Source organism: Betta splendens, chromosome 19, assembly GCF_900634795.4.
Source record: "Betta splendens chromosome 19, fBetSpl5.4, whole genome shotgun sequence".
Taxonomy (NCBI): domain Eukaryota; kingdom Metazoa; phylum Chordata; class Actinopteri; order Anabantiformes; family Osphronemidae; genus Betta; species Betta splendens.
This window is the reverse complement of record NC_040898.2, coordinates 11,172,361-11,295,310: the sequence shown is the minus strand read 5'-3', so window position 1 is coordinate 11,295,310 and position 122,950 is coordinate 11,172,361. Positions and strand designations below refer to the sequence as shown.

The following is a 122,950-nucleotide window of genomic DNA, read 5'->3' as shown; positions in this document are numbered from 1 at the left end:
TTTACTCAAAAATCAGTTGAAGAAATTAGACCTTCAGCTCAAACATTACAATATACATTAACCATGAGAGCTTTATTAGCGTAGCCGCTGCTTTTGGATGTCTTTTCTTTTCTGTCAGCGTCTCCAGTGGCTCATCTTCAGGGCCCTGAGGTCAAATAACAGTCTGCTTTATGTCAGGTCTTTATAAAGAAATGTGCCACTTACCAAGGCAATATAGGAGATCCACACATTCCTCAAGCTCTTTGGGTCTAAATTCTCTGTCAACCTTTTCAAACTGCTGATCTGCTCGTTCCCACAGCAAAATAACTCCCCTATTGTGAGTGTTGCTGCTCATACTCACTTTACACTTTGTCTCAATGCTGGAAGTATGTCCACATTTTACCCATTTTATTTTTTTTTTGCTTTTGCCATTTTGCCAATACAAGCCTGAGATTTAAAAATTCCTGGAAATCAAGCTGAGGGCAGCATAAGCCTCGTAGCCAATCCACTGTGCGTTGCCCCATCAAGTCCCACCCAGAGCATACATTACATTACAGTACACATACATTAATACATTAAGGAGTTAAGGTGGAACTACTGTCTAGTACAAGCTAAAAACTTTGTGCTGTCCTGCCGTGAGTTTAATACGAGAAAAGGATTATGTTTACTTTTTGCCAAAATGTGTTACTTAATAGACCTTTACCAGATATATTGCATGTGATTAGAGTCTAAATACTTAAAGCATGGCAACATTAGCATTTAGCTCAAACTGCTGCCATTAGAGGTTCACACAGCTGCTATGGCTCATTGCCTCCTCGTCACCTTCTTCCTTTACTTCTGCTGTGAACTAAATCCCTGACTCTCTCCCTCTCTGCCAGGTTCTCATGCCCCATGGATGAAGAGATACAGGTACCTACAGTACAAGCTGGCTATTATGAGGTACCGCGCTCAACTGTTCTCATTCCATCTCTGGGCGACACTTCAGCCACTTTGCAATCATTAAGTCGCTACAGGGTGCATGGATCTATTGCATTTGAGGCATGCGACACACAAAACAGGCGCAGACGCGGCGTCGACTTCAGCAGTTTTTCCATCTCCCTTCAGCCCATAAGCGCTGCAGTGTGATGAGCTGTGTAGCATGGAAATAACCTCCGCGCTTATCCTGTAGATAAGCAAGCAAGAGGGGGGCGGCCATTTGCCAGTTAGTTAAGCTTTATGGCTGCGCGCAGTCAGCTTTGGGGGGCGAAGGAGGGAAGTTGGGGAAGTGGAGGGGTGGGGGGGGGGGTAAGAATAAAGGCGAAGGAAGGAGGGAGGAGAGGGGAGTGAAGATGTATTTTCAGCCTAAGTGCTGCATCCTTAACTAAGGATATTATTATAGCAGTGCTCTCTGCAGTGCAGCCGCAGCATCCGTCGAGGAGGCAGTGCCAAATTAACAATGGATAAAATAAGATCCCCATCAACAACTGCATCATACCAAGAAACAGAAACCACAGCCCAATAGATTTTAGGTGGAAATCTCATTTAACACGCACTCATTTGCACGCTCCTGCAGCTGAACTGTGAAAACAATGGATTCATTTGCTGAGCTTTCACCTGCTGTGCAGGTTCAGCAGGTACAGTACCTGTAGGGATCAGAGGATTTAGTCCTGTTTACGGACTTCTTATTGGACACTTCTCTCAGTTTATACTGTATCTCCTTTACTTGCTCATGTTTTAAATGTTTGTCTCTAAATTAATTGCGATGGTGCACTGAAGGCAAAAATATATCTCTGCTCTAAAATTTACCAACCTGGCTGTATTTGTTTGCATCTGCGGTCAGCTGCTGTAGTTCGGTTTGATGACATGTCGGTTAGATTACCTGTTGCACCCATTAAAAAGAAATAAGGGCCTATTGTCCCTGTAATCCCAGCGGTGGGAGCGGTGTGTGAGTCAGCAAATGGCAGTGCCAACACATTTTGGCATGTTAAACACAAACCCCAATCTTATTCTGGCCACCTGCCCAGTGGTTCTGTCTACTCCTCCTCTCTTCCTCCACTGGACTCTAGAGGAATCTAAAGACCAGTTAACAGCACGTAGGCGTGAATTGCTGGAGACCTGTCCTGTGCTCCGTGGATGGACTCTATACACTGAGTCTATACAAGCATGACTTTGTTTAGTATGAATAGATGTAGGTGCGTTTCTTACTTTAAGTGCATCCTTTCCTTAGAATGAATGAAACTGTGTCCAACCCTTAAGGCTGTAAAAACCCTGATCCTGCCAGAAGGAGAGAATTTCACTTGGTCCATCACAAAGACAGCATCATGGCAGTCAACTATGACAAACAGCCATATGCCCCGGCTCGCACACATCGTCGGACGCTTCGAGTCGCTGGGAGCTGATGCCTTTTGGCACGCGAGCTCTGCCTCTGGAGCTGAATATAGCCGTCTCATTTATTCAGCAAACTAACCCAATCTACCAGTCTGCCTCATTGGGGTCTAAGTGTGCAGCAGTAAATCAAGCGCTCAACAGCTGTACTGAGCCACTGTAAAAATGTGTGATCGCCGTACAACAGCAGTTCGATTGAGTAAGACTTTTCCAGTACTTTGATTTATGATTCAAAAGATGTAAAACAACTGAACACAAACCATCTGGATGGTCACTGAGCATGTAACAAGCCATGAGGGGGCCCATAATATGCTTCCCTACTCTAATCAGGTCGGAATCATTTCCATATAATCGGATTAAGGTCAGACAGTGGCATTTCTTGTTCATTTAATGTTGTAATAAGGATGCGTTCAGGTTCTGCTTTCTGCTTTGATAAATCTCCCTGACCAGTATTTAAACAGATTGTATTCACAGTAACACTGGCCAACATTAGTCTTAATAATCTTCATCATTCTCTCACGCTAAACATTTTACTGGCTCGCTTGTTTTTGTCATAGCTCTGGTCGTCACATATTTTATAATTCATAACCAACCTGGTGGACGGGGTCGAACATCAGCTGTGCATTGGGAACTCAGTTGTCACATCTTCTGGAGATTCTGACACTGTGTGCATTTTTTATCATGCTGTGGAAACAGAGAAAGACTCGTGGACACTGAAGTGAAAACACATCCGTCCGTTTCCAAACACACACACACACACACACACACACACACACACACACACACACACACACACACACACACACACACACACACACACACACACACTCATAAAAAAAGTGGGCCACGTATTCCACATGGAGCGGGCTTACGGTGAAAAACTCTTGTGTGTGATAAATAAAAAACAAGGCCGTTTCACACGTGAGCAAATGGTTGCTTGTTATATCAGGGAGGAGATTTGTCTCCTATCAGGAATTAGTAGGTTAATGTCTGACCCAGATACAACAGGGATCTGTGGATGTTCATTACATCAAAGAGTTTAAATTAAGCCTTCTCATTTAAATAGTAAAGCAACTTCCCAACAGTAGGATTATCGCTTCAAGGCTCAACCGTTCGCAGTTTTTATTTTTAAATACATATCTTCTACTTTGTCATAGGAGAACATGTTGCTTTGTCGTCAGTGACCTGCTTGATTTTACACAGACCAGTGCAGTGAGGCCGTCGCCCTAATCACAGTCTGAGCCGTGCTGTGTGTTTTAGGCCCGAGTGCCAAAACGTGTCTGGCGTGAGCCCAGCTGTGAATCAATCAGCTGCTGTAGCTGTTAAATCCCAATTCGCCCATCTTAGTACTTTAACTTTGTACTCGGCTGATTAAAGCATCACGAACACACTATTGTTAGACTCGTGACTGTTTATAGGGACTAAAAAGTGATGAAGCAGAATGAAGGATGTATATTTTTTTGCTGCCTACATGTATTACAACTCCACAGTTCAATCCAATCTATCAGCCCCATACAGGAGAGCTCAGTCAGCCTTGGGTGAGATATTTGCATACTTAATTTAATTCCCCACACTTCCTTTTGAAGTTGGGGATACAATAATGGAGCGATATCATTTGCATTAGCAAGGTCATTTCCCTGGAATTGTGTTCTAATTGTGGCCCACACTCCATATTCAGTGGCTTGTTAAAGTGTGTGATGGAGAACAGAATGAATTTCATTGCAATCCTTCAACTCTCGCTGTGACCGCTTCTTCTATTATTACTGTAGAGAGGTTTCTTTTCTGAATTGTGGCCGAGCGGCACCACATGGGGACCCGTCGGGCTCCAGATGAACCGCAGCTCAAGCCGAGCGTACAAGCGTCTCGGAGCAGAAACACGTCTCGCCGACCGCCGCCGCCGCGAGGAGCTGCTGACGTCGGCGGCGTCGCCACGAGGCCGCCCGCTGCTGCGTGGATCCATTTCCACTAGACATGCGCCAAATGAGAAAGAAAGTTGGCACAGATGAAGAGTGACGATGGGTAAACAAGAGATAAGCGGAGCGGCAGATTTAAAACGAGAGAGGCATATGGCGGGGGAACACGCAGACACTGGGGTTATGCTAATTTGAGTTTAAGGGATTAAACAGAGACATATCAGGTCGTGTTCCTTCAGGAGACGGGAACCTAATCTCACTTTACTAACAAACTGAACAGCCACACGTCCTCTCCCACTAATTCACATTCATATACTGTACATGGTTGAGCAGTGAATGAAACAGCTTATAGTTTGGATGACAGGTGGAAGCGACGCAAGAGATGTGGAATTAATGTGAAAAATAAGAACCTGTCTCCTCTAAATGAAGCCTCTTTTATGTGCTTCAAAGAGGGTTAAATTGATGTCAAATGCTTCCTCTGCTTACAGTATGTGTGTGTCTCTTTTTACGTGATGCATAAAAACACACACACACGCGCACTTAACGGGTGAGGGGATGGATGGTGGCGTACCGAAAAGTAGAGCAAGAAAAGTTCCCCTGAGCAGTAAATAAAAGATGATGCTGCAAAATGGATATCAGCTAGAGTTCTGACATGAGAGCAAGGGACGTAGCTGCTTCATACTGTGGTTTCTCATCAATGTGTATAAAACGGTGCTTTTTATGGATGTTATGATTCACTCGTGGTCATGTCGGCATTAGGACTAAACAAAATAGAAACAAACCATTATGGTGATTCATGCATTAATACCTGCTGCACTATGACACCTTACTGTTTCAGTGCTGGGAAATTACAGAGGCTCTCCATGCACTGTCAAGCTGCTCCAGACCAGCCATGATCATTTCAGACAACCGCGATTAAGGAACTAGGACACGGCGTACAGACCATCCCTGTGTCTGAGAGAATACATCGCTCAACCGCTATCTATCTGCACACTGGGCCGCCGAGCTATTTTGATGCTGTTCACATGCTGCAACAAGCGCATCTGAGCTCGCTTGATAAGAGAAACCGCCATTAACAAACAAAGCTAGTTTGATGAGTGGCTGTGGGAGGGTTTTACTTGCAGCGATGGCCGATAACTTGTGACACACATTCACGGAGCGAGGCAGGCGGAGGGGAGCTGTCCTTGGTGCTGAATCAGCCACCCGTACTTGGCCACTGGCTCTCTCTGAGGACTGTGTTTCTGTCTGGTCGCTCAAGGCACAGCTAGTGCTGCTCTCAAACAAAGGCTCACAGTCTTTTACATTATACTTGGAAAACAGATTCATTTTTACATGCAATAATAATTCCAGCAATGCTAAAAAAATATTATTATTATTATTATTATTATTAGATAGAACTATAATACCTACTGTTATAAGAACAACATGCTCATATTACCTTTTGTTAACACCTGTGAGGGATTGTGTTCACCAGTCACCAGTCAAATTGTCTTTGTGTCTTTTCTAATCTCTCACATCACAACTACACAACCAGGCTTAAATGCAATAAAGGGCTTAATGTCATTTAGTTACTATGGTGTCATCCATAAAAAATGAAAAAACGTGTATAATTGCCGCATTTTCAAAGTTTCGAAAACCTCATTCGTCGTGAATTTCCTTGCTCCACCTGCAGTTTGTGCGACGTCACCATCCCTCAGCCAATCCCGCCGGCTCCCACGTGTGGACCAATCGGGAGGAGCCGAGCACCTTGTCACGGCAAAATCAAAGTTGCCGTAAGAGCACGCGCGTGAGTGTGCGCGCGCGCACGAGCCGAGGCAGCAGAGAGGGCTGGACAGATCGACCGCGGGAAGCCGCGGGAGCGTCGCTTCGCCCGCGAAAGCAGAATATTAGAGTTGAAACGTGCCGCACGAGGGCAGATGAGTTGAGAGTCGTGCGCAGCTTCACCTCTTCGCCCCATCTTCCTTCATCTCTCTGTCACCGTGGACGCGGCGGTTTTCTTCACTTTTGCCGTCGGAGGCGCCTTTTGGGATATGAGATGACGGAAATCAGCGACAAGGAGAATGAGCCCCAGAACCGGGACCTTCACCGACCACAGGCTGCTGTTCCGATCCAACCCGAGTCAAAGGTAACGTCACACCTGTGCGCACAAAGCAGTGATTTACGGGGGGAAAGTGCGTTTTTGAAGCTGGGGTTATAAATAAAACGCACGTGAAGGATTGCACTGAATTGGATTTGAACTTATTTTACCGTCTGCTCGGAGTAATTAAGTTGCCGCTTGTGCTAAAATGCTAATTGTGTGGCGGCTGCAGGTCTTGCATAACGACTCTAAGCTGATTTCATCAGTGTAACTACCCTGACCTCCGAGGTGGAGGGCAAAGATTACCTGGGGGTGCGTGACTCTGCCTCCTGCTTCACGTTGCTATGAATGCAGGAAAACAGAGCAGGTAAAGTGTGAATTGCATCAGTTATAGAAAATAAGAAAGTAGACAGACGTCATAGCACGCTGCAAATTCTGCACAGCGTACAGTTTAGGGCAAGTGTCGGTGATATTTAGTAGAAACACGTGGATTCCAGTAGAGGTGATTTAAATCATTGTGGATTTGATACAAAACCAGTGGGACCGTCGCAACACACAGGAAGGTAAACAGGGTGAAGGCACAACCGGATTAACCTGCCACAGGGTCGGAGCACGGCTGCTGGGGCTTCATTAACCATCATCATCATCATCATCATCATCATCATCATCACTCCCACTTAAGTTACCTGGCGTCACGTTTCCTGCCAGAGTAATTCGATTAGCACTGTAATTTGGGGATATGGAATATATCATTATATTTAAACTTTAATTTAATATTTCAGATCAGATCATGTTTAGCCTATATGAGCATTTTAAACCTCTTAAGATCAGATAGATCAGTCTTTAAGGCCTCCATGTTCTTGGGCAGTGGTGCATTTTCCAGCTTTGTTGAGATGTAATGATGATTTAATATTTAAAGGACTTGAGCGTCACGTTACAGGTCCGCTCCCCACAGGGACCCGGTGCCAACCTGGCTGCACGGGCCCCTTGTTTCTGTTCCACTGCAGACGACACGATGGACGACGCCGGCTGAATTTATGGCCCAATCAGCCGGCAGATGTTTGCCGCGCCTTGCCGGGGGGGCAGGGTCATAATTCACACAAATGGCCGCCGCGACGAAGCTGAACCGGGACGAAAACACCAGCCTGCGAGCTGCGTCAGCTCTGCGTGCGCCGAGCCTCCCTTCTGCAGCCGCAGAAGCAGAGCGGAGCTGGAACGTGGAGGCAAAGGCCTGTAAATCTGTGCTACAGCCGGCTCAGGGGTGTAACTACACTAGTTTATTCCTTAACTACACGTACGTCCTTACCTTCCAAAGCCTCTTTTCTATTCCCCAGCTCCTTTTTATCACCTCTCTCTCTCTCTGCAGTCCGTCTCATCTCTCCGTCAGCCCTTCTTCATCTCCCGCTCGCCGTCTCTCCTCCGTCCCTCGGCTCTCAGGGTATTTATTATGGAGCTAAGTGGGCCCAGCAGCTTTCTAGAGGGCTTCTAATAGAGAGTGTGACAGAAAATGAAGTCATTCCACCTCCTCCACCTCCACGGCTAGGTGATGGCTCCAAAAGTAGTATTATTTCTGTCTAATCACTTGGAGCATATGCCAGTGAAGAGTCTTGCTATGACTGAGGTAGAGAGGAATGGATGATGTCTAATAGTTTGCAAGACGAAGCAGTGGCGTTCGTTATAGATACTGCTAAACGTTAACGCACATGCTTAAATGAGGCTGCACTCAGCTCAGCTCGTGATTTGTGTGCAGTTCCATATACTTTGAGTTCTCATGCTGGATGTGACTGTATGATGGTGCTCTGCTCCATTCTGCAGGGTCGTCACATGGACAATAACTTCCCCCGCTAACGCAGCGACGTTTTTATGGTGTAAAATGATTGCAACGTTTTCCTTCTGATTTTGCCCTTCACACTCGCTTTTTATCCCTCAAACCTTCCTATCGGCCTCTCTCCTCCGAGAATGTATTTCCTTTCCTTTCTATTGACTGTCGCCCGTTATAAACTGGAATTTAAAACCTGGCCTCTCCCCCCTGCACTCGACCTCTTCCCGTCTTTCACTCTTTGCATCCAGACTTTCTTTCGCACAGTGTCGACCTTCTCAGTTGCGCTGAGAGATGAGAGGCTCCGTGCGATGATAGAAATGCAGGAAGGAGGAGATAAACACAAAGGAGGGCACAGAGTGACAGTGATGATGCTGTTTTATTTAATTCGTTTCATTAGTGAGTTTTGAAAGGGGTGACTTTATTGTCCTCTTGGCTATTTTTACATTCCTGTCTCAAAGTCCTGCTCCTCTTGCCAACGCACGTCTCATCCGCGCTGCTGTTAACAGGAGAGAGCGTCACTCAATCAGACCGTGATATGTTTGTATTGGGTGTCAGAATGACTGACTTGCTGCCGACCTTTGAATCAAAATAACGTCTGTACTGAAAGCAGATGAGGGCTTGGAGAGAGGCCGACATGGTGAGAATAACTAAGAGATTCATGTTTACAGTGACAGAAAACACACAAAGGGCATCATCGCTGTCATTTCTGTAAAGGCTGCAAGCTGCTAACCAACCTTATGTTCTCTAGGGCCCCTCCGATGGGCTTATTTTTCCTGTGTTGACCACTGTTAGTGATATTTTGACTGATGATTAGGTCACTGAATTACTGTCCTTGATTGAGTTCTCTAAATGCCGCTGATTCAGCAGGGCCCCACGTGCAGTGTCAGGGTACAAACGGAGTCTGCTGGGGATAAGAGACTTTGTTGAGTCCTTTTTGTTTAGCGCTGACCTCGGGTTCCAGCTTAAATGATGGTGAACCTCTGGCGTTATTCCATGTCTAAAAGGCCAAGCTGTGCATTCTCCAATTCAGGATGCTGCGGGTTCGTTCCAATGCTGACGGTCCATCACCAATGCAGCATTACGGCGTTCTGCTTGCACATTTCGGTGGGTGCACGTTCATCTGAGCAGATTCAGCTGGAGCCGTGCCCGTGAGGCCACCCCTTAATCCAAGCCTCGGGTCACAGCAATAAGAAAGCCAAGCCCCATCGCCTTCAGGAAGAGGCTGAACACTGAGCGGTTAGACACGTACTAAGAAACCTGGGGTGCACCTGCTCGGTGTGGATGACGTGGTTGGAGCGTAAGTTGCTCAGTGTCCCAGTCTGCAGACAAACAGGAAGCTAGCCTGACAGATTTCAATTGCGTTAATTTATTCCAAAGTGAATTACGTCCGTAATAAGACTAATAAGCATGAAGGAGTTTATTTCTGTAACATACAAAATAACATTAATGCTATTTTTTATTTTGAGTAATGGGTGTACAGCTCAGTACATGTTAGCCAATGGGCTGTGAAAGCTTGCATCATGGCGTCTCGCTGTGTCCTCTGATACATAACACAAAAGGCTTGGCTCTGTTGAGGAATGCTGCTTGTGCCAGACTCAGCATAAAGCTGATGTAATAAGTTGATGATTTAGCATTGGAGGTTTTTACATCTGCACCGCGCGCACCTCCCTCTCTGATTCTTTGACAGAAGACTATAAATTCACTCCAGTGAATTCGAGTTAAATCATCTATGTGATGCCATATTTACGGAAAAAGGACAGAGTTTATTTATGTGGCATTGTTGATGACCCAAACCTGAAATGGAGCCAAACTGGGGTGAAGCGATCTTTTAAACTTCAACATGTCATCATGCGGTTGAACCATTAGTTGTAAGTGGCTGAAACATGAGAGTTGGGTCAGCATCGCACCAGGCATTAATTATAGAAACCTGCACGAGACGAAGAGCATGTCAGGGTGTCTCCTCTGTCACAGCAGTGATACTAAGGCCCAGTGGATGCTATGTTCCATCAGTTTGACTTGCAAAGATGAGAAAATGGCGCCTACTGTATATCTTCCTTCTTTACCCACTAATTATTTCCCCCACTTTCTTCCAGCGCTCAAACTTTCGTATTCCGTGCTTCATTTTCTCCCTCCAGCCTCCGTCTCTTCTGGTACGCTACACTACTTACACTGTGATGAGCTAATTGCTGTCAGTAGTTCAGCCTGTGATGGGCCTCCAGTTCTGTGATCCATAAATAGGCTTCTCCAAACCGCACCGACACACGCCGGCGCCGCGAAGGAATGTAGACATTTGCATTCATTAGTATTCTCCGTTTGATTCCTGCTCCGTTTTCAGCGGCGCTTGTTACGGGATGTATAAAAACACTGCGTCAGTCAACCAGCTGTGCTAGTACAAATACACAAAGCCACTCCGGTATAATAAAAAAATACAAGATAATGGTGTGTGTGTAACATGATGCCCTGCAGCTTTCAATTATTAAGAGACCCAGGCAGATGTATTAATGTTTCAGGTTCAGCTTTTAATATATGTGCAATCATAACACACCTTTTCTAGACTGAAGAAACGTTCGTAGCGCCTGTTTCCTCCTGTGTCCCACAGCTGCAGCGTTGTTACCTGCATCAGTATTTACACACATGGAGAAGCGACATTCAATGACCTTCCTACACAGACCCACTCGTGTTCATCTCGGTATGTGCTTGTTAATATACCTGGAGCTTTTGACACCCGAAGGCCCCCGGGGGCCACGCCGCTGCCGTGATAAATGCCTCCTCTTCGCTGACCTACCGTTTCCTCCGTGGCAGGCGCCACCAGCCTCAGCAACCTTTAAGAGCCGCCAGCTCCTTCCTCTTGACTGTTCATAAATGCCAAGCGTTTACGCTACAGCGCATTATTAAAAGCCTTTGCACTCCTGGTCCAGACCCTCCACCATCCTTCGTCTGAAATAATAGATAGATGAGCAATTTGACCAGTGTAAGGAATAATAAAAACGCATTAGATAAGTACAAAACTATTATTTTTCTAATAACTGATAAATAAAAGGCGAAGGCCCAGAGAAGATGAGAAAGAAAACCCATTGCACATTGTTGTAGCACATCTGCATAAACCAAACGCATTTTCCTTAATGAGTCTCACGTAATGAGCTTTACACATGCAAATCAATCTTTGATGAGTCGAGACATTACGCACCGTTCACAGCTTCTCGCAGCGCTTTGCAGCCGTGCGGGTATTAATGCGCTGTTTACAGAATACTTTCGCATTATAAAAAGGGAACGCTGACGTTTAACACCGTTTCTGGTCGCGTTCGCTGCCGACAGACTTTCCGCGAGGAGGGGTCGCTCTGCCTCAGCACCATATGTTCCTGTTCCCAGGTGGACAATCTAGCAGCATGCCTATGTAACAATGCTAAGCTGTGGGCACATTAGTATTTGTTAGCGGTCCCCATCCTTTCACACCGCCCTGTCTGAGCCTTGCTTACCAGAGATCTGCTCCCAAGGGCACTGTGATGTCCAGTGCTGAGGCTGAGCAGTAAAACCTTGATTGCAGTCACAGTTGCAATCCATCACACAGGTGCTGGATGGGGTCGAGGTCAGGGTCCTGTACAGGCAACAGCCTGGAAGCACCATTTTATTCCTAATGGAGTGGAGTTTAGCATGTAGTGTAAATCTTCATTTAAGCGTTTGTGCCTTTAATTCCTGTAAATGTGCTGACAGGTATATTTAGCCCTGTGTTACATAGTCTACTTCTGAAGAACTTTCGTTTCCCTTGGAGCCGGAGCGACGACGGCCCTTCGCCACGCCGACGCGTAACAAAGTCGGACAACTTGCAAATCTAATAGAACGGAACATCCATTACAGAATGGGCCACCGGCAACGCCGAGGGAAGGCCATTAAGGAAAGCACGGACTCAGCTCCCTGCAGGAAACATTTACGAGAGCCACTCGCTAATGGGTCAACGGGGAGGCGGGGCTTCATCACTCAGACTAATTGGCATCCGAGAATCTGTAGCTCAGAGAAGAAAAAGAAGAACCTGGTCGGGGCTATTGACTGAGTTTTCTTTTGAAGGAGTTCAGATGGGCGATGCTGCAGTTTTTGATAGTAGATCAAATCCAATGCGAGTAGAGTTTTTTTATTGGCTATGTGAGTATTTATGCAGAGGAAATGTGTCAAACTATTCATTATTTACTTATATCTGGTCCTGTCACTCCTGCTGTACATGTATTGTAAGTGCCTGTGACTGGTTGTCGTTATCATTTCCCCTTTGTTGTGAAGGCGCGGGAGGCAGAGTCAGGCCGAGGCCAAGATAAACACTATTTGATGTGCATCACTAATTGCATCAAATTCAAAGGTGCGGGTCGCTCAATAAAACGAGTCAAATGTGAATTTTAAGGGGTATTGACTTGAATGGATTCACAGGGGATGACAGTCGACGTGAGATCAGAAGTCAGCGTGACGGGGCAAGGACAGTCGGAGGGTAGCGGACAGACTTTAACATTGACTGTGCATCTCATCACGGCTCCTACTTCAAAGTTTCACCCATGTTTGAAAGAAAGTGTTTGTCTCAGGTTCCGCTCAGTCTTATTGTATGCAGATGTCTCTGGAAATCTTCACGTCTCCCATTGCAGCATTATTCTTGTGCTTTCGCCTCCACCTAAACATCATCTTCACCTTCCCCTGCAGCTGCAGCGGCTGAAGCGCTCCCTGTCCCTCAAATCAGTCATGCGCAGCAAAAGCGTGGACAACTTCTTCCAGCGCAGCAACGGCGAAGCCCGGCCTCCGTCCGGCGTCATAGCGACCCCCCCGCCGCTGCCGTCGCCCCCCCCCTTCGCCGACTCCCCGCTGGCGTACGAGCGCTCTCCGTCGCTGTCTCCCTCCGTCAGCCCCAACCTGTCGCTGTCGTCGCGCTCGCCCTCCATCAGTCCTTCGCTGTCCATCGCCTTCAAACCTCAGCCAAAGTCTCAGGGCCAGACTGTGCAGCCGGTCAAGACCCACTGTTTCCAGGAGCACGTCTTCCGCCGGGCCGCCACCTGCCAGCAATGCAAACACATGATCCAAGGTAGGAAAACGCTACACTTATACAAAGAATGAAGAGAAGTTAACACAGGAGTTCACTAAACCGTATTTCATGGTGCTTATGTTTAGATAAGTAACTTAGAGGCTTCTGTAACATGGTTGTTGCTCAGACCCGGTGCTGCTCTCCTCCCACACGCCTCTCATGAGTTTGTAGCTTTCATAATTGCTGCCAACCGGACCACGTGTGCTAAATGAGCCGTTTCATCCGTGCAGGGAACTCCAAGCAGGGGCTGCGCTGCAAAGCCTGTAAGCTGGCCGCACATCTGTGGTGCTCGTCGGAGCTCTCGCAGCAGCCCTGCAACGGCAAGGTAAGAGCGCCCAGACGCACGGCGTCCTCACGCTCGCCGCCGAGAGGACCGAGTGACACTGATAGGACCCGGCTCTTCGCACACAGCGCCCTCCGCTTGCGTCTTGGTGCTACATTTCGTCCCGACCCGCTCAACTCTGCTGGAAAAATCAATATCTCCCTGTACCAGCTGGTGCTGCCTATAATTCAGTGTGAAATTCAGTGTGTCTGAGGCGCACACAATCCACCGAGGATGTGACATGGGAGGCTGGAGCCAGGCGTTCAGCAGTGTCCCTTCAATCGCAGCACACTCATCAAAGCAGATATTGGGCATTTTGCATGAGCTGATGTTGGTTTCTCACCTTGGTTTTATACATTTTCACCTAAACCTGAGTACGTTGGGATCACAGCAATGAATTCAATTTAATAATGTAATAAAGTAATGTCTGAGCCTTACAAACATTTTTTACCTGAGCTTTGTGTGAGTCTGTTTTTGAATCTTGCTTCCTGAGCATCTCAGCTGACCGTGTAAAATTTCATCCCGTTTGCTCTTTTGACTCTGCATGAGAGGCACTACACTGTCACTGTTAGTGATACTGCATGATGGCATGCAGTCACAGAGGCAGTATTTGACTGCTGGGTGCAAAGGGAGCAGTCAACAGCTTGTAATTGCAGAATCGGTTAAAAATGCCGACAAAACCCCTGAGGTTGTGTTGTGGTGAAATCCGTGAGGAAGGAGATGAAAATAGATTCTGGGCAAATTCTCGTCTGTCAGTCCTCAAAGCAGCCGTGTCTCACCCTCAGCACCTCAAAGCAGCGTTTCACTTTTGGATGACTGTACTTTTTAGACGTACTACACTTACGTGTCACATTGTCACTCACGCTTATTAGACAACAATATTTTACTCTAACGATAAAAAGCCACAACAAAGCGAGCGATTCTCTCAATTCATTGTCAGTCGCTGGGTGAATTATTGATGGTGATCCCAGGTGTGATGCATCATGACACGGTGCGTGTCTGTGGTGGAATATGTGAAGGCTGAATCGCAGAATGTGCCGCAGGATGACACAAGACAAGTCCAACATTTGACACACCTGACGTGCTATTTCCAGCGTGCGCCGCTAACTTTAAAGCAGACGTCAAGACATCAGAGGAAGCTGGGAAAATATATTTAGAATCAGCGTCTATTTGCAGAAGAGAGTGGATCCAGCACCGCTCCAATGTTAAAAAAAAAAGGCTTTGAACTGTTACATTAGGCTGATGAGTCACGTGCTGTAGCTAAACACATTTCCTTTGCTAAATAAAGAAACACAATCAAACATTAAAGCTTGTACAGTAACCGGCTGCGCTGGTTGTGATGCCTCATTACACAGAGCGTGTGGATAAATTTGCTTGAAAGCAGATGAGGGGGGAAAAAGTTGATGCGTCGAACAGCAGCGTTCGTCAGTAATTAAGCTAATGGGTTATGAATTCTTACAGCAATCTATCGCATCGGCTGCATTTAAGATGATATAAGTAAACACCAGTACCGCTTATATTTGCCATGTAAGGTGACCAGCTGTGGAATTAAAGGGACTGAACCGCATCTGCTTGTTCAACATGATTCCTTGGTGTTGAGTCTGCAAGCTGAAAAAAAGTTTAAAATGGGGGAGTGAAGGTCAGGGTGGATAATAAGCATTAGTTCCTTAGTGGCTGCATGTCCTACTACTAATTGGTGTTGTTGTAACCTTCACAAACTGGATTTACATGTGCATGCATGCTTTCATGTTCAGGGTCAGGATCAGTCCCCCCCCCCCCCGACTGTCGTAGCGTTTTCACACACACAGAGTACATCAACGCTATTTTCACCTGACGCAGTATTTGTCTCCTCCTTTGTTTGTTGTCAGACGGGAGCTTTCAAGAGGAATTTCAGCTCTCCTTTACTCACCAGCGACCCGCTGGGTGTGGTCAGAGAGGCTCCCGCTGCTCAGGGTGAGTGATGGGAGCCCGGGCTGATTTACTGCCGCCCCAACAACTGAAAACCCATTGTGACTAATCAATGTCCGTGGCCTCGAGGGCCTGACAGGCAACGAGATAACAGGAATTCACTCTACCTGTTGTCGTGTAGAGGCAGAAAACAGCACCGTGGACCCGATATATGAGGCGCTCCGCTACGGGACGTCGCTGGCTCAGATGAGCCGCTCCAGCTTCAGCAGCATCTCTGAGTCGCCCTTTCACGAGGTATGAAACCATGAAAACACACATGCCGTGCTCAGACGGCGCCTGTCCATGAGATGCTGTTGACGCTGCGACACGTTCTTGATTACAGGCAGAAAAACCACAAGACAAACTGGAAAACCAGCCGATAGCAGAGGAGGAGAGCATCCCGGGAAGTGAGTCGCGTCTGCTGGTTTGAGCGGTACCGTCTCTCACCTGGTCCCAGGATTGTTTCTGTTTAGACTGCTGACCTTGGCTTCCGTGTTCTGTCTGTTTCCTCCACCCTCTCCTGTGACCTTTGTGTTGCTGTCAAACTCGCTCTCTCTGCGTCTTTGTGCTCATGTGTCTCCAGTGCTCACCCCTCCTGAAAGCGAGAAGGCGGATTCTGAAGACCGGGTCAGCCTCAAGGTGTGCAGTCAGCATTGCTTTCACCCTTCACCACATATTTCTTCAAAACCTCCGGCCTTTTCATTCGATTTTAGACGTCCGCAGGATGAACGTACAGCGTTGTCAGCCTGTGTTTCTGTCGTTGTCAGACTCCAAAACGAGTAGAGGTTCACTCCATCCACACCTACGTGGCCCTCTACAAGTTCCTGCCTCAGGAGAAGGACGACCTGGAGCTACAGTAAGTCTAAGTCCTGTGTGTGTGCGTGTGTGTATGTGTGTGTGTGTGTGTAAGCACGCGATCAGGTGATTCTGGTGGAATTGTTATGGACCATCTGTCTGCTCAGCGGGATGATGGCAGGGGTTTGAGGGCTTAGGACAACAGGAGGGAGAAGGACAAGTGTCTGACAGGACACAAGAGAGCCTTTGTATGCCACAGTAGGAGTAGTAGGAGTGTGGAATGATACCCACCAGGAATCAGGAGGATATGTCTGTGCACAGAAAGCCACCATGCACAGACTATCATCACCCGTGCACTGATGAGTGATAGAATTTAATCTACTGTAACTTTGACTGACTGATCTGTTTTTCCTGCAGACCTGGTGACAGGGTCCAGGTCACAGATGACTCCAATGAGGACTGGTGGAAGGTGGGCTGGCACATTATCTGTGTGTGTGTGTGTGTGTGTGTGTGTGTGTGTGTGTGTGTGTGTGTGTGTGTGTGTGTGTGTGTGTGTGTGTGTGTGTGTGTGTGTGTGTGTGTGTTTGTTTTGTGCCATTATTTGTCCTACACTTAAACAATACAGAGTTGTTGTTGTTGTTGTTTTTATGTACTGATGAGACAGTTATTATTATGACAACATGCATGTTACCATGGTGAGACCTGTTTTACCGCAATGTACTTGAAGTAACCAGGAGAAAAACAGCATCACGATGGGCTCCACGCACAGTTCAAAGCAGATGCGCTGAGTCAGTGGGACTGAGGAGCTGGTGGATGTACAGTAGGTGCTTGAAGGACTGCGGCTGTGGATGTGAGCAGAGCTCGTTAGCATGAAACGGAAGGCGACAGGTTGCAGTCAGGATTTAATGGGGCAGGTTTAATGAGGGCAGGCAGGTCTTCACATAAACAATTTACTGAATAATGAATTTAAAAGTTAAATGCTCATTTAAAATGGAACAAACTGAAGATGTGGGATTTACAGCAATGTTTTCTGGCCTTCGGCGAGGCCCTCAGCTAAAACATGGCTTGTTTTGTTTTCATGTGGAGGAAAAAACAAAATAAAATATTCCTTTTTACTGATTGAAAGTGAAAATGTGTATTTATTTTAATATGCAAAATGATTGTTATTAGTGATGGCAATTTAAATTCAGTTTTGTTGGTGCGAATAGCTCGATGCTTATATGGACAGTTGTTCAAGTAAACAAGGAAAACCAGAGCATCTAATTACATGTGCTCAGACGAGGAGGTTTGATGTTTGCGTTATGAGCAGGCGGAAAATTGAAATGCAGACGCTTGTTTTTGTCGACAAAAAGGCAAAGTGAGGTTTATTTTGAGGTCAACAAACAAAACTGGCTTCATATTATTCAAGGCAGGAAATATGGAACCAGTTTCCGCAATCTGATGAATGATGATGATGTAGTATTTATTTATACGTAAACAGTTACTGTGTGCGTGTGTGCGTGTGTGTGCGTGTGTGTGCGTGCGTGCGTGTGTGTGCTTGTGTTTACCAGGGGAAAAGCAAAGCCAAGGTGGGTTTTTTTCCAGCCAACTTTGTGCAGCGGGTTCGTCCTGGGGAGCGGGTGTGGAAGGTCACCGCTGGTTTCCACGGCAACCGAGACAAAGGCCAGATGACTGTGAAAGAAGCCCAGGTGAAGACCCACACTCTCTCTCCCTCTCTCTTTCTGTGTTACACACACGCACTCGATAAATATTACAATGTATGCAAATCCATGCACGGAGCTGCTGAAATCGCAGAGGACGATAGCCTCCGATGCCGCTCACTTTTAGCCTCAGTCCACAAATTCACACATCGCCGAATGTCCCCCCCCTCCGCACCATATTGCCCTCTCCCCTCCCCCCCGACTCTCAATCTGCAGATCTGCGTGGGGAAGAACGAGGAGACCGACGGGTTCCTGCGGCTGAGCAGCGGGAAGAAGAGAGGCCTGGTCCCGGTGAAGTTCCTATTAGAAATATGACGGCGCAGTCCCGCTCCATGAGCCTCATCTGACAGAGAAGTTCACTACGATGGAGGAAAACTCAGGAGTGTTTACCCAACACCTCACTGACCGCAAACCCAGCACCTCCACCCTTCTTTAAAGTGGCAGAGATTTGCAGCTTTAGTGGACGTCGGACCACGACTCGCATTGAAGGGAAGAGACGAGCTACTTTTCCTGTAGCACAACTTTCCTCAGTGCGGTTTTATACAGACTCACAACAGAAATGTAGCATCTTATTTAAAACAGGAAACGTGGGCAGGAAGCGTGGATACTGTACCTCACTCGCCAACCCACTGGCGAAGCATCTGCAACTAAGGGGAGAGGACTGTTGCATTATGATGTCAAGGCGTGTCCAAGTCCGTGCCTAAAAGTGTTTGTGAGCAAACTGTTGAATGTGCGAAGAAAACAAAAGATGAGCCGTCGTAGGACGCTGTAGTTGTTTGTAGTAGTTGCTTGGTAAGAAGTGGCTTAACTCAAGGTACAAACCACCAAGACCCACTTCCATGTGCACGTGTCCGCTGTTGCAGTCTGGAGCCATGATGTGCATATGCGTCACCCTTAGTCTGACTGAAAATGATTCAGGTACTACATTATGTTAAAAAAATAGACAAGTAAAGCAAAGAACAAAGTCGTGGGCTCCATTCTGGTCAAATAGAAGTCATAACTCACACGCCCACGCCGGCACGCTGGGGTTCCTGTAATTCCGCCTGCTCCCCGGTGATTAGATTGCAGCGGCGCTTCGCTCGTCGCAGCTCCGATGTGACAAATGCTTTGCGCGCACCTCGGGGAGCGTCTTTCTCAGTGTGCCCTTCAATCACGGCCTTCGCTGCACACTCGCATCCTCCGGCCGCTGGAACCCGCTTCATGTTTATCTCCACGTAATGGCCTGCGCTCACTCTGTGTGTGTGTGTCTGTGTGTGTGGCGTGTCTCCACTCTCTGACGCGCTTGCTTTTCATTCAGGATGAAGCCACACAAAGAAATATTGTAATTATGTTATGGATAAAAGCCTAACTCATTGTTACTGTATTTGTCCAAATGGGGAGAAGCTGCTAAAGAGTAGAATTCTTGATGAATGGCTAATATTTATCCCAGCACACGCGATTTAGTTACTCAAGGGGACTGTTACTATTCTATAATCAAAGGTGGTAAAAGGCCAAATCACCTCAGACCGTTTGATTTATTGCTCTGTCATATATCCTATAAGGCAGTGGAAACCGCCTTTGTTGCAGCAATAAGTGTAAATACAATATGACAGTATATGTAAATAGCCTTATAAACACTGTACATAGTAGCACTCTGACCAGGAGGTTTGCAGCTGTTCACAATTTCAGAAAGGGCATTAACTCCACAACTAGAAACTGCAGGAGATTATGATTTATACTCCACTTTCTAATGTATGCACCTCTTTGCTGAACTAACATCTCGCCCTGTCAGCACAAACCCGTTCTGATACTATGCACAACCGTTCTAGTCACTCGCTTTGTTTCATGTACTCGGCCTGTTCCACGCGTAGCCACACCTCGCGCTTTCGCCAAGATTTGAATTCACAGGCCGGCTTCAAGAGCGCATTCGGCTTCGATAGCGTGTCGCTCCTCGACATTAGCCTCGCTGACTAGAAGCACTATCGGCTCAGGATCAGTGTCTCCCAGGTGAATTCGCTTCGTCGCCACCACCGGGCCGGTTTCGCTGCATGGCTGCCTGCCCTGCGATCGTCACAAATCTCAATAAAGTCGGCTGAAAAGTCAAAGTGTGCCCTGTTTTATTTGTGCGATCCCACAGGTGAACGAGCCGTTGAGTCCGAGCAGGAGGCGCCCGTCCCCCTTCATGGCGCCGAGACGTTTCATGCGGGTTGACAGTGCCGAGCCCGAGAAGGCTGCCCGCTCTTAATGACCATAAATAATGTGATTAGCTCCCAGTAAATTTAATTGGCAGCGGAGGAGCTGCTGGCAACGCGGGCGCTGTGTGCGTCCCTGCTGTGGTGTGAGGAACATTTCTCAAATCATGACCCAGTTCTGCTATCAAATTGGATCAAAAGTGATTCTCGTCCCTCTGTGGAGGGAGAAGCAGAAATGTGTGCAACTGGCAGTACATCAAGCCGCCCGTGCATTTTGGGAAATTGCTGACTTTGGTGCCGACGACGTCGCGGCCCCCTCCACTTTCTGCACCACTGAGCCCATGCAGAGGAGGCCGCGCTCTCTTTAGTGGGGAATGCAAGTAACACGCTACATCCATAGTCATCGCGGCAAGACGCTGACTGGGAGAATCACAGAGGCTAAATAAAATAGGATGCCTCATCCAATGTGTGAAATGCTGCACCATCTATATGACACTCGCACTCGCTGCTTTGCAGCTTGTTCGGCTTAGCGGCACGGGGGAAACGTTGGAGGGTTCACCCGCTGCAATTTACCAACAATGCAAATTCTGGAAGAATCACAGCTTAAAATAGAAGCTGATTATACGATTAGTGCGGACAGACAGGAGCAGAATGAAGCTCTGCTGTGGGGGGAGAGGACGAACCTTTGTTCGTTGAACCTCTAGTACAACAAAACAGGCACTTCCTGATTTTGGGAAGCTGTGTCTTTTTTTAACAGATGAAAAATAAACTAATAATGTGCTTTTGCCTCCACACCAGATGGCTGTTTGGTGGCTTGCCTCAGATGTTCCTCTGAATAAAGCCTGTGGCACCTCTAGGTTCCCGTCCTGCAGGTCCACCACACCTCCACCTCCATCTGCTTTCAGTGCTTTCACTCCACACATCTGTCGTCACAGCTGCAAAAGAAAGAGGAAACTTCGCGCGGCGTTCACACCATCAGCCTTTCGGCTTTTCTTTTCATAGCCTCCATGGGCTCGCTGGCCTCGAGGCCCTGGGGAGGTCAAGCATCACAATTACGGGACAAGGTCACGGGGGTGTGGAGCGTCGCTGGAGAGCAGGGTTGGCCCTTTAACTGTGTGCTGTCTAGGGAAGTGGCTTCAGGACCTCAGGTGAGTAGAGTTTAATATTTACCAGGTCATGCTAGTATGTTATACCAGCAAAATGTGTTCTGAATGCAATTAATAACCACACGTGTGCTGCCACAGGTTCCCTTCATGCCTCTTAACCCATTTTTAAATGATTCCCAAATCCAACATGCCTTGAAAGTGCACTTAAAAATCCATTAAGTCGCCAAGAAAAGAATTTTAAATCAACCAGACAGTTTTCTTTGTGCTCTCTCATATCACGGTGCATTTGTGGACCTGGACGTATGAATTTTTCAGCTACTTTGCCTCCGGTCTTTGCTGGTATAAAAATATAAATATGCTGCACTCTATATACTGTAAGCAGAAGCACTTTGCATTGCACGCGTCTGCTGTTTTCAGGCTCAATTCCGTTACGTCTCAGTTAAGTCAATGTCCAGCAAACACAAATAGTCCCGTTCAAAAACCACGGACTCCTAAGTAATTTACTAAATTTGAGCCATGTTGGTCCTTTTTTCAAGATAATCTGTGATTCTGGGTTTTGCCACAGAAACTTTGCTTACAATCTGCAAACTAGTGGGATTTTTTCGCTCTGCTTTGACAAACAGAGAGATGAACACAACAGTATATTCAGCACAGAGAACCAGCGAAGCACAGCAGGATTTAAGTCTGTGGATGTCTAGTATTTTGTTCACAAAGGAAGATGCAAGCTTTTAGAAAAGAGGAGGGGAACAGAGAGGGAGAACTGGGGATAAAGACGGCATGAAAGACTGGGCCACGCAGAGGAAACTGTCTGCACCGCACGAAGTAGAAGTAGAAATGCTCACACACCTGCACGTACGGCCGGAAAAGCTCACAACTCACCTGATTTGATGACGTTTCAACAGTCGACATATGCTCCAAACATCCAAGTGGTGTTAATTTGCAGCAGTGTTGTTGACTTAGACGTGCTCCCATCTCTCGCCCATCGCTGCTCACGTGTTCTCTAATAAATCAAGAATGTAGGAAATCGCTAATGTCATCCAGATGGTTGTTTTGCTTGTTTGGATCCATCTGTCTGTGCAGCTCCTCAGTTTTGTTAGAGACTTGTGATTAACATGGTTTAGGCAAACGCTCATGTGCGTTTGCAGTGAATGTGCATATGCCAGAATTGTCTCCATTTCAGGTTTGTCTCAAATGTGAGATGAGACTTGTGGGTATGGACTGAGGCTGAAGTCCTGCAATGTCATTTTGACTGAAATGTAATTTATAGTAGAGCCATGAAAATGCCTGAAGCCCCAGAAACATTATTTTTATACTGTCACACGTTTAATGCCCTAACACGTGTGGATATTTGCAGCCTTTAGCAGATTTCAAGAAAAAATAGGTAGACAGCCAGGCAGCGTCATACAGCACATCACACACAAAGGTAAAATGTGGTTTACACAGGCAAGGAAAGATAGTTACAGCATCAAAGCCAGGAGGAAATAAAATGCATGAATGTAAAATGGCATTCGGGTGCAGTTCAGATTACCAGGCTGTTCAGCCTGTATAGAAGACCTGTGGAGAGGCTGTAAAAATATAAAGGCACGAAACGTGATTTCCAGCAGGCTGAGGCATCTATCTGGACGTAAGATCTGCTTTGCTGCCTGTCTGATCCGTATCATTGAGCATTCTCTTTAATCTTCATCTCCCGAATAGGGCAAACGTAAAACCATGAATTAAACCTCATGAATCTTCCTCGCGTTGTTTTTTTGTTATTCTACAAAGTGCAACTGTGCGGAAAAAGGCAAATTAACATTAGACGACTGGACTAGAAGGTTTTTTAATGCCACCTGCCAGACCAGGATCACACATGTAAGACCTGTACAAATGTTCCACCTAACATCAGTCCATCCATTTAAAAGGTCAGAGTAGAGGCAGTCATCAAAAACAACCAAGCCGTTGAACGCTGCTGAACTAAACTTTGTCGTAGGTCAACTGCTCAATATTCTGTTTAATAGTGACACCTACTGGTGCAACAGAGGAACAAAACGTGTTTGCAAGTTAGGTTCAAGGCCTCATTTTAATTTTTGTAAATAGTTCTGAATTTGACACGTAAACACCAGTCTGTTTAATATTGTGCCAGTGCTGTTTGGGAGACAATTTTCCCCACTGTGGGACTATTAAAGATTTCTTATTGCTCTTTTTATATTGTACATTAGAAACAATGAATTTCTTGTGTTACAATGCTAAACATTGGCTGCATAATTAACACTTGAAACTGGGAAGCATCATTAGGTTGTGTATAATCACTTTCATTTAAAATACCTCATTTCCAAGATAGTTATTCTAAGCACCTTAATGATTATCACAGTTCAATGTCCACACAGGCCATAGGACCGACAGTCACTAAAGTGTTCCTCAATGTACCTACACTTAAGGCAACATCGTGCAATGCAGACAATCAACCAATAACCGACAAGTCTCCTTTACATCAATTTATTATTAACAAAATCCCATTCAGATTCATTTCTTTGAAGTTTCCTCCTCCTTTGACAAGTTCTTCATGATTTCCTCTTTCTTAGCCAGGAGACGCTCTTCTCTGCGTTTGCGGGCCTCCTTTGTCTTTGTGCGGCGAGCTTCAGCCTGGTCACTGGTGGAGGAGAGTTTAGATCGTTAGTGGCAGTATACGTATTCCACAAAAGACCTAAATAGTCATTAGAATGCAGCGCCTAAAAACATCGAATAAAGAAAGAGCAGCTTACGCCAAAAGTTTCTTGCGAGCCTTTTCTGCCTTCAGTTTGTGGATGTGCTCCATCAGGATGCGTTTGTTTTTAAAGACATTACCCTTGGCCTTCAAGTAGAGACTGTGGTACCTGGAGGAAACAGTAAAACATCTCAAAGCAAGAACGCTCCTCCTGAGGTTAAAATAACCACTTTTCTTTATGATTTACCAGCTAATGGCGTTGATTCACACTTACATGTGCTTGTCAATTTTCTTGGACTCCCTGTAACGACGAAGCAGACGCCGCAAGATTCGCATGCGCCGCATCCACAACAACTTCTCTGGCATACGAGCATTAGCTGTGCCTTTTCTTTTACCTTTAGATGGAAAAAAATAATCATTAGAGCCAACATGAGTTCAATGTGAATTGTTAAAGGAGTGTAGTATCAGTTAAATTATAGCAGTGTGCTTTGAGGATGCTTTGAGGACTTGTAGAGCTCGTGAAGATGGTTTTCCTTCCTTTCCTCACCATAACCCATGTGACGTCCCTTGCGTCGAGCCAGTGTGTTCTTGCGGCACCGTGCACGGGAATGAACGGTCACAGGTTTCTTGATGATCAAACCATCCTTCACCAACTTACGGATCTGTTGGCCTGTGGCACAAATACAAACAACATCAATAAATAAAGTCCAGGATGAGATTACACACCCACACCCACACCCGATCAGAAATAAAGTGCCTTAATGACTCACGGGAGTTTGCATTGGCAATCTCATTGGTCTCGTTGGGGTCAAGCCACACTTTCTTCTTACCGCAGCGCAAGACGCTGGACGCCAAGCGCTTCTGCAGCCTGAGCATGCTAGGAATAGAAAACACAGAATAAAAATGACGGCTCTGCAATATACAGTGTTTGACAATCCACGTCTGTCATCACGGCTATCAGAATCAAGACCCAGGCATCAAAAGCATAACCTAGAAAATCAAACGTGAGGTTAAATTTTGTGAATGATTAATCTTACCAGTTAACACTGGACTAACACGTTAGGTGACGACACCATCACCAGCTGATTTGCCGCTAACGCATGTTTGGGGATATGTTGTGGCATGTCCTCGTTAGCTTAGGTTGGTTAGCTGAATTGCATACGCTTACATTTGGGAATCGAGCGACGTTAGCCCAAGTGGAACAAAGCACTAATTATTCTTTCTGTCTAGACCAGCAGACCCAAAACTAATAAAACGTGTTTTCTTGGACAAAACGCGTAATTAAATGCCGAGCCTCTAGCTTACCTCATGGCTGCCGCTAGCTTGAGAGAAATGAAGGAAACGCAACGCTGGTTGCTACCATTATACGCGCTGTCGTGGGCGACTCCATTGACCCTCAAATCACACTTCAACTAAATCTCAAAGCAATATGTTTCGATTGAAACGTGAAATTTTGCAAAATAATTATCATGAAGGAAAAATGCACCGCTCATAAACAGTATTTTACTGTGTTTTGTAATGCATACTTCGTTTATTTACGAAACCTCCTGCACATTACGTTGGTATGTTCCAATATGATGCACTATCAAGGTCAAACCACTAGGGGGCGCACTACTGTTGCAAGTCACCTATTTTCCTTTTTTTGCGCTATCGATACAGTATAATATTAACAGTATATTGGACAACATATGGGAGGAAAACCTGTCTTTTCTTTAAATAAATTAGATTTTGGTGGATAATATATTACACATATTAGATCAAGAATGAACTGTGAAAATTCTGTACATAGTAATATTTTTTATACTAAAGTAGTCTTTAGTTTTTTAAATTAGCTCCTTTTTATAATAGCAACTATACAAAAACCTCACATAACTGTAATGTATTAGTGTATGACCTTCCAACATTATTCCTATAACTTATAAATAAACGTGTGGGCTCTGCACCGCCCCCTCCCGGCCGTTGGGTGAAGGGCAACGAAGAACCGGTTCTCCTCGCCGTATCAAAACAACAGCGCTCCGGTCGGTCAGAGTCGAGCTGCAGTCGAGGGTTGTGAGCAGAGTGGAGCTGGTGTGAGAGGAGCCGATGCAGTGACGTGATGCAGTTTTATCCACGGGGTTATTTTTGAGATATGAATCAGAGCAACACACAATTTAAGGTAAGCGTGGTTCGTCTGATGCTAGAAGCTAGCGATGCTAGCTTCACAGTCGCGGCTTAATCGGTTAGCAACGCTGTTACACATGCGGTGCGTTTATTGTCGGCGCAGCTTTCCTCACTCACATCTGCACGTTGACATGTATGCATTTGTGGCCGGTAATGCTACATCACGGGGCCGATGGTGCGGGTGGTGCCGCGGTGTGGTACCGGTGCCACCTGACGTTAGCCGGTCGCTTCCACGGTGCGCTCGGAGCAGCCGCGACGGCACGACGGGGGGGGCATTTAACCTTGACGCTTCGCGGCCGCCCCGGGGGGCCAGATTCGTGTAACATCAGCCGCGTGTTCGTGGACGGAATCTAGGCGCGGGGATGAGCCCGCTTGGTTCTCGCGAGTCCTGCAAAGCCTGTAACGTCAGAGCGGCTGCGTGCGGCTCGGCAGCCGGGCGTGGGGACGGCGTGCTACCGGGCGAGTGTCAGAGCCGAGAGGCGCGGCCGAATCCGCGCACGCCACCCTAACACGAGCCATGCAGAACGGGCTCCACGAGCTTAGATGACGCTTGTGTCATCATCGCCGGCACCACGACGCGGAGCCGGTTCAGAACGCCGCCAGGCGCCCTAGCTGAGCCCCGCTAGGCTCCTAGCCGCCCGGCTTGGCCCATTGTTGTCTGCACGGCCCATCTGTCACCGAGACGCTTCTCCTGTTTGACCTGCTTCCTGCAGAGGTTGTAGGAACACACGTTAATTATACAGTGGGATGCAAAACAGATCATGCTGACACACTAGTTAAAATATTCATATATTCATTTTTTCTGTCTACGGTAAAAGTCCATTTAAAGCAAGCCTCCATCCAAATATTAATAAAGTTAATAGACATAGGAGTCATAATGATGTAAGGGAAGACTATATTTTCCTTTCACTTACAGAGGAAGTCTTTATCTAGGGCTCTGTTAACGGTCTGCACATGTATGAGCACCTGATTATTGTCTCAGTTACAAACTCGTTAGAATGTACGTCTTCTGGCCTCTCACTTGTTTCCTCACGTCCTCATTCCTCAGCTTCTTTTGTGTTGCATCCACCAAAGTCACGCCACCGGCTGCAGCGCTCTCGGTCACTGACCTGTTTGAGCGCTGCCTCCCTCATCAGTGTGCACATCACCTACCACCAACTCCACACGTCAGTTTCTCTAACAAGTGCATTCATCCACTGCTGGACGCTAATTAGAAAGGAGCCTTGCTGCCTAGAGACATGCGCGCCTGCTGCCGCTCCCAGATGTATTATTTACAGCGAGATGGAGCAAACTGTCTACAAGTCGCACACACGCTTTTGTTTGTTATGGGAGCGTTCATTCATAAAATCACTCACTAGCCTATTTCCAAAATAATGAGAGGCGCCATATGTCGTGGTATTTACATTTTCACCAGACATGTTCGTGTCTGGAGCTATTCTGGTGGTTACAGCTGCCTGAGTGACATTATGTTTTAAGTGCCAGCTTTAGTTCATTAGATCAAATGCTATGCAAACAATTTTTATGTAGAATGTATTGAGGAATTGTGTTTTACTGTAACTACAGTTAACGTTTATGTTTTATGGTGTGATCTAGTTGCAAATTTTCTGTTAAACAAAGATTGGTTTCTCATCCGTGACAGAGTGAAAGGATGGTTGATTTTGTGTGATTAACATATAGGGAAGTGGAGTGTGACGTCTGAAGATGTTCGAGTGGCTCTTAGAATGGGGAAGTCGTTGTCCTACTTGTGATGTTGTGATGCGCTCGTTGGTAGCAGTACACTGTCCTATTGGAAAATACACTGGAAAATGGGGCGGCGGGGAAGGAAATATTAAGTTCTTGATTAAAATAACCTAGCAAATCGTGCAGTAGCTAAAGATGGGCAAAAGAAAAGCTGCGTGAGAGCATACAGGCAGGAATGCTGACTGTTTAACATGATTTCATATGTAAATACACACTTCTTATCAGATCCCTTTGTCTTACCAGCTTGCCAGCTAGTGGTGTTTGATCTGGAGGGAGAGCAAAGGACGGCCGAGACCATGGAGCTGTCAGACGGCTTGTTGCTGCAGGTCAACAATGGGGAACAGTGGTGTAACCACTGGAAGCATCCCAGCGACGACTCCGTAAGCCCCGGAGCTAGTATCATTTCATTTTAGTCCCGCATCTGATCATGTTATATTCAGCTTTTCTTTTTTTCAAATCTCTTTAAATAAAGGACCGCAGCACCAGCCCCTCGGTCCTGCGCAGCGTCGCCAGCACGTGGAAGGAGGGCCTGCTGAACAGAAAGAGGCCCTTCGTGGGCCGCTGCTGTCACTCCTGTACACCCCAGAGCTGGGTAATGGAACACCACAGCTAGAGAACATTAACACAGGCTCAAGTCACGTCTAGTTGATTTATTTGTTCCATTTGTTCAAGAGTGTTTCAATTTGTGTCCTGGATAAACTAATGCAAGACATTAGCTACTTTAAAAAGAGTGCATGTGTCGCATAGTGAACACTAGTTTAGCAAAGTGGTTTTTGCACAAGAAGCTGTGAAGCAAAGACGATCTGCAGCACTTTGATGTCTTGTTACTTGTTAATGAGTTTTTTTTTTTGTTGCAGGATAAGCTGTTCAACGCCAGTATTCCTTCTCTGGGTTTGCGCAACGTCATCTACATCAATGAGACGCACACTAGGTAAACAAGGTCGAAAAAGGAGTAGTTCTTATACCTGCAACTTTATTTGGCGATAATGAACGTTTGAAACTCCACGTCGGGCCCGTGCACTTTCACATTTGGGATGGGCGTTGGGATCACGTGAGCTGGAGGTCCTGCTCCTCATTACGGTCGATGCGATACGGACACACGTGTATAATGAATGCCTTCGATTCAAGAGGGGCCATTCTGTGACACAGTGGCGAGGAAGACGGATAAATAATTGAGAGGTTGTTAGTGGACACGGCACACTCGCGTCTAGTGACTGACCCGAGCAGCCAAAAGTCGAGTCGGGGAACCTTAATACCTTAACCTGAGCTAATTTAAACAGAGGCTGCAACCAAACATCATTTGTAATCTGTTGGTGTTTGTTTTTTAATTAGTTAATTAATAATCAGTATATTCTAATGCTTCAGATGGTATCTTTAGGATAAGTTTGTTGATATGCAGATAAATAATCTTTCAGGATGTTTAAGGTGCAGCCTTGGACCACCTCATGCACTGGAGGCTGCTCATCCTACTAGTTGCTAATGATTAATGTAGTGAAAAATGCCTGTCTGGACCTCAAAGCTGCCATAATTAGGTATAAACGTGAAAATGCAATGAGTTGCACTTACAGACATGTTTCAGCTCATGACCTGCTGTAAATATAGACATTGTTCCTTTGTGGGCTCTGGTTATTTTGGTCTACACACACTGTGACATATTTAACCTAGGAAACATTAAACTGACCTCAACATGAAAATAGTCAGGAAATACATGTGATCAATGTTTTATTTCTGTTCATTTCTTCATGTGACGGACTTTTTTCTGGTCTCAACATGGTTTTCTGTAAACGTTATTCTGTTGTGCTCACGCAGGCAGCGAGGCTGGTTGGCCCGCAGGCTGAGTTACGTGCTGTTCGTCACCGAGAGAGACGTTCACAAGGACATGTTCACCAGGAACGTCGTGGACAACGTGCTCAACAACAAAAGGTAGGAGGCATTAAACAAAGCTATGTTGCAGTTAAGGAGGAAATGGCCCAGAAAGGCTGCAGAACTCGAACGCCTGCGCTGCTTGTGTTCATTGCAGTGTGGAGGCTGCTATCGTGAGTGTGGCCACAGATGCGGACGCTGTCATGCAGCCTGGTCAGGAGCACAAAGCTGTCAGTAAGGTGAAGCAGAAAGCCAGGGCCTTCCTCCAGGAGATGGTGGCCAACATTTCACCAGCCTTCATCAGGTGTGTGTCTCTGCTCATCACAGAGAACATACTGTAGTTTTACTGTGGAGTCAAACACTCAGTATGTGCTGTTTGTTTGTAGGCTGACTGGATGGGTCCTCCTAAGGCTCTTTAATGGCTTCTTCTGGAGTATACAGATTCACAAGGGCCAGCTGGAAATGGTCAAGAAAGCTGCTACCGAGGTTTGTAAAAACCTTTTTTGTCAGACTCTCATTTGTATAAAAATATGCAGTTTATATTAAACCGTCTGTTCTGTCTTTACAGCAAAATGTGCCCATGGTTTTCCTCCCTGTTCACAAATCCCACATTGACTACTTGCTCATCACCTTGATCCTGTTCTGTCACAATATCAAAGCGCCGCACATCGCTGCCGGAAACAACCTTAGCATGCCGATACTCAGGTAAAAGGCCTTTGGAGCCTTGTGTGGTTTGATCTGTGAAGTGTGATTGTGCTATAATAAATTAGAGCAGTGTGATCTTGAAAGGGAATTCCCTGGAAATGCATCAAAACAGTAGCACAGCTCTGATTTTAGAGTTAATAACCTGTATTTCCAACCAGTAAAGTCTTTACGCCAGAAGAATCTTTTTCTGCAAACTTAATAGAACTTTCATTTGTTCTCAGCACCTTGATCCGGAAACTGGGGGGATTCTTCATACGGCGAAGGATGGAGGAGACGGGTGATGGGAAGAAAGACGTTTTGTACAGATCACTTCTACATGCAGTATGTGAACAGAACGGCTTGTTTACCATGTGAAAGTCATCTGGTTGCTTTTCTTTATTTTTTTTAAGTGCAAGGTTTCCTTATGCAAGTTCAGACTGTCTTTGTGCTGCCCTTTTTATTTTCCTAAGTGATGATACAGTTAGTTCATATGTTTTGCAACGCATCAAGCTCCTCTATTACTAGTTTTCATTAATAGGCCGACATAAACTAGTGTGTACAGAATGTTCTTCCCTGTACTGGCCCACATGGATGTGTCTCATGCTGCTGTGAATTAATCTTTAATGGGAGCTTGAATAGTTGAATGTGACTTCTAACCTTTAATTCACTTGGACGCAGCCACGGTAATTTCATTAGAGGTATAGGATGTCACGTGTTGCATCAGGCTGGTGGGATGAAATGTCCATTTGTTAGTGCAGATGGTCACAGCAGGGAGTCTGGGTCAGGCTAGTGTGAACTCAAGCTATTTTTAAATTCATTCCCGTTTTAACTGTCTGGTTAATATTTCACATTCTTCCTGTGTTGTTGGTGCAGATGCTGCTTTTCAGATGTGAGCCTTGCCTTTAGCTTTCCTGTTTGCATAGTGTGACTTCATTCTCCAGGCACTTTGGCCGCTTAGTGAGTTTACTAGGTGGTGCATGTCTCTGTTCTAAATTGCTGTTAAATATTGTGCCTCTAAGATAAGAGCTATCAGTTGAAGACACGAGGGGCTGTTTGAGTGATGACCCACATTTCCTCATCCGCCACGCTGCCAGTGTTTAGAGCGCACACTATGGTGCTGTGGACCGAGCAGCACTTTGGCAGGAGTAAAGCGAAAAACCATGGCATTCCTGTGTCTCTCACGGATACGTCTCTACTGGACGATGTGATGTGATTAGATTAGATTGTTCAGACTCTGGCATCGGGGCTGGAGACAGCTGTGTACATATTGTGTGCTACTCTACGGGATACAATTACACAACACGGTTGTCTTGGCACATGCTCTGTTCTCCAGGGTTTGTTGCAGGTTAAAGCTGTTGTTGACCATCACTCATGTTTATTCTCTATGCAGCAGCCTAGTCTTGGCCTCGGCCCAGTGTAATAGATGATTTTACAGCAAATATCACTATAGACTCCCCATTCGTCTGACTTCTGGTGTTCACCTTCACCTTCTTTCTTTCAGTACACTGAGGAGCTGTTGCTTCAGCAGCAGTTTCTGGAGGTCTACCTGGAGGGGACGCGCTCCCGCAGCGGTAAACCGTCTGTGCCGCGTGCAGGCATGCTGTCCATCGTAGTAGACACCCTGTGCACCGGCTCCATCGCAGACGTACTGGTGGTGCCAGTTGGCATCTCCTACGACCGCATTATTGAGGGCAACTACAATAGCGAGCAGCTGGTAGGTGCCTGGATCGCATCAGCACCTTGTGTTTGTGTGCGCCTGCTTTTGTTAAACATGAAGTCAACTTCTGAACTGCTCAAAAACTCCAGGGCAAACCCAAGAAGAATGAGAGTTTGTGGGGAATTGCCTGTGGGGTGTTCAGGATGCTGAGGAAGAACTACGGTTGTGTTCGTGTTGACTTCAACCAACCCTTCTCCCTAAAGGTGAAGGGAGCGACATGTAGTTAAACAAGAAATTCATAAACTACAGGTTATGTCATTTTCAGGCTGGTAGACATTTTTAGTGACTGTGTGTGTTTATGTGGTGTAGGAATACCTGGACACTCAGAGAAGCCGGCACATTCCACCACCGGTGTCCCTGGAGCACAGCTTGATGCCCACCATCATTTCTGCACAGTAAGGACAAACTGAGTCTTAGTGGTTGGTGTCCTCTTAAACTTTAATTCAGACTATGTAATGAATTGCGTCTGTTCATGTGTTCCAGGCCTGATGCTCAGCCATTTGAGGAGCAGATTAACCGAGAACTGCCCGAAGACGTCCTACGACGTCAGCTTATTAATAACCTCGCCAAGCACGTCATCTTCAGTAAGATACGACACGACACAGGATTATGTGCCATGATGCAAGATCAAGATGTTTATTAATCCTTTTAAATGCCGAATTTACAATAAATCTTTCAGCTTTATGTTCTCACACGGCTGTACTGTTAATCTATCATTTAGAGCGGCTGCTGCATTCCGCTCTTATCTTGTCAAAGCACAGGCGACTACTTTTCCTCCTGTTACAGGTACACCTGCTTACTGTAGCAAAGGCAGCACTCATGAAACACTATCCATCATTCTGCCTCCATTAATTGAAATCCAACACAGCACAGCATCACTGCGCTCCGGCTCACTCTGGGTGTTTGGACCCAGGGTAGCTACAGAAACTGGTTCATCCCAGCTACATTCTCCTGTGCTGGGCCCGTTTCCTTTCTTCTGTTTTTTTTTTTTTTAACTTTACTCAGCCAATGACAGAGCCTCCAGCTGGATGGCATGTTGTTTTCAGCCAATGAGAGTAAGGGGAGGATAGAGAAGCAGAGGAGGGAAGGAATGCAGAGCAACTGCTCACAAATGTTTTACGTCACAGTTCTGATTGTGCTTAAGATGAACTATAGTAACCCTGGCTGTCAATCACACAAACCCACACAGTCTGCATAACACCTACCATGTCGCCAATAGAATCAGGCCTTTGGCAGCTGCTTAACTCTTATTCCCAGTTTTATCTAAGACACACCTGCCATGTTGATAGGTTTGGCAGTAAAGAGCTGGTTTTGTGTGTGGACTATGTATTTGCCCATCATTTAACATGTTACTGTGTTTTAGTCTTCCACCATCTGTCTGGTCAGCTGCAGAAACGTTTCCCTTTGATACTGTTATCTTTACACCATGTCGTGTGTTGCTCATTAAATCCTCTTTGTTTCCATGACAGCGGCTAATAAATCCTCGGCCATCATGTCTACTCATATTGTAGCCTGTCTGCTGCTGTACAGACACCGTCAGGTAAGACCAGCTACAGTGCATTACTGTTTATTAATATATTTGTCCATCTTCATATTTTCTAAATTATTTTTTTGTTAATCAGATGTGATGTTAATGCCACGTGTGTAGTATGAGATTATCTCTGCGTTTCCCGCACAACTGTGTCTGTACATTAGTGGTAGGCCTCTGCCCTCTGCAGGAGGATTAGGACAGCTAATGAAAGTGTCTTTAGGATCTGTGCAGTGCTGCATATAACAATATAGGACGAGTCCAACATTTGATTGGCTTGGATAAGTTTATGGGGTCACTGATTGTTGGTTGTGATTTAAATTGTTTTTTTAAAACCATATTGCTCCAGGGGGTGGTGCTGTCCAAGCTGGTGGAAGACTTCTTCAACATGAAGGAGGAGATCCTGTCGCGGGACTTCGACCTTGGCTTCTCCGGGAACTCGGAGGATGTGGTCATGCGCGCCCTCCACCTTTTGGGAAACTGCGTCAACGTGACCAGCAGCGCAAATCGCAACGGGGAGTTCACGATCGCTCCCAGCCAGACGGTGCCGGCGCTGTTTGAGCTCAACTTTTACAGCAACGGCCTTTTCCATGTGTTCATCCCTGATGCCATCATTGGTATGTTGACCAAGCAGCATGTCGGTTTGCGTGTTTGTCACCCAGCTGCATTGCTCTATGCACTGTGAATTTGATCTTAGCTAGTCATCGAGTCTCAACTTTTCGAACTAATTTTATGATTTATCCCCAGCTTGCAGCATCCTGTCCCTGCAGCGGGAGCTGGTGGTGGAATCAGAGTCAGATCACCAACCCAGTGCTCCCAGTAGCGTCCTGCTTAGTCAGGAAAGGCTCATCCGTAAGGCTGCCGGGCTCTCCCACTTCCTTTCCAACGAGGTGGCAGTGGCACCTGTAAGTCCCACCTTTGCACCTTGGAGTACACAGCATCTGTTGCCTTCACTTGCATGATTTCTTCCAGTATTCACAGTGTCTGTGTCTTTCTGTGTCACACAGCCCTGTCAGACTATTTACCAGGTTTTTCATGACGCAGTGACACGGCTGATCCAGTATGGAGTTCTTTATGTAGCGGAGGTCAGTTAACAGACCTTAGCATTAGTGGACAAAAATAAAACTGTCTGCTTAATGCTGGAAGGGTCAGATGACTGAATATATGTTTGTTTGTCAGGAGGATCAGGAAGAGCTCAGTCCCAGCCCCACAGAGGAACCTTGGCCCAAAAGGTTCCCTGAGCCCCTTTCCTGGAGAAGTGATGAGGAAGACGAGGACAGTGACTTTGGAGAGGAGCAGAGGGATCGCTACCTAAAGGTTTATGGTTTGAAAATGAAATAGATCATGGTGCTATTTAAAACCAGCCAGTGCTGATTTTCTCTGCTTGTATTTGTGCTGATCAGGTGAGCTCGTCCACCGTGCACCAGGAATTTTTCGTCTTTCTGCAGCGACTGCTTAGCCCAGTGCTGGAGGCATACAGCGGGGCTGCAATCTTCGTCCACAGCCTCACGCAGCCCACGTCGGAGTCCGACTATACCCAGAAGCTCTTCAGATACTTGCTCACACGCACAGAGAGAGGCGTCGCTGCTTATGGTAAAACTCTAGTAATTCCCTACGTGCTGTTTACAGAAAACGTGTTATATTTAGAATTTGTTGTGCAGCCTCAGCCGAGTCTCAAGTTATTCTGTGAGCAGATTAAATAGCATATCTAAACACAGGGTTTTGCTTTTCAGGGGAAAGTGCAACTCATTACCTGGTTAAGAACACAGTGAAGACATTCAAAGAGCTCGGGGTAAGAAGTCAAGGACTATACGCATGCGTACATGAATTAAATGTAGTAACTGGCATTAATTTTAAATAGAGTGGTGTTTGTCGCTTTATGTTAATGTGTGGCCATTTCTGTGTAGGTCCTAAAGGACAGAAGAGAGAACAAGGTGACCACCCTGGAGCTGAGCAGCACCTTTCTACCTCAGGCCAATCGGAACAAACTCCTGCAGTTCATCTTAAGTTTCGCACTGTTGTGACCAGGACGCGTTTCCACCCAGCTCAGACCCTAGGCTCCTTCCAATAAAGGGCTTCTACTGGTTACGTCTCAACAATCCCAGGTGCTACTCTGTGGAAAGCTTTACCAGGAAGTGCCTTCGTGTAAAAGCAGCTGACTCTTGGCTGTGAGTTGGAAGTGACTTGAAGCCAGTCTTCCCACTTGTGTTCCCGTCTACAGTCCCTTGTTTTAGAACGGTGCAGCTGGTAAAACACCGTGATACCTGCTTTAAATAGGTACCTCAAGAGACAGTTTTATTAGGACGATATAGTCACATAGTTTAGTCAATAATAACACTTTTACAGTAATCTGAACAGTTTAAGCTGCCTTTCATCAAAACAAGTGATCAAGAAAAATATGCAGAACAATATACAAAAATAGTAGTAATATAGAAAAAATATTTTTATGTTGACCATTTATAAAACGGCTGTAGTTTATGCAGTGCGTTTCACAATTATAGCGTCAACATGTAGTTGCTGTACATATGTTGGTCACAAGAACAATTTGTCATTTGTGTAGTTAAATATGATGGCGACATTGGATAGAAATGTTACATATCCTCATTTTCATTTCAACTGTCGGTCCAATGCTTCCGACTGGTGAAAACTCTCAAATCATAAGGTAACAAACCAGTTCAGACCTGCAGCAATACCACCATTAGTAAAATGTGTCTGACGAACGTGTGAAGTCTAAAGTCGCAGCCGCCACAGCTACAGTAAGTGCATTCAAACCACTGATATTTAAGTGCATTCAGTTTCACCTCTCATCATGGGCATGATGACGAGTGAGCTCGCGTGTGCGCAACACCTCACTTCTTAATGATTGTTCCACAGCACAGCATTTCAAATACTTAGTACCAGCCATCACACACAGTTGCAGTTCTTCGGTCATGCCTTTCAGGGAGAGCACATATTTAGGATTACCACCGTTTTTGTACGATCAACACTGTATAAAAGCCTTTTTATCATTCAGAAACCCGAGATAATCCAGTTGAGCTAGAGGCCGGGTCGTAAAACGCTGGCTCTGTCGTACTGTTGGGATTAGAGAGGATGCGTTCCTTCAGTTGTTTACTTTTAATACAGACTATCGCGAATTAAGGTTCAGAACAAAAACAGTAACGTCATCACGTTTACCCTTTTTTCTGTTACAGTGAGTGAGTTACTTTTTTTTAGCACCCCTGTCTTACTTCTCTAATTAGTCTTTTTTTTTAACACCAACTGCCTGTAAATAGATTCTGGTCATTTGTGTTTTTAGTTGTGGGGGGGTGTCACAGGTTGGACCCAAAATCCGAGTTGAAGAATTTAAGGTAAAATTATGGCTGAATTCAAAGTAATGAAAATGCACAAAATTACTTATTGTGATTTCTTCTAAATCAGGAGCTTAAAGGCTCAAACCAAAAGGGACCTGATGCTGGAAAAAGTGAGTGTGAGTGTTAAAGACCCACATTCTCGATCTGTCAGGAAAAATAAACGCCAGCGTGTGTTACAAGCATTCAACGTTCTGCTTTATTTGATATAAAAAACCTGCATATTATTATGCAGTTTATGGCTGAAAAAAATCCATAAATGAAAGTTACTGATGAAGGTTAGTGAATGACGTCCTATAGCAGGTTGAAGAACAGCAAAGTATGTTATTTCAGTGGGAATGTGATTAAAGGCGCACAAGCATTTCTGAGCCCACTATCGGTTTCAGTCCTCACTGGCCAAGTCCAAACCACTTTACGTACTGTACTGCATGTTTCCTCCAGTCGCCTTTAGTCATCAGCGCTTCAGCGTGAGCCCAGAATTGTGTTTGTGTGCGAGTCATGCTGAAAAGCAAGGTAGTCGTTTGCGTAGGAGATAAAAGTTGGTTACCTCTTGAATGTATTTCATGTCTCTCTCAAAAGGTCAGCGTGATAGTGTAGAATATTCTGGAGTCTGTACAGGTGTGATCAACTTTTTATTAACTGCACGTGGGAGTTGTTGAGACTTGCTGCATTAACAACATCCCACTACTCTGTAGGATAGAGAAAAAAAAACAAGCCTGTACTGGGGGAGCAGGTGCCATTTTAATGCACTGTAGTGATCTTTTGAGGGTTGTTTGTTGTGTTTGTGCATGTTGAAACTATAATGTGTGAGAATCCAAAACTGTAGATTACAAAAACAGGAACTTGTTGTTACTAAAAAAAGACTCACCAGCTAATAAAAAAAAAAAAGAAAAAGTCACTGTTTTGGTTCTTGCTCTCAGAGAAACGCACAATTGGCATTAGTAGTTGTTGTTTTTAAATAAATTAACAATAGATTAACAATGGTTTCTTGTCTCTTTATTTTAATTATGTATGTAAATATCTGTATTGATTTTTCATAATTCTAGACTAGATCTACAGAGTTTTTTTTTTTAAACAAGAACACGTTTTGTCAAGAGACAACTTAAGTAATCTGAACTACTTCACTTGAAGCACAGGAGTCATAGGAAGCCATTGTGATTAGTTGCGGAGGAGGCACTGCCTTGTTATGTTAGGACCATGTGAGGAGGCTATAAATGGAGGAGTGAGACGTGCAGAAGCTGCTGTGACGATGAGGAGGATGAAACTGAACAGACAAGTGTGCGTCCTTCTGCCCAACAAGCAGCATCTGGACTCCACTGTCAGGGTGAGTTTTTTTCTCCAGGAGAATGTTTCTCTATAGATGCTGGGTAAGTTTGATGCGGTTAATATATATATATATATAATAACGCTGTTTTCATACTAGTTTGCACACTTTCAGGTGAAAGCCAGAGGCTGTGAGGTGCTGAACAGTGTGTTAAAGCAACTTGGCATCAGTGAACTACAGGTCTTTGGTCTGGCTGTCGTCAAAGGTCAGTCGGTGCCTGTGAGGGAGTTGTTTGTACTTCATTTAACGGCATGTTGAGTTTAAGGGAGGCTGTCGCTAACGAGGATCTAATCTCATTATCGATTCGTGAAGTTGATGATGTGGTTCATTGGTTATTGCTGTAATAAACCATATGTATGTTTTACTTTAGACAATGAATACCTCTTTCTTGATTTGGACCAAAAATTGAGCAAGTACTTTGGCAGTAAATGGAGCAGAGGGTCCACAGCAGTGAGTTGATTGTGGTGAAGTAGGATTTGTTGATTCTGTCGCAAAAACTGTGTATTTGCAATATTTAGTGAATCAAGTTCACACAAACAGGAATACTGAACACCCCGTTTTGACTCTGCTGAAATATTTATTCTACTTTCCAGGTCCCATTCATTATATTTCTGAGAGTTCAGTATTATGTAGAGAGAGGCCAGCTAATATTGTAAGTCAGTCTCCCATCCCATCAATCTGAAAAGATTCATGTTTTGTGTATTCGTGTTTCTCTGCACTGTGTAATTTCTGTGTCCCAACACACAACCTGCGCTTGTATCAGGAGCAGCAAAGTGCAGCAGCTCTACTTCACTGAGCTGCGGCACAAGGTGCTGCGTTCACAGAGCCACCATCAGGAGGCTTTGCTCTTCCAACTGGCAGCTTCTGCACTTCAGGCTGAAGTCGGGGATCTGGAGCCGGGAGACGGGACGGAGGAGGAGGGAGAACACACACGTTACTTCCTTCCAGAAGACTATTTCCCATCTTGGGTAAAAACATTATTGAGAGCAATGCAACTGATTTTCTCAGTGATTATGATTTTCCAGCGTGTGACATAAAGTGTTTTTAGCTGATAAAGCGGCGTGGACGAGAATATCTGCTCCAGCACTGCCCAGTGTTGCACAGCGAGTTGAGAGGTCTGTCACATAACCAAGCCATCCTGCAGTTCATGAGAGACGTCAGCAGCCTGCAGGACGTACCAGTTACCTTCTACAGGATGAGACGAGTGAGAATTGTTCTGATGCATTGGCCTCATTAGGGCTCAGCCGGAGTCAGAGTCCATCTTTGCCGTAACAGATGCTAAATATCAGCTTTGAGCTTTCAAATTCTTTTTTTATGAGCAGGACAAACAAGAGCAGAGAAGTCCCATCCTTCTCGGTGTGACACTGAAAGGAATCTACATTTATCAGGTGGACCAGCTTTAATTCATTAAGTGTTTATCGTGTAATTAAAATTCTTGACCATGTTACACCTGAATTTGCGTGTATTAAAATTTTGACTTCATTGAATATTTTTCAAGGAGGTGGAAGGGAAACTGTGTCTGTTGTTTGAGTTTTCCTGGACTGATATTGACTGCTTCACACACCAGGTTGGTCCTAACGACAACAGGCTCACCTGATACTCATCTATGTCTGTTTCTTTATCCTGACCTTCTCTTAAATCCCCCCTTTCTCCAGGGAAGTAGGTTTGAAATCACCGCAGTGGGCTCTCTGTGCGTCCCTAAGCTGGTGTATTACACACAGTCCGCTTTCCACTCCAGACACGTCCTCAAGCACCTCAGCGACAGTCACCGGTTCCACATCAACACCAGGGAGGCTGTGAGCTACATCCAACAGCTGGAAGACGCGCAGGGTTAGCAGAGCGATGCTATTCCTTTTAAGTGATGCAACATTTAATTCAGCCATATGATTTGAATTAAGCCAAAGCTGCACGTTTTAAAGCTGCACCTTCAGTATAATCACATTCCTCTGCAGCTAACCAGCTCCACAAAGAGGCCTACGTCTGTGACACAGCACGCTTAAGACAGAGGCTTCAAGGCGGCAGCCTCGCATCCTCCATGTCTGACTGCAGCGCCGCAGTGGAAACGAGCTTCGCTTGGTCCAAAGAGGAAGAGGAGGGTACGACAGGTCAGCGAAGAGGCTCAAATAGACTGTATTAACTACTACAGTATGGTACTGGTTAGAAATCTAAATGACACAATTGGCATCGCTGTGTTTGTTTCTGCTTCGGCAGAGGCTGAGTCGAGCATGGATGAACCAGAGGAGGAATTTGTTGACAACCCAGCTGACGTTCCCTGGCTGGCCGAGCTGCTCCGCGGTGCATTCCTTAATGGAGCCTCTGCGTTTCCCTCCTCTTACTGGGCAGGTTAGTGAACACACGCATATCGAAATGAAGCCAATTTCATTACTAGTGTCATGTGCATTGTGTAACCGGGTGTCCTCTTCTATAATCAGCTGTCACCATGGAAATGAAACAGGTGAGCAAACGACGCATCTCCTCTCCTCTGATGATTTGCAGCACGGCATCAAAGCTCCTAGCGTTTTCTCTGATCTTGTGCAGGTTCTGAGGCGGAGAGCCGATGAAGGCGTTTCTGTGGACTAGTGTACCAGGACCGATGTGGATTCAGAACATTCAATTCAATTTTCAATTCAGGACAATGTTGTTGTTGTTTTTTTTTTACACTGTTAACTTGGTTGTTCAAATTAGACACAGATCTGGCAACTTCAGAAAGCAAAGAATGCTCTTAATTCCATGTAATTTAAGTGCAGCTACTTGTTTGTTTCTTGAGTGTTACCTTTTAATAGACAATAGTTTAGATTTATTATGCATGTATGTACAATTAGTATTGAAGTAAAAGTGGACAAATTCTGCTGATTTTTTAAATTGAAATAAAATGTCAATGTCAAATAAACTATTGATTTAAAATGTAAATCGACGTAAACTGATTCAAAAGTTCCGACTGGCTACGTCATCGAATACGCAACCAATCAGCGACAGGCTATGTTCCAATCGCGGAAGCAACTCGGAACAGCTGCGGGAGCAAAAGTTGATGCTGTCATTTGATACATAAATTCAGCCTAAACGATATGTAAACAATTAAAACAGCACAAAAGACAACTCCTATAGTTTCGGTCTAAATGGCTTTTTCCTGGTCTCGTGTCGCGCCGCTTTGTCTAGTGGTTTTGGCACTTGCTGTCGCCATCGTCGGACAGAATTACGGTGAGTGGGTTAAAAGTGATGAACCGAACGTGTAAAAGTAAGTCGTGTCCGTTCATGGGGCGGAAACGGGCGACGGGTGTGGGTTTTCTCGGTGACTTGCAGCGCCCTCACCCGCTCACGCGCTCGTCTCCGCAGCGGCGCCGCCTCCGCTGACCCCCGCGCTCGGCGTCTGCGTCCTGGCCGGGGTGTGGCTCCTGTGGCGGGGCACCGGGTCGAAGGCTGGAGGCGGACAGCGCACCTTCGGCGGCCTCCTGCGTCACTACGCGGCGGTGAAGGCCGTGCGCTGGCTGGGCGAGCGGCAGCGGCGCAAACTCGAAGCCGACGCGCGCAACGTGACGCAAGTTCAGGAGGAGACTCTGCTCAAACGTCTGCGCAAGAACGCAAACACGTGTTATGGAAAACAGTACGACTTCCGCTCAATGAATGGTGAGAAGGTATAAAACTTTGGTACATTTATATTTTAATTAATTTATTTATACATCTGCTTATCATCTGAGGCCGCACTAAAGATAATGTTCTTACAACGCAGTGGCAAACCACAAAACCTTTTCTCTCATTTCCTGCAAACACGCACATCCGTGTTTTGCACCACACTGTGCTGCTGCCCTTCACGGTGGCTGATGCGCTTTCAGGCAGCGGCGGCTTCCGGGCGCATCACCCCGTCACCACGTACGAGCACTACCGCGAGCTCATCGGGCGCGTCGCTGCAGGAGAGGACAAAGTGCTGATCGCTGAGGAGCCCTCGCTGCTCGCCGTGACCTCCGGGACGTCAGGGCCCAGTGCCGTGCTGCTGAGCACCGAGGACACCAACCGCGACTTCTTTCTGCAGGTGAGGCTTGAGATCCAGCTGTTGTCGTGCTACAGAACGTGCGTTATGGTACTGTGTGTCGTTTTAGGGAGTGGCTGTGTGTTTGGATGCCATGCACGAGGCCTTCCCTGCAACCAACAGCCTCCAGCGCACGACTAAATTCTTCTACACACCAGCCCTTCGCCGCTCTGAGTCCGGCATTCCCATTGGCACAAACTCTTCCACCCCATCCTCCAGTCGCCATGTGCTCCATCTGTACACGACCCCAGCGCCTGCATTGGAGGTACGAGCGTGAGCTTCACGTCCGTTATTTACAGTGTGTGAAGTAGTTACTGTAGTTTCTGAATATTGCTTGTGCGGCTTTCTCTTGGTTGTAATACTTTTATAACAGTGAACCACAGTCTGTTCCCATGTGTTTCCTCAGGTTCCCGGTGAGAAGGAAGCCCTGTACCTGCATCTCCTGTTTGCACTGAAAGATCCCAGCGTGGGAACGCTGGAGTCCAACTTTGCCTCCACCATCTTTTATGCCTTCATTGCCTTACAGGTACAGTAGCATCACGGAAATGTTTGCAGATAAAGTGAATTTTTTACTGAGGCAACTTCTGACTGAAGCATAAGCTCTACTCATTTGCCTAATTTACTGTCTGTTTCCTAGAATCACTGGCAGGAGCTTGTGGATGACATTGAGCAAGGGAAGGTGAGCAGCGCTCTGGCTCTGGATCCCAGACTGAGGGCCAGGCTCGAGGCGCTGATGAAGCCAGATCCACAGAGGGCCGCTCAGCTTCGGGCCCACTTTCAGAATGGCTTCCGTGGAATTGCCAAGCAGCTATGGCCGCAGCTGAACCTGGTGCTGGCCGTGGACTCGGGCTCCAATCAGATCTACGGTGAAATGCTGAGAGAGAGCTACTGCCGAGGCGTGCCGTTCTACTCGCCTTTCTACGCAGCCACTGAAGGTTGATATCTAAAAAAACATACTGATACTACTTTTATAATAATATATATATAATACTTTTTTTTTAAATAACTGATTTTATTTTCAAAATATGGTCTGTATGATTTCTAAATTCTTCTTCTCAGTGTTTGGTCTAATAGTAACATCTTCCACTGCAGGTCTAATAGGGGTGAACCTGTGGCCACAGGAATCAAGCAGACGCTATGTGTTGTGTCCTCGCTCCATGTTCTGTGAGTTCCTGCCGGAAACGAGCCTGGAGGATGCGTCACCCCACACTCTGCTGATGGAGGAGGTGGTGGAGGGACAAAACTATGAACTTGTCATCACTAACGCTTCAGGTCTCTACAGGTTCGAACATTTTTTATTATTATGTAGACCATATATAGATCTTTTGTGAAATTCTATGTAAGTGCAGTTAGTGATGAAACCATTGGATGAGTTGCATACGTGACTGTGCTATTCACTGTTTTACAGGTATCGTATTGGAGATATTGTGAAAGTAGTTGGATTCCACCATAAGTGTCCTATAGTTGAGTTTCAGTACAGGTACATTATGTGTGCAAACAGGTGCTTGTAGTGTATTTCTGCTTGTTGGAATATTTTTCCTTACTCCTTACATCTGTTTCCTGTCAGACGGGGACAGATGCTGAATGTTCGGGGGGAGAAGGTGTCTGAGTTGTTGTTCCTGGGTGCTCTAAAGAAAGCTGTTGGCCAGTGGCCCCCAGCTCAACTGGTTGATTACTGCTGTGCTGAGAGCGGCATCATGGGTAAGACACCCCACAAATATCTGCATGGCCTCTGCTGAGTGGGTGGTCCGGTTCAGTCTCTTTACTGTGCTGTTGTAGGAGATTCAATAGGCGGCTCAGATCCTCACTACCAGGTGTTTTTAGAGTTGAAAGGTGTGAGGAACCTCACGGAGGAGCAGCGATACAAGGTAAGAAGAACCTGTCTAGGAGTCAAATCACCCTTTTTTGCATTATATGTCGATCACTGTGCCAGTCGTCTCTCCGCCAGCTGGACATCTGTCTGCAGCAGGACTCGGCAGTATACAAGTCATTCCGCATCAAAGGCAGCATCGGCCCGATGAGGGTTCAGCTGGTGGCGGAGGGTGCGTTCAGGGAGCTTCAAACGCAGATGATGGCCTCCTCCAACACCTCGCCCAACACCTTCAAAATGCACCGAGTGCTGCACAGGAGAGAGGACGCTCACTTCTTACTGGGAAAAACTATTTCCTGAAGCTGCCTGTTGAGGAAATTGCCATGACTGTGACTGAAGGAGATGTTTCAAGAATTTCACCACCTTTTTTGATGTGCTCAAAAACTTAACATCACTGATTCTTTTGACATTTGAATATTTCAACTTGCTTATTTGTCTTAACCATATTTATAATTCTAATAAAATGAAATGTGACAGTTCAGATCCACATCTGGACGCCTTGTTTAAGCTTGTAGAATATTTACACAGCTACATATTTACAAAATATTTCGGCCACAGTTGACACCATCTGGTGTTATTGAATTTAGCGGCACCATCACACTCATGATGCCGTAAGGAGCTGTGGAGATTACAGCAACATTTGGCAAGATTTGCATAATGTTTGGGGAGAGGAGAGCGCACACAGCATAAAGGTAGGCATGCAATCTGCACTTTATTGTACTAGAATGAGAATTAGAATGCATAAATGTTAACGAAGCCTTAGTTTCAGAGACGTTATTCTGATAATGTGGAGTTGCCTCCTGTGAGCTGCTAATAAGTGCCCACCTTGATCGGAGGGCGACGATCCCGACAGGAGCCACTAGAGGGAGCCAGATCTGCATTAGACAACACTTACGGTAACGCTTGTTTCTTTTTGAAGATTCTCCCTCATTCTTTTGGTAGATTTGGTCTCAGAGTTTAAACCAGTGACTGAACAACAGCTTATTCAAGTGGAAATGCCAGATAGTAAATGTATATCCATACATTCTACACATTCATCTAATGCCAGTGATTTCGGTGCATTGTTGTGTTTCATCTTTATGGTGGTATTTTGAGATGAGAAATGATTTCCAGTGTTACAGACGAGCAGCTTTTCTCGAGGCTGTTTCTCGTGTGTGTGTGTGTGTGTGTGTGTTGAGCCACGTTAGGCTTCCCTCCTGCAGGTCCCTCCATTCACAAAGTAGGGCTAGTATTTTTAGTAGCGCCCCATTTCAGCAGAGATGCGACACCTCGTGCTGTGATCCAGCACAGGGCAACCTCCGTAAGACACGGGAGCACCTCGCATTCATGAGCACTGAAGAAGTGACAGGACAAAATGATGCTGAACTGTCACAGGTGGACGTGCACTACTTTCTCTCTCATTAATTCTTCATTGATCTGGATGAAAACCTGGAATTTTAATGATAAAACATAGTGATTATGAAAATGTATCAGCAAGAGTTTTTTTTTCAGGTTTTCCCTTTCGTGCTTGATGTAGTGGTGTGATTTTTTTCATATCTGCCCCTCCACACGCACGCACGCACGCACGCACGCACGCACGCAACACATGTGCCTGGAGGATTTGCACGCAGACATTGACACGCAGAGCTTCTGGGCACATCTGCTCGCTACCAAGTTAATTCAGTATAAACAGCTGAGATCTGAGAATGACAGGCCTGATTTCTCAATGGCTTTGCTGAGGGACGAGGGTGTGTTTAATTCAGAGACAGGACGCTGCATGAAGAGCTCATCCATCGCGGTTTAGCTCAGGATTAGGGATGCGGTTCGGAAACTGCTAAAACGCTCCCAGCACAGCTAGGAACTATGGGAAGTGGCGTCAGGATGACGCCATCGCATTACAGTAGGACGCGGCGTAGATGGAGCATGTTTAATGGATTAGCCTCTTTATAACCGACAAGCAGGGATGGATGAACTACAAGAAGAGCAGACAATGAGGGGTCATTAAAAAGAAATAGCGGTGAGGAGCTGCCAGGCATCGAACAGGATCCCAAAGCCACAACAATGGCCTGTTACAGCCCGAGTCCTTTACTTTCCCTTCTTCTCACCTGCGCTGCCTCATGGGTAACTGTGAAGAATTGTAATAATTGTTCCAGCTTTGCTCTCCAGCATTTAATGAAAATTCCTTGCCAGACAGAGACGTTCCAGCTCTTCTACTCTTGGAACCAAACCGTGCCCTGACTTTGCATTTGTACCAGTTTATTATCCCACAAACTCTCAGCTTGTCCACTTTAAAACACTATCGTCTATTATTATTCGCTGCCTGACCTGGCTTTTCTCATTTGCTGTTGCAGCCAGGAATTTTAACACAATCCAAACTTACTATCCTCACACAACGATGGCAAACTTCGCTTCTTGCTTGAGGAAACGCCCACACAGCTGCAGGATCTGCGGAGCGTTTTCAGATATCATCAACGCCCCCGCAAGAAGCTAGATTTTCCATCAATTTGTTGTTATTCTGTTACCAATTACCAGTACAAATGTAAACTGATGTGATATATGGGAGAAGATAGGTGATTTCACTCAATTTCTATCAACAGTGAACCCGCTCCGTCCCCAGACAGGTTGAAGCTGTTCGGCTGATGTTTATGTCGAGTTCATCTAGCGATATTTTTTAAAAAATTGTTTCCGGATGATGTATTGTGTTAGATTCACCTTTTGTGTTTTTTTATTGCTTCTAGGTGAAACTCTGCAGCCTCAGCACTGCTGCTGCTTACGTCCCCAAGCTTCACATAAATCACATTGGCCAATAAAACAAAAAAAAAAAAAAAGAAAAAAACAGTTCCTTTGTGCTTTGAAGAAGTTCCTCAAACTAACAGCGACGTCTAACAGTGCTCTGAGCTGCATTTGTTTGAACCTTATCCATCACTTAACTAATACGCTGCCTGTTGGATGCTGGTCTCCTCTCAGTCAAGCATCCAAATTATTTAGTTATCAGGTTGCTTAATATAGTTTAACCTCATTAATATTTAATCACGGATACATTACATGTAATTAAATTAATAGTAGGATCATCTTTCCCCCATAAACAATTCCTGCTAAGCTCTGGAGCTATCTAGACACAGGTCCCCCGTCGGCCAAGCTGTGCTGTGCTCCTGGGTCAAAGTGAGTTAAGACACAGTGTTACTTGGGTGCGTTCAGCATCAAGTCCTCATGAAAAATATCTCCAGGCTTATCCTTTTAATCCGCTCTTAGCGGCTTTTATCCCAGAGCCTTAATTCTCTCATGAGGATGCTGCAGGGGCTGGGAGGGCATCAGCGACAGCTCCGTCCAGAACACGGAGGACCCATAAGTTTGAAACGACAGTAACCGAGGAACTGGAGGTCCAGGCTAAGCCATTATACATCATATAACATATAAACCAGTACTGTACATCATCATCATCATCATCATCATCAGTACATGTGGAAAAAAACCTGAATATTACACATAGTCAAACAAAAGCCATGTGTTGATGGGAGTGTATGGTGTCGTCTCGAAAGCATCCTCCCTCCCTTCCTCCTCCACCTCTCCCTTCTCACTTTCAGTCTCTCTCTCTCTCTCTCTCTCTCTCTCTCTCACTGTCTCTCTCTCTCCTCTCTTACCCCTACCACAGATGAAAACAGGTCCCCGCAGACGATGCTAACATCTCATTGGCTGAATGGGAGCCGGAGCCAGAGCGAGAGAGAAGCAAGGAGGGGAGACAGCTCAAGAAGATATAACAACTCTGCCACAGCATCCTGTCTTATCACTGAGCTGAGGGATGAAGGAGGTGTAGATACACGCTCCTGGTCCTCCTGTAGAAGGAAAGCACGGTGGACTTGAAGGATAACTTTCTTTATGCTGCTGTTGGAATGAATGCTTTGGATCCAAGAGTCACCTGGACTTGATCTGCCCTTGCTGACTGAGCTGCTGTCAGTGATCGCTTAGTGATCTCCGTTTCTTCTGACTAAACTACCCACACCCAGACCTCTACATTGTCGGAGTGAGCTATTTTTGTCTTCCCAGGCTGCCGCTGGTGTCTTCGGGAGAGGCTTCACCTGGAGGAGGGTGGATGTTCACCCATGTGACCAGGGCCGGGCTGTCACCCTCACTGTGTCCTACACCTGCTGTGCTTCTGGGATGCTGTGACCTCCAGCTGCCTTCTGGCCATCCCCAATCTGGGTCAACATGCCAGTGATGAAGGGCCTCCTGGCCCCCCAGAACACATTTCTGGACACCATTGCGACACGCTTCGATGGCACCCGTGAGTAAATCATCTAACAATGATTCAGAATTTTCCATTTTTATTTGCTAATTTCTACATTCCTCACTTTTTCCTGAGTGGGGACGATGAAACATAACCAAAAATGCAATAATGAATCATCTTTAGTTACTTAAATGCTGTTTTCATCATTGGCTAATTACTAAGATGCACTGGACCTTGAGTCAGTCTGCAATGCTCTGTTTCTGAGGCAAAAATAGCTCAACGCTGCCTGAATAAAGCAACATGTGCTACTGGCTGTGGAGAAAAAGTTTGCTTCGACGTCTACTGGAAAAACACGAGCAGGGATCGTGTGTTGAGTTCAGTCTCGCACAGTTGCTTCCACACCAGCTGCCACAGCCATTAGGCGACAGTGTCATTGTGCCGGCGCCTCTTGTTTTGTACCTCGCGCTGCCTCGAGGGACGCGCGCTCGCCCGCCCGTCGATTTATTCTCAGCGGTACTTATTCTCCGAATCGGGTCTCGGCTCAATCTGGGGAAACAGACACACGGCGAGTGCCCGTGCAGCGCTGTTGCCGCGCTGGTTCCACTGGAGCGGTGACTCAGCCTAATCTGGGCTGGAGGCACGCTGGCACGTTCAGGAATGGTCTGAGTGTAGTTGAATTAAAGGATATGTTGCTGAAGAGTCCTTGAACTTAGCCTGGATGCTGGTGGTTGAATGACTTTTCTGATCTCTGCAGCAGGTAAAACAGCTACATTCTCCTGTGTTGTGGGGATTATTTATATCGATAAATATTTCAGATGTAGTCCTGGGTTTGAGGCTCTTCCTCTGTCAAACCTGGAGCTCATTGTTGTTTTGGGCAGGGATCCAGCGCATACAGTACCACAGCTTATACCTGAACCTACTGCCTCGGGTCCTGGACGTGTTGCAGGATAATGTCCAGCTACAGCGACAGACGGCGCCGCGTTGGTAGTAGCAGGGTGCACGTCTCTGCAGCCACATGCCAGTTCTGCCACGTGCGAGCCACCATCAGACTGTGGCTCCTGGAGGCGTGGCCAAGTGCCCATAGCTCAAAATAGCTTCCGCCGTGTTGCCAGGGCAACAGGGTCCCGCCACTTGACACGATGATGCTCGAAGACTTCAGCCTTTGTGGGGAAGACGTCCCGCTAGAGACGAGAGGCTTCAACTTGTTTCCAGCATCGCAGCTGCTCTCTGGTTTCCTGAAGCGGTGGGTAAAGTTTCTGTGCACCTGTGACAGCATGATTTAAGACGCGTCCGGAGGGGCTCTTTAATGACGTTTAATATCCGTATGCAAACTGAACAGCCCCAAGGTGCTTGTGTTATCAGCCAGGCGAACGTTATGACACTGAAATTAGCTGCCTGGTCCCTTCAGCTTCACTTTAACCTCAACAAAGTGCTTCTGAGTGTGTGTGATTTTATTAAATACCAGAAGGACACAATCAATATAGCGTTAGGCTTGTAATTATACTTCTGTTTCTACATATTCGAAATCGACTTGAATTTTAGATAACTGGCCACATAGTTTCAGTACAATGCCCTGTTGATGATTCAGGCTGTCAGTGGGACTGAAAATGCTTTAGATCAGCAAAACAAAAGGGAGCCTTCTGCTGACGGAGCAGCCAAAGAGTCCGACATCGTCCAAAACGTGTTACTTCACCACGTTCCTGCCTTTCAGTAGGTGCAAATGATTTTAGATGTTATGTCACATTAGTATCGTGTTCAATTTATTTTCCTGCCGGCCCATCACTCATTTACACAACTATATGAAGTCTATAAATAGAGTGATTATTGATTGTCCTGCTTCATGTCCATATTTTAATGCTAATATGTGGTTTTAATCTAATTCTCTAAACTCAGACTGGACGTCAGCGTTCAAAAGACTATTCCCAACCTTAATGTAAACGAGAGCCGTTTTAATTTAGTGAGAATGTTACAGTCCTGCTCCATAAACGCTATAAACGTCCAAACCTAAAAACAAAATGTCTGAATAAGTTACATCACTAACCTTTGGCACATCAGAGTTTAGCTGACGGCAATGTTAGTGGTCCTTGTGTGTGCGTGTGAAGGTATTACACTGTGTGTACCCAAGTCTGTCTCACACTCTTTAAAAGTATGTGAAGAGGTCAAAGGTCAGGGTCAAGGGTAACGGCAATGACCCTGCTGGTGGATTTTGCTCCAGGCCAAATCAGTAGGACAGACGCAGGTTCAAACCACTGCTGTGTGTGTGTGTGTGTGTGTGTGTGTGTGTGTGTGTGTGTGTGTGTGTGTGTGTGTGTGTGTGTGTGTGTGTGTGTGTGTGTGTGTGTGTGTGTGTGTGTGTGTGTGACAGCGTAGTTGTCCATCTATTCAACCTTTACATGTGGCATTTTCACACTGACAACAGTGATCTCCTCGCGGGGCCGTGTCACCACAAGGCAGCTGCAGGCAGAGATAAGAGTGGGATTTATTTTCCCCCTGAGCACTTTTCTGTTCAAAGGCGACCGAAGAGCCATCGGGAGACGTAGACGTGCGTCAGGTTGAACGTTGTGGAGTTCTGCATTGCACAGCTCAGCTCACGTAGGTCCTAATTGGCGGCGCCTACAGCTCTGCAGGCGGAAGCCAGCGTGAGAGGCTACTGTGTGTTGTTCTCTGCATCTTTGAAGCTCCAGTTATTTACGTTTACTGGTGGAGGTTAGAAGTTTGATTCAGCCATCGATTCTGCGTCGTCTTCACTTGATGCTGAGACTTCACAGTCATGGCAGTTTGGGCGGTTTGATCCCCAGACTCTTAAACCAGTGAAATCTCCCTCTGATGTGCAGGTCTGCACCCTCCATGCCAGCTCCATCTCCGTGTGAACGTAGGTGTGTGTGGGTGTGAGGCTTTGTAAAGCACTTTGCACCATTTTTGCTACATAGCTGCTGTCATTTTACAAATCCAGCAACAGTTTACTTTTCCCAAAAACTAAGTTCCAAAGAAAACAAGGTCATTAATTATTTCTATTGCATTACATGTCATCTCCTCATGCTTCTTCATCACACCAGTGACCTTTTTCCCTACTAGTCCACTTCTCCTTTTGATCTCACCCATCTGCTCCAGTAAGTAATTACATGCCGCTGACTGGTAATTAGCTGCTGAGGCAGAGGCCGAGCATCGTGAGCTCGATGTGTCTTTTATACACCAAGGGGACTTGCGCGGTGTGGACGTGATGTTGCTGTTTGTTAGCAGTGGCATGCTGCGCCCGTCACGTCAGATCACAGTTGTAGTGAGTCAGCACAGATGTGTAATTAAGGAAGCTGGTGCAGCGGAGCGGCCACTCGAAGCAATATCCCTGAGAGGATTACAGCCTAAGAATGGAGGCATTGTCAAAATCTCTCTCTCTCTCTCTCTCTCTCTCTCTCTCTCTCTCTCTCTCTCTCTCTCTCACACACACACTCACACTCACACTCACACACACACACACACGGCCTGTCTGTCAAATAGGGTTCATGTTGACGCTGAATTGCTTGTTTACAAAGTTACCACTGGAAAAATCTGTAAGCAACTGTGAATTAAGTTAAATCCTTGAGTGCTGATTTTTCAGTCTAGGTATAAACTGGTCTCTAGGATATAGAAGCATCAGTGTCTCATGCATTTTTGAATATATATATATATATATAAATATATATAATATAGCTGAAGCTGTTTGTTTGCACTTCCTAGCTGTGAACTGATGAAATAAACTATGCAAACGTGTTCATTGAGAAGATTTCCTGGCGCTGATGTCTGACGGTTCCACACACAGAGCCGTCGTTCATCTCATCCAAATCCTGACAAACATGGATAAGTCATGTGTTGCGTTATGGAACAGTTTCCTGGCTTGTGTTGTTACTGGCTAATCTAAGCCTCAGTGTGAAATGGCCCAGTTTGCAGACCCCATACCCCTGAACGCAGCACAAAAAGTTTTTCCTACGTGACTCGATGGTTTCAGCGCATCCCTAAAAGGTGATTTATGACTACACCTGGCTCTGACCTATTTGAAGGAGGTGTGCTGAGTGGAGTTGCACCTATTCTTAGGCAAACATTACATAAACCGCAGGTGAATGTGGTTTTCCTCCAACACCAGGAAAGGCCTTCAGACAATGTTTTTAGGTGGATGAGGTAAAGAAAGCAATCACATTTCTTCTTCAACTTGGGATTTTCTGTGCAAAAGCATTTGTTTCCCTCAACAGATCTCCAGCCGCCTATTGGACAGAAAGTTGGAACGTCGTAACCAGAAATAAAATGCTGTGCAGTAGCACGGGCATAAAACCTCCTCTTGTTGATGGATTCGACTAATGCCTGTCTCTTACCATAATTCCACAGTGACGATTTACTTGCCGCTCGCTGCACAACCCAGGAAAGGTTGTCACCGCGTAGAAAAGACGTCCCCTATGGATTGCTTTCTGTACAGCGTGGCCAATTAAAGTGCTGGATTGTGGGAAAAGCTCCGCAGCTGCTGAATTTTCCTCCATCTTACGCTCGCTTGCTGTGGATTCGGTCAAATTCAGACAGCCACTGTAAATCTGTCTGCCTGTGTGATGCCTCCTTGCTTTGCATTCAGAAAATCTTGTATTTTCAGCTAAGCAGCAGAAACATGCCGGCCCTCACAAGCCACAACACTGACGTCTCCACAGAATTGTAGTCTTGTTTTGGAGGGTTCACTGGAGAGAAAGCTTGTGAATGTAAAAGCTGTTGTCCTGCATGTTTTTACTGTTTGTATGCAGAGCCTCTCAAACACAGTTTTCTCTGTGGTTAATACATAATAGTTTAAGAATCTTTCGAGACAGTTTAACAGGACTGTGTTATATCTGGGGAATGGCCTGACCAAACAGGACAGTAATACAAGTCCCAAAACAAAGCTGATCATGGTTTTGTGGAGGCCTGATGGTTATAAATCAAGCTGCAGGATATCCTTTTTTTCTGGACAGCTTAGTGTTGTAGAAAAGCTAAGTGGAAGTTAGTAGAAATGCTTCATTCATTATCACCGCTTAATAAGCTGCCGGCTGTTTATACTTTAATGTTTCTTCTATTTTTTTTTGCATTTTTGTGTCTAAGAAAGAAAAAAAAAACACTTTAGTTTGTCAAGGTCACAAGCTGCTAGCAACAAAAGAAAGCTGTGACATCAAACTGTATGTTATTAGTCACCAAGGTCTACAAAATAAAAGTCCAGCCTGAGTGAATTTAGTAGCACAAGTCTTTGTCTCCTGCAGATTTAAGGCTACAGTACTGCTGCTAAAGAGCTATCCATGGTCCTGAAAGTATGTCTGGAAATCATAACAAGAAAGCCGAAATGGTGCTGAAAGCAGAACAACCACAGCACGTTTGATGCGTTGATGGACGTTTATTGCGGCTTCAGCGTGATGCACCCCTTTGTTTTTTGTCATCGTCTCACAGACAGTAACTTCCTGTTGGGTAACGCCCAGGGCCACCGCGGCTACCCCATCGTCTACTGCTCCGACGGCTTCTGCGAACTGACGGGCTTCACGAGGACCGAGGTGATGCAGAAGAACTGCACGTGCCACTTCCTGTACGGGGCGGACACCAGCGAGCGCGTGGCCCAGCAGATGGAGAAGGCGCTGGAGGGCAGAGAGGAGTATCAGGCTGAGGTGCACTTCTACAAGAAGAACGGTGGGTGCTCGGGGAAAAAGGGCGGAGTCAGCGTTTGGGCATCATGTGTGGATCTTAACATGTAGATTTATTCAATAAATTCAAGGTTATGGAGTTGACAATGACTTTCATTCTATTCTGGTTGAAATTAAGCTATTACTGTATATCAGAACTGTTTAGTAATTATATTAAAGATATTTAATGATCTAAGTGATCATTAATATAATAAAACTGTCAGATTGATTATACAGTAAAAATCAGCAGTTGATTCATTTCAGCTGAATATTGTAACAAAACTGCTTGAAGCCGGAAAATCGACCGCCGCTTCTCCCACAATGCGCTGTGCGAGTTTAACTCCTTCCTTTTGACTCTTGGCTAATCCCCCTGACAAAATCTTGGGCTCAGAATAAGATGTGAGACATAAAAAGAGAACATGTAACAGAGTTTAAGCTCCTCTGATTGGCACACACGGGATTATGTTTCTTCAACAGAGGCCTAAACCCACTGCGGATTCAGGGTGAACCACTCATTACTCTGATGGGTCGCTAAATCTGCACCGCAGTTGGGAAAATCTTTTAATACTAATCTTCTTGTATTTTTTACAGTGCAGTAAGTAACAGGAAGGCGAAGCCACTACAGCTAATGAGAGAAAAGAGAAGTCATTAAATTAATTATTTCATTTGCAAGAGGAGAAGAGAATTGAGGGGAAACTAAAACATTTTTCATGACAAAACACACACATACAGTTGTATTGCTTGAAACTCATCCAGATGAATTCTCAGGGTTGTTTTTACAACCTAGTCTTGTGCTAAATCACCAGCAGCTGCACTGTATTCTGTGTCACACACACACACACACACACACACACACACACACACACACACACACTAGTAGCTCTATAGTAAACAGGCGAGCGGGTGGTGGCGGAGCAGTGTGTGCAGCGTTGTTAATGAGCGTACTGGGTTGTGGCGAGGTCTTGGATCTGTGAATCTCCTTCGCAGCCTCACTTAAAAACCAGCCCCCGTACTTGCTGTTCCTCTTTGTGTGCAATCCTCCGGAGCCCGATGGGAATCGACTACAATTCATGGCGTGTTTTAGAGCCGTACTTGATAGAAGCGTCCGCGGTTCCGCTGACGGGGGGGGGGGCTGGGTGTGCAGACGCAGGCCCTCGCACGAACGCTGATGATTAAAGGAGCCGCGTCCACGGGGGTCGAGGCTGAAACAGCTCTGGTCTCTGTTCCAGGTTCAGCCTTCTGGTGCCTGTTAGACATCGTGCCCATCAAGAACGAGAAGGGCGAAATGGTTCTGTTCCTCTTCTCCTTCAAGGACATCACCGACACCTATGGAAGAGGCCACTGCAACAGCAGGAAAGAGGGTGAGCGCCGAGAGCACCACCTCTTATTTGCTCACTGCGAGCGTGATTTACGAGCGGGCCGTCCTCCGGCCCCGGCTCTCATTTCCTCCGCGCGCTCTTCTTCATCACTGTCACGTTGTAGCCGGCAGGTTTGTTTGGGCTGGCGTTCGTTCACTGAGCACAGACATTGTTTTCCTGAAAGGGGGGGGGGGGGTTGATTTGGGCAGAGTTGTGTCTTCAAGTGGAACCTGGACACAGTCTGCTGCAAATAAAAAGCACAATGCCGGGGGAGAAGCGCTGTCATTGTGTTGTGACGCCGCTCTTTGAGAGGCACGAAGGCGCTGCTGATGCGATACTGTGTTTAACCATAGCAGGGGGGACCGTTAACAAGCACGACCGCGTCACGTTCAATGGCTTGTAATTGACATGCACTGATCTTGGTCGACTGTGCGGCAGTTTCAGAGGACAAGCGGCGCAGGAGGAAGAGCAGCTACCACTTCATGGAGGCCAGGAGGCGTGGACGCACCATGCTGTACCAGCTGACCACCCAGTTCTCCGGGGGCAAAGGAGAGGTCAACCTGGGCACTGTGAGTCCTCCTCCCACCGGCCGACTGCGGCTGATGCTGTTTTAAAGCGTTGATATGCCAAAGATGAGTTTTTCGAAAGACAATATGAGGAAAGTCTTGGCCCAGATTCCAAGAGTGTGGCTTAGTGGAGAAATTCATTAAAATGTCTTTGCTATTTTAAGAGTTTAATCTCGCTTCTGTTGCATTTCTACATGCGAGCTATAGTTTGGCAGCTTCACGCCAAGAAGGAGTTGACTGCGGTGGCTGGGAGGCGAGTGTCACTGCTGTGGAGGCGTCGGTCATAATCCTCGCCCCCTGCAGAGGCTCGCGCAGCAGAGCGTGTTCGTTGTAGCGTTGAAGTTATCTGACATCTCACAAACAAAATGAGGAATCGGAGTTGAAAATTGCCTTTTGGACTCTGCCTTTAATTTCCCAGACACGGTTTTGGATCATTACGAGCTCGAACAGTGCCGCCAGGAAATCCGAGCTGAAGAGCCAAACGCTCACACTGGACCACAATTATAAAACACAAATTTTAAGAAACAGAACTTTCAACAAAAACATTTGCTCTCAACATATGCTGTCAGTGATTTATTAGAAAACACGGGAAGGCGCTTGCATCCTGTCCAGGAACAAAAGCCCCGACGTGGGCTCCAACCTGCAAAAGCGTCATCGCTCAATGCTAATGACCCCGACCTCCCTAAATAAAAGCTGCATTGTTGCTTTCGCGTCCGAACCTACAGGTTCCTTCATTAGCCTCCGCGTACGAGACCTCCTGCCCCTCCGCTTCACGCGCCCACCTACGTCCACCGGCGCCGCGCGCTCACACGGCGCACACACCCGTTAGCGCGGCGGGAGCATTCACGCGTGCAGCGGAACGTAAACGGCGGCTCGGCCTCCGAGGAGAGAGAGAGAGGAACATATGGTAAAACATCAACACGCGCCGAATTAGACTCGGACTATTTAGCATTCAGCTTTTATGCCAGCGCTCTCTGCGTGAGACTGCTTTTACAGAAACACACACGGCCTTTACGTTAATGCTGTGTTCAACCACATATCTGTTACAATTTGTTATGAAAGGTCAAAGAGAAATACTGAAATGCGTCTTTTCCAATGAGGTCATGAAGGTTGGGAATCACTGGGCTGGAATGTGGCTGAACCTCTTCCTCCGAGCGCTGATCTGTATCCTGGGATTCGATCAGTGAAAAGCCTTTATCTCACCGACCTGTCACTGCCATTAAAAAACAAACACAATGCGCTTTGCACGAGGATGCGGTTCGAGGCCACGCTGGGTTTCCCCCGCGTCTGGCGCTTGTGATTCTGGACCCGTGCGTCGCACAGCTGAGCCTTTATTTAGGTGTTTATATGCAGTTAGCTCATGAAGCGTTACAGCATGTAGCGTCGAACCTGCTTCTCCGGCTCGTACAGTATGTGCATCCTCCGCGGCCCCCCGTGACTCCAGCTTCAACCACCTTCCCTTTCTCTCTCGCTTTTCTCTCCACACATTTCCACTCCCTCGCCATCTGTCACTCTAACCCCATCTCATTTTGGCTTCATCCCTCTGGATCCCGCCGCCTCTCCCACGGCACCGACTCTCGCTCTGTAGCCCCGTTTTTTCACTTTTTAAAGGTCCGATCTTTCTTTCTTTTACGTTTCGCTGCTAATACTTATACAATGTTGGGTTTTGCTTAAATAAAGAATCCTCCAGTGTCCCACTCCCACTCTGACTATTACTATAAATTTCCCATTCTGTTTTCCTTATTCCCTGTCTGCAGCCTCCTCCATCTTTCTTTAACTTGGTCTTTCTGTTTGTCTCTCCGACGCAGTTAGCTAACAGCGCGGCCCTCTGCCTCCACACCACTTCCAGCCAGATATGCTGACTAGATCTCTATTTGTGGCCCATCAGCCTGCCAGGCAAGGAAGGAGCGCAGGGAGCTGTGCCTTAGCTGGAAAACATACACATGGCGATCTTTAAATAAGTGCGAAGTGGAAAAAAATCAGTTTCAGTCCGAAGCTTTTGTGATTCTTAGACGATTTACAGCATTTTTCTTGCTTCTTAGAGAAACAGAAAGCTCAACTGTGGGTTGCTTGTTTTGATGCTGTCAAACCCTGAGTTTATCAGCTACTGTAACCAATCCAAGGCACGCTGACAAGTAGCACAGACTGGATTTTAAGCTGCTGAAATGCCTCGTTCCCCTCTAAAATGCCCGTCAAGAGGCGAAACATAGGGAATGAACAACAAGTAGGTGATTTAAAGGGAATTAACCACTAGTGGTTCCTCAGAGCGCTGGTTTGTCACGTAGTTCAGCCATGTGTCTCCCCTCACATCAAGGACAGGCTTTCACCCCTGCCAAAACCCTAAAGCATGCTGGGAGACGTAGTCGGGAAAGTCAGCTTTGGGCTACGGCATGAGTTAATGAAGTGCGAAGACCAGCTGTAGCTCTGTGACACACAGTCCCAAGTGTCCCGCAGTGCCGGGCTCTTCTGGTGGAGGTCGGTGACGTGCCCTGACCTCAGTAGAACACAGTCATCGCGCCGCTGAACCCGCCTGAGCTACAATCGATGGGGCCCCAGCAGCTGATGCTGGGCAGCCGTTCAGGTGGGAACTACCTGTCGTTATTTTGAACATAGAAAGCAAATTTCTATTCATTTTGGGAAAGGAAAGGGAGTGTAAAAGGAAAGCGGAGGCTAGGACTTCATCAGCCGACCTCCTGCTCCCCGGCGTCTGTTCGTGGAGCGACCACCTCGCTGGATCACTGCTCATTTATCTCCCTTTCTGTTTCCATCTCACCAAGACCCGGCGTAATCTCTTCCCCCCTGTCTCCTAAACGCGTTCAAGCCCATTATATGCTGAGTGCACTGCCTTATTAGGGGAGCTGCGCTCTCATTATGGGCCGAATGGTCTCCCACCTCATCAGCAATTGCAAATTCATGCTTTGCGCAATTAGATTTTTTTTTTCCCCAATAAAACTGAGATAAGGTGTGATTTTCTAAAATAACACCGGTGCATCGTCCTCCCATGGTTTCCTTACGAACGCACAGCTGCCTTTGCACTGTATCACCTGAGAGCAGAGCACTAATGGCATTTGAAGGGACGAAGCCGAGTCAAGGTTAAGTCATGTGTGAAATTGTAAAGGATGAATGTTGGTGTTCAATTGTCCCCTCGCTGACCACAGGATTGCATGGGTATTTAAACACCTCATCCCTGTCCTGTCAAGAATAGCCTCAGCAGCCGTGCAGCAGAGACAAAGAGGATTTTCACACACAAATTGTCTGTTTTTGCAAATTCTTGGCAACACGGTGTCCGTCCGATTGTCATTTATTTCCACAGCTCTCCACCTTGTGACCATCTGCTTAGCAAATCATTCATTTATGCAGCTTTCGAGTGTCCTTGTGTGTTTTGAATATTTATCAAATTAAGCCTGAAAGCTTCAAGAGGCTGTTATTATTGGACTTCCTCTCCCGACACGCGCCCCCCCCCCCCCGTTCGCCCGCTCTTGCCGTCCGTTTCATCAGAAGTGTTTGTTCACGGCGACCCCTCTGCCCCCCCCCCCTCGCAGAGCATGGTGGATAAGCCGTCCATGCCGGAGTACAAGGTGACGGCGGTGGAGAAGTCGCGCTTCATCCTGCTCCACTACAGCATGTCCAAGGCCCTGTGGGACTGGCTCATCCTGCTGGCCACCTTCTACGTGGCCGTCACCGTGCCCTACAGCGTCAGCTTCATGCCGTACGACCACGCCGTCGCCGGCGCGCGCTACACCGTCATCAGCGACGTCGTCGTGGAGATGCTCTTCATTCTGGGTGAGCGCGGGAGGGGGGTTGCGAAATCATTCCGCTCTTGGCCGTCGACCTCGCTGACTTTCTTTGCCCTGCCGCCATTTTCAGATATCATCCTGAACTTCCGCACCACTTACGTGAGCAAGTCGGGCCAAGTGGAGTATGAGCCACGCAGTATTTGCATTCACTACAGCACCACCTGGTTCATTGTGGACCTGGTGGCCATCATGCCCTTTGACCTGCTGTACGCCTTCAACATCCCAGTGGTGAGTCCAAGCCAGAGGAGGAGAGGCAGGATGGGAAATGATGTCCTTCCCTCCACACATGAACCCATTCCCCCATGTATAGCAATAAAACATTCTGTGCAACGGATACAAATTAAATTGCGGGAATCAGACAGAAAAGAACATGCTTTTAGCTGGTTTGTATTTTTACTTGCAGGAGATGAAGCCCAGACCTCAGTAAGCTTATAATTGGGTAATTGTGAGCGCCACAGTTTTCCTCTGGGTGCAGTTGTTCATACATGCTGACAAAAGCAGGAGCCGGATGATTTATCTCGACGCACCACCGTTCCCCCCTCCAGTGATTTGCCTTTGGAAATAAAGCGCTTTCATACTTGCAGCGCTGCTGCTGCTGCAGCCCCCCCGCCGTCCTACATGATAGGCACATCTCTTAACCTTTCCAGCTTGCTACATTGAGCTGCGTTTGCATTATGTTGCGTAGGATGCTTCTAAAACCCGGAGCAACCTTCTGCTGTTTCTCACCAGACCTCGTACGTCCACCTGCTGAAGACGATCCGCCTGCTGCGGCTCCTGCGGCTGCTTCAGAAGCTGGACCGCTACTCCCAGTACACGGCCATAGTGCTGACTCTGCTCATGTCCGTGTTCGCCCTGCTGGCTCACTGGATGGCCTGCATCTGGTACATGATCGGGCGCAGTGACATGCAGTCCAACGACAACTGGAGCATCGGTGAGTGTGACGGAGGCCCCGCCGCACCGTGACAAATAATAATGGAAGCCGTTGAGTGCGAGTCGACTTTTATTTTGTGCTACCGAGCTATAAATAGGCTGTCTCTGTGGTGGGAGAGCGGCGCACACCAGCCTCCTAATGAGGCCCGTGGAAGCAGATCAAACGCTGATGTAACAGATCACCGGTAGCAGCCATTTAATAACGCTTTGTTCCTGTCACCGTTTCCCAATAATTGAACATACCAGCAATACGAGAAGAAGAAAAAAGGGCTTGTTGGTGTTCATTTTTGTCCGTGTCAGATTGAATGCAGTCAGGTTTTTATTGGTGTGTTGCCCTTTGAAGGGTGGCTCCACGAGTTGGGCAAACGCCTGGACAAGCCCTTCGTCAACAGCACCATCGGCGGCCCCACGCTGCACAGCACCTACATCACCGCCCTCTACTTCACCCTCACCAGTCTGACCAGCGTGGGCTTCGGCAACGTCTGCGCCAACACCGACGCCGAGAAGATCTTCTCCATCTGCACCATGCTCATTGGGGGTACGTCTGACGGCGGGGTTGTAAATTTGGATTCAAGCTGAATTCATGTGCGTGGATTCACGTCTCTCCTCCTCCCTCAGCGCTGATGCACGGCTTGGTGTTCGGTAACGTCACGGCCATCATCCAGCGCATGTACTCGCGCCGCTCCTACTATCACACGCGCATGAAGGACCTGAAGGAGTTCACCCGCGTCCACTGTCTGCCCCAGCAGCTCAAGCAGCGCATGCTGGAGTACTACCAGACCACGTGGTCTGTGAACCACGGCATCGACACCAACGAGGTAGGAGCTCACACGATCAGCTGATAGTAACACTGTCGTTAACACCTCGTTAAACGCCTCGCACGTCCCCAGCTCCTGCACGACTTTCCCGACGAGCTGCGGGCCGACATCGCCATGCATCTGCACAAGGACATCCTCCAGCTGCCGGTGTTCACCGGGGCCAGCCGCGGCTGCCTGCGCTCGCTTTCCCTGAACATCAAGACCTCCTTCTGCGTCCCGGGAGAGTACCTGATCCGACAGGGGGACGCCCTGCAGTCCAACTACTATGTGTGCTCTGGGTCTCTGGAGGTGCTCAAGGACAGCATGGTGCTCGCCATATTAGGTGCGTGCTGGAGGCAGCTCCAGTGAATCTGTGGTCTATGCAGTTTAGTGGAGCAACGTGCCTTGTTTCGTTTTCAGGCAAAGGGGATCTGATCGGTTCTGACCTGCCGGGAACCGAGCAGGTGATCAAGACCAACGCTGACGTCAAGGCCCTGACCTACTGCGACCTGCAGTACATCAGCCTGCGTGGTCTGAGGGAGGTGCTGGACCTCTACCCCGAGTACGGGAGCGTGTACGCGGCTGACATCAACAAGAACCTCACCTACAACCTGCGCGAGGGCAGCCAGAGCGAGGACGGCCCGGACGAGGTAGCGGGCGCTCCTAATTGACACACGAACGATGCGTCGCACGTCCATCTGACAGATAGGGTACAACACAGTGCATTCGACACATCCGTGCCCCGTGGGGGGCTCTTTTTTTTTTTTTAAACTCTCCTTGACACTTCTGCCACAGCGACCAAAGGGCTGTTGATTGTCACAGCAATTACCACGCGTGGGCACCGCTGTCAGGCAGGCGGCCGTATCCTGAGTCCTGCCCGTTACCTCCGAGGCAGCATCGCCTCCATCTGTAACACGCATTCAGCCTTGCTTTGTATTGTTCTACCATCTGCATTGTTACTAACTCAAAAGCTGACGAGACAGCGGGATCCGGTTGAATAATCAGCCGCACACTTGGTTTAGGACCCGTAAGCACAGCTTGTTCCTCAAGTGAGGTGAGTTCGGGGACACGTGGAGTGATTTGGAGCTCACCTGTCGACCGGGGAGCCGGCGCTGATGGACTGTAACGACGGTGTCAGGGAGAGTTAGGTGGAAAGAGCCAGCTGGTCAATCAGGTGTTGTGGAGACGTCGCAGAGCAGAACCACTTTTTTACCTGACAGCTGGAGACATGACGAGCACCTGGTTAATCAGTTAAGCTCACGTAGCACCGACCCGCTGTGAGTGGCATCAGCTGGAGAGGCTCGTTTTGCCTCAATTTCTGTTTTGCCGAGGAGATCTTTGCTTCAATACAGGCTTAAACTTAATACAGATCCTGTGTGAAGTGGCTTTTTCTCGCGTCAGAGCCCGTTGCTGGCAGTGGCCTAGCGAAGCGAAAGACTGCGCGCCGCGTCGACGCATTCGCCGGAGCTCCGACGCCAAGCGGCCGGCGATTTTCTGCTTTTATTGGAATCCTCCCGAAGAACAAAAATAGAGCACGGGAGGCCGTCGTTTCATCACCGGCCAAAGTCATTTAATAGTAGCAAATGAAAACATATTCTATGCAGCTCCCGCTAATTAATGGTTCAGTAAAAGGCAGATGAATAATGAATAAACACATTTTACCTCCAGCTGTATGGAATCTAATTTTACGTCTGACTCAGTACAGTAGGTTTTCAAGGTCACACATGTGACTTTGTTCCAAACTCACTCTTCTTTCTATTGAGGTGTCATCATTCTTTTATAATAAGCTCATGAGGCCTGGAATTGAATTGAATTGAATTAGACTCAGGCAGATATTCTCATGAGTGGATTTGTATTATGCACTTTAGATCCTGGTTTTTGCCAGTACAGTGTGGTCCTCTCATGTGTTTTTACACCCTGGTGCTTTTTAAACTCCAGCCACGTCTTTGCCTCCCGTTTCGCAGGACGCCAGGCTCCCGTCCGTCGTGAAGACCAAGGGCAACGACCCCGACGGCTCCTTCCTTCACTCTCCGGCCGCCCGCTTCCGCCGCAACCTCCTCCTGCCCAACTTCAACAACCCCGTCCGCCGCACCTCCCTCGGGAACCTGCTGGGCGACGAGCTGCGGCAGTTCAACGCGCTGCGGCGCTGCCGCTCGCCCAACCTGAGCCGCGGCGCCCACGGCCAGAACCCGTCCCCTCAGCCGCCCAAGAAGCAGGAGCACGGCTCGTCCGGGCCGCCCGGCGCCTCCGCTTCGGCCCCGAGCGAGACGGGCGCCGAGCAGAGGCCGGCCAAGCTGCTCATTCCCACCGTCACCTGCTACGGACCCCCGGATCTCAGCCCCAGGTTCGTATCTCACGCCACACAATGGATGGATGGAGGAGGATGACGGTGTGGAGGCTCTGCATATTTCATCAGATATAAGTGCATTAGCTCACCTTCTCCTCCAGCCTCCAACCATCTGTATTCATATCGTATCCCCAAGTCCTGCAGTGGGTTCTGGGTGTGGGTAAAGGCTGGTTCACAGAGCTCAGGTGTCTGTCTGTCATGTTCAAACCCGCGCTCCTCTGCCAGCCGCCGCTCTGATGATAACCGGCGACGCTCTACTGTTACATTAACGGCAGCCTCCCTGCTGCTCGCTACCCCCCCCCTTCCCCTCCAGGGTCGTGGACGGCATCGAAGACAATGGCCACGCGTTCCATTTCAACGTGGAGCACGGCAGGTCCGCAGCCGCCGCCGCCGCCGCCCAAGGTAAGCGGAGGCACCTCCAGCCGCAGAGGTCACCCGGGTGGTGAAACACGAGCCCAGAGGAATGGAATGACAGCCAGGCTATGAGATGATCCCATTGTACACTGGCTGCCTACCAGTATGGTTTAGAATGTGGACTGTATTGTGTTATTGTTTAACTTTGCATGGCCTGCAGCGCCCCCTGGAGGACTGTCTGCCTTTTACATCATAATACTGCTCAATCAAATACAGCTACAGTTATAACAGTAAATGCAGACTTGTTTTATTTCATTATAAATTTATGTGTATGGTTTCCTCACTTTAGAGTCTGCACAGACTAATGCTGCTCTACTGCAGGAGTCAGAGGACGTGAGGCAGAGCATCAGTCTGCTCAACCAGAAGGTGAGACCAACCTTTAACACCCATTCAAATTGTCAGGACCAAAGACCCAGATACGAGTGAACCCCTCTTTGAGTCCAGACTCAGCTTCTGCCTTGTATCTTCATACGTCCTTGCACTCTCTAACTAAATGTGAGCGCGGCAGAGGCAGGTGCTTCCAGGCGGGCAGAAGGCGGCTGATGTCAGAGTTTGAAAGGAATTAATCAGCGGGGCGCTTCAGCAGTGCAGGGGACTGCCGGGAACGCTGACTCAGCGATGTAGAGAAAATAATGATTTGATCCGTCACTGCTGAACTGTGTGCGCTCTCTACACAGATGGGTGCTTTAAACCAGGAGGTGTCGGAGCTCACCAAGGGCCTGCACCATATGATGCATCTCCTCCAGGCCTACTTGTCACTGCATCACTACAAAGCTCCCTGCCCCTACAGCATGCACATGATGTCCAGCTCTGCCGCGGGCCCCAACGCTGCCACGCAGCACAACCTGGCGCCCACCTACCACGTCTGTAACACCCCGGGGGCCAATGACGGCCTCGGCCACCAAAGTGTCTCGCCTGCTGTTCGCGGCGCGGCTGATGAAACCCTGACCGAGGGCCACGCTCAGTCGTCGGGCCCCGGTGCCGACTCCGGCCCGTCCAGACCGGGCTCGTGTCACAGCTGCGAGAGCCTGACGCCGCCTCTGTGGACGAGCTCGTCTCTTCCCGGTCACAACTCCTCTTGCCTTTTCCCCCGTGCCCCTGCAGCAGCGTCAGCGAGCGCCCTCCTGGAGCCGTCGCCGAGCTCCTCCTCCCACCTCTACTTGTCCTGTGACTCTCACCTCAACCTATCGCACGCCTCACATGAGGACGTTGGTGTCATGATATCGGCCCCAGCAGCGGAAAACCTCCTCCAGGACTCCATTTTCCAAATTGAGGACCCGCACCCCTCTATGCAACCGGTTTCTGCCTCCCCGCCCCCCTCGGCCCGTCATCCCCTCGGACCCCCTTCGGACTCACAGACGCCGCGGTCAGACGCGCTGGAGCCCGACCTGCCGCTCGGGCACCCGTCCGCCTCAGAGCACCCCAGTCTGGAGTGCCTGCTGGGGGCCGCGGGCTCCGTGGAGAGCAGGGACAGCGAGAGCGTGTCATCCCAGAGGTCCAGCAACGGTTTCCACACTGTGAGCACGGAGCAGTCGTGGTGTCAGGACCTCACGGATTGAACCGTACAGGACCTACGTCAGGATTTCCTGGTCTTACAATTACATCACTTCAATCAAACCATTTCTATGCAAAACTCGTCATTTGTGCATTATCTTGGCTTTACTGAAGTGAAGTATCAGACAAACCAGTATACGCTGTATCGTGTTTTCCAGAACCTTCAGAGCAGTTTGCAGTAAGTGATACCTGTTACCTCCTTGCATGGTAAAGCCTTTACATTCTTTTTCCTAAGGAAAAGGTTTCCGAATCAATGTGTAAGCATTCGACATGATAACTAGCTGACTTTTTGTATAGCAGGTCAGATATGGATGCTTTAAAATACTAGGGAAGAAAGTGCTTCATGTTGCATGTGGGGGAGACACATCTGAACATCACAATTTGATTTTTCAAGTGATTTTTTTTAACGTAAGATCCAAACTCACTAAACCGTACAAGGTACATGATTTATGATTTCAGGTGTAATTCCACTGGACACGGTTCTCTCCTGACTCTCCTTCTGGGGTTTTTAGCACATTCCCTATGTTTCCCATATCAATGCATTCAATTTATAGCTTTGTTCAAGGTAGGCTCAGTATTAAATAATCTGCAAAACTAATTTAAAAACACAAGCTGCCTATAATTACACACAGTATGTACTGTACCTGTACATATCCGTCTTAAAAGTGGGAATATATATGAAATGCTGTTATTATTTACACTTTAGGTTACTACACTTCCTGCTTTTCCTTGAAGTATTCAATTTATGGCTGTAAACCTCTGTTTGTTCTCCAGAGGAAGAGAACTTTTAAAAACTGAAGAGCAAAGCTGCAAACACACTGGACATAAGTAAATGTACATATACAGTATAGTTGAAAAGTTGCTCCTATGAAACATCGATTACTGTTTTTAATTTAAGAGCTGATTGCCTCTTTGATTTTACTCATGATACCTAGGATTGTTTTGGAATAATTTCCTCTTGGCTGAAAATAAAGTGTGCAAAAACCATGTCTGTCCTTGATGCCACTAACCATCAAAGAGGAAACTTAATGTAAACCAACATGAGTCATTGGTGAGTCCTTCAAGCATTCATTCATGTCAGGGCTTCAGTATTTTTCAGTATTTGAGTTTCATCACTGGATCAGCTTCAGGTCTCTGCAGTCAACAGTTGATGGAGGTGATGAATATTGTACAAGGCTGCAGCAACGCTTTATTTTCACCTGGATGGTCGACGTGGCTCTTTTTCCAGATGAAACCATGGACCTTGGTGGAGAAAACATAAAAACATCACATTAATAAAAATAACATTATTATAGGAATACAGGGTAGGTATAGGTATATTATAGGTTCAATATCAAGTACGTTGCAAGAATGATTATGATGGAACGAGTCCAGAGAAATGGTTCATGAATAAATCAAATCACCTTATCGGTTTGACAGAGAGAAGAACAGGAAATGAGACACTGTTACTTCATTCATTTCATATTCATTGCATTAGTTTTAAAGTCTAACTAACCACTTTGTTTAGACTACAAGAGAGTGACATGGGTGTTATATATTACATATGATATGTCACAACAAACCCATTAAAGGCCACAAACCTGGCAACACAGTCTGTAACAACTGGCAACAGACAGATATTTTACCCAATTTTACCAATTTCACTGAAATGACAACCTACTCACAAATTTTGAGGTAAAATTATGGCATACATTTTTTTCCTATATATTAAAAGTAAAATATTTCACAGAAATTGCTTCTGTGAAGGAATCTGTTCTTAGAGCTGCACAAACCTTTTTTACCACGAGGTGGCGCCAAATCACCACATTATTATTATTTACCTATTTTACACAACCCCAGCACATACATCTATTTTTACTGCATAGAGCGTTGGTAATTTTACAGATTCAGCCTTTGTCTCAACAAAATAGACACCAGCCATCATCTAAAAAGTGTCTAAACTCAAGTTAAATCACACTAATGTCTGGTTCACGTTTGACTCTACAGTTGACCAATCAGAGGCTTCACACATCTCCATGTGAGAAGCTACAAAGGAGAAGTTAGCAGGTAAGACAGGCTTTACATTGTGTGCTGCCAAGACTGAGTTCTCGCCCTTTTGTTCCTCAGACTGTTGTGGAAACCTGACGCTGGAAACATGAAGCCCGTGATTCTTGCTCTGGTGGCGTTGCTGGTTGTAAACCACAGTGAGTAAACCTTCACGCCTGAATCATATCTGTCCTCAATCTGGAGGTGAAATGTTCATTTGTTTTCCCAATTTCTTTTGCAGGTCAAAGTTTGAAGTGTTACTGTAATTTGCCATCCTGTCCATCCAACATTGAAACCTGTTCAATGGGGTCGATCTGTACCAAAACAACCATTGGCAGTGGGTCTGTTTGTCATTCAGCTTCTATTATAATCCCTGAAAACCATCTAATCTTGTTTTCTTATTGACAGGAAATACAATTATAAGGCGCTGTCTACTACCACAGGAGTGCGTGACAGACTTCGGCTTTTCACTTTGCCAAAAATGTTACTTTGATTTGTGCAATTGAAGAGGCAGTTACATGCATTGCTTTGATCTAATAAAGAAAATGATAACTTGCAACTCTTGTCCCTATTAACTGCATTAACTCGTGTGACGTGAGCAATGGACCAATCAGAGGCTTCACATGGCGCTCATGTGCGTCTCATGTCTCATGTGTGGCCTTGATTAATGGGTGTGAGGAAAATCCAGGTGATAGTGATAAAGCTGAGGGGGATGGATTTAACATGCATCAATTAGACAAAAAGCCCATGAAAAGAAGCCTCCAACCTGGCAACACACAGTCACAGGAAGCTACAGAAGGAGAGACCAGGTAAGACATACTGACGTTGTTGCACATGTTTCCTTCACAGAATGGTGTGTGGAAACATGAAGACTGTAACTCTTGTTCTCTTTGTGCTGCTGGTTTTGAACCACGGTGAGTAAAGCCCCACCTGCTCATTAATGTAAAGTTTAAGGTCTGTTTGTGTCCGGTATTCAACACTTTGCTCACGTTCCGACAAACAAAACAACTCTCTGCTTTGACTCTAATTGTTTTTCCTCATTTCCAGGTGAATGTTTGGTGTGCAACTGTGCAGGCACTATCTGTAAAAGCAAATTTCAGACCTGCACTGCGGATCAGGTCTGTGGTACAGTTCACCTTCCATGTAAGTACATGTTTTCACATGGTTTGAAAAAACGTGACTCAGAACCTCATTGTCTTTTTCCCCTTTTTTTTGTTACAGACATGACCAGAGGTTGTGTCACACAAGAGCTCTGCCTGTTTGAGACTGTTCACTCTAGACCTTGTTCTATGTGCATGGATGATCTGTGCAACAAATGAGCAACGTCTCCCGACGGCTGAACCATCTGCCTTGTGCTCTTAATAAAGATGCAACTGTTTTTTATTTACCTTGTTATATTGGAAGTACAGACTCCCTCTTAAAAAAAAACAAAAAAACTCCTGTAGCCTTTTAATTAGAGGTGTTTAAGCTCTGAGCTTTCTGTCTGGTGAATTGGCTGACGTCCGTATCACAAATGGTTGATTTCTCTCTTGCTGAGTCAGGTTTGTTAGCTCACCAGCTCTAAATGCAACATTTTAGCAAAACGTTCATCTGAACACTTACAGGCATGTCTTCCTATAAAAAAACACTGCTTTATCCACTTCACTGTATTGTACCCATCACTTCCTGTTTGTACTTTGGGTGGCGCCAAGACAATGTTTGAACAATCGGATCGAACGCTGACCCACGCCTCATAATCCTGACTGTTCCTAAAAGAAGTCATACTTTACTGATTAGCAACACTCGCACATGGGGAGCTAGCGTGAAGTGCCTTGCCTCAAGGACAAACCTGGTGGGCTCAACTGGGTCCCAACAGGCGACTTCCTGCTTCTCAGACCGACGCTCTACCCACCGGACAGCAACACAGACAGGAGGTCATCTAACGTTGGGTGAGTTGCGCTTTTCTACCAAATGAAGGTCCCTAATTCACAGTAGCGCACACACTCCAGCCCTCCAGCCTTGTGCAGTTCATCATGTACAGGAGGCCTTCGTTTAGGTGAGATGCGCGGTGACAGGGATTCTGCACACACACCGTTTTCAAAGAAAAAACAAAAAACCACACAAATAAAAGGAAAATGGACAAAGAGACAACTAACTTGCACACCCACCCAAACACAAAGAGCACAACCTAGTCAGGTAGAGGCAGCCCACTGCACCGAGTCACCTCTGTCAAGCTGCCTGACTCAGTGAAAAAAGTGCCCTAGTCTGTACTATTGTCACCTACTGAGTGACTAATGCACAGACCCCGGGTCAGTGGTGTGAAGCACAGACTCATGGAACAAATTTAGAAAACACGACTCTTCAATTCATGAAGAATTTATTCTCAAAATATAAATCATAAACTAAATATCACTTTGCAGAAATATATACTTACAGCATATGGTGATGTAATTTGCAATAGCAATAAAATAAATAGTAATAAAGAATAGTTTAAAAACCTTAAAGAACTTTAGTTGGGTTGTAAGGCTTATAGGTGCTGGAACAACAGTTTCCTTACACATTGTTCTCTTGCTGCCAGCATTCAAGTCAACTAAACTAATGTGAGAAATAAAGAAGAATGTAAAATCAAACAAATGATAACTCATCACTTAAAGTGGTCGTAACTGGAAAATCTGCTGCTTCTGTACGTGCTAAAGGTCCAGTATTTTTAGCAGCAGCGAATCTCTTCGTTGTTCCTTCCTCATTGTGAAGGTGAGTAAAGGTGAGATTTGGGTCCCGATTTAAAAAAACAAACCAAAAAGTTAAAAATGATTGCTCGTTTAATCAGAAGCTCCTGCTCCTACTTAACCTGAGGGTTGTCCAGTTTCTGGAAAGCTGGAGATTAAAGGTCTCTACTTTCTGTAAGGCACTTCAGAGTTTAAGAAATGATTGACTGGGCGGTTGGTCAATGTATAGAAACATTTGATGAGAAAATGAGAGCGTTCTATTCAGGTGTGATCGTTAAAGGGGTTAAATCCCTGAGTCTGGGTTTACTGTATGTACAGCTTTGCCATGTTTCATATGGGTTTATACTGTACTTCCTGTATTTAAGTGCTACTTTCAACTGTGTTGTCAGCACTGCAAGGTTACAATATGAAGCATGTAACAGCAGGTAATACATACCACAATAAAATAACATGCAGTGCATTGTGTAGTGCAGTTTGCCAACTGGTGTCACATGATGTGAATGGTCCTGATCGGGTGATCTGAGGCTTTGGCTTCTACAGGCAGCGGTGGGAATCTGCAGCTCCTTCCTCTCGTTTCCTTTAGAGATGCGTTCACTTACATGAAAATATGTTCACAACAAATGATACGCGTTGAATCTAAGGAGTGAACTTGAATTCATGACCATCACAAGCTCATAACTGACCTCTGGTGAAGTTGTCCAGGAGCTTAAACCCCCTCACAGAGCTGCATTTGAATAACAAGTAAAACACGGAGGAATTCAGTACTACTAATAATAAATACTTGTCTTTAGCTCGTGCGAGAGCTGCTGCACCACTTCCTTAGGGCCACTCCGCTGGTGCTCAGCACCACGCACAGCGCCCCCCCGAGGCTCCACAGGGTCGGCTCGCGGTTGAAGAAGATAAACTGGAATGTGAACGCCAGCACCAGGTCCACCGTCCTCATCAGGGCCACGGGTCCGGCCTTCTCGATCTGCAGCGCCTTGGTGAGGAAGGACTGGCCGGCGATTCCCAGCACCGCGATCAAGATCATTATCCAGCGGTCGCGTCCGCAGGACGGCGCCTTCCACTCCCCCAGGACGGAAACGGTGATGATGCACTCGATCAAGCCGATGACGGCGTAGTACCAGACGGACAGGTAGTAATGGACACTTTTCCCCATCTTACGAAGGACGACCATTGTGAAAGCTGCAGCGATTGCTCCTAGAATAAATAAAACAGGAGACTAAGTAAAACTTTTCCACAAATATATGGTTCATTCGTTAACAACATTGATTTTGTCACCTGAAAAGGCTGCAATAGTCCCCTTGATGTGGTTGGTGTAGTTGCCCTCGATGCCCCGGACGTGGTCGCCGAACAGGAACGGCGGCCGCGCGATCAGGATGACCCCAGTGAGAGTGAAGGCGGTGAAGACGCAGTCCCAAATTGTACATCTCTCCTTCAGGAAGATCCAAGCCAGCAGCGAGGTAAAGACCGGGTTACTGAGGGCACAAAAGGGCTGAAGGTGTAAATAGGGGACGGACGTGCAAAGCTGAGGGGAACGCGTCGAGAGGTCGAGCCCCATGTCATTGGATGTTCGCTCACCTGAACATGATGACGGTGGCGTCCGCTAGTTGCATCTGCTGAACGGCATAGAAGAGCAGGATCATGGCGTTGGAGCCGATGAAGCCCCGGAGCACCAGGTAGATACGCTTATCTCTGGGACCTAGGAACCCTGTCCTGGAGGGGCAGAGACGTGAGGGCGATGGATGAATGAGCGTGACTGTGGATGGATGACTGGACTGAGCGATCGAGGGCCAAATGGAATGAATTTTAGAAAAGGAGCGAAGCTGAAAAGTGAGGTGTACTAAGAAATGACAAATGACTGGATGCTTGAATAGGCTGATGGATACATTTAGGTTATGTGGAAATAAAAAGTGATGGATGGATGGGGCTGAATTAATGTAATGTGTGTGACGAATGATGCATGGAGAGGTATGTGAATACACTGAAGCACTGTTTATAGTCTCCAGGAATAAATCTGGCCTGATTTAAAGCCATAAAAAGCTAACAGGGTCATAATAAGCATAGGAATCTTTAACATGTGCATGTTTCTACAGTATCACATTACATATAAACATCAAACTCTATGGGAAGCCTTTATTCTCGTCCTTCCCACATAGTTTACTGGTGTCAGTGGGATTAGAGAGATAGAACCTGTGATTAACGTCAACTGCATGTGTGGGAATTTAAAGGTTTGAGGGCGGCCTGCCTTCGCGCTTACTTGTGGTAGATGAGCAACGGTAGAACAAAGAGCATCTGGAAGAAGCAGCGGATGGCGCTGATCTCTATGGCGTGGACCCCCTGGATGGTTTTCACCAGGAGGGAAATGATGGAAAAGATGGCGGCGGCCAGGAAGGCGTAGAACAGGCCGAGACCGGGACAACCCTTTGGTTTCTCTGCATCTGTGGGAAAGCAGTAACAGGGAGCGGGGGCACTGAATTCCTGAGCACCGCATGAGCTCCGGCACGAAGGCCAACGACAAAAGGTCTCCACAAGACAGAGGTGTAGCGTTAGCGGAACCTGTCGGTGGAACAATAAGCTGCTGGAGATTACGTTTCAACCTGAGGTCACTTGGGAATCTGTCTTTGTGCTTGTCCACCGCATGTGATCTACTTACATTCCTTGTGTTCGACCAAGACGTGGGAGCAGTTCTGGCCCCGTTTATCACATGCACCTTTTGAATGAACTGAGTCACAGGCGCTTCTTACTGCTCTGTACATTTCCATAGCCACACTTGGTTTGCCTCAGTGGGAAAAGCCTTGGTTGCGTCACTCGGGCTCAAACCTCAGCACTGACACCATTCCTCCTGTAGCTCATTACCAAACAGGAATCAGGGCTTTTAAACGTGTTTTGTAGCGGCGCTCGGGTGCAGTGGCTTTGCGCGAGCGAACTGTCATCAAGGATGATGCAAATGTCAAACTGTGTTACAGCAGCTGTCAGGCCACACACTTCACAACCAGGCCAACAAAGTGCGGCTGCACGCCAGCATTAAAAACCGTTATAACCGTTAAAGCACTATGACGCAACGCAAGTGATGGGATTACGTCACGTTAACGAGTATTTTATAAAGACATATACGGTACATTCGCTGTGATTTACTCGTGAGCCTATCGCTTCCTCCTCGGCTGGAGCCCTGCTTATAGGCTAATATCATCCACGTGGTACCGGTAACGACTAATATGACGTTACACGGTTGTATAACGCAGGAAGTCGCCGGCTCGGCCGCTCTCAGCTGCATCTCCCCCGCGCTCCTCCGTTACCTCGTTGCGCGCCTTCTTCCCAGGACGAGGACCGTCCTCTGACGCAAAGCGCCGGCGGGCACAGGGCTCTCCTCCCGCCGCCCGGCCGTGACGCGCCGCCGCCTCCCGGTTCCTCCGCATCGTCACCGGCGTCGCGGTCGTCGTCGTCGTCGTAGCCGCACGGCACGTGGCAATTACTCCCCAGGAGGATCGTCTCCGCCGCGCGCTCGTCGTCGCGGCCGCGGGGCCCGTCCGCGTCGAACTCCACGGTAACGTCGTCGCCTACGGACGAAGGCCTCTCGCGCGCGCAGTGGTTACGGTCGCCCATGGTGAGATCGGCATGCCTTCATCAGCGTCCTGTCCGCACGCGCCCGCGTCCTGAGTGACTGACGGCGCGAGGTTAATGACTAACCTCGCTGGCAGGAGACGGGCGCCCATGCGCTGGTTGTTTCACCCGCAGGGGGGCACAACTGGTCCCGAACACAGTGTGCGGGACGACCAGAACACTGGGACGCGTTACGCCCATCGCACAGGGAGCTGGGCTGCGAACCAACCAAAAGCAGCTGACACACACGCCTGTTGAGGCAGATTAAATTCTAGGAGGAAGGAAAAGGGAAAGCAAGTCATGGTGATGATTTGATTGCACATAACCATGACCCGTGACACCGTTATTACGTGATTGTGAGATGTATGTTTGACATATTACATCACAGAATACGTCATATATGATTTGATTGATTGCGGTGTCATTCAAGCTCCTGGGAAAACAATTTCTGTCTCTACTGATTTTATTGATCAGTCCTTATCGTTAACTGATAAGAAAGACCTACTGTTTTAACAGCCTGCTCCTATCTGCGTGTGGGTCGTTCTAAAACATACTTGCGGTGAACAAACTTCAATAAGAGAGGCTTTTACGATGCAGCGTTTTAGTATTTATTACTACTGTACATGAAAGTCAGCAACAAGATGGCGAAGCGATAGCGAAGGTCCTCTATCATCGCCCAGCTAGAGTAAAATGACACGTGTACAGAACAGTAAGTCTGTGCTAATAAATAAAATGTTACACATCATATCTACACTCAATCTAGGAAAATAAAACACTGACTGGTCCCCTCTACATACAAAAGCATTATATAAATTACTGTACAAAGCATTGTAGAAACGTAAACAATATATTTGGCAAATTGTTGTCAGTGAACTTGTTAGTCGCTGCTTCTTTTGTGTCGGAGGAAGAGTACCGTGTGAAAGCACAGGTAGCTGCACAGTGGCCGGCTTTTAGTGGAAGAGACAACAATGGGTTTTGTCAATGAGGGAGAAAAGGGGCAAGAGTGCAGTGAAAGCGAGAGGGCCGGGGCGACACAGTGGGACGCTTCTAGCGAGGCATTCATCGGGAAGCGACGCTGCGAGCGTCTGTGGACAGTCTTGCTCAGCCGCGAGAGCGACCGAACGCCCACCCGCCGTTTCTCACGGCGTCCGTGGCTTCTTTGTTCCCCGCACTGAACCAATCGATGTGTAAAGTGGAGCCAGAAGGCTGATGGGACGCAGGTTGACGAGCCCGTCCTGTCGTTTCTACTGTTCAGACAGTGAAAACGTGAACGTGTGGGACTCCCCACATTCACCACCACAGAAGAAGCCTATAATTACAAATAGATGAGATGAACCTCCACCCTGAATTTTATATTTGTATGAATTTGTATTTATATGAACTTGCTTTGCCTCTTTTTCTCAAGAAAATATTTGCAATCATTTACTTGAATGTAGTCATCAAAAATACCCAATTATCAAATGCAGCAGTAAACACTGTAATTAGTTTCCCTGTAGCACAGTCAGCTGATGGAGAATAAGGCATTCCCAAAGAGGAGGGCATCAAAAGGAAAATACAGGACTAAACTAACAATGTGGGTGAAGTCTCAGTAGTGATAAGCTGAAGGAGGATTTCAGACACTTAACCTCAAACTATCCCGCTGTACTCAGCGTTTGAATGATCTAACAGTCTAAGATTCTGCTCAAGACAGCTTTTAAGCCTAGATGAAACTTTTAGGTGGTTTCTAAAGCAACTGACGTAAAAACTACAGAAGGAGACGTTTATGGATTTACGAAGGATTTAGATGCTCAGATCGATCATAAGGTGCTCATATATCTGTGTTTTCCCCTTGAAGCTGGATGCGAGCAGGAACTCCCGGTCGTCAATGGAGACGCGGGAAAATGCCCGAGGCGCCTGGATATTCAGCTCCTGGGATGGGACAAACTGGCCCCTCTTGCTGTCCCACTGGTAGACCTGCGTCAGAGAGTAATCGCTGCCCAAGATGGCGTACTGCCAGTTGCCGATGGAGACGGGCTGGAACACCATGGAGCCGCGGGACGGAAATGTCTGGGCCTCCTTGAACATGGCACCGTCCCAGCGCATCACCTTGGAGTCCCCAATGAATCTTGTCAAGCATATAAACAGGTCACCTTTGAAAGGGACAAAGGTTCAACGGGCTGTTCAGTTTACACATTCAGCTGCGAATCAGGATCCCACATAGGAGCGACGCCAGAAGGGGTTACGTAAGTCCAGATACTTTATAGCTATTTTGCATCACAACTAGATGAGCTCATGAAGAAAGGCTTGTTTGCGGGTTTAACCGAGTCGACAAATAGAAATGGATGAATGTTACATTCAACTCACCTTTGACGCGGAAGTGCTTCACAGACAAGACGTCCTCCATGTCTGGGACGTCGGTCCTGCGGTCGAACTGCTTCTGGAGCCTGTTCCACTGATACACAACAGGCCTCTGGGAGCTGCTGGACAGGATCAGGTGCGGCTTGTTGGAGATCTCCAGGTATTCGACGTCCGTGTCCCGGTACCAGGGGTGGAGCGACTGGTGGGAGTAGAAGCCGTTGCCGTTCCATTTGTACACCGTCGTGGAGCCGGCCTAAGAGAAGAACAAGCATGAGAACCCGACCGAGGTGCTTAAAAAAGCAAAAATAACACAAACACGGCTCAGTAACTCGACCTTAGAGCTGTCAGCGATCACGAAGAATGACTCCCCATCGACCATAAACGTCTCAATGTCATTAGGTTTGCGTATTTTCAGGATGTCGATGTCCTGGATCTTGATGAACTTGTTGGCCGAGGTGTCGCGCTTGTAAATGTGTGAGCCCCCGAACAGCTGCGCCACGATCACAAAGAGGTGGCTGTTGATCACCATCGGCTTGCAGACCACAGTGGAGGTGCCTGAACCAAAACAAAGCCCTGCCTCGTCACATGCTTTCATTCGAGGCGACAAACAGGACTCCTCCAGAGCGTGAACCCACTTTCAATGGTGTCGTAGGTCCTGAAGGTCATCTCGACGTGATCCCATTCCAGGAAGTTGCACGTTCCAGCAAAAGGTTGGGCAAACACGACGAACTGATCCATGCCAAAGGTGAAGGCCTCCACCGAAATAGACTCGAACTTCAGCGACTGATAGGAGGCAAACTCTAAAAGGAAAAGGCATCGCGCTGAAATTCTTGGAGCGGAAACAGTTAATAACGACGGGCAGGGGATGCGCCGTGGGAGAGGAAGGCGAGGCAGACAGTGAAAAACGATACCTGCTGTGATGCAGTCAAAGGAGTGTGGCAGCAGGTCATTGATTTTCCTCCCCTGGTGGCTGGGTGGACCGCTGCAGTGGATCTGGTCCAGGGTGGCGTTCGTGCTGTGCATCCATTCCACCAGCCACTTCAGCTTACAGTCACATACCAGGTTGTTGCCTCGGAGATCCCTACATGCAAGTTATTCATGTCAAACACGGCTTGCGGGATTTATTTCCAATCCATATGTTTACTGCCCTACGTCGGCATCCATAGCATTTTATTCTACTTTGGTTTATTGTGTTTATTCCTGTTTGCTTGAGGCTTTGCTCCTAACAGCATAAGCGATCATGATAGATCATATTAATAACATATATTCACGCATATTAGAACGGATTACTGTCCAAAAACAGAACTCACACTTTGGTCAAAGCGTCCATGCCACTGAAAACATCTTTGGGGAGAGTTTCAAGGTTGTTGTAAGCCAGACTCCTGGTCGAGAAAAATAAATAAAAGAAGCACAGGGACTGAATGAACTGAACAGAAGCAGGCTGTCTGTCTGCACACAGGCACTAGAGTGGAATAAACAAACTGTAATGACATCAAAATTACAAGAGATCGAGGTCAAAATGTGACCCCCCCATATTAAATTGTTCCTTTAATATAGAATTGTCATGTACTGAGTCTTTGAAAGGCTAAGCAATAAAATAAAGTGGGATAAAGAGGAAAAAAGGAGCATCGCGCTGTTCTTTATCCTCTAAAATACTCCACAGCAGAAATATTCAGGGTATTTTTAAATTCTCTTAATATAGTTCAGAAAAAAACATTATTTTATGTTTTTAGCCATCTTAACCAAAGGCCAATGTTTCAAAGCTGTCAAGTGGATAAAATTAATCCCAGCGTGTTTAAACTAACCAAGAGACAAGAGTTGCCATAAACACATCTTATTTGTGAGAGACAGAGAGAGACAGAGAGAGCGAGAGAGAGAGAGAGAGAGAGAGAGAACTCCTAACCAGAGGGAGATGAGAATAAAGTGGAATGTCAGCATAATTCATGAATTGTGCATTATTTATGTGAGAGTTGGTTTTCCAGGGGAGAGAGGCCTTTGAGTTTGTGCGAGAATGTGCTCTCCAAACAGACGGGGGATAGAGAAAGTGGAAAGGATTCCAGCAGGGGCCATTAAATAATGTATTTCAGTATATGATGCATTCAAGATATCTCCTAGTAATACATTTATTCATAATGTGTGTTGGAAAACTTTGTTTGCTTTCCACCAAAACAAATAAATGTAACCACTGAACAGGAAAGGTGCATTTTAAGGTGGTTTACAGAGCCACGTTACACACATAAATCTTAATATTAAAGTACTTATACCACAGGTTAGAGCAGAGGATATGATTTTTCTTGTACTCCTTCATGTGAAACTATTATGTAGAAGAGATGAAAGTCGTCCGCCTCACTGATAAGCAACACAAGTGTGCTCCAGGGCTGCTCTGTCAGCCACAACATGAAATGCATTGGGTACAACCTGGCTCAAGGACTCCGGGACAGACTACAGGTCATCTGGTTTAAGGTTACAGTGCGGTTATATTTAGTGTCAGCCCACAGGTCACGCACAGGTTCTCCGCTCACTTTAGGAGAGGCTTACTCATACTAGCAGAGAGACAATGAATAGAGACATAATACTCACAGATGTATCAGTGCTTTAAGGCCCCGGAAAGCAAATGGAGAAATGGATGCAATCTTGTTATTTTCAATAAATCTGTAAATGAAGGATGAAGGATTAGATTTTTGACAGATTTGTTTATTATGTTGCAGAAGTTTCCAAAACATTACCTTTAACATTGAACATACTGTCACAGTGAATCATTTAATATATATCAGTGTGTGGTTACAAAGGGAATCGGATCAGCTCACCAGCTTTTATTTAGTAATAATACTGATAATGTGAAATGGGCTTTACAGTACATGCAAGATGGACCCAGTTTCATGATTTGATTCGATTGATGCTGACTGGTGTAAGGTTTCAGACCATTCCAGTATACCACGTACAGCCTGAGTGTGAAATGATTATATATCACATTACACTGTTTATTATAAACATCTCTTAATGATAAATACTCACAGATATTCAAGATGTGGTAAACCCAAAAATGCATCTTCGTCAATTAGGTCAAATGAGTTTGCTGTGAACAATCTGTAAAGAGAGAAAAGAGCAAATAAAAACAAAATAATTAGCTTTTGTGAAAATGCCATCAATTCTCACTTTTCTGCTTGCTTGGCTTTAGGAGCTTGTTCCTACAATCAAATCTGTGACTCTGAAGTGCTTTACAATGTGTGCTCTTGTACCAAACAGAAGACAGCAGGCGCATTGTGCATTTGTTCCTACAGTATGTGTTTAAAGAATGAAGTGGAGAAATAGCAGCTCACTCCTACGGGCTTTTTCGGGAAATGAATGAAAGAGACAAAGGGCTGCGTCCTCCCACATGTTTCTGAGCCATCTTTAAACCAGCAATGCGGGAATTGTCTTCAACTAAAACACTGATTTTGAGCTTGATTTTTTTTTTTTTACTGGAGCGACTGAGATTATTCAAGTGTTTTTCTTATTAGTAAACAAAATTATTTAAATCATATGCAAAACACCTGCCTCAAAGTGCAAAAGATCAGAACTGTTTTATTTTATCTTTTTTCTTTCTTGGAAGCAGCTTCATGTAACTTTGGCAGATAATAACAGAAGTTGAATTCAACTTCTCCTCCTTCTGGTCAGACATATTCCAGGCACTAATAAGACTTTATTCTAGTGACTGATGTGCCAGGTGAATGGTGCTTAGGAAATGATTATGCTGGGATAAAATGATTGGTAACTAAAAAAGCTGCGTGATTGGAGGCTTCATCTTGTCTGTAGCAGTGAGGTTGCTGTTTGTTCATTATTTAAGTCTACCTCATGCTTCTCTCCTCCGTCCCCAGCCCCTGCTGTTAGTTTCTGTAGCCATGTGGTGTGTTGCATAATGCTGACACAATTAGAGAGAATCCCCCTTTAAATCTGCATCTCAGCCTCTATGCAAGTCCGGCTTTATTGTTTATGTACGACAGACAGACAGACGGACACTCACAGCAGTTGCAGGGCAGGCGTGTGAACAAAGCTTCCCCCGATGATTTCGTTAAAGCCAGTCTTGACAAAGGATCTGAACGAATTAAAAATGATTAATTGCGAAAGAATACACGATAAAGTTGAGACTTGTCTATAAATATTTGTCTACGTAAAAACTAAATATCCCGAAAACGTGTTATGTAAATGACGACATATGTCACAATGCAAACGAGGAGCAGCATCACTTACAGTGAGACGACGTCGGAGGGGAAGCTGTGGGGCACAGATCGGACGTTCTCGCACAGGGCATTATCTTTGGTGCAGGTACATCCAGGGGGGCATCTGGGCTGCCTCACTCTCCGTCCGTCCGCTGATACCAGGCAGACGGCGGCGACCCACAGCACGAGCGTCCGTCCTCTCCATCCCGGGTGTCCCATCGCTTCTGTCCGGCCCGAGCAATAACAGCCCTCGTCATGCAACTTCTACGCGCAATCCAAAAAGAGTGGCGGAGGGGGTGGGTTTAGCGGGGGTTTCTGCTTTATGCAGCGATTTCTGCCTTGTTTCTTTTAATAACAGATCGCACCCTGATGCCGGTTTGTTTCTATGCCTCTTGCGTCTCAATAGGACGGCGCCAGTCCAGTGGATTCGTTCTGCAGGGCGCAGGATTACGAATGCGGGCACAGACAGGGCAGCAAACAGTCATTTCATTTTTAGTCATTAAAAGCAATCATGTCGAGTTCCCTAATTGGACGCGCTGCTAAAGACGGGTATATATCAAATAATTGTGCCGCTTACAAAGAAGTTGTCTCGTAGACTCGATTCTGCGGGCGTCAAAGGGAAAAAAGGAACAAGCGAGCGCTCCCCGGAGAGAAAAGGAGACGGGAAGAAAGAGAGACACTGGGGTGAGAGGGGGGAGGAGGGGAGGCCCCAAAGGTGCGCTTTTTTATCAGCGGTGTCAGACATTATTTATGCGCGCGTCGGAGGCGTGCATGGCTAATGGGGAGCGGCTATTCATGCGGCTCTGTGCACAAACACCTGCCTCGCTCATTCAAATGCTGCCTCCTTTCTTCCCCGCTCCGGCATAATGATGACACCCACTGACAAAAGAGGACGGGGTTCTGTTGAAAGACAATTAGCAATGCGGTGACATTATGGTAGAGGAAATGTCTCGCGGAGCAGACATCATATAGGGAGCTTGATATAAAAACGCAGCAATGAATTTCATAATGTGTAATACTGTTTTATGAGAGTTTTTTCACGTTATAACATAGCTGTTTTTTCAGTTCCACTTTGTTAAGTTTAGTTTGAAACACTAGAGGTTTGTTTCTAGACCGAGGCAGACTTTCACCTCTGCCACCTCTTATGTCCCAAGGTTTCAAACATTCATACAGCATAATACCCTCTTTATGTCAGTCCCCTGCCTACACGAATCCTTTACTGATAGTCTATTCGTCCTTCACCTACACAGTTTAAATATAATGTCACCAGAACATCAGTATTTATCTTCACAAACGCAGAAATCAAACTACTTTAAACTAGAAGTCTTATGTCCGAACATCTTTTTAGAAGAGTCTTTTTAGATTCAAGCAAACGTCATGATTTCGCGATTTAGTTGAAGTGTGACGTCATCAAAGGGCGACATGCAAACATTTCGAAGCTGTCGCTAGAAACTAAAGTGAATGAACTCATGGAGAATCTCGTGAAGGTAAACTGGGTGTCTGCTGTTTGGTGTTATGTGGTTTGGACCAGTATAATGAATATGCTGAGTTTAATTATTTATTACCAGCCGCTGAGCATGAAACCGTAGCCTCTTGTTAAGGTGGTGATAAATAGCAGCAGCGCTAGCAACAGTAGTATTGGTATTATTATTATTATTATTAGTAGTAGTAGTAGTATTAGTAGTAGTACTAGTAGTAGTCGTCTACAGAAGGGAAATTGCGGACGTTAGCGCCTTACATTTTAGAGCGGAATATTTTACTAGATAAAATACCGTTTTAATTAACCAATATAAAAACAAGACAAGATAATAGGTCACAATTTAAGTTCTCTGAGTTAACTACAAGTTATGAATAGCAGGCATTAGGGTCATTTTTACTAGTTTATTTAAGCAGGAATGAGTAGTGTTGTATTTATGACCTGTCTTGTCATAACCTGATGTGTGCAGGGAAGCCAACTGTGTCATTACTGTCTAGCCTCAGTTGTTTATATGGTTGTGTGTAAGTCTGTTACGTATGTTCCTATGTGATTCATCCAACACCAACAGCTCCCTTGTCTTTCAGGTCCACGGAAGTGGCGGATATGACTCTGATTTCAGTGATGAGGATGCACAGGGAGAGACATCAGAGAGCCACCTTAAAAGGTACAATTAAAAACCAATCAGTCTGAACTAAACTCAGAGGACAGTGTAGTGAAAAATTTCTAATAAAATGTGTACATGTGCAGGAAAATTATTCATGTTATAAAAACATTTTTATAGTCTTTCATATTTATCTTCTGTCTATTTGGGCTGATGTGGTTAAACATCTTTTTTGACAGAAAACATGAGGAGGAAATTCAACAAAAGCCATTTAAAAAAGGGCGGCACTCTCAAGTAGCTCATCGGAGTTTACATGCTGATGAACTGGACAGGTAGTGTTTAAATATGTTACTCATTTCATCTTTCATTTTATTTTATGTTTAATCATATCAAATTATATATTTTAATTTCCTTCCTAGAACTATGATTAGCATTATTCCTTTACTATCGCTTGCATTTTATGTCTTCACAATGAGATTAATGTCAGATGTGATAATATATAAAAATTGCCTGTTAAAATGAAATTACTCAATGAAATTGAAGTTTCATGTGCACTTTGTGTTCTTGTGATGCATGACTAAATGAAGTGAGAAAAATCCAATTTTCATTTTCATGTTTGAAAAAACTCATTATGCTGCCAATTTAAATTCCCATCGTCTTTACGTGAACCAGAGAAGATGTGTTTCTATTGATTTATGCTTCAAATAAAACCAGATTAGACCATAGCTTCTTGCATTTTACTGTTTTTTTTCCATTATCTTATGTCTCACACAGCCTGCTGTTAGGAAGTTGTGTTTGAGTCACTGATGAAGGTCATGTCCGTAGGGATAACGAAACTTGTTACTGATCTAACATTTACTAACTGTTATAAAATAATGACCCTGTGTTTCAGAGAGGAAGCCCGGAACAGAAGAGCCCACCTGATATCGTTGAATGCTGTATCTTTTTCTTTATGTTCAATTAATGTGACATTATAAAACCCTGATAATAGTTTATGCATTATTCATACATACATGTAAGGTTCCAACAAATTAGCATGGTGATATCACTTTAGGATGTCAGCATTCGCTTTAACTGTAGCTGTCAGTAGTTAGCCGTTAGCCTTGTTTTGCATTTCACAGCATAAAGGTTAACATTCAAGAGTCTGACCTTAACCAGATGTCTACAGTTTGAGCGACACAGGAAATTTGTCGCTGATTACATCCTTTATTATGGAGGACAGATGGCTGACTTCAGACGCTCTGTGTAAGGGATTAGTCTCACAGCTTGATCATCATTCAACTACTGCCACTCAAGGCTCAAACTATGGATATGTTAACCCCACTGGATCCTTTGTTATCCACTGCTTTCATTTAAACATGTATTTATTTACAGTTCATACTTGCAGGATTTTTTTTGTGAGTTCTTTTTTTGGAATATATTCCGGTTCCAACTTTTGTTGTCCAACAGGGATAAAGACAAAACTGATTCAGACGTGCTACTGGAGAATCATCGTTTCCTCTGGACAGACGAGGATGAGGAGGACATGACATGGTGATTATCTGTAGTCAGTTTTTCAGAGATTCTGCTTTATTCTTCTGTTTGCTGACATTACTGTTCTGCTATTCACTAAAATGGAAATATGTATTCGTATATTGGGACCAATCAAAATATCATTTTGAAGTCATTTGCTGCTTCACCTATGTTTATGATTCATGTACTTTACCTCTGGACTTTCTGTTACAGGGAAAAGGAACTTGCCAAAAAGTATTACGATAAGTTGTTTAAAGAGTACTGCATAGCTGACCTCAGCAGATACAAGGAAAACAAGGTAAGATAAGTACACAAATGCTTTCATTGATTTATTCTTGACCTATGTCAAGCTGAATTATACTGTAGTAGCAGGAGGTGGTCAGAGTGTGACAGCATGAAAGAGGTGAATGGTAAGTCAGCGAAATATGAATTTGGCCAGGGCGTTTTGGCTTTTATGAGGCTGAGTGAGTGACAGACTACTAGCAGTATGAGCTGATCCATATTTATGTGTTCACACCTGTATTCAATGCATTTATTTGGAAGATTCAGTACAGATTTATAAATCTCTGCTAAAATTGAGAGCAGCAGCTAGTGTAAGAAAAGTAAAACAAGTCCTCTTGAGGCAAGGCAAAAGTTACAGCACCCCCAGGATGCACAGAAGGCACTGACTACAGACATCTCAGCCATGTCAGACATCACAGCCAGTACTTGGCAGGATGATCAATTTTTGCTCCGCTCTCCAAAGTGACACAAATTGTCCCAGTGGTGGGGCCACGAACAAAGGGTAAAATTTCATAACTCAGGCAATGATCTCCAGCACCACCCGTCTATTTCCGAAAGAAGGTGGGAGTATGATGTTCCTTGGCACTGTGCTCCGTCTCTGGTGACCACAGGGCCACTCTGGTCAGGATTCAAAGCTGTAAAACTGACAGTACGTCAGACCCAAGGGCAGTGTACTCTTGGCTTCACAGCTTCACCGTCCGGTCTGTCAAACACATGTGACAGTTCAGATCGTGATGTTTATTTAGTGGAACTATGACGTTGGATGTAATATCCACCTCGATGCATAATGATTAGAGGATCTATCATTAGAATTCACTAACCTTCTCTGACCTACACCAGTGAACACATCCAGATTTTTGGGTGTATTTAAGGATTTCAAAGGGAGCGGTTAGTTGCATCATTCCCATGGGTTTAGTTAAGTTTTGCTCAGCACATGAATTAATCCAGAGGCATCCAGAGTCAGTGCTGTCCCTGTAACACACTTTCCAACCTACTAATGACCAGCTTTAACAAATGGCGATACCCTCCACACCTATTCATCACTGCGTTGACACATACAGAAAATATAGTAATTACAGTAAGGCCCTGATCTTACAGCAAAGATATGTGGTGCTGCTGAACCTCAAAATGTAATCACTACACAAAGCTAAAACACTGGCTGGTGTTGATTTAGTTGAGCTTTGTTTATTCATCATCATTTATAGGATGAAGTGACAAACAGTCTTGCTGCGTGTGCCTGTTTCACTTCAGTGATTTTTATGGATATTTTCAATTTTGTGCTTGACAGTTTGGGTTTCGTTGGCGAATTGAGAATGAAGTTGTCTCCGGTAAAGGTACAGTGTTGTACATTATCTTAAATTTGCATTTATGCATAATTTGAAATGTTTGCCTATTCTGCTTTATTACGATATTATACGATGCTTAAATGCACATTTCTTGGGAAACACAAACTAAATGTGTTTACTTTGGAGAAGCAGTGTGTCCTAAATATCGATTAGAAGCAGGGTTTATTTGCGTGGTGGTTTGTGCCAGACCCTAGATACAGTAAGAGGTCAACACATGGGTGTGCTGCTGATGGATGCTGATGATGGTGTTACAGTGCACAAAGGAAGTGAAGGAGCTTACAATAACTTGTGGGTGGTGGTAAAACAACTCTGGAACCATACTGGGAAACAAAAATAAGAAATCAATAGTTGAATGGATTTGGGTCACTTCCTTAGACGCATATTAAACGTTCTCATTCTTCTCCACTAGATGGCGACAAAGATAAAGACAAACGACAACATAGTGTAGATGCCTATTACACAAGCCTCTGCAAATGGTAACCTGTATTACAAATGCTCTCCTCAGACCTTTTAACTATCTTGACCTTTACCTTGAGTTCATTAGCTGGTTCACTTGTGTCTCCCAACCTTGAGTGCACCACTCAATAATCAAGTGCTGCATTGATTCACACAAATAGTCCCCCTTCCCAAGACACCAGCAAAGAGCAGCCTTATTCTACTCCTGTACTTGTGACGGTGCCTACCTCAGGAGTTTGGCAGTGCTTTGATGATTAGCGTATATAAAATGTTTAGGATTAGTACAGCCCCTCCTCTCTGTCTCATGCTCCTTAGTGTGACAGATATTTATAGGAAGGACAGTATCAGCGCTTTACAGAGGGTAAACCTGCCCTGACAGCTTATTAACATACCTAGCTGCACATATTCTACATTTGAATAATTTAGTTGTGTTCATATCAATATAGCCTCAAAAACATTCACTGTATGTCTGACTAAGCCAATATATTGTTCCTGATTAAGACTGAATAATCCTGGTCTCTGACAGCCCCCCCCCCCCCCCCCCCCCCCCCTGTAGCAGTATTCTACAGGAAGTGGTATTAGATCAGGTCAAAGGAACTTGACTTCAACTGTCACGTCTGTGCTTTGTGTACATTGATGATTCCCAGAGAAATACTTCTTAAGCACTATTTAGAGCCTTGGACACTAAACACTCACTTAAATCAATACTAATCCGGTTCTCTAAGGTGGACCCAACGTCCTAATTTAGACTTGCTGAAAACACTTGTGCAAATTGAAACTTGAATTTGTTCGTGTTGCAGATTAGAGGTGGTGGAAGTGTTTATCGCACACTGTGCTTGAAGGCTTATGCAGAGTCACCTTTGAAACACAGGCACTTAGGTGCAAAAATCCTACAAACTGTAGCCTTCATGAATAAAGTCTGGTTTCCCCTTCAATTATTTCTACCTGGAATTCACTTCAGTCCAGTCTATAGTGTTTGTCCAATGGCCAGACTCAATCTATATACTCTGAGAGATAAATATTTATTCCAGATAAATAAGAAATGACGGCAGTAACCTGCTTAAACGCATCCATTAAAGCCATCCTGCATTCCCATATAAGAGAGAGCCCACTGCTGCGCTGCTGGACACAGTTTAGTAATTATCCTCTTATTGTCTCCACTTGTCTGTACACTTAGGTCATGTTTGTATTAGGTAATACTGGCCACTCTCCACCCAATCAAGTGGATTACAACAAGCACTGACCTTTCTTTTTTATGGACATGACTTGCAATTGTTGGCACTACCAAAAGCTCTCCTTGTCCTTGTCTGCTTTTAGAGGTCAGCATGTTTTTGAGGCGAAGAAGAAGAGTCTTCTTTATGAATCCAGTGCATTTGTGAAATCATTGCTCTCCACACGAGTGGATAAAAACCCCATATTGGTAAAGAAATGCAGTTGATGCTTTACGCTGTGTTCCTCATACTTCACACCAGCCCTAAAACCCATTTAAGCTACAATGCTACAGTATGTGGATCGTGTTCAAGTTTCCAGTCCTTTATTGAAAGAGCTTTGTGAATGTGGAAATGTCTTGTGAGTCTTTCGGGCTGTAGTGGACGTACATGTGGAGTGCGATGTATAAGGACAATTCATTCCAAGTTGTTTTTTTCTTTGTGTTTTCCCTCTGGCTCTGTCAAAGGGGATGCTTCTGCTCATTTCACTGTCTTGTCCCATCATGTAGAAATACCTTTAACGGGTCTTCTACAGCCGTTGAGCACTGTTTGACACTGTTGATCTGATCTGTGAGGCCACTGCAAAACTAGAGTGGAACATGGAGGTCGTCGTCTTTTTGTTATTCATTGTGTTTGGATTTCAGTATGTGATGCACCCTTTTTGTACCCACCTAGACCTCTGTCTGTCTGATCTTATCCTTGCTCTATTCTTAGTGCTCTAACAAATGACCATGAACATTGTCACATCTTATTACCACCTGGGAGCGTTGCTTAATTTTCTGCTTTAGGTAAAACGAAAGTGACAGGCCAATTTAAAGATGTGATCATTTCAGTTGCGTTAATGATTGCTTTAGCTTGGCCTGTGTTCCAACGTAGGCAGGGTTTGTAGTTACAGGGAGTGATTGCTCATTAGTCCACAGTGCACAGGGCTTTCAGAGTTTCCCAGACTAACAATGAGGACAACAAGTGTCTTCTCTATGATTGTGTATCAAGGTTATGTCTTAGTGGTATACAGAAAGGGAGACTGATGTCTGGGCTGCTTGTCAATGTGAAAGACAGATCTATAAAGGCTAAATCTGACTTGATGTAGGACTGTGTGGCCAGAGAAGCATCATGTTGCTTTCCTAATTCCTAATAGATAAAAAAAACACTTAGGCCAGTGAATGCTAATCACACAGCTTTCTCAAAGGCTGAGAAAGGTGGCCGACATCAAGGAGCAGTGCGATGATAAAGATCAAGAGCGGAGTGGAAACCTGCACTGAATTCACAAGATCGATAACTATTGCACACGAATGCAGAGGAATGACTCATCTACACTGCTATCTCAGGTGTTGGAATATGGAGCAGCTGCGTGTTGTTGTGACCTTCCATTATTTGTACTGTACATTTAATTAATAAATTAATTTGTATTTAAAATACACACACAAAAAAAATCACAATTTCCGCTCCCTTTGTGATTTCACTTTGCGGTTGCCTGGCAACAGGACCAAAAAATGGCTTTGCTTATAATCTCATGGGGGGGATTTTGTTACCTTCAGTCAAAGCCAGTCTGTTTCCCCAGAAGTCCTTCCCCAAAGCTACCATATGCTAACTGGCTACTTGGCTGCAGGATCACACTCAACACACAGACATGTGGCGGTAGTGTAATCTGAAGTCAGTCAGGTGTTTTCAGAAAATATCGTACTGTTCCTTGAGGTAAATCGGATAATCCCAGGTGAGCCATCCAGTCTCCTACTAACAAGCTGGGGACTTGACAGATGAGTGGTGCATGTTAAAGTACAGTTTCTGGTAATGTGCGTTTAGTGAACTTCCAACAGGTATCCTAAAAAGAGAGAGTGCTGGCCTAGTTCCCTGCTGTGCAGTGTCATCCAGTGAATGTTAATCGTGCGGCCATCTGCTGTGTGCTGTATCCATCTTGATCTTGGGCTTTTGGCTGGTGGTATTAACCATTGACGTAGGTGGACAGGAGTTTCCCCTCTAAACGGGTTTGCTCAGCCAGCCTAGTGCCAGCTCTTTCCCCGGAGCACGTGTGGCTCACCTGATATGCGAGTTTGCCAAACAAGCCAGCAGAACACTCTCAACATCCTTTTCTTCTTAAACCTTTAAAATTAAGAGCCACAGGAGAGTTGTGCTTGCGATCCAGCTGGAATAATCTGCCACAGCACACGTGAATGAAGTTGTGCTTACTATGCTTTAGGTGGGAAATCGTGAGGCCCGAAGGCTGAAAATGATCAGAAATGGGTGGCAAATTGTTTCCTGACCTTACTCTCGTCAAAGATGTTGCCTAGGAACAGTTTTAAATAGACTCCACTCTCACACTCCGTTGTAACCTTCGATGTATAACACATTCTTCTATATTTGACACCGACCTGCTCCCCTGCAGAAGCAAGAGGAATCAGTCAAACGGCGCTCAGCTTTTTTTTCCTGTCTTCCTCTGTGAATGGATTTTGTTTGTGAGCATGATGCAGAGGGTGAAATGTCATGGGAGCATTCCAGTGTGATTATAATTGACGTCACCTGATGATGGTAAATACAGGACGGGATTCTCTGGACGCCAGTCACTTGTCATGTTGGCACTGAGCTGAGAAATGGCACTGTCCCAAGTCACACCCACGTACTGTACTGTAGTGTCAGAAGGGTCAGAAAAGACCAGCCATCAGGCAGCTACTCAGAGCTTTTAAGAAGTTTTAAGGCTCCAGGCTGGTGATCATACAGTATTGGCCTAAATACAATACAGGTGATAAACAAAAAGGAAGAAGACTCCTCAGAATGCAGGAATGGAGCCAGTAGTGTCTTTGTTGGCTGACGTCACAGGGCCTTAGTCTAATACAGCCTGTGAAAAGAAAGTCTGCCTTATGGCCCAAGTGGCCAGGAGCCATGGTGGCCAGAGCCACCTCATTTAAATGTTTACAATCCTAATCTCAGTCGGGTGAGAGGCATTTGTCATCCTTGAGCCAAAAATGGACCGCTCTGACGCATTTGCTCCCTCTACTACAATCTGGAGGAACCCCAGAGACCAGATCAGTGCCACCTTAAGCTCCTCTGGGGATAATAGGATGGCTGTGCAGTGGCTAGAGGGAGGCCTCAGGGGATGAGGCAAGATGGGGAAAAAAGTGAGATGATAAAGAGCAGTAGGAAGTAAAGGAGGAGTGAAGAGATTGACCAGCGGTGTTGGGATGTTTGAATTACTTTCTTGAGCTAGAAAGTAGATGAAGTTCACTTCTTCTTTATATATGTAATGAGTTAATATATAAATATATGGGTATATTCAATGGTTAGGATATTAGGGTGGTTATAAATGGCTACAAACATTTCTAATCTTAACTTGCATATGTATTGAATTAATGAATGAATCAAATATAGTCCTTATCTGGTCTTTCAGGTCAGTTTCAGTGTGGAAACAAACATTGCGAGAAGCAGGAAGGCCTGAAAAGCTGGGAGGTGAATTTCGCCTACGTGGAGCACGGAGAGAAGCGGAATGCATTGGTCAAACTCAGTAAGAGACAGGAGATAAGAGTGGTTCTATTTCTGCAGTCATTATGGAACAACGAGAATGTGTGCATGTAAGGGTGTTCTTATGTTTGCGGCTGGAGCCTGGTAGGGTTTCCTGGCTAAAACCCAGCTCATAATAATCCTTCTTCAGGTATCAAACTGCAGAAAATCCTGTTAGAATAATTACCCTAATTGGAAACCCTCCGGTCATGTCAAACTCGGCCAAGCAGGAAATTATATGCTCTTCTTTAATAAGCCAATGCAACAGGTCACACCCAACATGTTGTTTGTCCTCATTTACAAATTGTGTTTTCTGTTTTTTTTCAATTCAACTCTTTGACAGACATAAATATTTCGACAGTTATTAAACATGTTTCAGGAGCTCTAGATTGAGAACTGTTTGATGTTGCAATGATTTAATAGAAAGCATTTTTAACACAAAGGAAGAACCTGACTTAATTTTTCTTCCAAAAGGCGTTAGAGAGGCTTGTTTTGTCACTTGTTTCTTTAGTTATCTACACAAGTGGACAAAATTGTTGGTACCCTTAACTGATTGAAAGAAAAAACAGCCCTGGACAAAAATGATGGTACCCCTAACTTAATAGTTTGTTGAACAAACTTCTGAGGCAATCACTGCAAACGGTTCCTCTAACTGTCGACCAGACGTCTGCACCTCTCAGAAGGTATTTTGGCCCACTCCTCATGAGCAAGCTGCTCCTCACAATGTTAGATTTTTGTAGAGACCTGTTTCCAAATAACAAAGAATCAGTAAAATACACCATTTCTATGAATAATGAATATAAATACAAATATCATTATATACAGTGCAGTGCAGTGAGAATCCACAGTGGATGTGGCCTTGTGCTATCACTAACAACAGTTGCGTGTTCATACCATACAAGCCTACATTCTAGCAGTGTTGATCCCATGTTGTTTGTGTTCTAGGACTCTGCCCTGAATGCTCCTTCAAACTCAACTACCATCACAAGTAAGCAAAGTTACTTTTTACACTTGAGGCATTGTGCATTAAAAATGTAAATTCTTTTGGCCCATGATGGTGAGTGATTCCCAAAAATTTTTGGAGACTGTGCGCTTGTTTGCTACAAGTAGGGCAGGTCACTGTGGACAGTCGGCGCACGTTGGAGCATGCATTGGTTTAAATTTTAAAATTCTAACCACTGTTCGTGTTTCTGCCTGCCTTACCAGATACTTACCTGATTTTATAGCTGGACACACCAGTGTGCAAGAATAGACCTTGAGTATGTTATATAGATCGAAATTAGTTCATTTTAATAGATTTCACACAGCAGAGTGAATGAAAACGTGTGTATTCTTAAACTGACTTGAACTATATGAACTGTTTTATTTTGTGAATGCAGTTTTCTTGCTCTGTGTGTTTGTAGGAGAAAAGAGGTGAAAGCAAAGACAAAGACTAAAACACTATTGGAAGAGAGTGAAGGATCACCACAAAAGAAGAAGAAGAAACAGAAGAAGAAGAAATTGTCTTCACAGTCCAAAAAACAAAAACTTAAACGTCACAGAGGTAAGTCCTCTGAAACTGCCCCAATATTTAGGATAGTAATCATGTTAAATGGGATGAGTTTGTATTTATATAGAGCTTTTTGCTTCTCTGCAGGTCACTCTTCATCTTCTAGTAGTTCAGAGGACTCGCTGAACTCGGACAAAGGTAAAAAAAAGGACTCCAAACATCTGGGGTGAAAATAGCACCACTTCCATTGTCACAACAACTAAAAAATGCAGGAATCTGATTTTTACAAACCATCAGACCTTCTGTGACTTAAGGTGTCAGTTGCCCTTGTTAAGTTGAACAACAACTATCCATCACCATTCCTGCTATATAGGGTGATGTCTTACAGACTGTATAAGCGCTACCCTTTGACCTAGTTTTGCCTTTTTTAAAAGCATGATTGACAATCTCTCCTCATAGAATCTGATCCTGAGGATGTGCCAAAGGGCCAAACTGAAGCTGATCACTGGCGAGGACCTGCCCCTGCAGTAGAGGAGAAGTCAAGGTGAGGTTAATGTTCATTAAATTACACCCAGTTAGTTGATCTGAAGCCAGCAGACCAACCAAGCACTACATAGGTTACTGATACTAAATACAGATTTAGAACAAAGCCATTCTCGAATGCCAGAGAAGTCAATAAATCCAGCTGATATGCTTTAAAGAATTCAATATCCAATTGCATCATAAATTGAATATTAAATCATATTCACATACTACGTTTACCAAAGATGGTGATTAAATTATGTTTGTGTCTGTGTCTCAGTGACATTTAATAATAATTTCTGGAGCGTAGAATGTAATTTATATGGGAAATAAAAGCATGACAACAAAGTCAGCCAGAGTCAGTCTGGGGCCACCCGAAGAAAGCATTTAACACACTATGTGAGCGCTGCATGACGGGAACTAAGATTTGTGTGATTTTGTTTGTCTGTCTAGGGAGGAGGAGTTTGATGAGTACTTTGAAGACATGTTTCTTTGACTCTGCTGGCATCAGCAGCAACCCTGCTGTGACTTGGCGTCCTCCTATGAACCATGTTAGATTTTTGTGTGCATGTTTGTGAGTATTTGACTGATTTATTGTTGCTACAGAAATAAACAGGATATTAACCCTGTACCTGTCAGATCAATTAATTTCCATCTTTTTTTTCAAATCTTGCTATTGCAACTATAGAAAATGTTGCAGTATTTGCCTTTAAGTTAGATTTATGTTGCCTAACTACAATATAGATCAAAACTATTAACATTAAAATAAATGTAATAACAATAAAAAATAAATAAAAAAAAAACTTATCAAATGAAGGTACACCAAAAATTAGTTCAGGTTGTCACAGGTAAACACTGAGCTATAAATGAGTAAATCAGGACTGTTTAGCACTGAGTGATGGTGGTGTAAGCTAACAGGTGGTTAACGACAGTAAATGGCACATTGAGCAATAGCAGCCTGTTTTTGAGTACTGTAAAATATTTCAGCCCCCAGCTATACTTGTACACCTGGACGTGTTTACAGTTAATTAACTGTGCTGTTAACAGAAATCCATGGCTACACATGCAAATATCATAGAAGTATTATTATACCATATATACCATTTAAATATCCAAACTGATGATGATTTAAAATGTTTTTTGAAATTTTCATGGTATAGTCAGTGTTGTCCAAAAAATGCCATATGTATTGAGATCCATCCATCTCCAACTATCTTAAAGATTAGTTCAAAAGTTTTAGCCATTCTTACTTTTCAGCTTCATAAGGCCTTCTTTCCACCTCTCTGGAAACGCAGGGAGGACACGGCCCCCCCTGGAGTCCCTTTAGGACTTTTGTGTGGTCCAGGAACCGGCAGTGCCCAGGATTTGATCATGAGGTCTGCACGCCTTGCGACTTACGCTCATCGTCTTACCCAGTGCACCACTGAGGAACCCTTCACATCAAGAAATGTTTTCGGCGCACTTTTAAAGTTACTTTGAGAGTTGGATCTAAAAATTGCTAGAATCATCCTAGATTTGAACACACAACCTGCTATTTCTGCAGCAGTCTCTCAACTCTCTGAGCCACTGTTCTAGTCAGGTTTGATCCGTTTGAGGTTGTATTTACTGTTAGTGTGACAACAAGGCCTCAAAAGTATCTTATTTGGTGTTATCTTGTGCAGAAAAGATGTGGACTTGAACTAACAACCTCCTGTATTGACAGGAGTCCTTTATCTCTCTGAGCCACTGCACAGGGCAACTGTTAGCCTGTTCCAGGTTGTATTTACTATTTAATTGAGAACAAGGCCTTAAAATATCTAAAGATAAAGGACCTGAACTAACAACCTAATATTACAACAGTTTGGATAAGATTTAGGACTTGAAAAAGTTTTGGGCTTCCAAGGACTTGAACCAACTACCTTCTTGATTCTTTTTATCAATGCTCAAGGAACGAAACTCTTCCTACATGACAAAGCCAGGACACAGATGCAACCTTGTTTCCTAATTTATATGGGGCATTAAAAAAGAAAAAAGTGCAATATGATGCCAATGACCTTCCAGACAAGAGACAAAGACACATTTTCTAAACTCCACCTATGGGATAGGTAGTGAAAAGTTCCTACTGAAAGGAAAACGTCCAATTTACGAGACTCCACTTTCAGATACCATAGTATAATCTGTCATCCAAAAATTGTCATGGTATAGAATGTCGCCCTAAAAGATTTTAACCTACAAATCAGGCAACATCGTGTCAGGCAGAGATCCGAACCAATCCACTGATCCTCTTTCCCCTGAGGCTCATCCAGCTTTGGAGCTTCTAAGATCCCGGCACGATATAGTACTAAGAAGCACTGCTGCAGCTAAATCCAAGGTTCCTTAAGTTAATTTTCTCTAACCTCAGTTTTGTAAAGTGTGCACAACAGATAAACTTTTATACTATTTAAGAAAAAGCAATGACACCGCCATAAATTCCTTTATTTGCTTACAAATTTTACATCTTTTGACATACATACAGTAGAGATCATTTCATACAGCAATCAAAAGGGTTCTAATGTCTCATGTGTTTTGTAATGGCTCTCAAATATACTTGGAAAAAAAAAAAACGAGGAGCTGCTTTTATCACTGGAGACAGAACTGTCCAGGTAATCGTCTCCAACAGAAACACTGAGGTTTGACTACGGTAAAGTCATTAACTCAAAATACTTGGCTGGACTCAGTTGTTGGTTTTGAACAGTTCTTTCTCTGGTGATCACCACAGCTCCTCGCTTCACCTCAAGCAACAGAAATGGTCTTTCCAAGTAGCCCGAAAGCCATTCTGATAGGATTAAGCGCCTCTGATTGATGCCCCACTGATTAGAGGAGATGACATTGTGTAACGGGACGCCACAGCTTGCCGTTTGCCCTGGAATGGCCATTTCTAAAAATGTACTGGTGCACGACCAGAGGTTTGGTTCTGGTGGAGTAGAATCTAACTGAGCTGTGGTCTCGGTAGCGAGGGACCTAAACCATATAATCAATGATGCTATCTTTGCATGTTTGACAAACATGAGTGGCTGGCCTGTGCATATATAGAATAAGGCTTTTGTAGCCTGCCTTCGCCTCCTCTGTGGAGAGTTATTTAAAGACTAAAGCTGTGCGGTTATCAAACACACTGGCTGGCAAACAAATCCTAACAAATCGTCTTACAGGAGAGGTAGATCTACTGCACCTTGTTCAACTGACTCCTGCCTCCTTATAAGCAAAAGTCGCGTCAAATATCAATTAGTTTACACAATTTACATTTTACAATTGCTATGTCTTAAACTATATAGCTGTGAAATCATGCAAGCTTAAAAGAATCAATATGGAATTGTTAGTTTGCTCTAAACATTGGTGTAAATATTATGCACGTTACAGTTTGTAGTTATTGGTCATAAAGCAAACAGCTCATGGGTGTTAATCAAAGCCGGAAAAACAATTCACAAATTCAAAGAAGTCTCTTATTGTCCTCTGTCAAAATTCGCCTTAAACTCCATCTGTAAAGACAGTTCAAGTACAAAATCCTCTGACAAAGAAATAAAAACATAGGTCTATAGATAGATTGCATATTAAAATAAATATGTCCTCATAACTCCATGTGCCTTTGAGGTAAGACAACGTCAGTCCTTGTCGATTGAGCGCCGTCACTTTCGGTAGTATCAGCATTGTAGCATTAACAGATCTGTCAGTTGGTGTTTCCTTCTTTTGTGTCCACACGTCAACACATCCTACACCTGCTACTTCAATTGAGAGAAAACCATTAGCCTGTTCCGTTTACACCTGTAAGTAGACCGTTACGCATTAGCCCACCCACCCTCTGATCATGCCCTGCCACAACAGCAGCGGCTACAGTAAGTGCATCGTGCAACCTACAGTGCTTCCATGTTTAATCACTATGGGAACTGTTGCTTTGGCATGTATACGCTCCACATGCAGCACATTCCTAGTTCACCTACGTACACTAAAGGTCCGGGCCTGCCTCAGTTTGACTTGTTACAGCATTCAAGCTTATCCAAATATAGTTCTCGTATTGCTAACATGGGAAACCCGTGTTCCTTCGGAATGTTCGCGCTTGCATGCTGTACGAAAAGCAAATGGAGCAGGACGTTTCATGCACATCGCCCCTTCGAAGTCAAATGGCTTCTCCTGCAGACAGAGTTCCAGCATTAATCCTGGTGAGGTTTTTATGCTTCTGCCCTTGGAGAGTGGTTAGGCCGGCCTAATCCAGACTGGTCTGCAGACTAGACTGGGCTATACTAGGCTAAAGCAGGCTAAACTGAACCTGACCAGATTAAACAGGACTGGGACTGCACCAGGGTGAACAGCACCTACCCAGAGACAACTACATTTCATTTCATTGGAGCGAGGAAGCCTAGACGACTTGTCAGATCAGAATAGGCTACTGAAGCCTAGATAAGCTCTAACCAGTCCGAATCCCTCCAATCCAAAACGCAGACAGATTTAGGAGAGGGTGCAGGTCTTTGACTTCCCATCACCGCCGGCTAGGCAGAAACAGGGATGAAAACAAACAGCGAGTGAATACAGGATCATTCTCAACACAAAACACTTGATGTTCTAACAAGCCCTGTGTTTCTTACACTTCCTGGCTTCCTCTTCTTCTAGTTTCTTCTTCTGATCCTCGATGGCCTTCATCTTTTTATCGTATTCCTGAGCCAGCTCGTTCCAGTGTGCCCTGTTGTTGTTCAGACCATCAAACATGGGCTGGATCTCTTTGTGGAACCTGGAGAATTCCTGACAAATTGACACAGAGATAACACACGGTGCACGTTAACACAAGCAACTTCAAAAGGATACAGTTCGCATGGAATAAGATGAGACAAACTTTAAAAATGCCTGAAGCAACATTCGCAATATGTTTTGCTTCTTAGAGCGCCATCCCACAGACTGACACGCGGTGCTCGCTATGGCTGTGGCACATGTGCATTCTTGTCCCAATGCGCTCCTGTCAAAGCATGGAGTCCACAAACATTCCTGTTGGCATCAGCTGAGTTCAACAGGCTGCTAATGCTGAAACCGAGAGTAGAGGATAAAATAGGGAATAAAAAATTATTCAGCTCGACTGTCATTGTGCAGTCTGTGTTTCTTCATTCGCCTGCATTATAGATAATGTGTACACACTGTGTGTGGACCCATGCAGCCTACACGCTGTTACTTATTCAGCTCCATGACCACCAACTTGAAGCTACACCTTTCTGACAACCTCATTAAAGATTAAACCCGGCACAGGTTTTATAGAATAGCGTTCAATCCGCAGCTGGATCGGTTTGTCTTGCAATTTTAAAGTCACTTTTACTGTTGAGTTGGAAATTTTTCGAAGGCATTAGAATTTCTTCAGTTGAGGTGGATCAAAACAACTTTTGGGGAGAATCGTTTTTCACGGCTCTTCGGCTCCTTTAGCTGAAAACCAAATCGAAGCTGGATGAAATCGTTACGACTCTGTTGGACTGCGGTCGTGCTTAAATCTGCTGCAGTGTTTGTATGTTTCATTACCTTGTATACAAACGAGCACACAAAGTCGATGAAGCCGCACTGCATCTTGGGTAGCTGTTCCGCACAGTTTCTGTCCATCATGGGCTGAAAACAGCAGGGGAGAGGGTTCACAGTTAAAAAGAGAGAAACGGTCGGACTGACCTGATAAAACTAGAACGACGACGATGAAAAAGAAGAGCGGAGATGAAGCTGCAACTCTTACAATAGGTTGTTGTTCCAAAACATTTTTCTCCAAATCGCCCTGTTCCCAGAATTCAGCGGCGACCATCAAAGCCACCTAAAGAGAGAAACGTGTATGTATGTGACGTCGACGTCACCAATCTGCAGATTTTCTGCACCCAAGACATTGTATTTGTATGATCTGCCCCTGTTTCTCTCCTGTTTTTGCTGTCAGCCTCATGTTAATCACTGAGTGAACCCACCTTGCTCTGTACTTCCCAGGGCTTGGTGATAGCTGACAAGTCGCAGCCTGTCATCATCATGGCCCTGGAGGTGAGACATACGCAGGCAGTCAGGGGGGAGGAGAGAACATTTTTGCCAGCGATGCTGATGATTGTCATGGTTCTGCTGTTTCCAAGTAAACAAGATAACCAGCTCCAGCGTTTACACAGCTGCTGGAAAAAGCTACCTACATGACAATTTCCTTCCTGATGGCGTGGTTGGCAACGTATTCAGTGGCCTCCTTCGCATCTGTCATGGGCTCTGTGGCATTCACAATGTTCTGGAACATGGTTCTCTTTCTGCGCGATGACAGCAGAAGTCAATAAGGCGAAATAAAATACACACAAGCACAAAGTCACCTAGTTGGATTAAGAAAACCCACTTGAAATAAAGGGCCAGGTCAGTGGCAATGATGCAGACGTCAAACAAGTGCTGCACAGTTTCAAACTGGCGCTTCTGGAGGTTGCAGAAGATGTTGAGGCTCTGAAAGACACAGCGACAGTCGGTCAGGTTGCGCGTCGCTCGCGCCATCACCGAGCGGTCTGGTTAAATGGGGTTTCGTGCCTCCTCTCCCATGAGCGTTTTGCTGTACTCCAAGTGGTGCCTCTCCATGATGGATGAGCCGTGAAGTTTGGCCAGAGGATGTGCGCTCCTACAAAATAAAACCCAAAGCTAGGAAATTCATCACATACACATTCATCCGTGTGCTGTGTGTAGAATATGATATGGTTGGACTTGCTTTGTCTGGTAGAGATTGTTAGTTCCCCTGTGGTCAATATCGTGGCAGAAAGCGGCAGCCACCATGGCAAAGGCTTCTAGATCGGAATAGTACTTCCTCAGCTTCCCCGTCTGTAGAGAGACAAACATGCACATATTAACCATCCATATTAACTCTGAACACAGAAACACTGTGGTCTGCTGATGCACAGCTTTGCGTTTGCCCGAGGGCTGAGGCCAGGCCTCACCTGCAACAGGCAGAACATGGTGTGGCCCACATTGAAGCCGTGCCTCCAGTTGTGGTAGGTGATGGCCCGGTAACCCTTCCTCACTGTGTACATCCACCTGGTCAGCGTCTGGGAGGGAGGAGGAGAGTCACAGTCGAAACGATGGGGAACTGTGTCATTTCAGAAGGCTCCCAGGGACGTACAGGTAGTGGCGTTTCCAAATACAAGCTTAACAAGGAAACCCCTGTGCCTTAACAGCCGCACCGCAGAGAAGCACTTTGATTTGTAGCTATAGCGGCTAATTAGGAACCACATCATCTTATCCTTTCCCAGCAAACCAGACATGTGGCTGTTTGCCAGTGACCCCAAAAGGCCCAAGAGGCTGAAAAGTCTCTCCACGTCTCTGCTTGACACATTTTAAAATACTGCAGAAATAAATCTATTCCCAATGTTTTTCACCATGATTATTATCTTAACCAAATGCACACACAACCCTGAGCTGTGGACAAGGAATACGAAGACAATTTCGCTAGCTGAGCAACTTTATTCTATTTGAAAGGTGTAGAGGAGGAAAAAAAATCCAGAGCGTCTGACTCACCTCTGCAGGAACTTTAAACTTTTCAACAACTCCAAGTTCAAAGAACATGCGAATACCAGCTTTGATGAGGTCAAACTCCGTAACAGGGAAGTCACTGAAGGAGAACAAGTACAGGTTCTCTCCGTTGATGTTGTCGGCTGGCGGGCAGTTTGACCTCTGCATGAAAGTTAAACAGAAGGTACCCATTCATCCTTAGGCATCCAAAACAGACAAATGTCTGCAATGTCAGTACATAAGTAACTGGCTTTGAGACAGCATCAGAGAAAAGGGACGTTATAACATTGCATTTGTTCTATGCTGTCCATTACATACCAATAGCTTGTACATGTCCTTCTGTTCGCAGTCTTCAGGGTCTGAATCAAACTTCTCCTTGGTGTTCTGGTGATAAAAGAGATGTGATTTGAAATTGCATTTGAATATATATACACACATACTTTGGTTACCAGGTTACTTCTTGGACCAAAACTATGCGGTATAAATAGTTTAGTTATATATTTTTTAATTAAAGTCTTGCTAATACTGACCAGAATGGACTGCAGCTCATCTTTGGTGCATTTGGTTTGGTACATGAGCATCTCCTGGGCGATATCTTTCCTGTACTCCATACGGTTCAGCTTGTCGTAGGTGTCACAGTTGAGCACTGACCAGCCCAGGAACTGGGTCAGGGCCTGGAGAAAACAATGAAAAGAGAACAAAGGGACGAATGGAGCGGCCGAGCCTTTTGGGACTTTTGGTCAGATGATGACAGCACTGAGTTGCTCACCTCAGTGATTTGTTCATCGTGCTCGTCAAATGGTTTGCCGTCTCTCCTGTTGAAGAAAGTGGCAACACCTACAATTTCTTCTTTCTTGTTGACAATGGGCAGCGACAAGACGTTCTTGATGACAAATCCTGTTTCATCCACGGGCTCTTTCTGGAAGACGTGAAAATACAAGCTTCAGAGCCGTAATTTAATGCATATGAGCATGGAAACAATACCTTTTACAGGGCATGTGTACAACTGATGAGATACTACAAGGGGACAGTAACAGCCTCCTCACCTGGAAAGTGAAGTAATCATCTGCAGCCACATTCATCATGTTGCAAATCTGTGTATCAAAAACACTTACTGTCACACCAAATTCTGACTCACTACATTTGTGCTTCTCACTTCATTTCTGCCAGTGCCGCCCGTCTGTCCTATTGACCTAAAGCAACTGTGGGAGACTTACAAAGCCATTCTCTGCTACGTAGGCCGGCAGTCCGCTGACTAGAGCCCAGTGATCTGCAGGTGGACCACTAAAATGGAAGGAGCAAAGGAGATACTGCTGAGCTGCACACAAACTCCATGTAAGAATGTGTGATTCAAGCTTTTATTTTGAAAACTGCAAAGCTGCTTACGGAATGACTTTAATTTCTTCTTTAGCTTCCAGGAGGTAGTCAATAATCTTGTAAAAGTTGATTTCCTGTGTAAAACACAGAATGCTCATCATCATCATCATCATCATCATCATCATCACGGTCGACATTCGAGGAAGCAGAACTGGAAGTGGACGATGCTCTTCTTACCCTGCCATCTGGCGTTTTGGGTCCTTTATAAGGCTCCACATCTCCCAGTTTAATTGGCCATTCATCATAAAATTCCTAAGGAAAACATTACTGATGAATGTAACTATGCACAGAATGAACCCGGCCTTGCTTTGAACGTCTGTTCTCTTTGCGGAACCGACCTTCTCCTTGGTCATGTCCAACAGGCCCACCGAGTATCGCTCGCATTGCAGATAGGTCCTTACAGTGTAGAGCGCTTTGTGGAACTGTCTCTCAATGTCTGTCAACTCCTCAAACACCTTGTTGGCTGACCACAGCAGCACCTAGAGCCAAAAGAGCATGATTGAGTTTAGCGAATGGCTTCCAGAGTAGCGTGAATGACCAGTAGGGGGCAGAGTGGTCATTAGAGCCTCATCAAGGCTTTCAGTGGGCACATTGCATAACCACTGGCTCAGAGGACATTTTGATCTTACGCAGATCAAACGGCAACAGTTCAGTTTACCTGACTCCTCCTGGACTCCACGTTGAACATGTAGGCTGTGAAGTGCTGCAGGGTGATGACTTGAGCAAAGTTCATGTACTTGTGGAAGAGCTAAGGACCAAAACAGATTAGAGGAAACGTCAATACACAAATTTAGGACGTTCGGCAAAACATTATAAAAGCAACACAGCATAACTAACACAACATACCCTCAACTGATAAATATCAGTTTAATTAATTATATAATTATATAATTTGTTATGACTGACAGTAAATATTTACTTAAGCCCACCTTTGGTTAACCTTTAGTCAAATGTTTCTCGCTATGAGATTTCATTCAAGCGTTTAATCAGATCGGTGTATTTTAGTTCAATACAAACAGTTTCTGAGAACCAAGGTGACACAGGAGACACTACTTAGAAGAAAAGAAACATAACAGCATCTCTTTCTGTATTTTTAACACAAAGACTACATTGTAATAGACGTTTGTTAATTGCAAATCCTTCCTTTATTTCCTGTAAATCAGGGACCACTCTCAGTAGTCGGTAAAAAAACATCATTTCCATCTGACCCGGTTGATTTTTTATGGAATATTGCATCAGTGCAAATTTATGGCATCTGAATAATAGGAGAGGATAATGATTTCTCTGTGGTATAGACTACAGAGAAACACATTCCTAGTTAAGTCATTAAGCCCTTTTCAAGTTGAATGCTCAAAAGCAACCGTAGCAAGTCAGTCAGGTCTGATTGGCTCCTGCTGACATAATGGGAGCGCTTTGCACCCTACTGTAAGATGTAATTACAGCAAACATCCCTAGTTAGTTGCAAATTTTAAATGACAGCACACGGGCGTTTTAAAAACAAGGATCTGTGGATATGATAAAAAAAAATCAGCAAACGCGGGTTCCACTACTTCTAAATATCTATCTATTGATCCTAAGACAAAGACAATACAGGATGCCTCTATTTCACGGCACAAAGGTCAGGGTGTAATGTGCCGGTGCCCAAACCACGACAGCGTTTCAGCTGCTCTGGATACAAATGGTCCCTGTGTGCGTTCTTACCGCCTCGTCCTCCGGAGTGAACGCGTCAGCTCCTATTTTGTTTAGTACCATGACAACGCCAAGGCACTCTTTATCAGCCAACAGAGGGAAAGTGAGCATGTTTTTGGTCTTGTATCCAGTCTGTTTGTCCACAAAGTCGCAAAACTTATTGTTCTGGATCGAAACAAAAAAGAAAACACTTGTCAGGTTTGATCACAATAATGGTTGTACAACAGCCAGGCACAAACACAAGACCATCATATATAGTTTCTTTGTGATTATTATAACAAAAATAGCTTAAATTCATATTGTAAAAAGCCTTTGAGTTCACATTTTGTTGTCATAGATTTCTTTGTGTTCATGAATGCTTCCCACTTGAACAGATATCACTTCTCACCTTTGTGACATCAGGAATATTCAGGGGCTTTTTGGAATTGGCGGTGAAGCCGACGAGCCCCATGTCCAGGGGAAACACAATTTCGGCCTGCGAGGACACGAGGTTTGCGTCGTACTTGGACGTCGGGGTCACGTCGAAGAGGCAGGAGGCCAGCTCGGGTATTCCGTTCCTCGCCCGGCACAAGTAGAAACTGACCCTGTCGGCCTGCGTGATCAGGGCAATTCTCTGCAGCACTTTGTGCAGGGACTTCTCCATGCTGTCCAGATTCTGCAGCTCGCGGACCAGCTCGAAGATGATGGCGGCTTCCTGCACAGAGCTAACATCCTTGAAGGAAGCAGTGTCTTTAACGTCGAGAGTGGTAGAAAAGGCGGCGGTCAGCGCTTCGGCGCGCAGCTTCTTATCAAAGTATTCTTTGGCGAACTGCGGGTTGTTCTCCAGGTATTTCTCCACGCTGCCCTTGTCTGCCATTTTTGGACGCGGTGTAGTTTAGTATTCCTGTAGTCTCTTCACAGAAGCATCCCCAGTGGGGGAACGGTCAGTATGGAGAGGGGAGCTGCACGGTGGCCGGCACGCCTGGGTGGATCAGTAGCATCCGTTGGTGCGGACGAACATTCTCCTCCACGGTCCCGGAAGGAGTCCCGTGTCCGCCGACAGACAGAATAGGACAGAATGCGGCTTAGAGGCTGAAAGGATCAAAGTGGCTGCTAATTAATGTGACGTCAGGGCATTAAAACCTTTGCTTTAAGCGTCCTTAAACCGCAAATCCCAGCGCTGATCATTTCATATTGGACAATCCCCCCGCAGCCGAGGCAGGACACAAGATCAGATGCCAGGTGGAGATGACACAGACTAAATGATGGACAGATAAAGAACAGAGACTATGGATCCTCAAGCGGAAGCAGCCCTGAAGAAACTGGTGTAAGAATAAAATAAATATCTGATCTCAGGCTAAACTATCTACTGTCCAAAGGGCGGTGAGAGTTACATAAGCCCAGGTGTCTGTTGAGCTGTGGACTGCTCTCTCACCAGCCCAACACTATGTAGTGTGACATCCCTTTTTACAGCACCTATTAAATAAACAGTTGGAGCGTTAGGTAACATTAGGCCTCACCGCTTTTCTGTCCTTGTTGTGAGGGTGTCAGCCACCTACAATGATTAGGTTTAAAGGCATAATTGTAGCCTATCTAATGCTGTGAATGTGTGAGTGGCCTAGCTGGGTGCTCTAATGAAATCACCATTATCATGGAGGTATCAGTCCTAGAAGTGGATATCAGCCAATTAGCGAGACTTGGACGTCTGAGAACAAGGCCCTAAACAAAGATGGCTGGCTATTATTAACTGAGCGCACTGTCTGGTTAGCTGTTGGCAGGCCGGCAGCACAAGGAGCTCCCCGCTATTTTCTGCAGCAGGGATTAAGACAAGCTCATCAAGGAAGGGCTACAAAAAGGTGTGTGTGGAGGAGTGTGGACGCGAGGCGTTGTGGAAATAAATTAGAGCAGCCGATTTCACAGTGGGAGAAAGTGGTTGGGTGTTAGTGTGCGAAAGTGGGAGACAGACTGACTGGAGAAAGGCGAAGAGACAGTAGATGTTCAGATAACAAGGCAGGGTAAACAATGGAGGAGGGGGCTGAATGGTACAGTATTTAGGCATTTCTACTGTTTTTGGTCTGAGCTTCACCAAAGTCAGAAGAAAATAAATACCGTGTACATACTGTACAGGTGTAAACAGTGATAGATCTCAACTGGCCGCTTTGATCCAATCGCCAAAGACACGTCGTACTGAACTGTAATCCCCAGACTCATGACTCCACATCTCTTTTTCCCAGTAGCAGTAGTAGTGTGTGTGTCAGTGTCAGAGGACACAGATCAGTCCGCACCGCCCGAAAAGATAACCGCTGGAGCTCGGTGGGTCATAGGTAGAGGTTGCGCTGGATTGCATGATGTTTTTTCGTGCATGGCCCAAAACGCTGCTGAATCTGCGCTGTAGCACATAGACCTCTGGGTATGCGCTGCGCTGCGAGCGTGCCGCATATGTAGTTTCTTGGCTAATCTTCGTGATTATGAAATCTTGCAGTGCCCCTGGCCATCGACTATCCAGAGTGAATAATTGCACTCTTTCAATTGGCTGGAGCCGAGCTCAGGTTACGCAATCTGCAGATGTTTGGCTCTGCTCCTTTCTTCCAAGCCCCAAAAGGACTGGTTACATGATCACCGTGCAAAACAACCTCGCATTGAAATTTCTAAAATTGCTGCAGCAGATTTAACCTAGATGACGAGTTTGGAACTCACTGCCCCACGCTGTTAACGAACCTGAGCAGCAAATTGGGACAAGGCACAAGCAAAGACCTTTGTCTTGACTTAAAACAGACAACGTGGAGTTTAAATAGGCTAAACATCAACAGAGAAGCACTTACTTCAGGGTTTTACAGGAATCTTTAATTAAAATGCTCTAGTGCGAACACACAACCCTTAAGAAAGCACATTTTCTGGTAGAAAGGGCACTGGGATAGAGTTCACTAATGTGGGTCACAAGTTCCAGTGATGCGGGTCTCAGGCCCCCTGTTTAACTGTTTTCACACTGATTACTTTTTGTTGAGCGTGGACTTGATGACTACGTCATGTCTTTACACAAACACTCTAGAAATCAGCTACGCCACCGCCTCAGAGAGTGCGAATCCGCGTGTGGAGGGTGCATTCGTATCTGAACATGCATTGTATAGCTCCTTCCCCAGATGGCTTTCTTGGCTTTCCCTGTGTTTGCTTTCATAAGACAGAGCAAGCCTCTGCAGTTCCGAGAGGAAAACACATTTTTGGGGTGGGGGGGTGGAGTGGTGGGGGGAGTACGGAGGGGGGGTGGTTGGCCAAATGTGCAGCACAGACAAATCAATAGGACCAGAACCTGCAGTTATGCAAATGTCTGTCCAATGGAAAGCAAGCTGTGGTGAAAGCAACGGAGCTTCAGGTCTCCAGAAGACATTGTGTAATAGCGGTGGACTGTATATAAGGTGAAGCCCTGCCAGAAAAGCAAAGGCTGCGCACACGTCTTTCTGTACACCAAGGTACGCGTTGGATTTTCCATTTAATCTGCTCGTCTTTGATTTATTGGCCCGCGGTGTGGTTTAATGGACTTTTTTTTACACTCTGGTGAACTTGACATGTACGGGAACGAACTGTGTGGCAGACGTTGCATCACCCCTCTAACGATCTATGCCTCCTTGTGTGTTTCAGTGTTTTTCCTGCTCTGAGGTACAATGCTGCGCTTCCTCGTGGCCCTTTCGCTGCTGGCTCTGTCCTGGGCCCAGGACTGCCAGGTGGCCAACTTCCAGACCATGCAGAACTTTGACAAGACAAGGGTAAGTCGCAAGCTGCATCCGCATGTCTGCAGAAAGTCCACTCGAACAGCACGGCCTTCATTGATGCATCCTGTCTTATAGTATGCTGGGACCTGGTACGCTGTTGGAAAGAAGGACCCAGAAGGTTTGTTCTTAATTGACAACATCAAGGCCCAGTTTACTGTGGAAGAGGACGGCAAAATGACCGCAAAGGCAGTCGGCAAAGTCAACATCCTGAAGTAGGCTCCTTACTTATTTAAATGTTTGTGGGTCCCAGCCTCCATTTTCCTCCATTTTAATAACGGCCTCCTCCTACTCTGACCTTTAGCAACTGGGAGATGTGCGCTGAAATGTTCGGCACCTTCGAGGACACCGAGGACCCATCCAAGTTCAAGATGAAGTACTGGGGAATTGCATCCTACCTGCAGTCTGGAAGTTAGTTTTCCTAATATAAAATGCAGCTATTTATGACCTAAACCAAATGCTAAAGGCCCAGAATCACCCCTTGCCTTTTTCTCCCCTCGCCGTGTTCAGATGACGACCACTGGGTCATCGACACCGACTACGACAACTACGCCGTCCACTACTCCTGCAGACTGCTGGACAGCGACGGCACTTGCATCGACAGCTACTCTCTAATATTCTCCTCTCTCCCGTCACCCCGGCGGCCTGAGGCCGGAGGACCAGCCCATCGTCACCCAGAGGAAGAACGAGCTCTGCCTGCTGGGCAAATACAGACGCGTCGACCACACTGGTGAGCCGGGTTCAACAAATGACTTATTGATCGGTGCTTCTTGTGAGTCAACGTTCGATAAGGTGAAAGGTCGAGTGAATGTTTAACAGAGTTATATAAGGCCTCGCGATCACTCACGTACAACAAAGAACTTTCACCCCTTCCACTTTTCTGCGTTTTCCCCGTTTTAAGCTCATGTCTATATTATTATTAACCAGATTCTTTTTGCATTTGCAGGCTTCTGTCCAAACAACGGATTTCTACAGTGACGCTGCTTCGAGGCCCCCAACCGTGGGACTGCGTGCACCCCTGCTGGTCCTGGGCTGAATCCCACCACAGCTCTCTCCTCTTAGTCTCCTGTTCCGTGTGTCTGTCTTAATAATCTCCTTCAAAAATAAACTGCACATGATTTGACTGCGAATGAAAAGGGAAGATGACTGATGGTGGTGACGATTCCTAAATTGCTCTAAGTTCTTCAAGGAGAATCTTGGCTTTTCAACGAATTACTCTTGATTTCAGGAGCTTGTTAGTGCGATGGGAACCGGTAGAACTTGATCTCAGGCTCGAGAGAAAAGTACAGAGCAGATGAGTGAAAACACCTTCTGAAACTTGTCACGACAATGTGAAGTGATACCGAGCTCTCAGCCAAAAACACTGTTTAGCAGAAACCCAGGTCTTCGTATCACTAGCTTTACTTTGTAGCGAGAAAGTAGATGTGGTTGCATAAGTTCATCAAGTCCTGAGCTCTACAGAAATAGTAGTTTGGGTGCTTCATTGTATAATGTATACATTCAGTTTTTCAAATAAAATGTTCAGACTGTGTCGGCTTACTTGAAATTAACATTAATATGTCTATATCTAGATAAAAAAATAAATGTGATGTAACCTATGAAATAAACTCTTGCATCTGAGGAAAGAAAAAAATAAAGTGTGAAATAAGGAAGCAACTACATCCTAGCATAAAGTGAGAAGGTGTTAACAATGTTACTGTTCATCTAAATCTGTAATAACTACCAGCTGAGTGGAAGAGGCTCCGGCCCAGCAGACAGATGGGGTTAATCCCTGGCAGAAGGGCCACCCACTAAGACAGATGTATCAGAAATAGTAAGTAGACAACACTTTCACTCATTCAGTGAAACTTTACTTCTGTTTTCTACACGGATAATTTAAGATTAGATTCAAAATTATAGTCTGCATGCTACATCAGTTATCAGGGTAATTAAATGCCTTTATCATCAATTTGCAATGAACGAACCAGAGGTGAGGCTGCAGGTTCAACGCCATTTCCACACTCCTTACTCTTCCTCAGCTGATCACAAGGTTCCACGAGAGACAGGTCAGATCGGCACAAATGTCTGATCATAAAGTGCTTTTGTAAGTTTAACACATTCGTTCCAATGACTGAGCAAAGGTTTTAAGCACCGGTGGCCTGTAGTTACACAAAAGGACACAGAACTAGGAGTTGTGAGGTGATTTCCATCTTTATTGCACATTTTGTACAGTACAGTGTATGGGAGAAAAAAAAAACCTCTGACACGCATGATTATGAATGAAACAAATGAGCTAAACTTCAAAAGTTGGTTGTAATACTGGCTCTGATTTCAAAAGGAACAGTCTAAATAAAAACCTAGACTCTGTCTTAAGTCTATCTTGGCACATTGGCTGTAGGAATGAAGGCACCTTAACCACTTTTCCCCTACTGAGAGGACCTTTACTAATCTCCTGCCTTAAATAGTTTAGCACAAGGAATTAACTCATGCAATCTCATTCCAGCTTTACAGGCCTGATGGATTGAAATGTCAAGGTGGAGATGGTAGTGAGCTGCACTCAAACAGCAAAGAGCCGACAGACAACCTGACACCAAGTGACCAATTAAACTCCCCCACACAGTATGTTTATGTTCTAAGTGTATGTGAGGTTAGAGAAAGCTCTGGTAACAACCACGTGGTTACGTGAGGTTTATCTAACAGGGGTCCTATAGGTCCCAATAGCCCAAACATAGCAAGATAATGAGGAAACCTTTGTTAACAATTATGAGAAACTCTTCATTATTGTCACAATGGAAAAAGATCATTGATTTATATGGGTAATTTATCTTTCTCCAGAACAACACAAACGTATGATCAATATTCAGGACCAGAGGAAAACGTTAACACAAAACCAGAGAACGCATCGATTGTGGAACCTCGGAGTGCGTTTTCCCAGCCAGCTTATCAATGGAACACATTAGGCCGGTTTGTAAACGCTTACACAAAATAACAATGAAAAAACATTCAGCAATGATACACACTAAACACGGAGGAAAATAAAATCTTTCATGGTTGGAAGAGACAGTAACTCGCATTTAACAACCCGGGAATAAATAATTTAATAAAAGATACACAATAGAAAAAATAAAAACCTATAACTATACTGAAGCACAAAAGCAGGAAGAATCACCGTAAAAACTAAAGAGCTTGTCAGATTAAAAAGAACTGGAAGTTCATACAGAAGTGATTTTGCTTGTATTCCCCCTTGATTCCCTTTATACAACTATTCTTCATTTCTCTTATGTTTGGCTGGAATAATCCAGCATTTAGACTTCTAATGAATGAAACATTTTAGAAGTAAACATGATATTTGTTTGTATCCAGTGACGGTTCGTCAGCAGTAGCTGTGCTTTAAGTGTTTAGAAGCTTTGCAGTTGTTATCAGCTGTTCGGATGTGATAATAAAAACAAGCTGCCGGGAGTGCTGTGTTTTGTAAAATGGGCGTTTTTAGATTTGCAGATTTACAAATCGCCTATAACGCTCTGTTTATAGCATTCAGAGGCACACATTGTTTAGAAGCAGTGCGGAGTTTATGTTTTCTGTACGGATCTTATGATCTAGTCCAGTGGTTCCAAACCTTATGTTATGACCAATAAAATACCAATGTTTCCCATTTACCCACGGTCACACTCTGAAAACCAGGTTAACCAAATAGTCTTTTTTCTTTTGCATGGATTAAAATTGTTTTTCCTTCCCGCTGCCCTGGGGTGAGGACAGGTCCGAACACGGAGGCTAAAAACCATTGATCTAGACTCTGTTACCTTAGGCGAAGCAGTAGTCGATGTGCACCAGCAGCTCCCTGTGGCGGCTGGTAGGATAGGGGGCATGGCATTTAGGGCACTCCAGGAAACTTTCATCCAAGACACTGGTGACTTTTGATGGGGATGTTTGATGTATTGGGTCATCAATAGTAAGACGCTCAAAGTCAAGCTTATTGTAGGAGCCGGTGCTGGACAGTTTCTGAAACACAAAACCTTGCTTTAGATATTATCTGAATGTTCTGATTATGCAAAGGGGGATACATATGATTGCCTGAAGTGGTACGTCCCTCTCCAGTTGTACTTGTGAGGCACAGAATCACTTACAGCAGATTCCAGATTAGCAATCTGATCACGGGCCTTGCGAAGCTCCTTCAGCACCTTGTGTAACTGGTGCTGCATGCTCTGACGATCCAGCCGTTCATTCTCAAAGTCCTTGGCAGACAGCTGGATCTTAGCAAAGGGAGAAATATAGAAAAAGATGAGCGCTAGGAACTACTTGTGCTTGAAAGCACTTACAATTATAATACTATAATGACAGCTGATGGATCATCGCAATATGACATCCCATTGAAGGTTTTTGGTTGCACTCACACACAAACAAGTGCCAGTGTGTGGATTTTCCACCCTCCCTGTTCAGGATTAAGATTTTTTGCTATTGGATACACATTTTGCTCGTGCGTACTGTAACTGATGGACCACTTTGTGTAAAGTGCATGCAAAGTGGTACCTGCTGCTCCAGAGCTGCAATCCTTCTCTGTTCTTCATTTTGGTGCACGAGGGACTTCTGCAGCATGTTCACCTGTGAAGTCCATATTTCCAGTGAGTCACATAGCAAAATAAATAAATAGTTTTGTAGTCAAATAAAGGCATGTGTCTCTTTTAAAGAAGTAACCTACAGTAAAAGACATTACCTGCAGTTGCAGACCAGCAGATATCTTCCTCTCCTCCTCCAGCCTGATCTCCATATTGTCCAGTTCGGCTCGCATTCTGTCTGCGCGTTCAGAAGACGCCTTTCTCTCCTCACACACTGCATGTCTGAACGCAGTGTTTACGCAACCCACACATTAAAATGAATCCCTTTACTTGTATATTACTCAAATTGAATTAAAAGGTTTATTCGAAAACGTGTTCATGTCTTCAAATCTTAGCATAGCAGGAAATGTGTGCAAGGTTGTCCTATTTTTGACATGAGCTGTGGACCAACTAATAGACCTAAGGATGCAGTTTTTTTTGGCTATTTGTCCCAGTTAGCTCAGATATTTCTAACAGGTCTCTGCAGGCCCGGTTTTACCTGTTGCCCAGTCGCTCGTCCTGCAGCTGCATCTTGGCCTGCTCCAGCTCCCTGCTCTTCTCGTCGTACCTCCTGAGGAAGGATGACAGCTCGTTGCACTTATCTTCATACCTCCTCTGCAGTACTGAAGTCTCCTCCTGGAGCCTGATGACCTGCTCTTTCTGAGACTGCAGCTCAGCCTTAGCCTTTAAGGTCTACAGAGTTAAAAGAAAGCACACAGTTCAGAACAATGAATACGTCTCCCCTGTTCCTTCCTCCGGTGGAGTTCTACAGATCAGTTATACAGATGTCTGAATCACAGGAATGTGGACTTTTAATGGGGTCAGGCCAGTTGCCTGCCGATCCAGTGCTGAACCAATCTACTAAATGTTATTCAATTTGTACATTTAATAAGGAAGCTGTACGGCACAGCAGAAATGTGAGCAGCACTGGCCCCAAAATGTAGAAACTACGAATTAATTAGTGAGTTAATCTGTATTAGGCAGAAGTGTGAAGCCTTGGACCTGGGAAGGAACTCGCTGAAATAAATCAGCCAAAAGGAGACCATGCTTCATTTACCTGTTCCTGCTGCACTTTGAGCTCCTGTTGTGTTTTGGCGACCTGATCTTTTTGGCTCTCCAGGTCTTTCTGCACCCTCGACACCATCTGGTCGTATTGACTCTTCAGCTGAGCATCATTTTCTGGCACTGGAGTGTTGGCAGGAGCTGAAACTGGACCAGTTTATAAACAAAACAGACAGCATTGTGCTACTGTAGGTCTTAAATTACTCAGTATTATCAGGTATTCCCAATATAATTCCCTTTAATTCCTGTACTAATTGCATTTCTCACCATCTACACCAGCCTCCTTTTTGGTTTGCTGCTGCTCCAGCTCCTGTAAACGGGCAATGATGGACTGGACGTAGGCCTCTCTCTGCTGGTCGTACACCAGCCACTGCTGGTTCTTGTTAAGAGCCTGTTGGCGAAAGGCACAGCATTTATACGAGCACTGCATTCTGGGCTTTTTAGCATCTATTGCTGCTCATGAATGAATGTTGAACTCCTGTGTGAGGCTGTGCTGCTGGACAAATTCAACTAAACTATAGAAAATGCCCCTTGGCCAGACATGTCATTTACAGATCTTACAAAGCATAATAGCATTAGCACCTAAGCGAAACATTTTATTAAACTCACATCTTTTAGTTGATCTTGTACTAATGCAAGGTCTGCAGGAGGCATGGGTCCATTCTGCTGAGAGAAACACACATTCCAAAAGTGAAAATGAATGCAAAATAATACTAAGCTTCACGGCAATTGGGAACTTGACATCAATACAAAAGTAAAGTTGCTCTAAATAAAAATAATGGATCCCTTTTGAAGTGCATCATGTTCTTTTCTGTTTATTACCAGGTTTCTGGGTAAGATCTCAGCACACACTACAAGCAGTTGGGTTGCCACAGGCTTAAAAATCTCTGCTAGGTTTCCTGGTTTGAGATATTATTTTATTAAAGTGAGAATACACTGGAGCCAGTGTTTATTTTTATTCAACTTTTTTTTTTTTTTTTAACTGAAACTTAGCTGCACAATGTGGAACACCAAGCCTAGGGCATTGGCATCATCCCTAAAAGACAGTCAGTCATCCCATAATTCTGTCACAGGTCTACAAGTCTGATGCCACTCAACGCCTAAGCTCAAGCAAATCCTTCACAGCACTGTCACAACAGTCAGCATCTAAAAGATCATCTGTGTGCTACGGCTCTGTGAACTCTTACACAACCAGACAAGCATCATGGACCTGTCAAGTTTTGCCAGATAAATTTAAACATACGCCCAATAAGCTGGCAAAGAGCGAAGCCAAGGGCACGCACAGCGCAGACCATTTCTGGAAAATCACCGTGAAGCCACAATTCACAAGAAGACATAATACATGATTATTAAGAAAGTCAGCATGCGAGGAAAGCTGAAATGAATATCAAAAGTATTTTTATGTCAGAAGAATTGAAGAAAAGTCAGTCCTTTCTGCAAGCTAGTGACCTTTCTAACACAAACAAGAGAAAAGCTGCTTCTCTCTCGCAACCTCCACTCTGTTTTATTTCATTCTTCTGTCTCAGGAATCTAACACAAAGATCTAACCAAAGGGAGTTTTTTGTTTTCAACAACTGTCTATTTATGTTTTTACTTTTCCACGGCTTGCCATGATATCTTGTCTATAATGCTTCAAGTCTTCATCAGGGATTTTGCCACAGATGCAAAGGAGAATCTTGATGACTGCTCTCTGAGTGTAGTCAGGCCCTGCTGTGCTCAAAGCATCAAAGGGCTGGCCAGGAATTAGTGCTGCCTTTTGATGAGGAATAAAAGCCTTGGAGTGTGAGGGAACTCAGTGGTTACTACAAATCCACCCCGTGCTCTATACTGGCTGAGGCAATGAAATTTATTAGGTTCTGCAGACCAAGTGTAAAATTTAACTTATTCACCATTAACAAAACTGTGTTGTTTTAATGTTAAATGATTATTTCCTATATGGGTATTGAGGGAATAACAACAACTGCAGCTCGTGTGTTTACCTTTGAACGGTTTCATAATGAACCTGCACCAGATAGAAGCTAATTCCAGCAACTTGGAAAAAACAATCAGGTTGTACAGTGCCACCTGGTGGGCAAAGGAACAAGTGCATCTATATTTCTTAGCAACCCTACTTTGATGCAAGAGTGCCATGAGGATTAACACAGTATGTAAAAATCAACATAATATCATAGATACGCTGTAGTCTTAACAAAAGCACAAGTCAGACATTCAAAGAGCTGATAGTGAAAAACAGATTGTTTCATTTGATGCCTGTTTGTCAGAATGAAAATGAAGTAGTCAGTGCAATAGAATTTGGTTTCCAAACGTGTTATAATTGAGCAGACAGATTGCATATCTATTGCACCAGCTCTATAGATAATAACAAATCTTTCATAGACTAAATGTATTAAAATTAAAAAGGGAGAGAATGGGGAAAGCTGTGACAAGATATAATCATAGGCCAGGGGACGTATTTCTGGGGGAGGAATGAAACGCTTACTTTCCAACTCTAACTTTAATAACCATATAGATTTTTCCATTTCTTTGCATTTACCATCAGCCTGCAGAAAACTCATTTATAATATCCTAGACTGAATACTCATTCATTTAACGGGAGTTAGAATAAGGGTAAAATGTAATGTTTGTGCAGGTTGTACAGGTCATCAATAATATGGGTTGTGTGCAAAAGCATAAGCAACCTCCCAAACAGAGCTGAACCGTCTGGCAGGTATAGAGGCTATATGTTTGTTAACCTACCGTCACCTGAGTCTCCAAGGACTGGCATCGAGCAGAAACAGTAGCCAGTTTGTTTTTTAAGTTCTCTGTCTCCTGTGACAAGTTCTGGAACAACACGTCTTTCTGCTGAGCCTCCTTCCTCTGCTGGTCTAGCTGAGCTTGCAGCGAGACTACCACCTGGAATACACAACAACATGAACCAAGCAAAGACTTGACCGGCCTCTGAAACAACCTGCTATTTAACATTCGTGTTCACAGACACATTCTGCAGTTTCTCTTCTCCGGGCAATTGCACATCAACTTTTGTTGATGAAAGTTAATAAAGAAAAAGCCAAGTGTGCCTAAAACACATTATAAATTCACAAAGTCTGGGTAAACAAACAACTTATTTTTAATTTGACATGTACATCCCAGGCTAAGCTAAATTAAAAAGACAACATAAGAGATCTAGCAAGAATATAAAAATAACTCAAGAACACATACAGATTAATCTATAAATGAGAAGTAAACAGCCTACACACTGTGTGATGGCGTCTAAACGTCACAAAGCTGAGCTGCTGTCACAAAGGATATAAACTACCCCCAACCCCAACTGTTTATTTGGCAGCTCAGTGAAAGTGCAGCGTGATTTTTTTTTTTTGAAACCTGTCAGTTTTCTACTGGTGGCAACACATACGATGTGTCTCCACATCACAGATGTGGGTAAAACCCACATGTTGAGCAGAAACCTGCCGCTTCGGGTGATCTATATGTCTACAGAACGGACCGGTGGCCTGATCCACACTGGTTTTGGCTAAAGGTGATTTCTAACCAGACTACTATTGCATCATGTGTACTTGTACATACCTCGCCACCTTTAGCCGACAGCTGCTGTCTCACTGTTTCCAATTCTTGCTCTTTAGCCAATAACTGTTGGTTGTTTCTTTCTCTGAGTGTCTCAAGGGATAGAATCCTCTACAACATACAAGACAAGAAACCATAAAAACACAGCAAATGACAAGAGCCAAAGGACAGTAATTCATTAGGGCAAAACCCTTTTACCTCCAGCAGCTTGTTTTTGTCTGAGTCGGGTGATTTGATGTGTCGTTTGGCCAGTTCATCAATCTTTCTTTTAAGGTGAGCGTTCTCTTTTCTGACTTTCTCCAGCTCAGCCTCAGCTTTGGAGGCAGAGCTGCTGGATTTGAAGCCCAGCTTGCTGACAATGGTCTCCTTAGCCCCTTTAGATGTCATGGCTGCTCGGCTGGGCTGGAGAGATGAAGGATATAGTTACAGTATGTGTCTTGGAAGGTATTTTGTATGTATTTTATCAATAGCTGTAAGAAACAAACATTTGTTTTACAACACACTTCATTGTATTTATACATGTAAATATCGCTGCTACCTTTACATTCACTCCAGGCATTGATTGCTAGCAAAGAAAAAACATTACTAACAGCCCGGTGTCCACTTACTAAATAAACTACAAATAAACACACCACTGACGAATCTGAACGCAAAAAATTTAATACTCACACAAATTTAGAATAAAAGAAGTTATTCAGGAAAGCAGCCTTCTTCCGACAAGACCGTTTACACGTCAAACATTTTCGTTTCCTGGAGTTTGAATTGCGGCGCGCTGACGTCATTTCCGGGACGTGCATAGGGCGTGTTAGTGAATGCACTCAAGGGCGTTTCAGCTTCAGCAGGTGAAATGTTAGGCGGCGTAATAAAGGCAGTTTAGTTTTTTTAAGTTTTGTGTAAGTAACCAAAACTACTATGTGACAAAAGTGTTTTACACGTTTAAATTAATGAGCAAGTTAGATTTTTTTCAAATGAACTAGTGGACGGATCAATATTTCACGACGGGCTGTCCGTTAAGTTAAATGTATCGATAAACTCATCGCTGACAGATCCTTTTATTGTTTCTTAATATTTATTTTTTATTTTAAACTTATTGGAATAAATAAGAAATCAATAGATTTTTAAGTAATCAAGAATTCAACAATTTTTAATTATTTAAAATTTTTGAAAAATTGAATTATTTGAAAGAAGCCTTTTTTTTTATTTGCCTTCGTTTATCCTTCACAATTTTCTTTGGGTGAAGAGATACAAGTGCAATAAGCAGAAAGAATTTCATTTTGATTACCTTTAACAAATACCAAAAAGAAAATACAATTGAAAAGGCTTCGGCAACTGAATACATAAATAGCAGAGTTCAAATATTTACTGAGGCTAGAGATGGAAAAAAAACAGATGAAATGGAGCGGCAAGTTCAGCCAATGGAATAACAGCTGTTTGTGAATTGCTAGTTAAGCTATAAATTATCAAAGCACTGCTATATAGGCAAACCATATGAAAGCCTGTGGAACTTTCCTTTCTCGCAGAACTGGGTCAAAATATTCAATGTTCTGATAGATGTATGGTGCACTGATGGATGTTCGGAATGAAGCTAATCCTCTATAGGGTGACATGTAGAAGAGTGCCTCATGAGACACAGATGAGTTATTCTTGGCTCTCGGCTTCATTTGTTTCTCAAGTTGGGAGACGGGGACTGACTGCCCAGAAGATGTGTCCTGACCAAACATCAAATCCTTCGGGATCCGTACGCAGGGAGAGGCTGCTATTCTTGTGAGCATGGTTATATTTTTAACAAACTTGTTGTGCCACAAACAATCACCCAGTTTCTAACATTGCACTTGTAACTTTTCTAACTGCATATTATATACACTATTATAATACTGGGCTTTTATTCACTGTGGGGATCTAAAAGGTCTAAGGTTTTTATTTGTATGCAATGACAAGATGATGCTGAAAATATTCTATTAGCTTTCACCAGGAGCCAGAGTTTTAGTATTATGGACTTGACTTGATTGGGCATAGATGAAAACTAATACACGAGTGAGTTTTATGCACTGGCTGCATTAGTTATTCTCTTAGTCTCTCTCAGGCTTTGTTCTAATCAATTCATTGTATCAAAGTAACCCCTTTGCAAATGCTTTCCTGAGTTCCTCTGACCTTGCCTCAGGTGCTCATCAGAGGAACAAATTCTTTTCAGTCTGTAAACTAACTAAGAGGCAGTTAATTAGAAGTTCCTGTCAGTGGCCTTGGTGTGAAATGTTGCGCAAATAAAGGCTGGCAATCACAAACAAAGTGCACTTTCATATCTAACATATCATTGCACTGTATTTAGAACTGCACTTCTGATCAGAATAAATGTTGGCTTCAAGGAGTTTTTATGTATTTGTCACACATGTGAGAGAAAATAAGAACGACAACACGCTGGAGATGTTCAAATCAGCGTAAGGTATTAGGTATTAAACCTACAATCTATTCCCACAACTGTAGCTATAAACAATTCTTATGGGATTTAGAGTTATTAAAAACAAATAAACATAACAATTAAGCAAGAAAATAACAGTAAACAATCAAAATAAAACCTACAATTATGAAGTAAAATGACTCTGCTTATCTTCTTTCTGCTGGTTCCTGTGCACAGATGCAGAAGGGGCCTTATAAAATGCGGCTACAGCGGGAAGCTGGTGAAATATCCTTATTTTCCTTGATTCAGGTTTCCTCACCAGGGGTCAGGGAGCAGCCTGGCTCATAGATCAGTCCCCTGATGAGCCACGAGCAACGCGACCACTCTCTCAGCAGAGCTCCCGCTGGCCTGTATCGCTGACTTGCCCCGCTCCTATCACCTGGATGCGGCTCGCTGGTCTGTGAGAGGCACTCGCGTGGAGACCGACTGCACTATGATGGCGGCACGCGCCTCTTTTTTTTCGTTGCAGCGCCAGAGATTCGTTTCCCTGCAGAGAGACATAATGTGTGAGCTCAATCTCCGTGATTAGAGCTGATGGCGTTTTAATGAACACGGAGCCGCTGCAGGTAAACAGTGTGAAGTTCGCGTGTCGTCTTGGATTCTGTAGCATTTTGCATCTACTTTAATAACACAGAGGCCAGATGGTCGTTAACGGTCCATGTGGGTATGAGTTCAGACTGGTAGGACATGTTGACACCCCAGTGATCCTGAAAACAAGGGGTTAAATATCAGAACACATGAGAGTGAACACAACAACCTGGAAAGTAATTAAATATTAAAAATGATGTGAGAAACAAAGTCAATTCTCTCCATCTCATAAACAACCTGCTGCAGGAAAACCTCAAAAAGAACGACTCATCCGTCCACTCATAACTAATAGGTATTACTCCAAACTGTCTGAAAATGCTTTGAAATGACGCGTCAGCTCAGCACAAACACACAATGACAGCCAGATGCGCACGTCGCGCTGGAACAAAAAGCAAAACCGTGTTTCTTATGCTTAATCAAATAGAAGAATGGGACGGCAGGAACCGGGCCGCTGGTCTGGAAATAAAGACTTCACCGTCTCTATTGACTGTGACCTCAACACAACTGTGACAAATGCCCAGTTCATTTTATCACTGAAACACACCCACAGATCAGCGCAGCGAGCGCTGCAGACGCACGGCGCGATTAAGTCCCTGACATTTCTCCAACGTCTCTCAATTATTGGCAAATTTAAATGCATCTCATCTTAAAACTGCTACATTTACGTCCTATTTGTTTATCAGAATGTGAGATGTAAACGACACTGGCTCAGAAACATCTGACACAAATTTATCAGTGGCAAAAGGAACAGAGATGAAAAGAGGAGCTAATGTAATAAATAATTGTTTTAATATGATTTTTTTGCCCTTTATTTCTTTGTCCTTCATTTCTTATCTTGGTCCAGCTTCTCCCCCCTCCTCTCGCTCCCCATCGCCCTCTCCCATCATGTCACACTCTGCCCTGCTTTTGCTCTCACATCTGCCGTCTCCCCTTCATCTCTCTCTCTCTCCTTGTCCCATGATGCCTGAATGACTTTTCACTGGCTAATCATAAATAAAATAATAAAGAATTAAAAAAATAATGATTCATTGCCCTCTTAGCTCAGTAAAATGAATACACAACAATAATATCAGTTCTATTGGATTGTACGTGCTGTTCATTGCTCTGTGCGTGTGAATGTGACATTTCCTGGTCCAAAAGCAAATCCACACCTCCTCGTTTTGTGTTCCCTTGTGAACTCATTGGCCTTACTTCAAATCTTCTTGGTCTAACGATTAACCTGCTGCTCTTCACCCTCCGCGGAAGCAGCGATAGCCTGAGCAGGCTATGACCTACTGTACGCGCCGAGGAGCCGGAGCGGAAGAAAGCAGAACGAGACAAAGCCTGGAAAGATGGAGATGTGACGCAGACCGTGAGTTTGCAATCAATTAAGGGCCTAATGGATATTCCCTGGGTCTCTTTGTTTCAAGGAGAAAAGAAAACTTATTTTCAAAACCCTGAAAGCCTGATTAAATGTTCCACCCAGTGACATTAAGAAAGGACTGGGACGGCTATTTTTGTGTTGCTATACAACAAACAGGCATTATCCCACTAGTGTAATAATCATGTTCAACAGAAATACTCATTACAAAATGTAATTAATTAACAATCAAATCCTGCCAAGCCCAACTCTGATGGATTCCAGCCTTTGATTTCCCCATGCTGTTGCATGGTGGGCAAATTTACCAGAGATAAGGCTAATGAACAGCTCTGCTCTGTGTCCCACTGCAAAACAGCAAAACAAAGCAAAAAAAACACCCAAGCACACACAGATTGAGAGTATAAATGGTAACGCCAGGAATTTACTTCAGTCCCATTAAGTGTTTAAATTCAGATTTGAGTCTGATAACCAGTCCAGCCCTTTTATAGGTTGTTTGGATTTCTGTCTTGTATTTTGCTCCCCGCTGTGAATCGGGTGATTGTTAACACCTGTGTCGAATTCAAGGGTCAGCCGGACCCGTGGCGTGACTGAAATAACAATCTATGCAGGTTCAGTAGGCTCCAACGCAGGAAGCGAACGGGGAACTTGCATGGCGGACAATCTGACCACGTCTTGATTCATTTTCCAAATGTGTCCCCGTAATTTGTCGAGCCTGGAATCGCCATAGAAACATTTCCAGGCCTGCCCCTGAATATAGGATGGAAATCTGTGTGTGGCAGCCAATCAAAATCTGCCTCCTCGGAGCTGCTCATGAATTCATCAGGGCCTGGTTACTCCACTGCCGCTGAGCCGTTCTCCTGAATGTCTAATGAGCAGCAAATGTGAGGCTGAGGATCAGGTGAATGGCATGTGTAATCAACAGTCTTGTCAGGAGTTAGAAAAGAAGGATTTACATTGGCACAATTGGCTCACCCCGACTCCTGAGAAATGTGCTCTCACTGTCACAGCCCTGCTGAATCCCACTCCTCACTGACACAAATTGGACTTAAAAACCTTGAAATATGACTGAAACCCAAAGATCAAATAGTAAAGAAAATCATTTTGCTATAGAGAGATTAAAATAATTAGGTTTCCAACGGGTTTCTGTCTTTGTCCAGAGGTGAGTCGGTGTACATTGTATAAAAGATGAATTAAGGACCTTGACTTCCTAATTATCCCCTTTTCTTGTTTAACATCTTGCTTCAAAATCTATTTTTGTCCTTTGCTAGGTTCTGTTGGATAATCGCACATCCCATGAATGGTAATCTGCCTTTGAAAGGCTCAGAGGTGAGTTTGCACCTTCTTAGATTATTGCAAGATTCCCGCTTTAAGCAGTCGTCACCGTGAGCGCAGAGAATTAACGTAACACGTCAGACGGTCACGTCTGTGTGCTTTTCCTCGTTCCACCATCACTGCCGTCAAGTGTCTCCCACCCTGAACAGCACAGGCCATGATCTTATTGACACAGAAGAAAAAAACACATCATTAAGTGGAACAACAAAAACCCAAAGAACTGTCAATCAAATAAAATCGATGCATTATAATTTACAGCTTTATATATCACTTGATGTACATACAACACGTACTTAGATGTGTTGCTTAAATTAAACAAAAAAGTGGATTCATTGCAGCCTCTTTGGTGCTGTGATAATGTTTGCAACAGTACCTCTGATTTGATTTAACCTGTGGGGCAGGCAGTAAATTACCTGGCATCTCATTGACTCACTATTATGGAAATCACCATGTAGACCGTCCCTGTAAAGCTCGCACCAGCCAGCTGAATTTGTGATGGATGTGAATCTTTGTAACCTTGAATCGCGGTTCCATTTCTGAAGTGCTGTGCGTGTGTGTGTGTGTGTGTGTGTGTGTTTGTGTGTGTGTGCTGACTAACCATTGCTAATTAAACAGCTGCAGCGCGCTTTGGCTGCAGCGACACGGATGCACGCTGGGCTTGTTATT

The 122,950-nt window shown here is 45.1% G+C and overlaps 12 protein-coding genes and 1 long non-coding RNA gene across 20 annotated transcripts in view; 8 read left to right on the top strand and 5 right to left on the bottom strand.

Annotated features, from left to right (window-relative positions):
* Positions 1–6,025: 6,025 nt before the first annotated feature.
* LOC114846043 (SH3 and cysteine-rich domain-containing protein 2-like) lies at positions 6,026–20,056 on the top strand. Its single transcript, XM_029134790.3, has 11 exons — positions 6,026–6,381; positions 12,833–13,208; positions 13,439–13,533; positions 15,399–15,483; positions 15,620–15,732; positions 15,821–15,884; positions 16,061–16,116; positions 16,245–16,333; positions 16,690–16,741; positions 17,823–17,960; positions 18,189–20,056. Exons 1-11 carry the CDS (start codon positions 6,292–6,294, stop codon positions 18,285–18,287), a joined length of 1,257 nt encoding a protein of 418 aa, XP_028990623.1. The 5' UTR covers positions 6,026–6,291; the 3' UTR covers positions 18,288–20,056.
* Positions 20,057–23,708: 3,652 nt separating this feature from the next.
* Positions 23,709–25,285, bottom strand: LOC114846422 (60S ribosomal protein L19-like). 2 transcript variants are annotated; one of them, XM_029135337.3, is made up of 6 exons: positions 25,238–25,285; positions 24,703–24,809; positions 24,480–24,602; positions 24,207–24,327; positions 23,991–24,101; positions 23,709–23,878 (listed from the first exon to the last, which is right to left on the bottom strand). In XM_029135337.3, exons 1-6 carry the CDS (start codon positions 25,240–25,242, stop codon positions 23,752–23,754), a joined length of 594 nt encoding a protein of 197 aa, XP_028991170.1. In that variant the 5' UTR covers positions 25,243–25,285; the 3' UTR covers positions 23,709–23,751. The 2 variants fall into 2 exon arrangements, with proteins under 2 accessions (XP_028991170.1, XP_028991172.1); XM_029135339.3 differs by lacking the exon at positions 25,238–25,285 and adding an exon at positions 24,970–24,994.
* A 610-nt stretch (positions 25,286–25,895) lies between these two features.
* On the top strand, positions 25,896–37,952 carry gpam (glycerol-3-phosphate acyltransferase, mitochondrial). Its single transcript, XM_029135331.3, has 21 exons — positions 25,896–26,087; positions 28,076–28,212; positions 28,305–28,424; positions 28,690–28,763; positions 29,642–29,755; positions 29,853–29,999; positions 30,082–30,181; positions 30,264–30,400; positions 30,622–30,721; positions 31,881–32,093; positions 32,186–32,299; positions 32,406–32,491; positions 32,580–32,680; positions 33,566–33,636; positions 33,974–34,241; positions 34,372–34,529; positions 34,632–34,709; positions 34,804–34,941; positions 35,028–35,217; positions 35,358–35,416; positions 35,532–37,952. Exons 2-21 carry the CDS (start codon positions 28,129–28,131, stop codon positions 35,646–35,648), a joined length of 2,469 nt encoding a protein of 822 aa, XP_028991164.1. The 5' UTR covers positions 25,896–26,087; positions 28,076–28,128; the 3' UTR covers positions 35,649–37,952.
* A 129-nt stretch (positions 37,953–38,081) lies between these two features.
* LOC114846423 (FERM domain-containing protein 6-like) lies at positions 38,082–40,905 on the top strand. Its single transcript, XM_029135340.3, has 13 exons — positions 38,082–38,295; positions 38,410–38,500; positions 38,666–38,745; positions 38,889–38,947; positions 39,059–39,263; positions 39,344–39,499; positions 39,618–39,683; positions 39,794–39,862; positions 39,951–40,125; positions 40,248–40,400; positions 40,507–40,638; positions 40,728–40,750; positions 40,834–40,905. Exons 1-13 carry the CDS (start codon positions 38,158–38,160, stop codon positions 40,873–40,875), a joined length of 1,389 nt encoding a protein of 462 aa, XP_028991173.1. The 5' UTR covers positions 38,082–38,157; the 3' UTR covers positions 40,876–40,905.
* A 6-nt stretch (positions 40,906–40,911) lies between these two features.
* ghdc (GH3 domain containing) lies at positions 40,912–44,670 on the top strand. Of its 4 annotated transcripts, none has more exons than XM_029135333.3 (11): positions 40,912–41,493; positions 41,629–41,919; positions 42,126–42,322; positions 42,390–42,584; positions 42,726–42,845; positions 42,957–43,254; positions 43,412–43,601; positions 43,728–43,799; positions 43,887–44,020; positions 44,099–44,187; positions 44,268–44,670. In XM_029135333.3, the coding sequence occupies exons 1-11, from the start codon at positions 41,412–41,414 to the stop codon at positions 44,487–44,489; spliced, it is 1,890 nt and encodes a 629-aa protein (XP_028991166.1). In that variant the 5' UTR covers positions 40,912–41,411; the 3' UTR covers positions 44,490–44,670. The 4 variants fall into 4 exon arrangements, with proteins under 4 accessions (XP_028991166.1, XP_028991165.1, XP_040924388.1 ...); XM_029135332.3 differs by having other exon boundaries at positions 41,629–41,927; positions 42,023–42,322; XM_041068454.2 differs by having other exon boundaries at positions 41,596–41,919.
* A 3,156-nt stretch (positions 44,671–47,826) lies between these two features.
* Positions 47,827–66,797, top strand: LOC114846416 (potassium voltage-gated channel subfamily H member 4-like). Its single transcript, XM_029135330.3, has 15 exons — positions 47,827–48,450; positions 53,821–54,054; positions 55,277–55,408; positions 55,844–55,974; positions 59,514–59,754; positions 59,839–59,996; positions 60,498–60,699; positions 61,042–61,236; positions 61,317–61,516; positions 61,589–61,838; positions 61,916–62,145; positions 63,460–63,839; positions 64,156–64,244; positions 64,546–64,622; positions 64,934–66,797. Exons 1-15 carry the CDS (start codon positions 48,375–48,377, stop codon positions 65,813–65,815), a joined length of 3,477 nt encoding a protein of 1,158 aa, XP_028991163.1. The 5' UTR covers positions 47,827–48,374; the 3' UTR covers positions 65,816–66,797.
* A 3,377-nt stretch (positions 66,798–70,174) lies between these two features.
* Positions 70,175–74,590, bottom strand: slc35g1 (solute carrier family 35 member G1). The gene is made up of 5 exons (XM_029135336.3): positions 73,840–74,590; positions 72,801–72,981; positions 72,122–72,256; positions 71,822–72,018; positions 70,175–71,740 (listed from the first exon to the last, which is right to left on the bottom strand). Exons 1-5 carry the CDS (start codon positions 74,144–74,146, stop codon positions 71,328–71,330), a joined length of 1,233 nt encoding a protein of 410 aa, XP_028991169.1. The 5' UTR covers positions 74,147–74,590; the 3' UTR covers positions 70,175–71,327.
* Positions 74,591–74,727: 137 nt separating this feature from the next.
* lgi1b (leucine-rich, glioma inactivated 1b) lies at positions 74,728–81,339 on the bottom strand. Its single transcript, XM_029135335.3, has 12 exons — positions 81,257–81,339; positions 81,045–81,111; positions 80,711–80,943; positions 80,484–80,555; positions 79,496–79,567; positions 79,061–79,132; positions 77,791–77,862; positions 77,392–77,561; positions 77,116–77,280; positions 76,815–77,035; positions 76,487–76,733; positions 74,728–76,272 (listed from the first exon to the last, which is right to left on the bottom strand). Exons 3-12 carry the CDS (start codon positions 80,896–80,898, stop codon positions 75,923–75,925), a joined length of 1,629 nt encoding a protein of 542 aa, XP_028991168.1. The 5' UTR covers positions 80,899–80,943; positions 81,045–81,111; positions 81,257–81,339; the 3' UTR covers positions 74,728–75,922.
* A 704-nt stretch (positions 81,340–82,043) lies between these two features.
* Positions 82,044–93,693, top strand: fra10ac1 (FRA10A associated CGG repeat 1). Its single transcript, XM_029134896.3, has 14 exons — positions 82,044–82,166; positions 82,741–82,820; positions 82,997–83,089; positions 83,650–83,695; positions 83,926–84,002; positions 84,207–84,290; positions 84,483–84,567; positions 85,840–85,885; positions 90,944–91,057; positions 91,999–92,041; positions 92,457–92,596; positions 92,690–92,740; positions 93,002–93,086; positions 93,518–93,693. Exons 1-14 carry the CDS (start codon positions 82,149–82,151, stop codon positions 93,558–93,560), a joined length of 1,005 nt encoding a protein of 334 aa, XP_028990729.1. The 5' UTR covers positions 82,044–82,148; the 3' UTR covers positions 93,561–93,693.
* A 1,809-nt stretch (positions 93,694–95,502) lies between these two features.
* On the bottom strand, positions 95,503–105,332 carry pde6c (phosphodiesterase 6C, cGMP-specific, cone, alpha prime). Its single transcript, XM_029135295.3, has 22 exons — positions 104,004–105,332; positions 103,628–103,780; positions 102,585–102,674; positions 102,265–102,405; positions 102,104–102,178; positions 101,936–102,000; positions 101,767–101,833; positions 101,596–101,643; positions 101,319–101,468; positions 101,080–101,223; positions 100,868–100,933; positions 100,556–100,711; positions 99,979–100,086; positions 99,753–99,862; positions 99,578–99,665; positions 99,396–99,496; positions 99,205–99,312; positions 98,995–99,058; positions 98,775–98,849; positions 98,573–98,656; positions 97,660–97,813; positions 95,503–97,563 (listed from the first exon to the last, which is right to left on the bottom strand). The coding sequence occupies exons 1-22, from the start codon at positions 104,469–104,471 to the stop codon at positions 97,523–97,525; spliced, it is 2,556 nt and encodes an 851-aa protein (XP_028991128.1). The 5' UTR covers positions 104,472–105,332; the 3' UTR covers positions 95,503–97,522.
* A 1,571-nt stretch (positions 105,333–106,903) lies between these two features.
* Positions 106,904–108,336, top strand: rbp4 (retinol binding protein 4, plasma). Its single transcript, XM_029135110.1, is given in 7 exon segments — positions 106,904–107,061; positions 107,231–107,355; positions 107,437–107,573; positions 107,663–107,769; positions 107,869–107,984; positions 107,986–108,088; positions 108,305–108,336. Coding segments are annotated over 6 exon segments (597 nt in total). The 5' UTR covers positions 106,904–107,061; positions 107,231–107,253.
* A 1,193-nt stretch (positions 108,337–109,529) lies between these two features.
* cep55l (centrosomal protein 55 like) lies at positions 109,530–117,379 on the bottom strand. Of its 4 annotated transcripts, none has more exons than XM_029134684.3 (12): positions 117,219–117,379; positions 116,748–116,951; positions 116,553–116,660; positions 115,728–115,883; positions 113,601–113,657; positions 113,259–113,382; positions 112,987–113,138; positions 112,429–112,622; positions 112,049–112,172; positions 111,865–111,936; positions 111,462–111,587; positions 109,530–111,336 (listed from the first exon to the last, which is right to left on the bottom strand). In XM_029134684.3, exons 2-12 carry the CDS (start codon positions 116,934–116,936, stop codon positions 111,139–111,141), a joined length of 1,500 nt encoding a protein of 499 aa, XP_028990517.1. In that variant the 5' UTR covers positions 116,937–116,951; positions 117,219–117,379; the 3' UTR covers positions 109,530–111,138. The 4 variants fall into 4 exon arrangements, with proteins under 4 accessions (XP_028990517.1, XP_028990518.1, XP_055360459.1 ...); XM_029134685.3 differs by having other exon boundaries at positions 112,987–113,132; XM_055504484.1 differs by having other exon boundaries at positions 113,601–113,654.
* Positions 117,380–121,683: 4,304 nt separating this feature from the next.
* Positions 121,684–122,950, top strand: part of LOC114845924 (uncharacterized) — a 2,401-nt gene continuing 1,134 nt past the window's right edge. The window contains exons 1-2 of the long non-coding RNA XR_003783950.3: positions 121,684–122,111; positions 122,221–122,278. This is a non-coding gene — a long non-coding RNA (uncharacterized LOC114845924). The remainder of the gene's footprint in view (positions 122,112–122,220; positions 122,279–122,950) is intronic.

Coding starts and splice junctions, on each gene's coding strand:
- LOC114846416 (XM_029135330.3), top strand. CDS start 48,375: ATGCCAGTGATGAAGGGCCTCCTGGCCCCCCAGAACACATTTCTGGAC. Junction 61,237..61,316: donor CTGCACCATGCTCATTGGGG/GTACGTCTGACG, acceptor CTCCTCCCTCAG/CGCTGATGCACGGCTTGGTG. Junction 62,146..63,459: donor GCGAGGACGGCCCGGACGAG/GTAGCGGGCGCT, acceptor CCCGTTTCGCAG/GACGCCAGGCTCCCGTCCGT.
- slc35g1 (XM_029135336.3), bottom strand. CDS start 74,146: ATGGGCGACCGTAACCACTGCGCGCGCGAGAGGCCTTCGTCCGTAGGC. Junction 72,257..72,800: donor CCGTTGCTCATCTACCACAA/GTAAGCGCGAAG, acceptor CTGCCCCTCCAG/GACAGGGTTCCTAGGTCCCA. Junction 71,741..71,821: donor GACTATTGCAGCCTTTTCAG/GTGACAAAATCA, acceptor TATTTATTCTAG/GAGCAATCGCTGCAGCTTTC.
- pde6c (XM_029135295.3), bottom strand. CDS start 104,471: ATGGCAGACAAGGGCAGCGTGGAGAAATACCTGGAGAACAACCCGCAG. Junction 100,712..100,867: donor AGGACATGTACAAGCTATTG/GTATGTAATGGA, acceptor ACTTTCATGCAG/AGGTCAAACTGCCCGCCAGC. Junction 99,497..99,577: donor AAACGCTCATGGGAGAGGAG/GCACGAAACCCC, acceptor TGTGTCTTTCAG/AGCCTCAACATCTTCTGCAA.
- lgi1b (XM_029135335.3), bottom strand. CDS start 80,898: ATGGGACACCCGGGATGGAGAGGACGGACGCTCGTGCTGTGGGTCGCC. Junction 80,556..80,710: donor CCCTCCGACGTCGTCTCACT/GTAAGTGATGCT, acceptor TAATTCGTTCAG/ATCCTTTGTCAAGACTGGCT. Junction 76,273..76,486: donor GAAGCACTTCCGCGTCAAAG/GTGAGTTGAATG, acceptor TCCCTTTCAAAG/GTGACCTGTTTATATGCTTG.
- LOC114846043 (XM_029134790.3), top strand. CDS start 6,292: ATGACGGAAATCAGCGACAAGGAGAATGAGCCCCAGAACCGGGACCTT. Junction 6,382..12,832: donor CGATCCAACCCGAGTCAAAG/GTAACGTCACAC, acceptor CTTCCCCTGCAG/CTGCAGCGGCTGAAGCGCTC. Junction 13,534..15,398: donor AGCAGCCCTGCAACGGCAAG/GTAAGAGCGCCC, acceptor GTTTGTTGTCAG/ACGGGAGCTTTCAAGAGGAA.
- LOC114846422 (XM_029135337.3), bottom strand. Junction 24,603..24,702: donor GATTGCCAATGCAAACTCCC/GTGAGTCATTAA, acceptor TTTGTGCCACAG/GCCAACAGATCCGTAAGTTG. Junction 23,879..23,990: donor GCTCGCAAGAAACTTTTGGC/GTAAGCTGCTCT, acceptor CTCCTCCACCAG/TGACCAGGCTGAAGCTCGCC.
- fra10ac1 (XM_029134896.3), top strand. Junction 82,821..82,996: donor TCAGAGAGCCACCTTAAAAG/GTACAATTAAAA, acceptor CTTTTTTGACAG/AAAACATGAGGAGGAAATTC. Junction 93,087..93,517: donor GCAGTAGAGGAGAAGTCAAG/GTGAGGTTAATG, acceptor TTGTCTGTCTAG/GGAGGAGGAGTTTGATGAGT.
- gpam (XM_029135331.3), top strand. CDS start 28,129: ATGGAGCTGTCAGACGGCTTGTTGCTGCAGGTCAACAATGGGGAACAG. Junction 28,213..28,304: donor AGCATCCCAGCGACGACTCC/GTAAGCCCCGGA, acceptor CTTTAAATAAAG/GACCGCAGCACCAGCCCCTC. Junction 35,417..35,531: donor AGACATTCAAAGAGCTCGGG/GTAAGAAGTCAA, acceptor ATTTCTGTGTAG/GTCCTAAAGGACAGAAGAGA.
- cep55l (XM_029134684.3), bottom strand. CDS start 116,936: ATGACATCTAAAGGGGCTAAGGAGACCATTGTCAGCAAGCTGGGCTTC. Junction 113,383..113,600: donor TACAAGATCAACTAAAAGAT/GTGAGTTTAATA, acceptor TTTCGCCAACAG/GCTCTTAACAAGAACCAGCA. Junction 113,139..113,258: donor AAAGGAGGCTGGTGTAGATG/GTGAGAAATGCA, acceptor AAACTGGTCCAG/TTTCAGCTCCTGCCAACACT.
- ghdc (XM_041068453.2), top strand. CDS start 41,412: ATGGCTTTTTCCTGGTCTCGTGTCGCGCCGCTTTGTCTAGTGGTTTTG. Junction 42,323..42,389: donor ACCGCGACTTCTTTCTGCAG/GTGAGGCTTGAG, acceptor GTGTCGTTTTAG/GGAGTGGCTGTGTGTTTGGA. Junction 42,585..42,725: donor CCCCAGCGCCTGCATTGGAG/GTACGAGCGTGA, acceptor GTGTTTCCTCAG/GTTCCCGGTGAGAAGGAAGC.
- LOC114846423 (XM_029135340.3), top strand. CDS start 38,158: ATGTTAGGACCATGTGAGGAGGCTATAAATGGAGGAGTGAGACGTGCA. Junction 38,746..38,888: donor GGAGCAGAGGGTCCACAGCA/GTGAGTTGATTG, acceptor TCTACTTTCCAG/GTCCCATTCATTATATTTCT. Junction 38,948..39,058: donor GAGAGAGGCCAGCTAATATT/GTAAGTCAGTCT, acceptor CGCTTGTATCAG/GAGCAGCAAAGTGCAGCAGC.